A 144,179-nucleotide genomic window follows, 5' to 3' on the forward strand; every position below is an offset into this window, starting at 1 on the left:
TTGATGATCCACATAAAATACAAACTTGTTTGCTAGAAGGTAGTAGCGAAATTTCTTTACTGCATAAACCATTGCTAAACCTTCTCGCTCTATAGTGGTGTAGTTCCTTTCAACATCGTTCAATTGACGGCTTGCAAAGCTAATGGGATAGTCCAATTTATGTTCTCCTGGTTGAGTGAGAACACACCCAATAGCAAAGTTTGATGCATCAATATGCACATGGAAAATGACATCCCAGTTAGGTGTCCTTAAAATCGGAGCACTTGCTAGTGTTTTCTTCAATTGTTCATAGGCCTGGTCACACTCTTCAGTCCATTTAAATTCAATGAGAAGCTTGTACAAAGGACGTGCTATCTCAGCAAAAAATAAAATAAACCGTCGATAATAACCCACGTGTCCCATGAACCTTTGAACTCCCTTGTAATTGGTTGGTGGTGGTAACTCTAGAATCACTTTAATTTTGCTTCATCGGTTGAGATACCATTCTTAGATACTATATGCCCTAAAATAACTCCATGCTTGACCCAAAATTGGCATTTGAACGGGTTCAATGAGATACGATATAACCTACACTTTTCAAACACCTTCCGCAAACATGATAGATGTTCTTGCCAAGAAGAGTAAACACAAAGGTCGTCTAAGAAAGCTTCACAAAACTCTCTCAAATATTCTTTAAAAGCAGTGTTTATTAATCGTTGGAATGTAGCAGGGGCATTTGTTAAGCCAAAAGCCATCACACGAAATGCAAACACGCCCAATTCTGTGATGAAGGCAGTTTTAGCTTGGTCCTCTAGCGCTATCGTGATTTGGTTGTAGCCTGAGTACCCATCTAGAAAGCTATAAGCTTCCTTGCCTGCAACTCTTTCGAGTACATGTTCGGAATATGGTAGGGGGTAATGGTCTCTTCTAGTAGCTGCATTAACTTTTTTGAGGTCCATGCACACCCTGAGTTTCCCATTCTTTTTTGGCACGATAACTATTGGAGACACCCATTCAGAGTGTTCAATAGGATATATGAACCCACATTTGATAAGCTTTTCTAGTTCTTCTTGAATGATCCTTGCGTACTTAGGATTCATCGGGTAGGGTCTTTGTTGTACGGGCTTCGCAGTGCTAATCATAGGGATTGTATGTTGGACCACAGAAGGTGGAACACCTTTCATATCATGGTATGTCCAAGCGAATATGTCCTTGAATTCCTTGAGAAGCTCTTTGAGGACCGCCTCTTCAACTTCTGTGAGGTCTTGGGCAATAAAAACAGGTTTTGATTCTTCACCGGGGTCGGCTAATTCTATTTCTTTAACTATTGCCGGACCATCATAGATTCCATTATTCCCATCGATAGGTATTCTTTGGGCTTTTGTGTACACAACCTTTGCTTCCCCTGTGGTGTAAGATTTGAAATGTTCTGGTGCAGGATGCAAGTCTGTGGATTCTGGTTGTGCTTTGGTCTGTGCTTCCATTTCTGCTTTCTTGTGTTGTCGAGCTAACTCTTGGTTTTGACGCCTCCTTGCAGTGCGGATCAACTTTGGCTTGTCTATGATCTCTAATTGGGCTATGTCATGGGGTCGTGGTCTACACCACATAACATTTTGGAGATATTCACCCCAATCGTCTACCAATTTTCGATGAGCATCACATGCTCCTATATAACTGAGCCATTCTGCTGAGGATCTCTTCTTTTTTATCCTAGCACGTACATTGGCTCGATATCGACGCCTCTTAAAGTTTTTCTTTTTCTTATTTGAGACCTAATTTTGATTTGCATTTAGATCTGGCTCACTAAAGGAGTCCTCGTTGGTGTCCTCTTCACTCTCGGAGGAGCTATCATCGGTTGATGTGCTCGGTCCTTCCGAATGTTTTGACTCTGAACTTGCTCCACTCTCTAATTCATGAGATTCAGAATCCGTTTCACTCTGGGAGTCAATGTTTGAGTCGTGTTGGTCAAAGTCTTCTATTGAGCTATCGGTGTCACTGTCAGATTGGTCTACAATTGCCTTGCCCTTAGAAGATGCATGTATGGCACTTATCATGTTCAGAGGTGCAATTCGTGGTACCTCTTCCCCCTCTGGTGTGACCCAAGTGGTTCCTCTATTTCCCCAGGTATCTATGGTTGCAGCTAGGTGTACCCAGTCTACGTTGTCTGATTCCGTCATACCCGGTAACACATCCATGTAAGGAGAATCTTGGCCAATGTCTGTATCCTTCTTACAAGTGTAACAATATTGTAGTGGGGCCGAGTGAACTGTGGTGTCAGAGCAATGATCAATAATGGTTTTACTCCCTAAGGGGTGTACCTTACCAGTCACCAAATCCACTCTAAGGACAGAGTCTTGGAATTGCAAATAGACATGATTTTTAGACCAATCGTGAACCATTTGTGCTTCCCTCATGAATGGTCGTCCTAAAATCATTTCATATGACATAAGGTGTTTAGAGAAATCCATTACAATGAACGTATGTCGTACCTTGTGTCCTAGAACTTTGATCTTAAGATCCTTGAGCATCCCCATAGGTTTGGCTATGGTACCATTTGCCATCTTTACCACAATGTTAGTAACACTGAGGCGGGGTTTTCCCATGGATTCCCAACAATCTTTTGTAACGATGCTAACTCCCGCACCACCATCAAGAATTCCCTTTATAGTTAATCCCTTGGTAGTGATGGGTAGGGTCGCATTAGACTTGTCGCCTTCAAAATACTGCCCTAATTCGTTAATGGGTACCTCGATCACAGACTCGTGTCCATCTAAGTCAAGTGATTGCACATGATTTTCCTCATCAATCATAATCGAGTCAGGCCTATTTGGTTGCGCAAACTGCGGTAATCCCGTTCGTAGCTCTCCGTTAAGGAATGCTCGAAGTGCAAGGAATAACTCAGGATCTCCATACAGCTTTGCTATGATCGTGGTTCGGACCTCAGAAGACATGAAGTCCACTAGTTTGGCAACATTCATTGGCATTTTGCAGGGTGTAGGTCCTTGACTAGGAACTGGTGAGGATGGAATCTCATATTCCTCAATGGGATCAGGTATTCCTTCGTTAAACATCCTTTCCAACAAGAAAGGTGTATGCTCACTTTCTAACGTCCCGTCCTCACTCCCTTCTTGGATTATACTAGATATGGCTAAAGGTCTATGGTTCATGTGGGGTGGATGAACTTGCGTGGGAAACACTGTGTCATGAATTTTGACATGCATGGGTTCTGGTTCTAGTTTCCTTTGAGTCTCCTCCACTAAACCTTTTAGATGTTTCACATGCTCAATCTCGTCTACTGGGTTTGGGTACGTCCCAATCTTCTTTTTACGATTCTTCCCTTTTTGCCCCTGCGGTTTATCTTGGGGGTCTTGGATTGGATTTGGAAACACTTGTGGTGTTTTCAGAGGCTCTTTATGGTTTTCTCTTATTCGGTTTTCATTTGGTTCCATGTTACGGTTTTCTTTGTCGGTCTTTCCCTTTGTGGTATTGGTTCTAGTCTCCATTGTCTCGATTGAATCTGAATCATCCTCGAGGTCATTCATATACACGGGGTCATCTCCTGCTCCTATGTTTGTTTTGGAACTTGGCTTTGAATTTCCCGTATTCTGCGACCTCTTCCTTCGTGTCTTCTTTTTCTTTGCTTGGATAACTGACGCGGTATCTCTCTCTTCGAGGATATGGCCTGGCCCTTGAAGCATGGACCGTGTAATCGCATAAGCGGGTGCGACGGGTGGTATTGGCGATGTCACACTAGCAATTTCGACCAAATTTAGGGGTGTGATTTTAGGCGCATTTAGGTTATAGGGGCATTGGGCAATCAAGTGATCTATGCCACAACGATTACATGTGAGTATGGGCATTGCAGACGTGCTCCCTTGATTCATTTGCATCTGTGCAGCATTCTTTTGTAGCCTAATAGGGCACTCCGCTGCCCGATGTGGTCCACCACACTCATAGCATCGAAGAGGTGGCCTCCTAGCCTGGGTGTTGATATTTTGACCTCTGGATGCGAGAGCAGCAGCTTGATAAACCGGCTTGACTTGCCTCCAACAATCTTCCATGTAGTATATAGGACACTCTTCCAATATATCAAGTCCGTAGGCAATACTAGTGTCTATTTCCTCCTCACAACCATCTGCATAAGCATTAGATGGCTCGCAACCCACTTGGTTCATAGGGGCGACTCTTGGATGCGGGGGCTGCGGTCCTAGCACAGGAGGTGGTAGCGGTGTAGCTTGTACAACATTTTGAGATCTAGGGACCATGTGTTGCGGTAGTTGCTCAACAGGTGGAGCAGGCATCAATACAGGAGCTCGAGGTGCATCCGTCCAGGCTACAGGTGGTCTATTTGCCATCATACATTTGATCATTAAACAATCCTTAGCTTGGTGACCATACCTACCACATGCGTTGCAAGTTCCATTAAATTTTACTCTAAACGTAGGGCACTCACTAGTGCTATGTGGACCTAAGCAAATGGAACACCATTGTTGCTCCCTTCTTGGATACATGTGACTATTTTGAGGGGGTCGATTATCCTTAAGAGACTCTTGGATTGCCTTGGTGAGGTCTGTCAAGAATGTCTCAAATACCTTTGGCTCATTGGCAATGGGCTTTGCAGTCATGGGTTCATACTCAATGGCTTCTGAGCTAGTGGATCTCGTGTCAGTAGACACCCTCATGCCTGCTATCATCAAGTTGTCCTCTAATTGGATTGCATTGGCAGTGACATCTTCCCAGGTTGTGATACCTCTAATCACTAGTCCATTATAGATTCCTTCATTCCTCAACCCTCGAATGAATCGATCAAGCAGTTGGTTATTGTTGAAGTGCTCATTTACAGGGCAGCGAGAGTTTAAGTGCTTTAGATGACTAATGAAGTCCCTTACTGACTCTCCTTCCTTGCGTTCGGCCTTCTGTAGCTGAGATTCTACACCCCAAAGCACACCTTCTCGTATGTACTCCTTTAGAAACAACCTTCGAAGGGTAGGGTAGATTGTTTTCTCGTCCACCCTTAGGGTTCTATACCAATCTCCAGCCTTCCCACTTAATGTCAAGCTTAAGGCATTGCACTTATGTAGTTCGTTGCGTTCCCCTAAGGAATCACATACTTGTTCAAACACTCCAATGTGTTTTCTAGCATCTTCGTCCCCATTGAATTTTTGCGTGAGTTTGGCAATTTGTACTGCCTTACTTCTAGGCTCTCTATCAGATGCATGATGCATATTTTCCGCGATAGATCGACCTATGGTTTGAGCAAACGCTGCCAAGTCACCTATGTGAGGAGGCAGGGCCGGTGGAGGTACTCTTGGAATCATATGTGGGAGAGGGACGGGTACCGGTCTTGGCATATGTGTGGATGATGCAGAATATGGAACATAACCGGGCATAGGTCCACTCGGATAAGGGCTAGGGAGCGGCACTCGAGGAGCATAAACAAGTGGTACAATTGGAGGTGTGGGGGCCATGTGTGCATAAGGGGCTAGAGGCACATACGGTCGAGGCCCCATATTAGGTACTACGACACTAGGTAGTGGCACTGCGCTAACCGTAGATGTCATCGGTACATTCTCTGTCAGGCTTATCCCTGGAGTGAGCACTGTGTTTTCCTTAATAGAGGGTTGAGCCAAGTTAGGGAAGCTAAAGTTGTCGCTCGGAGGCTCAGATTGCATAGAGACCCCAGGTGAAATGACGTAAGATGGGTCCATGGGGCTCATTAGAGGAGTCTCCATTTGTGATAGAGTAGGCTGTTGAGCCTTGCTCGTATCCAAAAATCTCATGGGGCCAGTTGAGAGTATATTTACCCCTCGGTTTTGCCTTTCTGATTGAATAATGCCATGGATAACGTTACAGATCATTTTCTGTTGATCTTCGATGCTCGTGGCACTAGAGGTGGATTGTACAATCTCTATCCATCCTACATGGTAGGCGTGGCCAGAGTGTAGATCCGTCAACACCTCAGTGTGGAGGTCGTATGTCCAATGATCATTAATGAACAATCCTTCTAGAGTCGACGTGTTAACGGTTTCTTGTGAGGTAGAAGCAATGTTGCTCCCCGTGGTTTTACTTGTCACCAACGGTACTCTAGAGGGAACTTCTGAAGGAGGCAGCTCAACAGGGCCTTCTTGGTAAGAAGTTGGCAGAATATCCACATGGACACTCTTTGGGGGTGTGGGGTCCACGTGCGATGTGAAAGGAGAGTCCACTTCCCCACCCCCTTCTTGTGCTTCATTTGCATCAGGTTCCGAGCGAGTAGCTCTACCTAATGTTTCCATGAAACGACTAAACATACTAGTACTAGGCTGTGGAGCTTCGGGAGGTGCATGGCCTTCTCTCTCAGTGTTTTGGGTAGGGTATGCTTCCATGATTTCTGAGTCGGAGGAGGAATCACTAGCGGCTATTTTAGGGTCTTGGGTGGTGCTACCTTGTGTCCCCGCTGAGGGTCTAGAGCCTATCGTGGATGGGTAATGGGTGTCCGTATGAACAGAGGCACCCTCAATATGCTCGTGTTCTAGCACCCGCCCAGAGCGTAAGTGCATGTGCTTTTGATACCCTAAGGTGTCAAAAAGCTGCTCTAGGAGGCTTTGTGACTAGTTTTTTGCGTGTTTTTGTTTGTTTTTTTGCTAGATTTTTTAGAGCATGTCGTGGAATGGGCCATGTGATAGCTCGAAACGAGCGTATCGCTAGGAGGGACGCGCTGTGCTTTACAGCCCACCGTTTGGTTCTATTTTGCTCCAGAAAAGCCCGAAACAGTCTTTTCCTAGATGGGGAACTAGGCTCCAAATAGCAAGTCTAAGGGTGCAAGTGGGAAGAGAAGGGAGGAGAGTGGAGGACTTGCCCCACATGCTCTCATTCCCTCTTGAGGGGGTAGGGTATATATATAAGAGTGAGTCTAGTATATATCATAGGACTGAGGCCTGGGCCTGGGCTTGGGCTTGGGCTTGGGTTTGGGGAAACAATCTCGATCAAAATTTTTCGATTTTTTTTTATAACCTCCCCCTCACTCACGTTTTTATTTTTCGGTTTTTTTTTTCTTTTTTGTGTGGATATTATTTGGTACGCGTTTTGGTGCGCGTTGATCTCACCTAACTATTTACTGTCCCACCTACCTACTGACCTGCTAATCAGTGGTTCACCTAATTACTAACCTGCTTAATTAACTACTGTGCGCCTAACTGTGCACAAACCAGAAAACACAGAAAATGCAGAAAATTGAAACTTGACAGAACTGTGCAGTGCAAACCAGAAAATGTAGAAAACGCAGAAACGCAAGAAATGCTAACTGTGTAAGCTGAAATCTGAGCTTAATAGAACTAGCAAAACAGAGCTTAACAGAACACAGAAAACTTGAATGCAGTCAACAACAATGTGTCTTTCTCTACTGTTTTTGCATAACAACAATAATCAAACTTAAGCCGCGCCTTTCCTACATAAAAAATAGCTTCAATACAATTTACAGGTCGCCATTGGAGCTTCACGCGCGGCAGCTCCCCGGAACGGCGCCAAAAATGTCAAGGCTAGGGACTTGCTACGCGCCGTATGCGAGCCACAAAGGCTCCTAGCACACAGTCATACAACAGACAAGCTCACAAGGAAGAATGGTGTGTCACTCACCTTCCTGCGTAGTTGCGAATGAAGGATTCCCGCGCCGCGAAGAAGAGGGAGACGCCGCTACGCCGCGCTCAACCGCCTCGCTGCCGTCGTGCCGTCGCAACGCTCGATCACACACACACTCCCACACTCTTTCTCTCTCTCACACGTACACACACACACACAAGGAGATGGTGAAGGAGAAGGTGGAGATGGAGCAAGAGCAGCTTCTATTGCACAATGAGAGAATGAGTAAAAATTAGGTTTAGTGGCTTTTATATGAGCTCACCCCATTCACACTTGGGCGCCCATACTTAGCCAACTAACTCCTTGAATATTCTAGTTAGAGTGCGCATGTCATCGACGATCACCCTTACCCTGTTCCTATTGGTCCGACAAGCCCGGTACCTGACTCTAAATAATACAACGTTTATAGATCATAGGGTGTCCGTGTGCCGTGAGGGTTAACACCCACATATATATAATCGTGTGTAAAATCAGAATCAAAGAGGATGTGTGCATCATTTGAACCCTTGTCCCAGTCTTGAAATTTGATATCACTTGGAAGCCCGCCAATGCAAACATTGCAGGCGATATCTTCTTGTCGTTGTCGCTCGCAGAGTGTGGATATCACACGGTCTTCAACCTTGTAGGAGATGACTTCTTGCACTTGAGTTTTGACCTCCTTTGTGAGGGTGGTCTCTATCTCTACCTTGGCTTTAATGAACATGGCTTCCATCTGTTCCATCTTGCATTCTCCACTATGGTGAGGTGAGACTCAATGGCAGCCAGTCTTTCTGGAAGGTCCTCATTTTCCCACCTTTGGGAAAGTCTCTCGACTTCATTTTGAGGCGAGTGATGTTGTCGATCTTTGGGGGTGTTTCCATGATCCCATCAAAGGTTGGCTTGCCTTGGGATGACGCCCAAGTGGCCATGGTTGCTACTCGGAAAACAGCACGCAAGGGCCTTCTTGTGGTGGAGCTCAGGTGTTGGCGTAAAGGTAGCATGTGCCTTGCCTAGAGGTCCGACATCCATGTATGGCCTTGTGGGTAAGAAATTCAATTGCACCCAAACTCCATGAGGAGTGGCAACTTCATTGTGCAAATCCAAACCGGTAAAGTCAATCACTCTCTCCTTTCCTCGTTGGGTTCATACATAATGATGGTGCTTTGTGAATTAAAAGTTCGTTGTGAGAGATAATTTTTTGTGTGAATAAATCACAACCGTTCCCCTTTGTGAATCAAGAGAAAGTTCTTTGGATCTTACACACACTTGGTTTTTAATCAAAGTTGAGAGCAAGGTCTTGAGAGAACAAAATCCTTCTGAGCTTCCTGTGTACGCTCAATAGTGGTAAAACCAAAGGTAACCCCTGTAAGGGTCCTCCATTAATATGACAACTCCGAGGGTGTTTAAATTGCACAATGCAAGGGTTAATAGATCCAAGTACTCAAGAAAAGAAAGAGATACCCTTGATATATTCTGATACCAATGGTAGAAAAGGAATTAAACTGCGATGGAAATTACGGATTAACTATAATAATTAATCAATTGTGTAACACTAAGCATGTTTGAGCATGACGATTGCAAAGCAAGTAGTAACTTAAATTCAAATCACTCATCAGATACACGCACTAAAACTACGCGAGAGAGAGAGAGAGAGAGAGAGAGAGAGAGAGAGAGAGAGAGAGAGAGAGAGAGAGAGAGAGAGAGAGAGAGAGAGAGAGAGAGAGAGGTGCCGTCGCTGGAGGCGACGCCTACTAGCTAGTTTCTTCTTTAGAAGCACTTTTGATCAATACAACTTGTTGCTAACCGCACTTCTAACTACACAAATTGAATATATGACGGCTCTAAAATTTGATAGACTGCAACTAGGATTTTCACTTAGAAGACCTTGTCAAATTCAATCCCAAGGCCCTAAACACCTCGTGGGCGATAGGATTGGTGGGGGATTAAGCAAGAATCAGGTTGGAAAGAAGATATTTAAACATTAAGAAGTAGTAATTTGTTCTATTGTTAATTAGCATAAGCAATATGCTTAGCCATGAAGAGTCACACACACACACACACACACACACACACACACACACACAGAGAGAGAGAGAGAGAGAGAGAGAGAGAGAGAGAGAGAGAGAGAGAGAGAGAGAGAGAGAGAGAAGATGATGATGATTAGAGCATGGAGGCTTTCTTTTAGAGTGAGGTTTGCATGGAGCTTCAAGAGGTAGGAAGACAGAAGTACCTTTGCTCTTTCCAGTGACGTCCTGCAAAACAACAAAAAAATCTCCCTTTTGCGGTCCTCAAATTGAAAAATTTTGAACATGAAAGTTTTTCATCTCATTGTTTCTAGCAATACTCGTGGCCAATTTTGTAAGAAACGCTTTATTTTTTGAGTTATTGTAAAAGTATTCACACTAGGTCCTTTAGAAACAATTTTCTATTTTTAGCTCCTTCTACCTTCTCTTTTGCATGGGAGGCTTGTGGACCACATCCCTTATCTCCATATAGATTTAGGTTGGCATGTGTGGATAATAACATCTTGGCTCCTATTCCCACCATTTGGTTAGCCATATTGCCCACTTTCGGAGCTTTTGGGATTTGTTCCAAAAAACACATTCAAATTCTGAAACTCTCTAGCTCACGAACACATTCCTCTACCCATTGTACATAATTGGCCCTTCTACTATTTTTATTTTCTCTCACTAGAATGGCCAAATTTAGAGAGATAAAATTCATCCAAGTAAATTAAAACTAAAATTTGGTGACATAGCATATATCAATATATAGGTATATGCCAATCTCTACCTACAATCTCACCCACATGTATCTAGCTTGCTCATCTCTTCGAACAATGCGTAAGGGTGGCTAGTCTCTACCCACAATCTCACCCACATGTATCTAGCTTGCTCATCTCTTCGAACAATGTGTAAGATTGTGGCTAGTCTCTACCCACAATCTCATCCACATGTATCTAGCTTGCTCATCTCTTCAAACAATGCGTAAGAGTGGTTGTAACTCCTCCCTAAACAAAATTGCGCCCCTCCCCCTCAAATCTAGATCCTATTCTGCATGTAGTCTCCCATTTGTAAGCAGTCCCATATGACAGAAGTTGTCTTGGCGTCTGATGTGTCTCGGAGTAAAAGACAAATGTCTTTCCCAGTAAAGGTGTCCTCAAAGGCCCCTACATCAAGGCGAAGTGACTCGTTATAATTCTAGGTTGCTATCCTTGTGTGGTCCCATAAGTCTCGCATCATCATGTGGAGCATTGCTCCATTATCACCACCCTCCCATCTCTGTAAAAAGCAATCTTTCCTTTTCCTCTTGTCGCTTTAATCTCTGGCATTACCTCCTTCATATGAGCAATCTGCGAGTGTGTGTGTGTGTGTGTGTGTGTGTGTGTGTGTGTGTGAGAGAGAGAGAGAGAGAGAGAGAGAGAGAGAGAGAGAGAGAGAGAGAGAGAGAGAGAGAGAGAGAGACTCACTAAGCCTAAAACATAGATCTTCCATGCACATATGGTGTATCTATTGAATTTTTTAAAAAAAGTGTGAATCTTGTTAACCAATGCATCGTAAAACATAGTCTATCTCCATGATACATAAAAGGATATTAACTTTGGCCCATTCTCTCTACATAAAAGGGGTGGACAATGGGTGATGCCAAACATTAATTGAGTGCACTCGTTGCCATTCACATATGAGTTGGATCGGAACGAGCCTTGGAAGCATCAGAGGGCATGATGCAACTTTTCAATCAAAGCTTTCAGATGCTATCGCGCATATACATTTACTTTGTGCATTTCACCCAATTCTCCTTTGCCTCAAAACTCAAAGAAAATGGACATTGTCTAGTGCACGTGAATCCACTCGTGACCAGGATATGCACTTTTTGTTTCGGTACATTTGTGAATCTCGCCTTTAGCCACACCTAGCCATAGTTGATTATAAATGGATATTGGTATCCTACGTGCTACTTAGACTTAAGTGTACTCTTGAGACAATGACCACACTACCCAACACTCTTCTACACTCATTTTAAAGAGAGAGTCGACACTGTTTCATTCTTTCGACAACGAGAAGTGTCGGATTTTTCACAGTTTCGAGCTCTCCTCTCGGATCGATCGCCTGCAAAGCACCCTTTTGCGCGAATTGACCCGCAATTTCTCAACTCCTCAGCTCGCAAGAGGCGTGTGTTTGTGTGTGCGTGTTTTGCATCGTTTGCACTCAACCGTTTGCGGATCTTCTCTGCAATAGGTTATCTCGTTACTCACAATGTTAGGGTTTTAATGCTGGGTTCTCCACTCTGCAGCACCTTACAGTTTTTTTTTGAAGGGGAGGAGAGCAAACGGCATATCCTCTTTGAGCTTGCCATAGCTTGGTGCGATCAGCAACGGTCCGGATTGAGAAGCTTTTTCTGTGGCACATTTTCCTCCTAGAAGGATGTTTTGGCGAATGCCAGGCTTGTCAACGGCCTCCCCTGTAAGTTACCTGTCTTGCAGGTTTGATGCTGAAAGGCCGCAGTCATTGAGATTTAACTCTGAAAGAATATTAATGACATACTATATGGCTAACTAATCTGGGATTGTTATGCATTCAACAAGAGAAAGCTTGTCATTGTGCATTTTTCTCTGCTGCCTGCAGTTTTTTTGTTCTGAAAAATGGAACCCAGCTCATTGGTATTGGCAATTAAGTTCTGATAGCTCATCATAATACAATGTTTCACGATTGAATTCTCATTGGTTGAAAGCACTAAAAAAGTGGGGTGTAAAATTCAATTAGTTGTGCTACATCGTGCCATGGTTTTGACCTCAGTATCTAGAGTTGAGAACTTCACTGGGTTTCCCATAAATAGAAAAAGAATGTTATTATTCACAAATGCAGTCATATTACCTGTCAGTGTATGTGCTTGATTTTTATATGGGAGTGTGTGTTCGTTTATTGGTATGTTTGAGAAGGCATCTCTCAAAAGCGTGTGAATTGAAAGCTATAGAGGTTTTGGGTTGTGTTTCTTCTGCCTCACATGGTGGCTCTTGGAACTGTTGTATACAACATACTGTAGTGGGCAAGGGTCTTCATAGGTACACAATATCTTTTCACTTGTTTGTATGGGAGTGTGTGTTCGTGTATTGGTATGTTTGAGAAGGCATCACTCAAAAGCGTGTGAACTGAACGCTGTAGAGGTTTTGGGTTGTGTTTCTTCAGCCTCACATTGTGTATCACAATGATAGGAAGGTCTATAGCAGCCTCTAATAGGAATGCTTATAGCAGCCTCCAACAATCTTGCTTGTAAAGAGGAACTCCCTTATTCTTTAGGGCCCCATGAATGCTACCTACAACTTTTCCCTCTGAGTATGGTAGGATGGGTGTGGCAGGAGGGCTTCTTGTAGTCTTGCTTGCCCTTTGTTCTCTAAGGCCCAACCCTTCTTATTGGCGTCATTTGCTACATGTGACCAGCCATTCTCAAAACGCTATGCTTGAACCTTGTCTTCACAAAAGGCAGATTGAGCCTTTCCACCGCAAATCCTCGGCACCAAAAACGTTGCCTGTTGAGATGCTACCAAAAACGCCAGCGTTTTTGAAGACAATCCACTGGCGGCTTGCTTCTCCACGGGCTTCTCTTCTTTGTGCCAATTCCCTCCCCCGATCAATGAGTTTTGCGCTTTGATACCATGTAAAAGTCGACGATGCAGAAGCGTAGAGCAATGGGGAGAATACACGCGTGAGAGAGAGAGAGAGAGAGAGAGAGAGAGAGAGAGAGAGAGAGAGAGAGAGAGAGAGAGAGAGAGAGAGAGAGAGAGAGAGAGAGAGAGAGAGAGAGAGAGAGAGAGAGAGAGAGAGAGAGAGAGAGAGAGAGAGAGAGAGAGATGAAATGAAATGAAATGTTATATTAACGTCTTCAAAAGGCCAAAATCACCTATGAGACCAAACTGTTACAAAATTGTAAATCTGTTACCATGTCTGGGTACAAAAACACTAGAACAAAAATACTACTACTACTACTACTAGAATCCATCCTCATATGCACTCTGGATGTCGAGAGAGTATGGCTCGAATCCTCTGTAGTAGTCTCCGTTGATGCTGTGTAGCCCCTCTCCTGAATCGTGGCCCTCTGGATCTTCGTAGCTCAAGTGCTCGGTCGAAGAGAGTGCCGGCAGTGGTTGAATGAGTGGGGGCGGAGCTCTGCAGTGATGGCTGCTCCTCTGGCAGTCCCATATCTAGTGAAAAGAAATCCATAATCCGTCTCTGGGACTCTCTCTCTCTCTCTCTCTCTCTAGCTCTCCCCAGTAAAGTGTCTCTATATCTGTGTAACTCAAGTAGATATAGTCCAAGACATCTCTGATCCTCATAACTCATGACCCTAGAGAAAGGACCGAAACCCTCTCTGAATAAGCAGAGGAAACGGGCCCGAACCTCATAGTACACTGTGCAATGACATATGTAATGTAGCTCTGTCTCCGGCTCTAGCTGGCATAAACTACATATCCTGTTGTCTGCTGGTATCCCTCTAAATCTACCGGTCTCAATCTCCAGCTGATGTGTGTTTGTGTGTGTGTGTGTGTGTGTGTGAGAGAGAGAGAGAGAGAGAGAGAGAGAGAGAGAGAGAGAGAGAGAGAGAGAGAGAGAGAGAGAGAGAGAGATGATGAAATGAAATGTTATATTACTGTCTTCAAAAGGCCAAAATGATCTATGAGACCGGAGCGTTACAATGTGGTGGATCTGATACAAAGTCAGAGTAGCAAAAATGAAATGACAAAAGGATCAGATATAAATACTATGAAATCGTAAGCTGGTAGGTGTGAAAATAAGCAACTAGCCGGGATAGCTAAACCACGAGTCACAAGAGATCAAACATTGGTCGTTGGCGGATCTCATCAATCTCCTCCATGGTCATTAGTCTGACTGGGCGTCGTGCATGTCGGGCCAAAGTGATCCGGATCTTCTGACGTAGCCTCCGTCGATGCTGTGTAGTCTTCCGCATTTGTGAGCGTCTGGATCTCCCCAATTCTGTTGCTCGGTCGATCAATGTGCCTCTGGTGTGAGACAACAAGATCTACTGTGGTAGTAGCTCCTCCGGGTGTCCAATGTCTGCTCTAAAGAAGTCTGTGATGTGTCTCTGGGACTGGCTGACCTCTCCTCTCAGCAGGCTCTCTCTGTGTCTACGCAGCTCGAGCAGAAACAAACTCAGAGAGAGAGACACTGTTGAACCAACCAACCTTTGCAATGAATTGATACAATGTACAATGGGGGCAAGGGTTCACATATATATCCACCTCAGTAAATTTCCCTACCTAGACTTTGACAAATAAGTAAAATAAATGCCTAAAAGCCAATCTAATAATGAGATCACATTGGGCAGTTCACTTGAGATGCCAAAGCTCCGACATCCTCTCTCTCTCTCTCTCTCTCTCTCTCTCTCTCTCTCTCTCTCTCCCCCCTTCACTCCTTGTTTCAAGTTGTTCAAGTTGTTTTGAAGTCGTTAAGTGTTGAAGAGTTTTGCAGATTCTAGTCGCTCTGTGTTTCCATGCGATCTCGCGTCATAAGTGATTACAAGGATACTTCAGCGGCTCCTCTAAGGCAGCGGAGCAGCGTAGATGGGCCTTTGTCCCCACATGGGCGTGATTTACAAATCTGTTTGGTCGGGACCATGGTCATATGACATGGCATTATGCACTTCCTTGATGGTTCATTTTACATTTATCCTAGAGGTCACCTTGAGTTTTAGATAGCCTTCACATTTTTATATCACTTTTGTTCTTCCTTTGGATGATTGGCCATTGAGCATCTCGAGAGGTCTCTTTTCTACACAGAAGACAACCCCTTTGAGAGAGAGAGAGAGAGAGAGAGAGAGAGAGAGAGAGAGAGAGAGAGAGAGAGGATAATTTTTTGATGTCATAGGAACGACCTTAAGAGACCTCAAAAATTTATTCGACAAGTCTTAAACTCAAGATCAATCGATGGGCTGAAGTCCTCCCTTTATAGGCAAGGTTTTTGACTTATAAATCTGCTAAGGGCTAGGTAGGGCAAATTGTCCACCAAACCTAACAAATAAATCATAAAAATGATTAATTATTAAGTTTGACTAGGCGTCACAAATTGCTGACGTGTCAAGCCACTGAAGAACGGAGCCAACTTGCAGATCTCGATCGAGGGGCCTAAACCCTAAGAAGCAGAAGCAACATAAGAAGAAGAAGTTTTACCAACTTACAAAGTCTTACCGAGTGGCCTATTTTTTAAGAAGAGTTTCTACCAACTTTTGCGACCCTGTTCGATGGGGCCCATGGGACTTAAAGATCAAATAAAGCAGGACACACACATGCACACACACACACAAAGATTCGCGTCGACAGTGCTGACGAGGTGGCAGCAACAATACGGATTTCTGCAATTCGCGTCGACAATGCTGACGTGGCAGCAGTACGGATTTTTGCAATTCGTGCTGACAGTGCTGACGTGGCAGCAATATGGATTTCTCTGAAAACGCTAGGGGCTGAAATCTGAAATCTGCAAAAACACTGACTTTCTGCTGAATATTGACACTGTGTAAGCGAGGACGGCGATGACGACGACGCGACGACGATGCGCTGAAACTGAAAACGTTGGCTGATCTGACGGTACGGCGAGGATCTGCTGTCTGCAGGTAGGTGAGATCTGCGAGCCTAAGGGCTGAATCTGTAGTGTCCAAGTGCTGGAAACTAAAAACGCTGATGTGCTGGGGCTGACCTGACGCCAGAAACTGCAAAACGATAGGCAAGGTTTGCAACTGAAAAATGCCAAGTGGTTTGTAGCAAAAATGCCAAGGTTGATTTGCAACTTGAAAAACGCTATGCTGAATCTGTTGGCTGGAAACGCTAGGGCCTCCTGCCGGTCTTGCTGGGAAGGTGTACTTCAAGTTGTTGGAACTTCTTCTGCCTCTATGCCAGAAAGTGCTAGCGCTAGGTTTCTTTTATACACACTTAGCAAATTTGTCCTACCCAGTTTTCCAATATAAGTCACTTATTAAATAATAAGTGAAAAATGGATAAATTGGGAAAAGGGGTTTTATACACCGTAAAATGCTCATAATGGGTACTGAATGTCATGTTGATGATTATGCTGTGTGCAACCAGAGGATATGCAACTACTCTAAGTGCCTAGACATGCACGGCCTGCGCACAAGCTCACAAAGGTGCTAGAACACTTCCTAAACTGACCTGAACCCTAGACCTCAAGTAGCTTGTCCACATGCACATAGGGTTAGGTGTGCACGTGACATCCCCTCCTTTTCAAAGTGAGGTACTGGTACCGAGCTGTATGGCATCGAGGGAGTGCGCCAACAAATCCTGGAATCCTGCGAAGAACTCTTCGCCGGCCCACCCTGAGGCGTGGGTCGTGCGATACTTGAACTTCATGAAGGTCTGCAATGCTTGCTTCTTTGGGGCACGCAGAAAGCGACACAAAGTGATCCATTGTGGCTTAAATGCTCCTGCGTTTATGGTCGTGGGGCCACCTTCGTCAAGAATCTTCGAGGAAAAAAATTCCTGAAACCAATGCCAACACAAAACCATAAACTTACCCATTCCATGTAGAGTAACTGGAAAAAGACTATTCTTCCTAGAGGATTGCGCATGCAATGCAGATGAACAAAAACACACGCAAAAAGTGAGATCGAATCTTGACTTTTCGACTTAAACCTATCAACTGTGGCAAATCACAACGAAAATGCCGATGCTGGATGGACAATCTTGATCGTGCTCTTATTGAGATTGTGTCATGCCAAGGAAGAGACATGTAAAAGCGATTGACAAAACAGACAATTGGGAAACAATGTGAATTCCTTGAATGCAAACTTTTTCCGCATACATCCGTGCTGATCCGTGAGTGAATCATGTGCATTGTACAATACGGCATGCCTGTGGAAAGGGAAAACATAAAGACGGTGACGACAATACAAGAAACCGTCATGAATGAAAAAGTCGAACAACGTGTGTTGACTAATCATGCGAACACACAATACTTCCTGAGTGAGTTCTTTGGACCTCGACTCGAGAAGATTGGTCCTTTGTGACTGATCGTATCTGTAATGAGGTTAGCTCACTATAAAAATCATCATCTTTGTGAACAATCACATCTCTATCATGCAAAACATGTGTGGCGTGCTTTAGAAAAGGAATGATTGAGAGAGTCCCCTTTTCGTGTTCTGTTTCATGTGTCTTTTCATGTTCTTTGTCATGCAACAAATCATGGTTCTCTAGAATGAGACTATGTGAGAGTGAGAGATTAGTGACAGATGGAATTCTAGTGTCACATTGAAGAACCACGAGAGGTGCTCCTTCAACTGCGATACTGAGAGTGTTTTCTTTCCAACAAACAAGTGGATATGAACTTTAAACCACTTAATGCCAAAAATCAAATCGTATCCTGAGAGAAGAGAAATCACAAATTTTTTACGGAAATAGACATTTTGAATGGACACGGTCACATAAGGACTTAGGACATTCATGCGTAAATGAAGAGTGCATGCCAGGAGCAAAACTAGAGATCTTAATGGGATCAATGGGTCGAGCTTCGAGACGTGTGCTCTTCACGAGAGAGTCGCTAATCACATCATGCATACTACCAGAATCAAAGAAGACCACAATGCATTGACCATTCACATAACCATAACAATGCATGAGAGATGTATCGGCATGATCGTGAGAAGCTTACGACACATTAGTGTGCTCTTTTATTGCATTAATAGAAGATGTGAGTTCTGTGGGTTCCTTTGTGGGTTCTTTAGGTGCGTTCTTAGGACAATCTCGTCTTATGTGACCCTTAGCTTCACTATAAAAATCATCATCTTTGTGAATAATCACATCTCTATCATGCAAAACATGTGTGGCGTGCTTCAGAAAAGGAATGATTGAGAGAGTCCCCTTTTCTTGTTCTTTTTCGTGTTCTGTTTCATGTGTCTTTTCATGGTCTTTGTCATGCAACAGATCATGGTTCTCTAGAATGAGACTATGTGAGAGTGAGAGATTAGTGACATAGATGGAATTCTAGTGTCACATTGAAGAACCACGAGAGGTGCTCCTTCAACTACGATATTGAGAGTGTTTTCTTTCCAACAAACAAGTAGATATGAACTTTAAACCACTTAATGCCAAAAATCAAATCGTATCCTGAGAGAGGAGAAATCACAATTTTTTTTACGGAAATAGACATTTTGAATGGACACGGTCACATAAGGACTTAGGACATTCATGCGTAAATGAAGAGTGCATGCCAGGAGCAAAACTAGAGGTCTTAATGGGATCAATGGGTCGAGCTTCGAGACGTGCGCTCTTCACGAGAGAGTCGCTAATCACATCATGCACACTACCAGAATCAAAGAAGACCACAATGCGTTGACCATTCACATAACCATAACAATGCCAAGGGGCCCCCTCTCTATGGCGAGAGAGGTCTATGCTATTGATTGCACAATATTGGTACAATTGTCTAGATGCAACGGACTTGCCGACGATGTCGATGACAATGATGACGAAGACGAGGACGGGCTGAAATCTGAAAACGCTAGGGGCTGAAATCTGAATTCTGCAAAAACGTTGACTCTTTTCTAAATACTGACACTGTGTCGGCGAGGACGGCGATGGCGAGGACGCGACGATGATGCGCTGAAAACACAGATTCTGAAATCTGCAGACACGGGCTGAAACTGAAAACACTGGCTAGTCTGCGGTACGGCAAGGATCTGCTGTGGGTAGGTGAGATCTGCTAGGCTAAGGACTGAATCTGTGGTGTCCAAATGCTGGAAATTGAAAACATTGATGTGCTCGGGCTGATCAGACGCCAGAAATTGCAAAACTCTAGGCAAGGTCTGTAATTGAAAAATGCCAGGTGGTCTGTAGCAAAAACGCCAAGGCTGATGTGCAACCTGAAAAACGCTATGCTGAATCTGTTGGCTGGAAACGCTAGGGCCTCCTGCCGGTCTTGCTGAGAAGGTGCACTGCAAGTTGCTGGAACTTCTTTTGCCTCTTCTGCTAGAAAGTGCTAGGGCTAGGTTTCTTTTATAGACACTTAGCAAATTTGCCCTCACTTATTAAATAATAAGTGAAAAATGGATAAATTGGGAAAATGGGTTCTATGCACTATAAAATGCTCATGATGGGTACTGAATGTCATGCTGATGATTATGATGTGTGCAACCAGAGGATATGCAACTACTCTAAGTGCCTGGACATGCCCGGCCCGTCACTTGTGCACAGGCTCAGAAAGGTGCCAGAACACTTCCTAAGCTGACCCAAACCCTAGACCTGAAGTAGCTTGTCCACATGCACATAGGGTTAGATGTCCACGTGACATCGGCATTATACTGAGCTTAAGTAATATAAAGAAATACCAAAAGGGGTGCCAAGGTTTGGGGCCAATACTCTCTGGGGTGGAACTTAGCTACTCCCTATGTCGTCTCTCTCTTTCAGTTCAGTTGTTATTGAAGTGCTAAAAGTTTGTTCAGTTTGTTCTTTTCTATTAGCACGTGGTGCTCGTCTTGTGACAGTGGTATTAGAGCATCAGGCGTGTGCTTTTCTGAAAGCATACCGGTCCTACAAAAGAGCAGATAGAGCAAACCGGCGCTTTAAAAGTCTATTGGAATCTTATTTGAACTATCCTCGTGTCCAGACCCTGAACCCATTAGCCACTCCCACCCTTACTTCATCGCGCATTGGGCGTGCTCCTGTCTTCACCGCTCATGTCTTACACGGCATTAGCTATATAGATCACTTGTAAGAGAAGGATCCAAGATTGTTTCGAGCTACTGTTTTTCTTAGAGGTAGTGGCATGCAATGGTGGAAGTCTATAGCTACCAAGCCGCACACTCCAAGGACTTGGCAAGCTTTTAAGAAAATTTTTGCTGACAGTTATATGGTTTCTCACATCTTCCTTCGGAGTGAAACTTTTGGCACAGAGGGGTATCCTGAAATGCTTGCCATGGAAACCCTAGCAGATTATAGTTTGAATTTCTCGACATCTCTCAGTAGGTGTCTCTTCTCTTAGTAAGTGTCTCTTCTCGAGTTGATAACCTTGGAGGTTCGTGTGATTGCTATGCCTTGGGACTACCATCGCCGCTAGAGGAACACTGTCTGTCCAAGAGCTGATGGACCATGTTGTGGTTGGCTACGACCTTATGGAAACCCTAATTTTTGGTGCAGGTTTCAGGATGGAAAGTCAAGTCGACTTTTTCGAGCTCGACTGATGTCGAGATTGCTTTTTAAGTTTTGAGAACTTGTTTGAAATGGATGGTATCTATTTTGAACTGTCTTGGTGCCGATTTGAATTGTTTGACTCTGGTTTTAATACTGGTTTTAATGATTGGTGATTTTACTCCTGGGTGGAGTAGTGACAAATGAGGTTTGAGAATGCTTGCTCATTCATACTCATGGCTCGGACCCTTGTGGTTATTTGCGGGGGACGTATTGAATGTTTGAAAAGTGTTGTTTTTACTCATGGTCGGACCCTTGTGGTTATTTACGGGGGTAGTATTCTTGTCGTTACTCATGGCCTGGACTTGGATGGTTATTTACGGGGGGAGTATAGTCTGAGCAGTTGTTACTCTCAGCACCTCCAAACGACGCAGGCTGCGGTCTTGGGGACGTGTGGTTGTAAAAGGCCTCTATATCTCATGGCCCGGACCTTTTTAAATTATTTGCGGGAGGAGTGATGAGGAAGTCGTTGAATAGCTCATGGTCTGAATGTGGATGGTTATTTGTGGGGGGAGTGTTCATCGGCGACTTTATGTTTCTATGTCTTGTAACATGCATATGTGAGCATTTGTGTTGCATTGTGATGTGCCAACCACTAAATACTCCTTATTGGATGAGATTTTTATGGAAAGTCAACGACCCAGGAGATCAAGAGCTCCATCAGGACGGAAGGAGAAGCCAACTCCTTGACCAAAACAGCCGAAAGGAGAAGCCAACTCCTTAACAAAAAGAGCAAACTGATTGTCCCTCGGAATGTCCCTTGGATTTTTTTAAAGCTACCTCGAGTTGTTTTGCAGATATGCTTTAGTTGCGGACGATACTTTCTTTCAAGAGGGGGGGATGTCACAAACTGCTGACGTGTCAAGCCACTGAAGACCGAAGCCAACTTGTAGATCTCGACCGAGGGGCCTAAACCCTAAGAAGCAGAAGCAACATAAGAAGAAGAAGTTTTACCAACTTACAAAGTCTTTCCGAGTGGCCTATTTTTAAAGAAGAGTTCCTACCAACTTTTGGAACCCTGTTCGATGGGGCCCATGGGACTTAAAGAATAAATAAAGCAGCACACACACACACACACACACACACACACACACACACACACACACACACACACACACACACACACACACACACACACAAAGATTTGCGTGGAGCTGATGACGTGGCAACAACAATACGGATTTCCGCAATTCGCGTTGACAGTGCTGACGTGGCAGTAGTACAAATTTTCACAATCCGCGTTGATAGTGCTGACGTGGCAGCAATACGGATTTTCGTAAAATGCTGGCAGCTTTTGGCGCTAGTGTCACGTGACACATCCCAACCCTATGTGTCCGTGGACAAGCTACACCACAGCAGGGTTCAGTCAGTTCAGTCAAGTCTAGATTAGCAGTGATCTGGCACTTTTGTGAGTCTATTCGTAGACCCCGTGCATGCCCAGTCACTTAGCATAGATGCATATCCTCCGGTTGCACACAACATGATCATCGGAATTCCCATCAGAATCCATTAGCATCAATTAGGGGAATTTTCCAGTGCATTTAGCCTATTTTCCTATTTTTGGTTATTTTCACTTATTATTTTTAAGTGACTTTCCAACAAAAGTAGGTAGGGCAATTTTGCTAAGTTAATATATAAGCAAACCCAAGTTAGCACTTTCTGGCAGAAGAGGCAGCAGGAGCTTCCCGCTCAACAGGCAACTTCTCAGCTGTACCCCCTCTCATGACCCTCTAGCGTTTTTGCATCCTCACCCCATCATTGGCGCTCCCTTCCACAGCAGGCTATCGCCATCAACAGCAGCACCCTAGCGTTTGCAGATCCCTGTGATGGCCAGCAGATTCCTCAGCATTGCTAGCGTTTTTTCACATCAGCCCATCAGCGTTTTTGAGTTGCAGATTCAGATCAGCCTAGCGTTTTTGTCTAGCAGCAGGACTCATCAGCGTTTTCAGTTTCAGCCCCTTACCGCGTCAGAACCACAGTGTTTTCAGCCTATGACACAGTAGCAGATCAGCCCCAAGTTGGTTGCAGATGTTCCCCGCCATAAAAACGCAGCCAAAACAGTCATTTTCAGCCACCGAAACAGTCCCAAAATTCAGCGATTAGAAGATCTCAGATTTCAGCCATCAAGTCGTCGTCGTCATCACCGTCGTCGTCATCGGCATAGTCCCATTGCATCAGTCCATTGCATACACATTGTACACCTTTGTGCAATCAAAGTAGACCACTCTCAATAAAGATCACTAATCTTGAGAAAATACAACATTCATTCCGCTGCACCTTACAGCTAGTGCTTTTGAGCCGGTTGCTGTTGAGTTTCAAGCTTTTCATGTAATCTGCTTTTCAAGGCCAAGGGCCTTTAAATAAGTGTAGAGGGCTCAGCCTCTGGCACGCTTCAGTGAGAAGGTGCTGAGCGTGAGTATCGTCATTATACGGAGTTTAAGTAATATAAAGAGACACTAAAAGGGGCGCCAAGGTTTGGGGCCAATACTCTCTCTGGGGTGGAACTTTGCTACTCCCCATGTCGTCTCTCTCTCTTCAATTCAGTTGTTGAAGTGCTTAAAGTTTGTTCAGTCTCTTCTTTTCTATTGGCACGCAGTGTCTGTCTCGTGACACCAGGGGGTCAGTTTCTGGGTAAAAGTGCTGCACATCTGTCCACCCGATAATCCGATCAACGCAGGGAATTGGTTGTTGGATTCCTCTAACCTAGAACTATATGCATGTCATGCCAGATGCCCACCGTAGTGTAACAACACCTGCCAAAACGCTTGTACAAACCATTTATGCAAGAGCGTTCCAAAATTGGAAAACCTAATCTAATGGAGTCGTCCGGACATGCAAGTCCTGCAAACAGGCTTACAAAATTGCCGATACTAAGCCTCCTAAGATTCTAGACACTCCTATCTAGGAAGATGGGGAAAATTGGCTTTGGAAGTCAATGAAGCATGTCCACGTGGCACATAGAGCCACGTGCACGTGACACCATGTGCCAATGGAAAAGAACAGATTGAACAGACTTTAGACACTTTAAAACAACTGAACGAAAGGAGATGCACTGCACACGAGACACGGAGTGGCGGAGTTGCACTTTAAGAGAGCACTAGCCCCAAACTGTGGCACTCCTTTTGGTATTTCTTTATATTGCTTCAACATGTTACAACTCTGCCAACACTCCTCTGCACCTCCATACGATAGGATCCCAAAGAGTGAGCCTTAGCACATATTTACAGGCCCCTTGGCCATCAAAAGAAATTTACATGAAAAGCTGAAAGTCTAAAAGCATATGGCCTCCCAAAAGCTAGCGCCCATTGTGGCTGTACGTATCGCAGCGCCACGTTAGCAGTTCTCCTAAAATGTGGAACAATGTGTATAGTAGTGTCATGTGGCAATCAATGCGATTTGCGACGTCCGTAGAGCTGCCACGTCATCAGTCAGTCTACGCAAGTTATGGTGTATGAGTGTTTGCTTTATTTTAGGCCCCATCGAACGGGGTTCTATGAGTGGGAGGTTTAGGATTAAAATCCTAAACCATTGGGTGGCCGGGCGGACATAGTGTGAACCTGGCGAGTGTGACCGACCACTTTTATAAAAGGGAGGCCAAGACCTTATTTGTAGTTATCGACCCCCACTGGCAGAGTGCTAGTGCTTAGCCCGTGAGGCTAGGAGCGCGCGAGGTCACCTCGAGGAGGTGAGGCCGGGTGGTATTGGACGCTCGATCTTATAGATGCATGCCTACGTCCTCGGACGCTGGCCCCAGCACGGGGGTGTGACCGGATGGTGGCTATACTCGGGTGGTTCGTCTGACGCGTCTATAGGAGGTCCATGTAGCTGTGAGATCCTCTCCACATGTTCGTTTCACTTGGGAGGAGTATTGAGAGAAGAATTGATGTTTGAATGTGCTGAATAGACTCATGGCCCGGTCCCTTGTGGTTATTTGCGGGGTGAGTATTGAATGATTGAAACGTCGTGTTTTTATTCATGGCCTGGATCCTTGTGGTTATTTGCAAGGGGATCGTTGAAAAGGAAATTGGATATAGTATGAGCAATGTTTACTCTTGGAACCTCCAAGTGACGCAGGTTGCAATCTGGGGAGCGTTTGGTTGTAAAAGGCCTCTATATCTCATGGCACGGACCTGTTTAGGTTATTTGCGGGAGGAGTGATGAAGGACTTGTTGAACATCTCATGGCGGAACGGGATGGTTATTTGCGGGGGGTAGTGTTCATCAACGACTATATGTTTTTTGTCTATTATAACATGCATATGTAAGCATTTATGTTGCATTGTTGTGCCATCCTACTCGAGTGAGGTTGCTTGTATTTAACTTTAGTGCATCGAGACACCTGTTACAGGTCAACGTGGTCTAGGTGTGATGGCTAATTTTGCTATGCCGAGATATAAGAGTTCGGGAATGAGAAAACGGAATGACTGGATATTATTTTTCTAACTTGAGTTGTTTTGCAGATATAATCGTAGACGACTACTCTTTTCAAGAAGGGGGGATGTCACAAACTACTGACGTGTCAAGCCACTGAAGACTATAGGGTTGGGGGCCCTAACCCTAGCCAACCTACAGATCTTGGCCAAGGGACTTAAACCCTAGCAGAAGTAGAAGAAGAAGAAGTTCTCACCAACTTATTAATCCTCGCCGAGTGGAAGTAGGACCGCGTCCAATGGGGCCTAAAATAAAGCAATCACACACACACACACACACACACACACACACACACACACACACACACACACACACACACACACACACACACACACACACACACACACACACTCGTAGAGAGATGATGACGTGGCAGATGTATGGACGCCCGCGTTTTGCGTTGATTTCTGACGTAGAAGCTGTACGGATTTCCATGAATTGCGTTGCAGCCTTGGGCGCTAGCTTTTGGGACTTGAACCTTTTTATGTAAATTGCTTTTGATGCCCAAGGGCCTTTAAACATGAGCTCAGGGCTCACTCTCTGGCATCCTCCCCACGGGAGATGTAAAGCAATGTTGCCAGAGTTGTACGTCTTTGAAACAATATAAAGAAATACCGAAAGGGGTGCCACCGTTTGGGGCCAATGCTCTTTGGGGGTGAAACTATGCCACTCCGTGTCTCGTGTGAAGTGTTTCTCTCACTTTAGTTGTTTTGAAGCGTTTGAAGTCTGTTTAGTCTTTCTGTTTCGTTGGCATGTGGTGCCATCCTGTTACAATCATCTTTGTTAGTTAGAGCCTAGAGGTATGGCGAGTTCAGCGCTGCATAACAAAAGCCGTTGATGCAAGGTGATCTAAAGAGAATGCTAAGGCAGAGGGTGGACGGGGGGATGGCAGATCTGCCGAAGAGAAAACCTAGTGCGTTTATACCATGCCAGAATGTGCAGTAGAAGAGAAACACAACGAATGTGAGAACATGAGAGAGAGAGAGAGAGAGAGAGAGAGAGAGAGAGAGAGAGAGAGAGAGAGAGAGAGAGAGAGAGAGAGAGAGATGAGATGAAATGTTATATTAATGTCTTTAGGAGGCTAGAATGACCTATGAGACCAGAAAGTTACAATGTGGTGGATCTGATACAAAGTCAGAGTAACAAAAATGACAAAATAAAATAAAATGACAGAATAAAATGCTATGGAATCTGAAACAGCTAGGTGGGATAGCTAAATCACAAATCACAAAAGATCCAGCATCGGTCGTGCTGGTGAATCTCATCAATCTCTTCCATGGTCAATAGCATGGACCGGGCGTCGTGCATGTCGGGCCAAAGTGATCCGAATCCTCTGATGCAACCTCCATCGATGCTGTGTAGTCCTCCACAGTCGTGGGCGTCTGGGTCTCCCTAGCTCGGTCGATCGGTTGATCAGTGTGCCTCTGGTGAGGTGGCGAGCTCTCCTGTGGTAGTAGCTGCTCCGGGTGTCCAGTGTCTGCTCTAAAGAAGTCTGTGATCAATCTTTGAGACTGGCTGGCCTCTCCCCTCATCAGGCTCTCTCTGTGTCTGCGCAGCTCGAGCAAAAACAGATCCAAGCATCTCTGATCCTCGTATCGCATGACTCTGGAGAGTGGTCCGAAGCCCTCTCTGAACAAGCAGTGGAAGCGGCTGCGTATCTCGTAGTAGACGGGGCAGTGGCATGTGTAGTGCAACTCTGTCTTAGGCTCTAGGTCACACAGGAGGCATGTCTTGGCCTTTGCTGGTACTCTTCTGTATCTCCCAGTCTCGATCCGCAGCTGGTGTGAAGATGTGCGTATCTGGTCAATAGCACATCGTATCCCATGACAAGTGGGTGTCCATGTATCTTGGTCTCGTCACAAAACCGTCCTCCGTGAGCTGGAGAAGATGCTCTCTGTAGAAGGCCATCTTCGTGCCCAACTCCTGTGCTGGCTATATCCATGTCCTCCTGGTGTCTAGCTGACTCAGGTCCTGGCGGATGAGCCTGGTGATCTCGGAGTCCGGATTGTGTGAGAGTCAGAGAGGGTGCATCCAGTGACTACTGGAAGGAGGGCAGTCTGTCTATGCTGAACCCATGCGCCTGAAACCATGATGTCATCTCCCCATACCAGCATGCTGTATCTCCCTGCATGGCTAACTGTAGAAAGGACTCAAGTGCAAGGCGGGCATATCTGTTTCTGGGAAGTTCCCACATGCGGTGTATGAAGGAGACAGACCTGGTGAGCGCCTCAACCACTAGTGGGGGGGCAGCTAGCTCTACTCGGATAATGGCACGTGGTACTGAAGCCTTGGCTCTAATGAGCCGTGAGATCATAGAGACTAATGGCTTCTCCATGTCCCCCCATCCATCTGTGTGACCTGTCCTCCCATGATGGTCCAATGAAGGTCCCCAAATCTCAGGTCCATAGAGCAATGCAGAAGCCACCAGGGTGTCAAAGAGCCAGAGCTTCGTCCGAGGCTCCTGAAACTGAACACGTGAACACATCCTCTCCAATCTACCCAATGCTGCATGGGCTCTGGTCAATCTAGTCTCTGCTGCTCTTCTCAATGAAAATGCTGGTCCACTAAAAGCCACTCCAAGGTAGGTGTAAGCATCTGTATACTCCACTGTCCATAGTCACAGGGGACACCCTTTTTCGGGCTTCCCGTCCCCACTTGCCGAACCGCCGTCTTTTTACACTAAAAATCCATTTGAGCCCCGTCTCGAAATGCGTCCCTTGTGACTATGCCACTGTCTCTTGGCCATATGTGAATGCGGGCGCTGACCTCGTGATCCACTGTGGGGTGGTATTAAATACCATGACCTTGGTTTTACCAAGGTTGACAGACAAACCACTTTAATGGGCAAACCTATGCAAAGCATCCAAGTGACGTTGCATCCCCTCCGGAGAGTCGGAGATCAACACAATATCATCAGCATATAACAATAGTGGAATCCATGTTCCTGCCAGTTGTGCACCTCTATCACCATCTCTCTCAATGTAGTCAGAAACCTCATCCACATACATACCAAACAGAGTAGAAGAGAGCGGGCAACCCTGCTTCACCCCAATAGTGGAATGAACTGCTGCAGATAGGCCCTCTGAGGTGGGTACATGCCCCACTACTGACCTGTATAGTGCCATGACCCCCAAATGAGCTCTGTGGGTACTCCCATCTCCTGTAATCTGCGCGTCAATCTAGCTTTGGGGATTGTGTCAAATGCTTTGCGGAAGTCCACAAAGCTGCAATAGATCCGTCTCCCATGTGATCTGCCCTCCTCAATGATGGCTATGAGTGTCAAGATATGGTGAAGAGTAGAAAAACCTCTCCTAAATCCTACCTGCCCGGCTGCGCGTATCCCCTCCCTCTCTGCCCATCTACTCAGCTGCTGCTCAAGAATGGATGCGTACAACCGTGCCAATGTGTGTCCGATCATGATAGTGGGATAATTCCAGGCTCCATAGGGTCTCCTGACTTGAAGATAGGTACAATAGTAGATAGGCTCCAAGTATCAGGCAAGCCCTCACACATGGCACGGTTAAACATAACTGCTAGGAGCTCTGCCAATAGATCTCTGGCATGCATGAAGTGCTTAGCCACTAAGCCATCATGATCATATGCTCTTCTAGTCCTCATCTTGTCAATGGCCTTCCTCACCATCTCAGCGGTGAAAAAAGCACATGTGTGGGGGCATGGATCCGGGGAGGGTGTGTCGGGAAGGGGCGATTGTCCAAGAACTGTGTACAGAGATGACGCGTACTAGCCCCAAGCCTTTGTAGAGGTAATGGCAAGAGGGGGGGGGGGGGGGGGGGGGGGGGGTGCTCATGAAAGAGCCGCCATGCCTCACGTGAGTCATGACTCATGAATAGCTGGTATAGATCCTGCTCTAGGTGAGCCAAAAATGCCCTCTTCTTCTGCCGCACTAGGTCTCTGAAGTCAATCTGTGATTGTCTGAGTGATGTCCCCCAAACCCTCTGATGTCTAGCTCTGGTCTCGCGGCATTCCTCATCATACCAGCTGTTCTGGGGCATGCTCCCATAACGGCGTCTCTGCTGAGGTTGTGTGTGGGGGTATGCCTTTGCTGTTGCATCATGTAACGTCTGCGTCAGTCTAGTAGTAAGCTCCTCCAAAGGTCGCCCTGGCTCTTCTGTACACAAGCGTCTGTAGATTCCATCCATGTATACAGAGTCTGTCTCCCGCGTGAAGGTGTAGCGAGTAGGAGCTGTTGCTTGTGGCCTGTGTGCTACACTAAACTCGAAAGAGATGGTCAGCGACACGAGCATGGTCCATTGCCACACCAACAGGTCTGGGTCCAACCGTGAGGTCCTGTGTAAGGTGCAGCGGAAGTGAATGTTGAACTTTGCTCAAGATGAGTGCTCCGACCTGTGCTCAAGGGTTCCTTTTACTTACGGAAGGGAGAGCCTTCCGTTCCTTTAGTGAGAGAGTGCAATGGACAAACAAAGTAGTGAACACTGTGAATGAAGGTGCTGAGACTGAGAGATAGAGAGAGGAGAATACGACACTAGACAAGTTGTCAAACCCTCCTCCGAAGGCCCCACTCTCTATGGCGAGAGCGGTCTACTATTGATTGCTTAAATCTCTACAATGCTTGGACTTGCCGACGATGTCGTCGACGATGAGGACCACGACGAGACGGGCTGAAATCTGAAAATGCTAATGGCTGAAATCTGCAAATCTTTATCTGCTGAATTCTGACTCTATGTCGGTGACGATGTCAATGGCGACGATGCGCTGAAAACGCAGATGCTGAAATCTGCGTTTTCCTGGCTGAAATTGCAAACTACGTTGGATCTGTCGTGCGGCGAGGATCTGCTGTGGGAAGGTGAGAGCTGCGAGGTTCGGGACTTGTATTGCGATGTCTGACTGTTGAAAACTGAAAACGCTGATGCTTCTTGGTGTTCCGTCGCGGTGAATCTACAAAACGTTGGATGGTTATGCTGATGCAAAAACGCTACGGCTGAATGTTTTCTTGCTATGGAAATTTGCTAACGCTAGGGCTGATCTACTGTTCTGCTACTGCCGGGCTGATCTGCTTTGCAAAACGCCAATGCTGGTTTGTCATGCAAAAACGCTAGGCCTTGCTTGTTACAAAACGCTAGGGTCTACTTGGGGGGGGGGGGGGGGGGGGGGGCTCTTGCTAAGAAGGTGCCTGTTGAATGCTGTGTTCCTGCTGTCTCTTCTGCCAGAAAGTGCTAGCGCTAGCTTTACTTATATACTTGCTTGCTAAAATTGCCCTACCTAGTTCCCAACAAAAGTCACCAAAAAATAATAAGTGAAAATCGTCAAAAATAGGAAAAATAGGTCTGTGCACTATAAAAGGCTCGTGATGGGTTCTGATGGTAATCTGATGATCATGCTGTGTGCAACCAGAGGATATGCATCTAATCTAAGTTTGGACATGCACGGTCTGCGAACAGACTCACAAAAGTGCCAGAACACTTCCTACGCTAATTGAACTGAACCCATGTCGTGAAGTAGCTTGTCCACGTACACATAGGGTTAGATGTGCACGTGACATCCCCTCCTTTTCAAAGTGAGGTACTGGTACCGAACTGTATGGCGTCGACGGAGATGGCCAACAACGTCTGGAATCATGGAAAGGACTCTTCGCCGGCCCACTCTGATGTGTGGGTCGTGCGATACTTGAACTTCATAAAGGTCTGCAACGCTTGCTTCTTTGGGCCGCGCCGAATGCGACACAAAGTCATCTGTGGCTCCTTCAATGCTTCAACTTCGTCTATAGTCATGCGTCTACCTTCTTCAAGAATCTCCGAGGATGAAAATTCCTGAAACCACTTCCAACGCAAAAACATGAACATACCCATTCCATGTAAAGTGACTGGAAAAATTATATTCTTTCGAAAAAACTGTGCATGCAATGTAGATGAACAAAGCGACAGAGTGCCAAACGGTTTGATTCATCAAACACACGCAAACAATGGGGTCGAATCTTTACTTTTTAATCTAAATCAATCAACTGTGGCAAATCACAATGGAAATGTCGATGCTTGATGCTCAATCCTTCTTGTGCTCTTTCTGATACCGTGTCATGCCAAGGAAGAGACATGGAATGTGAATTCCTTGGGTGCAAACATTTCATATTTTCATGAATCATCTGCATACATCCGTGCTCATTCATGAGTGAATCGTGTTCATCGTACCATATGGCATGCCTGTGAAATGGGATCACATTAGGACGGTGACTAAAATACAGGAAAGCATCACGAATGAAACACTCGAACAATGCGTGCTGACTAATCATTCGAACACATAATACTTCTTGTGGGGGTTCTTTGGAACTTGACTCGAGAGCCAAGATCGGTTCTTTGTGGTCGATCGAATCTGCAATGAGGTTAGCTTCACTAGAAAAAGTATCCACTAAACCATCATCCTTGTGAACAATCACGTTCGGTCTCCCATCTGTATCCACTAATGTGAGGCATAGACTGCCCAGGGGCCTGATGTGTCTCAGAGTAGAAGATGATATCTCTCCCACTAAAAATTTCCTCAAAAGCACCCACATCTAGAGGCATAGATCCATTACAATTCTAGGTAGCAACATTAAGTGTGGTCCCATAAGTCTCACATCGTCATGTGGAGCGTGGCTCCAATATCACCACTCTTCCATCTCGGTAAAAAGCAATCTTACCTTTTTCCCTTTCCGCCCTAATTTCTGGCATTACCTCTTGCATATGAGCTATGTGTGAGAGGGTAAGGTCATCCCTGAGGAAGATGCCCGTTTTCTTAAGAGTTGGTCTCTTCTTCAAAAAGTCATTCTTCGCTTCCATGGAGGGAAAACGAAGGATGAGTGCCCTTTCTTTCGAGGTTTCCCCCTTGCTCCCGTTTTTCTTGTTGCCCACTCTCCAAGCTCTTGAGTGCATCGGCTCATGAACCCCCATCAAAGCCATGAGAGAGAGAGAAAACGGCAATCCACTAACTCCACAGGCAAACGATACAAGATGAGCAACGGGTGGACTTTGGCTACATTGATTTAGTGTGCCAGGTCTTGGCTGGGCAAAACCTTTAAGAATACCCAATATAAAAAATCCACAAAAGTGGGAATAAATATGAAGCGGGCAAAATGCCTGGTGAAAATGTGCCTAGAACATAGTTACCGTGAACGGGGAACGGCCACAGGCATGCAATTCTATTCCCTGTTACCGGATACTCACGTTTGAAACACGAAACGGGGATTTGGAACGGAAAGTTGGAATGGGAACATGGTCCTCAAAAGGGCCATACCCTGCAATTATGGCATAGAATCCCTACCATGAGGGTGAAAGTGGCGAAGGGCTTGAGTGCATGTGAGAAAAGCCGTAAGTAGGAGTGAAAGCATCTGGAAAGTGAATGTAAAGCTCTTAACACCCAGTAATTAAAGAGACTCTATAAGGGGGAGAGCAGCCCATCTCTAGGTCCCGAGTACGGTGTTGATCTCTGTGTGTGTGTGTGTGTGTGTGTGTCTTTGTAGTTCAATTTGGCTTCTATATAAGAGAGAAATCTATTTGTCTGAATTTATTTGGTATTGTTATGCACTACCATTTCTGACAACAGGTTTAGCATGTCCAAGTGGCACAAAGAATGAGTGTTCATGTGACATTGCTTTCGGAGAGTGTCGTTCTCCAACCCTAAACCGGGTAGGTGCCAGTTCTCTGGCTGTGAGAAATCAGTGATAGGTGAAGGCACAATAGAGATAATAGCAGTTGGCACCAAATTTACAGATAAACTATTGAATCGATGGAAATTAGTACATGAGATGATTAGTCACCAAAGATAAATAAAACCATGGGAAAAGGTCTCAATGAGCCCCGGCATCAATAAAAAATGAAAAGCTGCCGCTTGGTTTCCACTCGAACATAAATCTGGTCCCTTCTCAATGTATGCTCAAGCCCCTCGTAGTGGCATGGAATCGAGCCTATTGATGATCACATATTCGTTTTGTCCTCAAGCATTGGCATCCATCCACTTCCCTTCCTGAGCTTCTTTCCCCTTCGTTGCATCCACATAAGAGATAGGAAGAGATCGTGAGTAAGCCCCTATAAAGACTTCCCTTCCTTCACCTCCCTTCTGTCGTCCTCACCCCCATAAAAACTCTCTAGAGATAAGAGAGCCAGAGGGAGGGAGCGAGAGAGAGTGAACCCAACCCCCCAAATCCTTCCCCTCGTCTCCTTCTCCGTCCTCCTTCACCTCTGGTCCACTAAGACTGAACCTCCTAACAATATTTAGGAAGACACCACTCCTTCCACTTGTTCTTTGTTTTTCCTTTCATGTTTAAGTTTCTCCCTGGTTTGTTGCAGCTTTGTTTCCAAGGCAGTCTTTTCTTTTAGCATCTTTGCTTTCATTTTGTATCTTTTTGCTTTCCATGATTTTCTCTGAGTCCTTATCATCAAACTCTCAATTCTGTTTGAAATGACAGTTTTTGTTCGTCTTTGATCAATATGTTTTTTTGTAGCTTCCTGGACTTGAGCTCTGGTCACCACATTGATTGGAATTGTTGGCTTGGTTTCAGATCCGCTTGAGCACGCCAAAACCCCAATGACATATATCGTCGCTTTTTACTTGTGATTAGGGCCCTTCCTTCACCTCCCTTCCATCGTCCTCACCACCATAAAAACTCTCTAGAGATAAGAGAGCCAGAGGGAGGGAGCAAGAGAGAGTGAACCCAACCCCCCAAATCCTTCCCCTCCTCTCCTTCTCCGTCCTCCTTCACCTCCGAGCGAGAGCCCAAAAACCCATCCTCTTCCTTCCTACCACCTCCTTTTCTCCAAGAATAGTCCCCAAAAAGACCACTTTTACCTATATTTAGGCCTCTTTATTAAACTCTCGTCCTTGTTTATTGTCATGCCGTCGGGACAACTAGGTGGGAGTCTCTTACGATGACATGGTAGTTCGTTTTTTGAAATGCACGGAAACACTCGCCGCTAAGGCCTTGTGGTAATTTTGTTCTTCTTGCTTGACATCCTATGAGCCCTCTGCAAGCTAGTGCAAGCTCCAAAGGCCATGGTGGACCTCTCTTGCACTGCCTCTCTGCTGCTTCTTGCTTTTCACTGATTATTTTCACATAGCCCGCCGTCCGTTGACTCAATGGGCAGCCGATAAGTAGCCGGCAAAGCCCAACTAATAAAAAAAAACCCCTTATTGGGCACCCTATTGTGGCCATGGAACATGCCCAAAGGCTAAAACCCTTTCTATTGCTCAAAGGCCAATAAAGTATGCTCATAGCCCAAAGTTCAAAAATCCTCAAGGACCAGAAACATGGCCATGTGGGTGCCCAAACCCAAAGTCAAATAATGCTCAAAAGCCACATGCCCAGTGAGTGTACAAAAAGCCTTTGTATTGCCCAAATCCAAGTAGTGTCCTGGGAAAACCTTTATCCCAAGCATACACAAATCCCTAAAATCGGCTCAATGCTAAGCTGAGACGCACTTTCCAAAGACTGGCCAAATTTTATTTTTTTCCCCTTGTGGATTTGTAGCACCATGACAACATGACATACTTAGAGATCCTATTCTTTCTTAAAGCCTAAAGGTGCCCTCTCTTCCTCATGCCCCGTAAGCTCGGGGCCTCTCAATTGAGCTCTCTCCCCCTGAGGGACCTTAAACCATCCACGATAGTGGAAGGGCTCACACTGGTGCACCTTGTGGGCTTGGGTAATCCAACTTTCCAAGGAGTCAACTATACTTTCGATGGTCTGTGTAGATGCTGGGTGGATTTCCACCAGCCATGGCCAGAAATAACTAAATGATGGATTCTTGTTGAATAGGCCCTGCATTGCTGACACACTTGTTGCCATGCTACTCCATAAGAAACTACAACAAAGGGTGAGAAACGGCTCTAGTACACCAAAAAGGTTGGTGAAGGGCATGAAGAAAACTTTATTTATCGAACCTGTGGTTTTTTGTACCTACAGCATACTTCAAAAATTCCAAGTGTGGACTCTTTGGAATAGGTTTGTATACATAGCCTGCAGAACCTGGTCCTTTTAATTTTTTATTCTTTATTGTGCTGGTGCAGGTGGAGACGTTGCTTGATAGAGATGGGTTCACCCTCCAAGAGCTTTTGGATGAGGATGAACTTATACAGGAGTGCAAATCATTGAATACTCGCTTAATAAATTTGTATGTTCTTCCGTCTACATATATGAATAACAAAATTCCTGTTGATCCAGATGCCATTCTAAACAAAACTGGGATTTGTCCCTTTTTTTGCAGTTTAAGAGGGAAATCCCAGATTCAGCAGCTTGTGAAGTATATTGTGGAGGAACCTCCAGAAGAGTCTGATACTAAGCGAGTTTTCAAGTGAGTATGGAGTTCAAGGCCTTGTGAATGTGTTGTGGGGCTTGTTTCACAGCAAGTGGCACCGCTCTTCTATAATGTACTTGATGCTGTTTGCAGATTTCCATTTATTGCATGTGAAGTCTTTACCTGCGAAATAGAGGTTATTCTCAAAACAATGGCCGATGATGAGCAGGTCAGTGAAGTGTATAGCTATGGCAACATGTTTTCTGATGTGGCAGTTTGCTCGTTTTTCTTCATGTACAAAAGATCATTGCTTATGCTGTGCTGGAGATTGCATTTTACATAGATGGCAACCGATGTGCAGTTTTGAGGTTGATGCTGCATCAATCTTGTTTTCCAGCACAAGCTGCATACATAATCAATGATGAGGCTGAACATCAGTGATTATGGGAGTTTTGCAGCAAGAGAGCTCATTGCTCCTGCAGCTCTATACAAGAAACTACCCATGCAAAACCTTCCTTTGTATAAATTGGTTACTCATGCTATGGTGTCCAATTTTGAAAACTATTTTCATTCAAATACGCCATTTTGTCCTGCTGATCACTTCCTTAAGTAGGTGGAAGAGGGCGATTTGTTGAGGCGTAATATTTTTTGCATATTTTATGGCGCTGTATGCTTGTATGGATTTTACGATTCAGGAGCTCTTGTGTTGTTTTGTTGAGGGGCTTGCGTAATTAGATGATCATTTATGCAAGCTATAGGTTGTGTAGTATGCTTGACGGATGATTCATACTTATGGATAGGTGGAGCTTATCTCACTGATCCCAAGGACTCATGACATGTTATGAATAATGTCATGCCAAGGGCAACCTTGGGGGGTCAAGCACCTGTGCCAAGGGCCGACTGCTAAGCTGGGCAGGGAACCTCAGAAGGCCAAGGGCTATAAAGGGCGGTATGGAGGAGGGTTCTCTGTCACCAGCATGTCAATACTATCTATCCTTTTTGTTGATTTCTTTCTTATTATTTATTCATTTTCACTTTTTGGAAACACCCCTCTGGAAATCTAACTGCCCTGCATTGCATAGCTAGTGTGGAACTGTTCAGAGGGAGTCCAGGCCTGAGGGCAAGAGAGCACTAAGGTTGGACAAGGACTATGGTTAGCCAAAGTGGGGTCATTGATTAGCCAAAGTGGAATCCTTTGCTACAGAGGCTACATTTCAGTTCTTGGTGTGGTTGCAGTGTACAAAGAGGGTCAGATGACCTAGAAAGTTACAATGGCAGCATCTCCTAAAATTTAGGGAACTGCTATTTTGGACCTGAAAATGTGTTCGCGTCATTACCTCCGGAATGACAAGGGGAACATTTTATTACTCTGCCGCGAAGTCAATTGGGCAACCGGTCGGGAGATTTTTAGGCGGCAACCCCGAAACGAGAAATGGCCTGTAAATGTGCCAAGTGGCACATTTCTATGCACCTTCCTCATGCATGAAGAAGTGGTGCTGATTTTAGACAAGAGAGGGCTAGACAAGAGAGGGCTCATTTTCAGTTTCGGTCTCACAGGTTCAGAGCTATGGAGTGCTTCCTTTCTCTCTTATGTACAGTGCGGTGCTAGGAGTGATGCCCTGCACGCTACGCATTGCTCTCTCCTTCCTATGGCAGTATGTTATGCCCCTCTAGTGGGATTTTCATTTGACCAATGTACAGTTGTGTGGATTCATGCGCGATTGCCGAGGCAAGAGCCTCTTGCACAGGTACTCTATTAGCTAGCGGCTAATCCCCCGCTGTACAGGTTATTCGGAGAGGTCTCACGTGCGAAATCTCGTCCGATTCAAAGGGCAAGTAGCCCTACAGGTGCGGGAGCTCGAGGACTTGCTACGGATGCGACCGGCAGTTGAAACGAAGCCCGAAACAGTGAATTACAGCCTGCTTTGTATTTTTGCAGGTTTAGGGTTTTGGCCCTAAACTGACCCTAATACCCCCAGGAGGTTCGGGGACGCGGGGGGACCGCTGTACAGGTGATTTGGCGCATTTTCGGGGCAGAAAACAGAGAATTCAGCGTGCTGCAGATTCTCGCCAGGTTTTGCAAAGTGTCCGTATGCGTCGGGAAAGTCATCCAATGCGTGGGGATACTGACTGTGAAGGGTCCTAGTACAGTTATGCTGCCGAAATCGGGCCAGAACAGTTGAAATTCAGCCAAGATTATGCGGGACAGCTTGTAGGGAACCACAACTTTTATTCCCTCTTTTAAAGAATAAAGAAATACCGATAGGGGCGCCTGTTTAGGGGACAATCTGGTGTCGGTCTTCTTATACAGGTGCAATCTAGCAACCTGTATGCCTTCCCCTTTGTTGTGTCTTGAAAGTACAGGTAACGTGGGCGACAAATTAAATGGGTGACAGCAAATAAAGTTTAAAGTCTATGGTCTACCGCCCTTTTTGGATTTAACAGGCCGGTTTCATGGTTCCATCGCCGGGATTAAATCACTTTTTCCCATAGAAGTGAGCCTTGGTCAGTTTGGGCTTGAAGACACAGGGGATTATAGATCAGACACAGGGAATTGCAATTATGGCTGACAGACCAGATGATGTGGCTGAAGAGGTTTCCTCTTCGTAGGGTCAACAGACACATGAAGTGGGTGAGTCTTCAAGACCACCACAGACGGATGATGATATATTCAGGACCCAGTTGGCTACTGCTGTGGCTATGTTCACACAGGTAATGCAGAACTCGAGGTTTTTAGCCTTTTTGCAACCTCCTCTTCCGTCTCAGCAAGTTGGGTCACTGGATCATATTCAGAAGCATGTTAAGGCTCAAGCAGAGGTGATTCATACCGCAGAATCAATGGAAACACCTGTACACTTGACGGAGACCATGCAGTCTCCAAAACCTGTGCCTACGGTGCAAGAACAGGTGGCTGAAATGCCAGTCTTTCAAGCTGTACCAGTTCAGCCAACCATCTTTCAGCAGCCTATAGCTGGTTCTAATGGGCAGGGAAGTAACCTCCAGGCTATGCAACAAGTCTTCCCGCCACCTTCACTACACCCTGGCTATTTTGGAGGTGGATCAGTATTCCAGAGCATGGCTGGTCATGCACCTGGAAATCAGTTTTACACGCCAGGACAGTGTTAGGGGGTGCTCAAACGATGATGCCTAACCCCATGGATGGTGTCATGGGCATGCAACCAGGGTTTCAAAGCACTCAGGGCCAATTTGGGATGCCACAGGCAAATTTTGGTATGCCTGGAATTACAAATCAACAGCCAAATATGGCATATCCAGGTCAACTTAATAGCGGCCAAGGAACACAGATGAACCCTAACAGTGTTCCCATGTTTCAGTCACTTCCATATGACAACTTAACGCCGCTGGAGAAGCCAACTCCGTACAAAGAAGGTGGCAAAGGTGTGACATTCACGACCTTTACAGGGTTTGATGACAGGAAGAAGGCTCTCTTATTCCTCCAGCAGTTTGACAAGGCCTATGCAAGGGGAAACTTTACAGAGGCTTCAAAGGTCCGCAAGGCAGCCACTTTCTTGACAGGAATTGCGGGACAATGGTGGACAACTTTATTGCTTCAAGGGCAAGCTCCGTCCACATGGATTTACTTCAAGCAGATTTTTGCAGCAGCATGGTTATCTGATGACTTTGAAGCAGATGTCATGACAGAATGGCACTAGCTTGATACTGCTACTTGCAAGAATCTGGATGACTACAATCGGAAGTTTTGGAAAGCTCTACTTCTAGTAACTTCCTATAGGTTTGTGCCATTGACAGAACAGATTGGAAAATACTGTTGTGGCCTACCCAAAGGATTGAGAAAGTATTGCACGAAGACCAAAGTCACACACTGGCAATGGTTTTCTCAAGGGAGAAGATTGTGAATTCAATACAAGCGTCAAGGAAGGATCAGCCAAGAAAAATTCAGCGAAGAAGTATGTTCCCAAGGAGGCTCCGAAAGTGACTCAGGAGCTAGCCAACGCAGGGAAAGACAAAGCTATGGCTGAATCAGAAAAGAGACCAGCGAAGCAATGGAAAAGACGTTTTCCTCGCAAGACGGAAGAGCAAAAGAAGGTCCTGAGGTCAAAGAACAAATGCTTCATCTGTGAGCAGCTTGGCCACATTGCTTAGAATTGTCCTCAAAAGAAAAGGCCAGCTGATTTTGAAGACAAGGAGGACAGGAAAGGAAAGAGGCCCATGGCTGGTCTAGTGCCAGATATGGTGGACGACAAGCCAAATTCAGATGTAAGTGAGCTTTGCAGAGCATGGGGAAAGGTCAGGGATCAAACAGTGCTTATCTTCTTTGATCCAGGTGCAAGCCAACTTCATTTCCCAGAATTGGCTTCAAAGTTGGAAATCAGACCTGAAGAGATGGGGTATACAGCAGAGGCAGGTTTGGCATGTCCTGCATAGTTACCCGGAACGCGGAACGGGAACGGCAACGGGATCCCCGCGGAACGGGGGAACAGCTAGGGGTCCGGAACGGGAACGTCGCGGAACGGGAGGTATAAAAAACACCCAAATAGTGCAATTTTTAGCTCCTTGTGTTTAAATACAAGGAGTATTAGAGTGCTTTGACTCTAATACTCACAAAAAACTCGTTTTGAAGACCATTCAACCTTGCTATGACTAGATGATGAGAGAGAGAGAGAGAGAGAGAGAGAGAGAGAGAGAGAGAGAGAGAGAGAGAGAGAGAGAGAGAGAGAGAGATGGAGAGGGAGAGATTTGAGAGAGTGGGAGGGAGCGGAAGAGAGCTTGAAGGCTTGAAGCCTTGAGCCTTGAGAGAGTGAGCCTTGAGAGGGAGAGATCTTGAGTGTGAGAGGGAGAGAGCTTGAGCCTTGAGGATTAGCTTGTGAAGAGAAAGGGGGAGGGGGGTGCATTTTATGAGTCCTTGAGGCCTTGCACACTTTCAAAAGAAGCCCAAACAGAGATCTTGAGTGTGAGAGGGAGAGAGCTTGAGCCTTGAGGATTAGCTTGTGAAGAGAAAGGGGGAGGGGGGTGCATTTTATGAGTCCTTGAGGCCTTGCACACTTTCAAAAGAAGCCCAAACATTTACTTCAATTTTTTCAATTTTTGCCAAATTTGTTTGTAGCCGTTGGCCGTTCCAGGGGCATTCCGGAACGGTCCGGGGGCGTTTCGGAACGTTCCGGAACGGCCGTTCCGGTTTGCATTGGCCACCCGGAACGTCAGACATTCCGGGACGTTCTGGAACGTTCGGGAAGGGAACTGCCCCCTGGAACACCGGAACGGGGGTTAGGGGGCGTTCCCCGGTAACTATGATGTCCTGGCCTTACAGAGGCTGTGACACCCATCATGGGAAAGTTGCGCCTACATATCCAGTCCTATGTAGATGCTGAGGAATTTTACATCATGCCACTGGATGGATGTTATGTGTTGCTAGGCATTCCTTGGTTGTATCGTGTACAGGGAATCATGGATGCCTACAACAAAAAGATCACTGTACAGAGCAGAGGAAAGACTCACATTCTGGATGTAAAGCTTAAAGGGGAGTCTATTCCCACTATATCAGCTTCTGCTATTACTTCTGTAATGAAAAAGCATCTTTTTGCGTACTTGATTTTTGTACGTGAAGTGTCAGATTGTGATGAATCAAATTTATCTATGTTAGAGAAAGAAAGATCAATGTTTTTACAGCAATATAGTGACTGTTTTTGCGATTCATTATCGTCTCAATTACCGCTCAGCAGAAAGAGATAATGAGCCAAGTACAGGAGCTGTTAGAAAAGGGGCTGATTCAGCCCAGTTCATCCGCATTCTGTTCTCCAGTGCTGTTGGTGCAGAAAAAGGATGGCTCATGGCGTATGTGCATCGACTACCGTGCACTGAACAAGAATATCATCAAGAATAGGTTCCCTATACCTAGAATTGATGATATTCTAGAGAAATTAGAAGGAGCAGCTATGTTTAGCAGGATAGATCTAAAGAGTGGGTACCATCAGGTCCGCATTAGATCAGAGGATGTGTACAAGACTGCTTTTAGAACGACGTTTGGCCTTTACGAATTTTTAGTGATGCCCTTTGGTCTCACAAATGCTCCTGCTACGTTCAATAGGATGATGGACATAATTTTCCGTCCACACCAGCAGTTTGTTGGTACATTCTTTGACGACGTAATAGTCTACTCAAAGAATGAAGAGGAGCATAGGCATCACTTGGCCATTGTGTTCAAAGAGCTACGTAGCCATAGGTTGCTTATCAATGCAGAGAAAAGTGAATTTTTTCTGGAAGAGATTCACTTCCTGGGACACATTGTCTCAAAGGATGGTGTCAGAATGGATCCTGCTAAAGTTGAAGCGATCAAGTCATGGCCAGATTTGAAGACGGTGCACGATGTCCGAAGCTTCTTGGGACTATGCTCCTATTACAGAAGGTTTATCTGAAATTTCGCTTCACCTTTACATGCTCTTTAAAAGAAGACAGTCACCTTTAGATGGACACAGAAAGAGATTTCAACTTTTAATCTCTTAAAGGAAAAGATGACTTCACATCCAGTCATTGTGTTGCTAGATCTTAGGAAGGCATTTGTGGTCCAATGTGACGCCTGTGGTAGTAGCATTGGTGCAGTGCTAATGCAAGATGGCAGGGTAGTAGCCTATGAGAGTAGAATATTGCAAGGGCCAGAAAAGACCATGCAAGTATATGAAAAAGAATTGCAGGCCGTGATTCATGCGCTCTTAAGTTGGAAACATTACCTGCTAGGTGCAGATTTCGTTGTCCAAACGGAGCATCAGACCTTGCGATACTTCTTGACATAGGCAAAGTTATCTGAGAAGCATATGCGATGGGCAAATATCTTGTCCATGTTCCATTTCAGATTGTGCATGTGGAAGGCAAGAAGAACATTGTGGCTGATGCCTTGTCAAGGAAGCCACAAATTTCAGCTGTGTCAATTCCTTATCATCATGAGCTTGATGATATGAGGGAACAGTATGCAAATGATGAAGATTTTGCAAGTGTCTTCGAGCAGCTAATGGATGGACAACGACATGAACACTATCTCCTCAAAGATGGCTCTACTGTCCTAGATCTAATGGTGCTGTGTGAGAGAGCATAGAGGAAAGTGGGAGCAGTATTTGCCATTGGTGGAGTATGCATACAATAATACAGTGCATGCATCAACTGGCAAGGCACCTTTTGAGATAGTTGAAGGTGGCAAGAAAGTTCCTCCCATACTACATACAAAGGACAAGATTTTTGAAGAGGATAAGTATGTTCAGGACATGGATGAAATGTACAAGAAGGTCAAAGTGGCCTTGGAAAAGACTCAGGCAAAGCAAAAGAAAGCAACTGATCGTCACCGTCGTGAAGTGGTATTTTCACTTGGTGATTGGGTGCTTCTACGCTTTGAAAAGGCAAGGTTAAAGAAGATGAAGGGCAAGGAAAGACTGTTTCCAAAGCTCAGCATGCGTTACTATGAGCCTTTTCAAGTATGCGACATAATTAGTGATGTTGCATATAGGCTGAAATTGCATGAGAGTTGGAAGATTCACAATGCGTTTCATGTGTCTTCTCAGACCCTATGTGGGTGATGTGCCAGAAGATATGCTAGTTGAAGATCAGCCGGAAGTCGATGAAGTTGACGAAATCTTGGTCTCGGAACAGATTTTGGCACATAAAGAAAGAAAAGTGAAAGGCAAGGTTGCTAGGCGTTACTTGGTGAAGTTCAGAAACTATCCACCAATGGATGCTAAGTAGATGGAAGAAGGTGAACTTGCAGAGTCAGCAACTGTGTTATCACTTTACCTTGAAGCCTTTGATTTGCAACCTAACTTGACCCCTTGAGTTTCAAAGCTACATGGATTGTCAGTGTGACAATGGCTTCTGAAAGAAATGATGTACATGTTATTTAAAGTGAGCTCAAATGAAGTACAGATTGTCAGTTTGGCAATTGCTCTTATGGAATGTCCAAAAGTTTGGTTAGTGCTATAGAAGTGAGTGTTTCTTGTCAGTTTGTCAACGATACAGTAATTGCTTCTATTAAAGAGTACATGTGTAACTGCATTCTTCAACTGCCGGTTTGGGTATGCTCAAAAATGTTACTGGATCCAACGTGTACTAAAAGACAGTGGCAAAATGCGTAGCTACCATTTTGTCATTGGAAAGTTATTGACTCAAAGCAATGGCAGAGTGCGAAGCTACCACTGTCATTGGGACAGGGTTCACACATACGCAATACATGTGTCAACGCGATGTTGAATACACCAGGGTTGACAATGAGCATGTATGTGTCGTACATGTGTTGACAGGTGTGCACACCCGGGTGTTGACTGTGAGCATGTACGACATAGATGTAAACGAGGACGTTTGAGATTTTAAGAAGGGGGTATGTCACCAACATGTGACTACTATCTATCCTTTTTGTTGATTTCTTTCTTATATTTTCTCTTTTTGGAAACACCCCTCTGGAAATCTAACTGCCCTGCATTGCATAGCTAGTGTGGAACTCTCCAGAGGGAGTCTAGGCCTGAGAGCAAGAGAGCACTAAGGTTGGACAAGGACTATGGTTAGCCAAAGTGGGGTCATTGACTAGCCAAAGTGGAATCCTTTGCTACAGAGGCTACATTTCAATTCTTGGTGTGGCTGCAGTGTACAAAAAGGGTCAGATGACCTGTAATGGAATTGGCCTATTTAACTTGAGAATAGCGGAAATTAATGAGAGTACTTTTGAGAAATAACTTTGTGAGCATAACGGGTGAACATAATTGAAGATAGCAACATAATCATAGCAATTAGTTAACTTGGCATGAACAATACTTTTGCAAGAGAGAGAATTTAGAGAACATGACAACAGTTGAGGACCGGATTTATGTGGAGCCGATCCCCCCTCCAATAGGCATTTGTATTATGATTTCTCCCATTGAGAGAGACTTGTTACAATACAGTCTTTGTGTTCCTTGTGACCTAGGTGATGCAATGAAGATGGAAAGCTTCATGCATCACAAACATAACATAAACTTGAAGAAAGCTTTAACTATCCCAAGCCTCAGTCCCAAGACCTCAAACACCTTCGAAGGTGGAGAGAGCTAGCAGGGAATGAGGGTAGGGAAGAGGAAGAAGAAACATTTCATAGGAGAAAGAATTAGTTCCTCACTTATCATACTCTTGTTGCTAGCATACATAATAGCATAGTAATGAAGAAGAAGGAGATGGCAAGCTTAAGCATTGAAGCATGGCTCTTGGTTGGATTTGCACTCCATAGCCAAGAGTGTTGGTATAGGCTCTCAACCTCTACTTGCTTGGAAAAGGAGAGGGAGCTCTTTCACTTTGCATAGCACACAATGAGAGTGTTTGTGAGTGTGTGTGGGTGAGTATACCCCCTAAGCATCCCCCTAGCTTGCTTGGGTCGACCCCCCCTTGTAGCTAATGCTTGAAGCTCATTGGACCCCTCCAGGCCTAGCCAATCATGAGCAGGAGGCATTACAAGCAGTAGGGGTAGCCTTGAGACAAGTGTTCCCCCTTTCCCCTTTGAGAGAGAGGGCTAGATAAATGATAAATCAATTAATTAAATCTCCTAAATTACTATTGGACCCCTTGGGGCCTGACATGTGTCCCTGCTGCCTCTTCAAGCTTGGGCCTTCCTTGTGTGTGTGAGTGTGTTCTCTCTCTAGCCCCTAGGAAAAGGGCTCGCCCCCTCCTTTGTAGAGATCCTTTTGACTCTTGGTGCTCAAGCACCTTAGTCATCAAGCATGACTAAGCACTTGGACTAGGGGGTATTCCCACAAGCATCTCAGGCAAGCTTGTCAAAGCACCTCAAGTACCTTAATCATGTAGCAAGTCAAGCACCTCAAGCATGTAGCAGATCAAGCACCTCAAGCACCTTAATCAAGCACCTCAAGCAGGACAAGTACCTCGAGCTTGGGCCGGGTTCCCGCCTCAAGCTCAGCCCTAGCTTACCTAAGGTCAAAGGACTTTTACACACATTATTGGAGGTCTTTAATGAAGCTAACCCTAAGGTCTTATGCTCCATTGGTTAGCCTTGCTCTTTGATAGACCATCTCTCATTTGGGCCCCTTTACCATTGGCCCCGTGTTGAGATAGATCTATAAGCACATATCTATATCTTAACACTTGTTCCCGTTTATTCTCCCACATTAAGTGATCAATTTAATATGAGAAAATCATTTGGGTTGGTTAGATATTAGATTTTATGACATTACCTCTCTCTTGAAATCATAGTCGTCCTCGACTATGAGGTAGAAGAGATAAAGCCTTAGTCATTAGTCAATCTTACTTAGCGGATAGAGGATCCCTTTTTACCCTACGACATCTTTCCAAGATGGATGACTAATCCATTTGGTGCTTGGGAGACATAGCTGCCGCAAGCATGTCTGCTCTTTAGTTCATTTCATTCTCCCAAAGTAGAGTGACAAATTCTACTTGGTGTTTGAGAGACGTTGTCATCACAAACATGATTCTAAGCATGCATACTAGTTAAATTTGTGCACAATTAAAAAGAGGAGTAGTCTTATAAGACAAAAACATGAGTCATTTAAAAGAAATTTGTACATTTGCTTACTCTAATGTAGCATTGTAAGCATTGACAAGGTTCATACTATCCTTAAGCTGTACTCCTTGCATCCATCTAGCATCTTCAAAAGGATAATTTTTGAACTTAATAAGATACCGTCGGATAATCTTACCATGTCGTAGTACCTTGTCTTCATGCCGAAGGACAGCTTCGGGTTGTAGCACCTCTTCTTGGTCTTCAACTTCGGGAGGGTCTTCAATAATTGGTTCAGTTGGTGGCTCTCCTTTGTAGGGCTTAAGTAGGCTTACATGAAAGGCATTGTGTATGAGCCAATGCTTGGGCAACTTGAGTTGATAAGCCGTCTCATTGATGGGCTTCAAGATTTGGAAAGGACCATAGTATCTTTTTGCTAGTTTAGCATAATACTTTTGATGGCCCGTAGGATTTTTGCCCGTCGTTTGCCTTAGCCGAGCCTTAGGAAACTTGAGTAAGACCCAATCATTTTCTTTGAACATTAAGGCTCTTCTGTGCTTATCAGCAGCAGCTTTTTGCCTTTGTTGAGAGATAGATATAGCCTCCCTAATCTTTTGAAAAGATTCTTGTAGGTCACGGCTATACTCATCGGCGGCGAAGATCTTCCCATGTACTTTGAGTAGCAAGGGACTTTTAGGTCTTCCCTCAATGATCTCAAAAGGTGCTTTTCCCGTAGAAGTATGTACAGTATTATTGTAGGCATACTCTACAAGAGGTAAATACTTTTCCCATTGTGAGCGTTGATCTACTTCGGTAACATAAGTCTTGAGTAGATCGAGTATCGTAAGATTGGCTATCTCACTTTGGCCATCCGTTTGTGGGTGATAGGCCGAAGAGAAATTCAATCTTGTTCCTAGATTTTCAAAGAGACCTTTCCAAAAATTACTGGTCATTCTAGGATCTCTATCTGACACGATGGATGTGGGTAATCCATGGTGCTTGAAAATCTGAGATATGAAGAGAGTTGCCATTTGATGTGCCTTAATAGTCTTTTTGACAGGAATAAAATGTGCTTGCTTCCTAAACCAGTCGACTATTGTCCATATTCCTTTATTCCCATGGATAGACTTGGGTAATCCAAAGATGAAATCCATGGATATACTCTCCCATGGTGAATTTGGAATAGGCAATGGTTGGAGTAATCCAGGTTGCTTCCCTCTATCATACTTGGTCTTTTGGCATACTACACATTTTGATACATACTCTTGTATGTCCACTTTCATGGTAGGCCAATAGAAGTACGTCTCTACTCCTCGGAGAGTAGGTTGAATACCTCTATGCCCCGCATATGGAGGAGCATGGGATTCATACATAACTTTCTCACGAAGGGAATGGGTAACACATAGCCTATTGCCGTGGAGAAGATAACCATCCTGCAAGGTGAATGGTTCCTCTTTCTTCCCCAAAGCAAGGGCTTACATTATGTCTCTAAAGTCAGGGTCAGTAGCATACTCATCTATCATAGAAGATAGATCATTGTGAGTAACTATAGACACCGCATTAACTTTTGGTCGTCGTGAAAGTGCATCAGCAACTTGATTGTGCTTACCAGCTATTTGAGCAATATGGAAATTAAATTGCGAAAGAAAATTTGCCCACCTCATTTGTTTGTCGGAAAGCTTGGTTTGCGTCATGAAATACTTGAGACTTTGGTGGTCAGTTTGTAGGATAAATGGAGTCCCCAATAGGTAGTGCTTCCATGTGTCTAGGGCATGTAGAACAGCTAAAAGCTCTTTCTCATAAATGCCCAAGACTCGTTCATCAATATTAAGCCTTCGGCTCTCATATGCTATGGCATGCCCTTCTTGAAGCAAAACGACTCCAAGGCAATCACCACAAGCATCACATTGGACCTCAAATGGCTTTGAGAGATCCGGAAGCACGAGGACTGGTTGGGAAGTAAGTTTCTCTTTGACCTGTTCAAAAGCATTTTGCTCCTTAGCAATCCATACAAACTTAACGTTCTTCTTAGTTAAGTCGTGTAGTGGTCCTGCTACTTCAGAGAATTTTGCTATGAAGCGTCTATAGTATGCGCACATACCAACAAAGCTTCTTAGCTCGTGTAGATTTCTTGGGTTAGGCCGTGCTTTTATTACCTCTAACTTTGATGGATCCATTTGGATACCATCTTTAGAGATAATATGACCTAGGTATTGAATCTCTTGAAGGAAGAATTTGCTTTTCTTTTGGTTGAGATAAAGCTTGTTTTCCCTCAATGCTTGAAAAATCACTTGGAGCTGTTGCTTATGTTTCTCCAAAGACTTGGAGTAGATGATGATATCATCAAAGAACACTCCAGTGAATTTACGATATGGTCTAAAAATTTTCTCCATCAAACGATTGAACGTAGCTGGTGCATTAGTCAAGCCAAAAGGCATGACTAGATATTCATAAAGACCAAACGTTGTGCGAAACGCGGTCTTTAAGATATCTTCATCCACTATCCTTATTTGATGATAGCCACTCTTAAGGTCAATCCTATTGAAGTAGGTAGAGCCTTGTAGCTTCTCAAACAGATCTTCTACCCGAGGTACGGGAAATCTGTTTTTGATAGTGATATGGTTTAGTGCTCGATAGTCCACAGACATACGGTATGTACCATCTTTGTTTTGCACTAAAAGGACTGGAGAACAAAAGGGAGAGGAACTAGGCCTCACCATCCCTTTGTCTACCAGCTCTTGTACTTGCCTCATGATCTCCTCTTGTTGAGCTTGTGAGACTCGATAAGGAGGCTTGTTAGGTGGTGAGCTTCCAGGAAGGAGCTCAATACGATGGTCATCATCCCCTCGTTTTGGAGCTAAGTCCATAAGGATATCATCGATGAACACATCTTGGAATCCTTTTAGAAAATTAGACAAGTCTAACTCTTCTTGATTCCTATCATTTACATTTGATGAAACATTAGTATCTTTTAGAGACTCTTTGACAAAAATCATGTACGCAGAAACTGAGCTCTTCATTGACTTATCAAAAGCAAGAGGATTTACAAGTGGAATAATGCGACCACGCTCACTAGCATCTATATACATGTTCTTTCCCCTGTAGGTGAAGTAGATTCTCCTTTGAGGGAACTTCATGTTGGCAGCCATGCGATCAAACCATGGTGCCTCTAGGATAACATCCTGATGTTGGAGAGGAGAGATGAAGAAATCTTCTTTGTCGACATAGCTTTGGACATGAAGCCTCAACTTCCCAATCAAGGGAGTAACGGAGGCTTGCTGTCCCTTGAAAGCTGCGTCAGCTATTACCATATCTCCCATCTCAAAAGCTTGAATGCCCAACTTGGTGGCCAACTCTATTGATATGAAGTTGAGAGTAGAGCCAGGGTCAAACAAGATGAAGGCATCATGCTCTCTTACCTTTCCCCAAGCATAGAAGAGTAATGATCCTTTGCAATGAGCATCCTCTTTTGGAGCTTCGATGGTGGAAGCCCTAGGAGTTTCATTGCGAGTATTCTTCTTGGGGCAAGAACGATAGCCATGTTCTTGCTCCCCACACTTGAAACACTTATGGTCCTTGCGAAAAGCTTCAAGCTCTTCAGGAGAGAGTTTGTTTTTACCTTTGTAAACTCCCTTCTCCTTGGACCGATTGTTGTTGTTGTTGGAAGTGACTTGGGAATTATTTTGAGCATTGATTTTCCCCTTTGCATCATTTTTATCTTTGTTTTCCATGGGCTTGACATTACGTCTAGCCCCTTGATGGAAATTGATGCGTGAAGCAACCATGGTGTGATGGATTACTTCGGTAATCGTAGCAGGCCGTTGAGAGTTGATGTATTCGGCCATCTCTTCAGGTAATCCCGCACATAATTGCTGCCTTTGCTCGGCAAAGTCTATCTTTTGAAAGACAGTAGCCTTGAGATGTAAATCCCAAAACTTGTCTACATATTTGTGGGTAGACTCATGGGAGAGGAGCTTTAAGCTGCGCCATTCGGTAAGCACTTTGTCCTTTGCATCGCTTGCAAGGAATTGCTTCATGATGGAAACTCGTAGAGTTTTCCATGTCTTTGGGGCTTCACCATTTCCACGAAGGCTAGCCCACCATTGACGAGCTGATTTTTGGAAGTGCATAGCTACATGGCGTAGCTTAGAGGACTCTGTGAAGCCCTCATCTCCAAAGGCCGCATCAAATTGCTGGATGAAGGCCAACACTTTGTCGGTAGCACCGAAGGTGCCATCATAGGTGAGAAAATAGATACTCTTTCCTCCCTCCTTGAACTTCTTTAGCTTTTGTGACCTTCGCCATGCAGGAAATGATTTGCGATGTCCTCCCCTCTTGTATTCTTTAGGAGAATAGCCATAACTTTCATCGGAAGAGGAGGAAGGTGAAGAAGAAGGAGAAGAGGGTGACCTCTTCCTAGCCCTTTTCTTCCTTTGTTTCCTCTCTTTCCTTTCAGAGTGATGAGGAGAAGGACTATGTGTTGATCTTTTCCTCTTGGGAGGAGTAGGCGATCGTCTAGACCGCCGTCTTCGCGGAGCCACATCTTCAGAGGAACTTAAACTTTCATTGATTTCTTGCTCTTTGGATTCCTCCTCTCGAATGGGAGAGAGTCTTCTTTTGGGGGTCTCTTCAAGAGGCCTCCTAAGCTCTCTCTCTTGGAAGGGAAATTCCATAAGCACGAAGTTGTTGAGTAACTTCGGCTTGCAAAGCAAGGTTGCCCATAGCTTGCTGCAACCTAGTGACGAGATAATTCACAAACATGGGAGCATCATCATTAGCACCTTCATGTGCAAAATCAAAGCTATCAATGTTCATTCTACTCTCTTGATTATTGTTAGCCATGGTAACAAAATTTATGTATGTACTTAGTGTATGCTTTGGCAATTCAAAACCTTAGTTGCCACTCCTCTTAGCCTTTGAAAATCGGCTCTTAAGTATCTACACCCACGGCTTGAAGTGGTTAATTATAGAGAGTAGAGGAGTAGGTCTATCATAGCAGAGTTGCCAAGGGCTAGCTCCTTTCGGACTTCTTATGGCTCAATAATGGTAAAGCCGTAGGCAAGTCTAAAAAGACTCCATTATTAAGTCCAAAGCTCCCGAGGTGTGCACCATCCCCCACATAGTGGGCTCAACAAAACCGATAATAGATCCCAGTTCCACTTACCCTAATATAATTAACAACATCAACCATTTATAGGCTACTTAAGGACCTCTCTTCTTAAGCAAGAAAAGAGAAACCAAATGCTCTGATACCAATGTAATGGAATTGGCCTATTTAACTTGAGAATAGCGGAAATTAATGAGAGTACTTTTGAGAAATAACTTTGTTAGCATAACGGGTGAACATAATTGAAGATAGCAACATAATCATAGCAATTAGTTAACTTGGCATGAACAATACTTTTGCAAGAGAGAGAATTTAGAGAACATGACAACAGTTGAGGACCGGATTTATGTGGAGACGATCCCCCCTCCAATAGGCATTTGTATTATGATTTCTCCCATTGAGAGAGACTTGTTACAATACAGTCTTTGTGTTCCTTGTGACCTAGGTGATGCAATGAAGATGGAAAGCTTCATGCATCTCAAACATAACATAAACTTGAAGAAAGCTTTAACTATCCCAAGCCTCAGTCCCAAGACCTCAAACACCTTCGAAGGTGGAGAGAGCTAGCAGGGAATGAGGGTAGGGAAGAGGAAGAAGAAACATTTCATAGGAGAAAGAATTAGTTCCTCACTTATCATACTCTTGTTGCTAGCATACATAATAGCAAAGAATCCGGTACTTGGGATTCCCAAGTAAGGACTTCGTGTCCGGGAAAGCAGAGTTGTTCTGCGGGAAGAGGACTCTGGAAATAGAGTTCTAAAAGAGAGTTGCAGGGATGTCATGCCCTGAGTCTGGAAGGTGAGATCCAGAGGCGAGAACCTTGATTCTCGAGGAATTGGAATAAGGAACAGAAGTTCCTTGGAATAGGGTTTTGCCCTAGGAATCGGAAGCTGAGGCTTCCGGGAACCATCAAGTCTTATTCTAGAACGAATGTGGTAATACGTTCGGTTCAAGTGCTTGTATAGACTTCTCCTCAGTAATAAAGATACTATTACGGGGGGGACCAGCCCATCGTCTGGTTCCCAGTACTGTGTCGATCTTCTCACTCTCTATCTCTCTCTCTATTTATTTCTCTCTATATCCTCTGGCTTCAGTAATAAGTGATAAATCCTATTTATCCGAATGTATTTTATATTGTTAGGAAAGTGGGAGCAGTATTTGCCATTGGTGGAGTATGCATACAATAATACAGTGCATTCATCAACCGGCAAGGCACCTTTTGAGATAGTTGAAGGTGGCAAGAAAGTTCCTCCCATACTGCATACAAAGGACAAGATATTTGAAGCAGATAAGTATGTTCAGGACATGGATGAAATGTACAGGAAGGTCAAAGTGGCCTTAGAAAAAACTGACTCAGGCAAAGCTAAAGAAAGCAGTTGATCGTCACCGTTGTGAAGTGATATTTTCACTTGGTGATTGGGTGCTTCTACGCTTTGAAAAGGCAAGGTTAAAGAAGATGAAGGGCAAGGAAAGACTGTTTCCAAAGCTCAGCATGCGTTACTATGGGCCTTTTCAAGTGTGCGACATAATCAGTGATGTTGCATATAGGCTGAAATTGCCTGACAGTTGGAAGATTCACAATGCGTTTCATGTGAGTCTTCTCAGACCCTATGTGGGTGATATGCCAGCTGAAGATGAGCCGGAAGTCGAGGAACTTGACGGGATCTTGGTCCCGGAACAGATTTTGGCACATAAAGAAAGAAAAGTGAAAGGCAAGGTTGCTAGGCGTTACTTGGTAAAGTTCAGAAACTATCCACCAATGGATGCTAAGTGGATGGAAGAAGGTGAACTTGCAGAGTCACCAACTGTGTTATCACTTTACCTTGAAGCCTTCGATTTGCAACCTACCTTGATCCCTTGAGTTTCAAAGCTACATGGATTGTCAGTGTGACAATGGCTTCTGAAACAAATGATGTACATGGTATTTAAAGTGAGCTCAAATCAAATACATGTTACATGAATGTTAGAGCTGTACAGATTGTCAGTTTGGCAATTGCTCTTATGGAATGTCCAAAAGTTTGGTTAGTGCTATAGAAGTGAGTATTTCTTGTCAGTTTGTCAAGGATACAGTAATTGCTTCTATTAAAGGGTACATGTGTAACTGCATTCTTAAACTGTCGGTTTAGGTATGCTCAAAAGTGTTACTGGGCCCAACGTGTATTATAAGACAATGGCAAAATGTGTGCCTACCATTTTGTCGTTGGAAAGTTAGTGACTCAAAGCAATGGCAGAGTGCGAAGCTATCACTATGTCATTGGGACAGGGTTCACATGGGCAATACATGTGTCGACGAGATGTTGAATACACCAGGGTTGACAATGAGCATGTATGTGTCGTACATATGTCGACAGGTGTTGAATACAGTAGTGCTGACTGTGAGCATGTACGACATAGATGCAAACGAGGACGTTTGAGATTTCAAGAGGGGGGTATGTCACCAGCGTGTGACTACTATCTATCCTTTTTGTTGATTTCATTCTTAGTGTGGAACTATCCAGAGGGAGTCCAGGCCTGAGGGCAAGAGAGCACTACCAGGCCTGAGGGCAAGAGAGCACTAAGGTTGGACAAGGACTATGGTTAGCCAAAGTGGGGTCATTGACTAGCCAAAGTGGAATCCTTTGCTACATAGGCTACATTTCAGTTTTTGATGTGGCTGCAGTGTACAAAGAGGGTCGGATGACCTAGAAAGATACAATGGCAGCATCTCCTAAAATTTAGGGAACTGCTATTTTGGGACCTGAAAATGTGTCCGCGTCATTACCTCCGAAATGACAAGGGGAACATTTTATTACTCTGTCGTGAAGTCAACCGGGCAACTGGTCGGGAGATTTTTAGGCGGCAACCCCGAAACGGGAAATAGCTTGTAAATGTGCCAAGTGGCACATTTTTGTGCACTTTCCTCATGCAAGAAGAAGTGGCGCTGAATTTATAGCTGGGAGCCTCATTTTGCAAGTTCCTATCTCACAGGTTAAGAGCTATGGAGTGCTTCCTTTCCCTCCTATGTACAGTGCGGTGCGAGGAGTGATGCCCTGCTCGCTACGCACTGCCCTCTCTCTCCCCTATGGCAGTATGTTATGCCCCTCTAGTGGGCTTTTCAATTGACCAATGTACAGTTGTGTGGGTTCATGCGCGATTGCCGAGGCAAGAGCTTCTTGCACAGGTACTGGATTAGCTAGCGGCTAATCCCCCGCAGGTATAGGTGAATTCGGAGAGGTTTCACGCCAGAAATCTCGTCCGATTCAAAGGGCAAGTAGCCCTACAGGTGCGGGAGCTCGAGGACTTGCTACGGATGCGACCGGCACGCGAAACGGAGCCCGAAACAGTAAATTACAGCCTGCTGTGTATTTTTGCAGGTTTAGGGTTTTGGCCCTAAACGGACCCTAATACCCCTAGGAGGTTCGGGGACGCGAGGGGACCGCTGTACAGGTGATCTGGCGCATTTTCGGGGCAGAAAACAGAGAATTCAGCGTGCTGCAGATTCTCGCCAAGTTTTGCAAAGTGTCCGTATGCGTCGGGAAAGTCATCCAATGCATGGGAATACTGACTGTGAAGGGTCTTGGTACAGTTATGTTGCCGAAATCGGGCTAGAACAGTTGAAATTCAGCCAAGGTTGTGCGGGGCAACTTGTAGGGAACCACAACGTTTATTCCCTCTTTTAAAGAATAAAGAAATATCGAAAGGGGCGCCTATTTAGGGGCCAATCTGGTGTCGGTCTTCTCATAGAGGTGCAATCTAGCAGCCTGTATCCCTTTCCCCTTTGTTGTGTCTTGAAAGTACAGGTAAAGTGGGCGACAAATTAAATGGGTGAAAGCAAATAAGGTTTAATTCTAAAGTCTACCGCCCTTTTTGAAGTTAACATGCCGGTTTCAGAGTGCCCCTCTGTACAGAAGAGTTTGAGAAGGCAAAAAAGAACAATTATGTTTCCAATGTTTAGAAAGTGGCCATGGCAAAAAGGATTGTCCCAAGGAAAAATCTGCTACCCAAGGCAAAGAAAGAGAGCAGTGGACATGGTGCAGCTGTTGCCTCTTGAGTCTTTCTCCCGTTTCTCCAATGTGGAGGTAACACACTGAGATGGTGCATGAATGTTGTATAACGGCTTCCATGTGGCAGCAGACCTTCGGTCCACATGAGCTAGTGCGTATGCACGGATCTATTCAAGGGCACAGGGTGCGTATCTTCGTAGAGGATGGGGCCTCACACAATTTCATTAACTACGGGTTAGTGAAATGGCTCAAGTTGTCCCAAACTCCGAGTTCCCACCGTTACAAGGTAGCGACGATGACGGCCATGACGCCGAGGTGTGGGACACTCAAGCGAGAGATGTACCGTTGGAAATTCAAGTGTATAACACATCCTTGGATTTCCAGGTCATGAATATGGAGTGGGTGGATGTGGTACTTGGTCGAGAACAACTGCATAGCCTAGGACCATCACTTAAATGTAGCTACGAGCACAACAGTCTCATGTTTGAATCCCATGGCGCACATATGTTGGTGTTAGCAGAGAAGGATGTGCCTTCTTCACCATTCATATGTACAGCAGAGCTTATGAAGCTCACTTCTGATAATGAAATAGAAGAAGTTTTCTTGTGTTACTCTTTGTGTCATTTTCTTTCGAATGTTGATTCTGTTTTCATTGAAAATTTTTCAACGCCACATGCTTCTCTCCTTCTCTTCCTGCAATGGCTACTACTCTCTCTCTCCTCAACAAGCAAATATTGCTAATTAATTAAAAAAATTGTTAATGGAATATCAAGATGTATTTTCCAATGATCTACCACCAGGGTTACCGTTGACAATGTGTGTGCAACATGGCATAGACGTGGTTGTAGGCAGTAAACCAGTTAGTAAACTACCCTACAGAATGAGCCATTCTCAGGCTGCTGAGGGGAAACGTCAGCTTGCTGACTGTGAGAGCGCACGTGTGCGGAAGAGAGAGAGAGAGAGAGAGAGAGAGAGAGAGAGAGAGAGAGAAAGAAAGAGAGAGAAATCAAAATGCAGGTATGGTGATCGCCCCCCATAATTACCTAACGGAAGATCCGTACAATGATCAGATGATAATGAAATGTGTACCCCCCTGGCCCCATGTCCAAGATGGGCGCCTAGCTCAAGTAGGCGGCCAATCCCAAACTCGGACGGCCCGACAAGGTACAACCTATGCTATGGGTGGCCAACCCGAAGACAGGGTGAAAATACTACGTGAACGTCCTAAACTGAGTGTGAAAACAACTTCTTGTTGTGAAAGAAGTGCCAATAGACTTGCAAGTGTCCTGCCCAATAGGATTTGTTGTGTCTGTAGTCAAACCGTCTCGAGAAAATGGGGAAGCTCAGGAACCGTCATGAGAATGACCAGAAGCCTGCCAATGCATGAACTTGTAATACAGTGTGGCCAGGTGGCTAAGCTGTGTAAAAACTCCAGGAAGGCCAGATGCAGCAATCTACGCCGTAAACTTCTCCGAAACAAGGAAAGCCAGACTAAGCAGTGTGCACTGTAGAAGCTACCGTAAGCTGCAGCAGTCACTGGGAGACCGCATGGACCACCACCGGATGGTGTCCTATCAGTAGGTAGGATAATCCAAGATGAGGGGAAAGAGAGACTCAACAGTTTGCACATGAATGTCACATGACACATCCAACCCTATGTGTCCGTGGACAAGCTACAGCATGTTCAGTCAGTCCAGTCAGTCTAGATTAGAAGTGATCTGGCACTTTTGTGAGTCTATTCGTAGACCGTGCATGCCCAGTCACTTAGTGTAGATGAATATCCTCTGGTTGCACACAGCATGATCATCAGTATTCCCATCAGAATCCATCAGATTCAATCAGGGGATTTTTCCAGTGCATTTAGCCTATTTTACCTATTTTTATTTTTCACTTATTAATTTAAGTGACTTTCCAACAAATGTAGGTAGGGCAAATTGGGTAAGAAAATATATAAGCAAACCAAAGTTAGCACTAAATGCCAGAAGAGGCAACAGGAGCCAAGCTCAACAGGCAACTTCTCAGCAAGACCAAGCCTTGGTGGATTCCCTCCAAGCAGCAGATCCTTCCCATCCCTCAGCCCTAGCGTTTTTGCTCCATCGCCAGCCTCCACTTTGCCTTGGCGTTTTTCAGCAGATAAGCCTCAGTTTCAGCCCCAGAACGCAGCCCATCTCAGCGTTTTTCCTCAGCTACAACCTGCGTTTTTTAGCCCTCGAAGAGCAGCAGATTCAGCCCCAGAAAGATCTCAGTTTTCAGCCAAAAGACTTGCAGATTTTCAGCGTCAAAGACCTACGAAAACAGTCCCAGAATCAGCGTTTTTGGACTAGTCGTAGATTTCAGCCCAAAGCGTTTTTGGACAGCAGTAGAAAGATTGCAGATTTCAGCCCTAGTGTCGGCCTCGTCATCCCCGTCGTCTCGTCGACATAGCCTAGACTTTCATCGGTCTCATGCATACCGTTTGTACCAGATTGTGCAATCATAAGTAGACCACTCTTGCCGACGAGAGTGGGGCCTTCGGAGGAGGGTTTTACAACGTCTTTGGTGTTGTGGTCTCTCTTCTCTCTCTATCTCTCAGTCTCATACAGTTGCACGCACAGTGTCCATTCACTTTGTTTGTGATCATAGCACACTCTCATTAAGAACGGAAGGCTCTACCTTCCATAAGAACAAAAGGAATCTTGAGCACAGTTCGGAGCACTCATCTTGAGCAAAGCGCAAACATTCATCCCGCTGCATCTAACATTGGTATCAGAGCTTTGGCAGTGTTCTGTATCACTCAAGGAAAGAACCACAAGAATCACAAGAATTTTTTTTTTTGCTTGTTGCGGTCGCACAAACCCAAGTTGGCTTGGGTGTGTCGATTCCTAATTGTGTTTTTGAAGAGTGACAGGAATCCCAGGAAAGAAGGGCTTGTCTAGCCTCCCCTTGTGTCTCTTTTCACTCATTGAGAGCGGACCGTGCACTTAGCGGCCGGCAAATCGATGTGAGGTGGGGAAAAGCAACCTTGGTGTGAGCGCAAGGCCGCCAAGTGGTGCGCCCACGAAAAGGAGTAGAACTCGGGTGAAGAGAAGATCCTTCTCAAACACGGTTTGCAAGCGAAAGAAAACCTCAAGAACCTCAAGAACCCAAGTTCCTCGTGAACTTAAGAACCAAAGATCATAGTGCATGGTCGTCACCCGAAGCGGAATGGATACTTCGCATACAGGTGATGAGCATGAGAGAGACGATGAAGAGTTCTCCCCACCAAGAGATTTCTCTGACCCTCCCCCTTCGCCATCTACGCTACGAGTTGTACCAACTTCAATGGAGGCGATGATCAAGTTGATGTTGGACATGATGGCACAACAACAAGAAACGAATCGAGTTGCGTTGGCACAACTAGCAAGCAAAGCAGAACAACAGGAAGCTAAGGTCCGCGAGCGCGACGACAGACACGAAAGAATTGCTGCACAACAAGAAGCAAATCGCATTGCTAAGGACCGCGAGCAAGGAGCAAATCGCATTGCTTTAGAATGCGAGCGCGACGCACGAAAAGGACGAAAAGAACTAAGAAAGGAGGAAGCAGTAGCACGAAGCGCGGCCTTGGAGATCGAGTGTGAAGCTCAAAGAGAACTACGTACTTAAGAGTTGATTCGACAAGTACTTGCGTCAAAACCCGAACCAACCAAAGATCGTGGGAGTTCTTCAAGTGAGGCAAGCCACGATGCGGATTCCAACCATCCAGTGACAGAGAAGTTGACTTTCAGTAAGTATGATGGTAAGATAGATGCTACGGTTATCCATTGTTGGTTGCATCAATTTAATGCTTATTTTGCGACAACTAAGAAGACAGGAAATAGCAAAGTTTTAACGACAGCTATGTACCTTGTCGGTGATGCCATCAATTGGTACAACGCATGGCAAGAGGCATAGCTAGCCGTGCACCTAGAGGAAGCCGACGAACTCACGTCCCTTTCCTTCAATTGGGCTGATTTCCAAGACAAGCCCAAGGCGCGGTTTATGCCACCTTAGTACCTCGCACGATTGAAGGACTATTGGCGTGCTCTCAAGCAAAATGGTATGCCGGTTATATCTTTTTCTGATCGTGTTTTGCAGCTAGGTACCCAATTACGCAAGTCGGATTATGAACGCAAAGAGGCATTCCTTTATGGATTGGACGAGTATATCAAGTACGATGTCAAGGTGCTCGATCCAATCGATCTCAACAAGGCGGTATCGATTGCTCTTGTGCAGCAGATGAAGCACAACAAGGGAAAGCCTAAGGAGAATAAGACGTCCACAAGTACCTTGCAGACTTCTCAGAACGGTAAGAACGATAACTCTTCTAACCAATCTTCCAACAGTCTCTGAGAAAAGAATTCTTCCAATGAATCTAAGGGTAAGACTAACACAATTGCTAAACCTAAGCTTACTCCAGATGAAAAGGTAGCACAAGGAATTGTAGGAGGATACATCACGTCGGAAGAGCAAAGTACTTATTCTAAGGAAGGTCGTTGTTTTCATTATCACATTAAGGGTCACATAAAAAGAACATGTCCTAAGCTTGAATCGAATGAATCTAAAGAATCCACAGAACCTACTTCCTCTGTCAATGCAATTAATGATAACACGAGTGTGCCCCAAGTTTCTCATGACCCTCTCATTGATGATTCTCTCATTAAATGTTATGGTCATACGACGGGGCAGCGTTTTGTCATATTGTTTAACCCAGGTAGTATGCATGATGTGATTAGTCCCTCTCTTGTTAAAAGAGCCCGCCTAGAAGTTAGTCATAGATCTCCTATCGAGGTCTCTGGCTTTGTTCCCGATATGGAGGCTCTCATCACGGAGGAGTGCCTTGATGTGTTGTTTGCAATTCAAAAAGCTGCCTTCACTAGAAGATTTGTTGTCTCTCCTCTCTCAAGATGTGATATGATTTTGGGCATTCGATGGTTTCGTGATGCTAACCCTCTCATTGATTGAGATGCTAACACTTTCACTCTCAATGCCAAAAGTGATTCTCCCATTGTCATTCATGGAGAGGACATTGTTCATTCTCCATCTCTCATTGCTAATATGCAGGACAAGATTGAACGGATTCATGAGAAGGAGACTCTCAATCTCTTTTTCTCCAAAGCACGACACACAGGATTTGCATGATTGTGAGCAGCATGATGATGATTTGATTGACAATGATTTGCATGATGATTTGCATGATCAAGATGTGATTTCTCACAAGCATGATGAGTTGCATGAAGATGATGTGATTGTTCACAAGGATGATGTGTTAGTGGATGCTTTTTCTAGCGAAGCTAACCTCGTTGTAGATCCGATCAATCACGAAGAACCGATCTTGGCTTTCAAGTCGAGGTCCAAAGAACTCCCACAGGACGATTCGATCATTCAGGAAGAACCGATCTTGGCTCTCCAGCCTAGGTCCCAAGAACCCCATTAGAAAGAAGCGATCTTGGCTCTCAAGTCGAGTTTCAAAGAACCCTTACAGGAAGTACTATGTGTTCGCATGATTGATAGGCACGCATTGTTCGAATGTTTCATTCGTGATCGTTTTCTGTATTTTAGTCAGCGTCTTTATGTGATTCCTTTTCCTAGGCATGACATATTGTACGTTGAGCACGTTTCACTCATGAATGAGCACAAATGTATGCGGATTGTTCATGAAAAGCTGAGAAGTATATGCATTCAAGGATGTCACATTCCATGTCTCTTCCTTGGCATGATACAGTTGTAGAAAGAGCACATGAAAGTATGAGCACCAAGCATGGCCATTTCCGTTGTGAATTGCCACATTTGATTGCTCTAGATCATAAGAGAAAGATTCGATCTCATTGTTTGCGTGTGTGTGGTGAACGGTTTGGCACTCCGTCTCTTTGTTCATCTACATTGCATGCAGTCTATTAGGACGACATGATTTTTTCCACTCACTTTACATGGAATAGGTATGTTCATGGTTTTGTGTTGGAAATGGTTTCAGGAATTTTCAGTCATGGAGATTCTTGAAGAAGAAAGAAGCACGACTCTCGACGAAGTTGAAGCATCGAAGGAGCCACAGAAAACTTTGTGTCGCTTTCGGCGCGGCCCAAAGAAGCAAGCATTGCAGACCTTTATGAAGTTCAAGTATCGCACGACCCACACATCAAAGTGGGGCAGTGAAGAGTCCCTTCCAGGATTCCGGATGCTATTGGCGATCTCCCTCGACGCCATACAGTTCGGTACCAGTACCTCACTTTGAAAAGGAGGGGTGTCACGTGACACATCCAACCCTATGTGTCCGTGAACAAGCTACAACATGATCATGGTTCAGTCAGTCCAGTCAGTCTAGATTAGAAGTGATCTGGCACTTTTGTGAGTCTATTCGTAGACCGTGCATGCCCAGTCACTTAGTGTAGATGCATATCCTCTGGTTGCACACAGCATGATCATCAGTATTCCCATCAGAATCCATCGGATTCAATCAGGGGATTTTTCCAGTGCATTTAGTCTATTTTACCTATTTTTGGCATTTTTCACTTATTAATTTAAGTGACTTTCCAACAAATGTAGGTAGGGCAAATTGGGTAAGAAAATATATAAGCAAACCAAAGTTAGCACTAAATGCCAGAAGAGGCAACAGGAGCCAAGCTCAGCAGGCAACTTCTCAGCAAGACCAAGCCTTGGTGGATTCCCTCCAAGCAGCAGATCCTTCCCATCCCTCAGCCCTAGCGTTTTTGCTCCATCGCCAGCCTCCACTTTGCCTTGGCGTTTTTCAGCAGATAAGCCTCAGTTTCAGCCCCAGAACGCAGCCCATCTCAGCGTTTTTCCTCAGCTACAACCTGCGTTTTTTAGCCCTCGAAGAGCAGCAGATTCAGCCCCAGAAAGATCTCAGTTTTCAGCCAAAAGACTTGCAGATTTTCAGCGTCAAAGACCTACGAAAACAGTCCCAGAATCAGCGTTTTTGGACTAGTCGTAGATTTCAGCCCAAAGCGTTTTTGGACAGCAGTAGAAAGATTGCAGATTTCAGCCCTAGTGTCGGCCTCGTCATCCCCGTCGTCATCGTCGACATAGCCTAGACTTGCATCAGTCTCATGCATACCGTTTGTACCAGATTGTGCAATCATAAGTAGACCACTCTCGCCGACGAGAGTGGGGCCTTCGGAGGAGGGTTTTACAACGTCTCTGGTGTCGTGGTCTCTCTTCTCTCTCTCTATCTCTCAGTCCCATACACTTGCACGCATAGTGTCCATTCACTTTGTTTGTGATCATAGCACACTCTCAGTAAGAACGGAAGGCTCTACCTTCCATAAGAACAAAAGGAATCTTGAGCACAGTTCGGAGCACTCATCTGGAGCAAAGTGCAAACATTCATTCCACTGCACCTAACAATGAAGGGCCTGTGAGAAGAGGTGTGGTCAGACCAGGCCTGTGAGAAGAGGTGTGGTCAGTCCAAGCTGTCTACACCGTGATCATCTTGTAGATGTAGGGAAGCCAGACTGAGCAATCTGCGCTGTGAAGATCCTCTGAGAAGAGGAAAGGCCATACCAATGTGTCTGCGCCGTCTTGCCTGTATCTCTTGCCTCCAATCCTCCGATGTCAACCAAAACAGAATCCGTGTTGCCAACGCCACCAAACCGCAACTCGGTGTGGCTGTCAATGTGAATGAGTTGGGAGTGGCCTACTGCCCAGGTCGGGGGATAAGTTTGCTTTTATCCTGAGGGTGAGTGAACAACCTACCCAATTGCATAAATCCGAGGGAATCTTAGACTACCATGATTTACGTACGCGTCTTCATGTACGTCGACAAGCTTTAGTCAAGTGGAAAGATCGATCTGAAGAAGGTGCTACTTGGGAAACCATTAGTGTAATTAAGAAGAAGTTTTCGAGGACAAAAACACTTCTCCAAGGGGGGAGTAATGTTATGCCAAGGGCAACCCTGCGGGGTCAAGGATCCGGGCCAAGGGCTGAATGCTAAGCTTGGCAGGGAACCCTAGTAGGCCAAGGGCTATATAGGTAGGAAGGAGGGTTCTCCATAGCAGTTCTCAGGGTCCTTTCAAATAATTTATGCAGACCTTCAAAATCTATCATACACAATGATAAATCTATCATGCGCAATGGTGAGCAGATACTTGAACATTAGCATTCCTAAAGTTTGTAGTCTAAGAAACCTGTCAAAGAAACCGCTTACAGAAACTTCTGGAAGGACATATACTAGGATAGCAGTGATAAGTGCTTAGAGGAGGGCAAATTGGAGATTTGTAGGGGAACATACAGCTCCTTTCTGTGCATGGGTGCTTGTACAGACAAGTTACTAGTTGGTAGTCGCTTCGTTCCAGCTGGCATATTATAAACTTCTACTGTCTGCTGAAAATGCAGTGGGGATGGACGAATGTAAACAAGCATCGTCATTTGCAGGAAGCTGGCTCAGAATGATTAATGATCCTGCATTACGATGAACGCATGTCTCAACACATCTCTGCTGTGTGTTTTGCGTGTGCATGATGCAAACCAGTATAGCATCTGGTTTTACTTTAAGAATCGCAAGGCAGAAACAGAAACGTAAGTGCAAAGACAATTCTGGTTGCTTGCAGATTATGGACTTGCTGTTTTCTTTCTTGGATCCAGACCATTCTCATGGGGCCTTATTAGCTGGATACTTCAGCAAGGTAGAGAGTGAGCTATTTGTGGTGAATTTCTTGGTCTTTTAAAGTTTCTCTGATTTTGCGCCTTTGGTGTTGTCATTTGCCACCTGATATAGGTGGTCATTTGCCTTCTTATGAGGAAAACCACAGCAATCATGCGGTACCTGCAGGTATGGCTATAGTTTCTTTTTCCTTTGTCTCATGGATCTATGCCACTGAAAATAGTGTTTCTTAGTGGTTATTGTTTATGGTTTCCTTATCTTGCGAAAGTGTTCAACAAAAGAGCTCATATAATTGTCTTCTGCCTTTTCCACAGGCACGTAAAGAAATTTTGAAAAAGCTTGTTGATTTGATCTCCATAACGTCTATCATGGAGGTGAATGCCTTGCCTTTGATTTCTTACAGTCATCTTTGTCCCAAAAGTGTTATGTGGGGTTTGCTTTTAAGATCTCATACAGACACTTCTTGATCAGCCTCACATGGCTCACAATGTTATTATGCTAGGTATTGATACGACTTGTTGGAGCAGATGACACGATGCATCTATTTCACGAGGACTCCACTCATTGGCTAGCTGATACGGACTTACTTGAAATGCTTATGGATAAGCTAAGCCCCCCTGTGAGTCATGCTCAGGTGTCGCAGTTCAATTCCCCCTGTGATCATGTTGGCATTTGAAGGTCATCACCTGAGTTTTTCTTAAATTTATCAGAACTCCTCAGAAGCCCATGCTAATGCTGCCGACACTCTTTCAGTTGTCTCTCGTTTGTCTCAGTCAGACCTTGCCACAAAAATTTCCAGTCCCAGGTTTAGTTTGCACATCATTTACATGTACTGACAGTGACCAATCTGGTCTAAAAATCACTTTGTCAATTAAAAGGTTACTCTTCTTCTCGCAGTGTTATTGCAAGGCTGTTTCATCTTGCATTGGAAGAGCATGATTCTCGATCCACCTTGGTTCATTGTTTGGGCGTTTGCATCTCAATTCTCGAACCAAAGAGATATATACTCGTTGGAATGGGCCGGCTTCAGCAAATCCCTGACTCCCAAGTGACTGCAAACCTGGAAACCATCGATGGCATGCTGCAGAGGCTAGGTGAGTGGTGGAATGGATGTTTATCATGGATACTGTCTGAATATGCACACAATTGGAACTTTACATACAAGTGATACAAAGACTACCCACAACCTTGAGCAACTTAGTGTACGAATCACTTCTCGAATATACCCATGAGACTAATACCAGAGTTGTGCTTTTTGCCACACTGTTAATGTCTACACAAGGGGGAGCCGCACTCAGGCACATATTCTACATCCAACATAGAACCAAATCAAGTTGACTAAATGACCATTATCTAGTAAAAACCATATAAAGTAGCCGTCATGTCATTGAGGGATACGGCCAGGGGCATGCTTCTTTCTCTCCTAATATTCCTTATGCTGCAAAATTTGGTTCCTAATTTGCCTTATATTGCAAAGTTTGGCCGATAGAGCTAAGTAGCCTGCTTATGAATTTGTTGAAGCGACAAGCCTTGTTGTTGAGCTACGTCTCAGTTCTTCTTGCTTTTGTGTTTCAGGGGACTTGCTGAAGTTACTTGAGGTTCAGGCTGATGAGAAAACACTGCCTACCACGTATGGAGAACTCCACCCCCCCCTTGGGGCTTATCGTTTAAAGGTGCAACTTTGGTTTATCGGGGGACGAGACATCTTAACAGCTCATTGGGCTTATATCTATTATCATCTCTTTTGTAAACAGATAGTTGAGTTCCTTGCTGTGTTAATACGAGCAAACAGCGAGGCAGCCAGGCAAGAGCTGGTTAGACTAGGTGCCATCCAACTAATCCTGAAGTTATTTTTTGAGTAAGAAGACTCTGCCTCAAGAGATGGTCTCTAAGATTGATGTGGAATGTCGCTTGTTTACTTGCCTCAGCAACTTTTAACTTTAGTGTGTTATATGTAGCTATCCATTTAATAACTTGCTGCATCATCATGTGGAGAACATTGTTGCATCATGTATCGAAAGCAACAGCAAGCTGCTTATAGACCATCTCTTGGTGGACTGTGATCTGGTTGCAAGGCTTCTGCAAGTTGATGCAAATCCCTTTGTGGTCAGCTCAAACAATCAGGTTTGCTGGCTGGATGCAGGCCAAACTTGTTTGATCAGTTTCTTTATTAGAGAAACCAGTGAAAATGTGGAATAGTGTACCAGTCATAACTCTGAAGCGCTTTTTTTTTCTGTCAAAACAGCCGACAATAACTTCCTCTCACAAGGATCCTCCAAGGGTAGGTAATCTTGGTCACTTGACCAGGATTGCGAACCGGTTGGTTAGTGACTCGGACATTCGAGCTCATTTACAGGTCTTGTTCCCTGCTGAAAGGGCTTACCAGGCTCCTGTTCTTGCAGTTGGTTTAGGCTCTGAGATTTTTAGCTGTTTGTCTCTGTGTTGGGTTTGAAATATACAATAAAAACATCTGTGATTTCAGGAAAATCCTGAGTGGGTGAGGTGGCAGGCAGAGGTTTTACAAAGTCGGAATTCCATTGAGAACATCTGTGGGTGGACCTGCGGGTACTGTCGTTTATCAATTTAAAAAAAAATAATTGCACACTCAACATAAGGTTGCCCAAAAGCAAAAAATCTTAAATGTGGCAAGGAGGCGATTACATAAGGATGGAGTATTGGTGAAGAGCATGCATGAGAAAACCGCATCATGAGTTTATTACTAGTTCGCCCAATCAGCTATACTAATAGTATGGAATGTCTACCTTTATTAAAAAGGGGTGGAAGTGACGGAATCATGTATGTGCTCATGTCATGAAAGATCAACCAGTATGTATTATATTTAAAGGGAAAAAAGTATATGCATGTGAGTAAGAAGAAAATCAAGGTAAAATAGGGAAGAGTCTGAGAGAAAGAAAAAAAAGAAATGACACACACATTCGTCAGTGTTGCAGTACAAAGCAGGAATTAATAAGCCGCTTTTTGGATATGCCCACGCGCACAGCCAGTTTGGCGAGCAGTGTGTTGTTTGCTGTCAGAGTTGGTATTAATGATGGGTTTGTGACGTGGGGGGACGGTGCCTCGCTATTCGGGTTTCCGGGGCCACATGCTCTATTTGAGGGACCTACAGATCCGATCTTCATGCTTACGGCTTTGGCTACAGATGGGGATCTTTCGATGTGCTACCTTCTACTATGCATCAGTTTGGTCTCCATCCGCGAGATAGAGTCCCTGCTACGCTTTTTTGAATAACTTTATGCATTATATGGGAGGCTCTGTGTGCTCATATACTGGCTCACAGCCTGCCCCTATATCTACAACTTTCTGTGCTTTCTTATCCACATCAACCTTTACTTTGAAATCTGTTGTGATTGGCTTGTTTCTCTGTTTTGTTCAGACGCCCAAACACTACACGGGACCGGCCAATAGATAGTGACGATGATGAATTTCGTGAAAAGGATTATGATATTTCTACAATGGCTTCAAACTTAACACGAGAAGTTTTTAGATATGGGTTCGACAATGAAGATGGAGATGAGGTATGTATTTTTGAATTGCGTGTCCTACTTGGCTTGAGGTTTACAAGGCTGCTTTTGTATTAAAACTTGATTTTGATTGCAGGAACTTGGGATTGGTGAGAGGGATGATGATGTACGTGTTGGCTCTCTTGATGCTTTTGTGTGTGTGTAGAGAGAGAGATGAAATGAAATGTTATATTAACGTCTTCAAAAGGCCAAAATGACTTATGAGACCAAAGCGTTACAATGTGGTGAATCTGATAAAAAGTCAGAGTAACAAAATGAAATGACAAAATGATAAAATGATAAAATAAAAGTACTATGGGATCCTAAACTGGTAGGTGTGAACTAAGCAGCTAGCTAGCTAAATCACAAGTCACAAGAAATCCAGTATCGATCGCTGGCGGATCTCATCGATCTCCTCCATGGACAGTAGTCTGACCGGGTGTCGTGCATGTCGGGCCAAATTGATCTGAATTCTTTGATGTAGCCTCCGTCGATGCAGTGTAGTCCTCCGTAGTCGTGGGCGTCTGGATCTCCCCAGCTCAATCGCTCGATCGATCAATGTGCCTCTGGTGTGAGGTGACAAGATCTGCTGTGGTAGTAGCTCCTCTGGGTGTCCAGTGTCTGCTCTAAAGAAGTCTGTGATGTGTCTCGGAGACTGGCTAGCCTCTCTCTCATTAGGCTCTCTCTCTGTGTCTGCGCAACTCGAGCAGGAACAAACCCAGGCATCTCTGATCCTCATACCTCATGACTCTGGAGAGTGGTCCAAAGCCCTCTCTGAACAAGCAGTGGAGGCGGCCTCGTATCTCGTAGTAGACGGGGCAGTGGCATGTGTAGTGTAACTCTGTCTCAGGCTTCATGTCACACAGTGTGCATGTCTTGGCCTCTGCTGGCACTCCGCTGTATCTCCCAATCTCAATCCGCAGCTTCGCAGCTGGTGTGAGGATGTGCGTATCTGGCCAATGGCACACCGTATCCCATGAGACAGATGGGTATCCATGTATCTGGGCCTCATCACAAAACTGTCCGCCGTAAGGTGGAGAAGATGCTCTTTGTAGAAAGCCATCTTCGTGCCTAGCTCCTGTGCTGGCTGTACCCATGTCCTCCTGGTGTCTAGCTGAATCAGCCTGGTGGTCTCAGACTGTTTAAGAGTCAGAGAGGGTGCATCCAGTGAGTAATGGAAGGGGAGCAATCTGTCTATACTGAATCCATGTGCTTGGAACCATGACATCATCTCCTCATACCAACATGCTTGTCTCCCTACCTGGCTAACTGTCGAGAGGACTCAAGTGCAAGGTGGGTGTATCTGTCTCTGGGAAGTTCCCACAAGCGGTGTAGGAAGGAAACAGTTCTGGTGAGTGCCTCAACTACTAGTGAGGGGGCAACTAGCTCTGCTCGGATAATTGCACGTGGTACTGAAGCCTTGGCTCTAATGAGCTGCGAGATCATAGAGGCCAGAGGCTTCTCCATGTCCCCCCATCCATCAGTATGACCTGTTCTCCCGTGATGATCCAATGAAGGCCCCCATATCTCAGCTCCATAGAGCAATACCAAAGTGTCAAAGAGCCAGAGCTTCGTCCGAGGCTCCTGAAACTGAACCTGTGAACACATCCTCTCGAGTTTCCCCAATGCCGAATGGGCTCTGGTCAATCTAGTCTCTGCTGTTCTCATCAAAGAAAATGCTGGTCCACTAAAAACCACTCCAAGGTAAGTGTAAGCATCTGTATATTCCACTGTCTCCTGGCCATATGTGAATGCGAGAGCTGACCTCCTGATCCACTGTGGGTGGTATTAAATACCATGACCTTGGTTTTACAAAGGTTGACAGACAAGCCACTCTATGCAAAGCATCCAAGTGATGTTGCATCCCCTCCGGAGAGTTGGATATCAACACAATATCATCAGCATATAACAATAGCGGAATCCATGTCCCTGCTAGTGGTGCACGTCTATCACTATCTCTCTCAATGTAATCAGAAACCTCATCCACATACATACCAAATAGAGTAGGAGAGAGCGGGCATCCCTGCTTCACCCCAATAGTGGAGTGAACTGGTGTAGATAGACCCTGTGAGGTGCGTACATGCCCTACTACTGGTCTGTATAGTGCCATAATCCCCCAAATGAGCTCTGTGGGTATTCCCATCTCATGTAATCTGCGTATCAATCTAGCTCTGGGTATTGAATGCTTTGTGGAAGTCCACAAAGCTACAATAGATCCGTCTCCCACGGGATTTGACTTTCTCGATGATGGCTCTGAGTATCAAAATATGGTCAAGAGTAGAAAAACGTCTCCTGAATCGTGCTTGCCCAACAACACGCATTCCCTCTTTCTCTGCCCATCTACTCAGCTGCTGCTCAAGAATGGATGCGTAGAGAGAGAGAGAGAGAGAGAGAGAGAGAGAGAGAGAGAGAGAGAGAGAGAGAGAGAGAGAGATGAGAGAGAGAGAGAGATGAGATGAGATGAGATGAGATGAAATGTTATATTAATGTCTTCAGAAGGCGAGAATGACCTATGAGACCAAAGAGTTACAATGTGGTTGGATCTGATACAAAGTCAAAGTAACAAAAATGACAATGACAGAATAAAATGCTATGGAAAGAGAGAGAGAGAGAGAGAGAGAGAGAGAGAGAGAGAGAGAGAGAGAGAGAGAGAGAGAGAGAGAGACGATGAAATGAAATGTAATATTAACGTCTTCAAAAGGCCAAAATGACCTATGAGACCAAAAGGTTGCATGTGGTGAATCTAATACCAGGTCTGGGTACAAAAAGTACAAAGAACTGAAAAAGAAAATAAACTAGTGGGTAGGGGTGGGGTGAAAGCTAATACAAAGGGAATAGGAAATACAAAGGGTGAGTTGATACAATGGAGCTCTTTGACAGTCGAGGCATCATATACATATACATGAGTATCCGGGACGGCTCCTATGTCGCGCCAGTATGGTATGGATCCTCTGTCGCAATCTGTGTCGATATCGAGAGAGCCCCCTCATCGATGGGCAACGGGACCGCCCCAACTCTATCGCCGATCAAGCAGTATGCCTCTGGTGCCTCTGGTGTTGTTATGTTGTGGGGGCTGCTCAAACTCCTTTGTCTGTGATTGAAAGAAATCTGTAATCTTTCGCTGTCACTGGATCTCTCTCATTGTGCTCCTCTTCAAGAGGTCCTCTCTGTGTTTGCGAATCTCCAGTAAGTATAATCTGAGGCATCTCTGATCCTGGTATCTCATGACTCTAGAAAGTGGCCCAAACCCCTCATTGAGTAGACAGTGAAAGCGGCCTCGTATCTCATAATATACTGGGCATTGCATATGTAATGTAGCTCTGTCTCTGGCTCTATTTGGCAGACCTGACAAATCCTGGACTCAGTGGGTACTGCTCTAAATCTGCCTGTCTCGATCTCTAGTTGATGTGAGGATGTGGGCATCTGACCAATAACACATCGTATCCCGTGGGATAGATGAGTATCCATGTATCCTGGTTCAATCACAAAACCATCTTCCGTGAGTTGGAGAAGATGCTCTCTTTAGAAAGTCATCTTCGTACCTAGCTCATGTATAGGTTGTATCCATGTCCTCTTCGTATCCAACTGAATCAAGTCTTGTCTGATGAGCCTGGTAATCTCTGCCCTAGTGAGGGAGATGGAGGGTGCATCCAAAGAGTATTGAAATAGGGGTAGCCGGTCCATACTAAAGCCATGTAACTGAAACCAAGATGCCATCTTTGCATACCAACATGATCTATGTCCCTGCAATGCAAACTGTCGCGAAGACTCTAGTGCTAATCGAGCATATCTGTCTCTAGGGAGAGCCCAAGTGATATGCATAAATGAAACTGATCGAGTGAGTGCCTCCACTACCAATGGAGGAGCAGCGAGCTTCGCCCTAACAATGTCATGTGGTACTGAGGCCTTGGCCCTAATCATCCGAGAAATCATAGACACCAAGGGCTTCTCTATACATCTCCACCCATCAGTACTGCCAGCTCTTCTATGGTGATCAACTGAGGGGCCCCATATCTCCACTTCGTACAGCATGGCCGAAGTGACCAAAGTGTCAAAGAGCCAAAGCTTTGTCCGAGGTTCCTGGACCTGCAAACATATCCTCTCAAGTCTCCCCAGTGCTGCATAGACTCTGGTCAATCGCGTATCTGCTGCACGCCTCAGGGAAAATACTGGACCACTGAAAACCGCCCCAAGATAAGTGTATATATCTGCATACTCCACAATCTCTTGACCATATGTAAAAGTGGGGGCGGATTTCCTTACCCACTGCGCCATGGTGTTAAACACCATTACCTTGGTCTTACCAAGGTTCACAGACAATCGAGTGTCACGTGAAAATACATGCAATGCATCCAAATAACGTTGCATCCCCTTTGGAGAATCTGAGATCAGCAGAATATCATCAGCATATAATAGCAACGGAATCCATATCCCTGCAAGCTGAGCACCTCTATCACCCTCTGTATGTACATAATCTGAAAACTCATCTACATATATCCCAAAGAGAGTTGGAGATAGGGGACAACCTTGCTTCACCTCAATGGTGGAGTGAACCATGTCGGACATGCCATGAGTAGTGCGTACCTGTCCTACCACTGTCTTGTATAAAGCTAAGATCCCCGAGATCAGCTCTGTGGGCACCCCCATGTCTTGCAATCTGCGTATGAGTCTGGCTCGTGGCACTGTATCAAAGGCTTTGCGGAAATCCACAAAGCTACAATATATCCTCCTACCATGTGAGCAAAGGGCTATATAATGCTACCCCCCTTACCCCTTCCCTTCACAATCTACAAGTAAATGCATCATTGCATTGTTCTAACTTCTAGCCTCTACCATATGAAGCTCTAGCCTCTTGAGGCTCACCGCTCGATACTCTCTCGCTCTCTCTCAATGCTCTCTCTCTCTCTCTCTCTCTCTCTCCCTCTCTCCCCCTGCTACAAGAAATGAAGAAACTTTAGAATGAACTCAGTCTTGTCAAACAAGAGCTACATAAGAAAGAGGAACACATAGCAGACCTTCAAACAAAAGTACAAGAATTGACAACAAAGCAAACAGCAATGGAAGAATTCCCACCAAAGGTTGAAGAAGACCAATCTACAGCTAAGGTAACTCCACAAAGCTTCTCTGATGAAGTTTTGTCTGTTATTAAAGAAAAAGAGAGAGTACAGAGCATAGAAAGACATATTCGAATTGGAGGTCTTCCCGATGGGTGGGACACGCAAAGGCATGAAGATGAACAAGATGAATCTGAATACATTGTAGAGACAGATACACTGACTAAACGATTGTCTCGGGTGGTCCCCTTCATCGATTTGGGAGAGCCAATGCATGTGGAAGTAAAAGGGAAAGATGCAAAGGTTTTCTACTATGATCTGAAAGAAAAGATAGCAGTCATGAAGCAGACAAGGTCATTAAAAGGTACATCCATTTGGATATCAGATGAGCTGACACCTACCCAACTAAAGAACAGATCAACAGAACTAGAAAAAGTAAGAGAAGCAAGGAAAAAGGGGAAGTGGGCAGTCTATAGAGGAGGAAGAGCCATCATTAGAGACTTTGTCAACAAATCACCTCAAGAACAGGAGACTAAAGAAACCTGATTACACATCTTTTCTTTTCTTTATATGTAGAAAGCATGGGTAATACATGTTATAATGGTAAGCTCATGATCATAGAGCTCTGAGCTACTGAGGTAGTTTTATTTTATTTTCACTTTGCTATGATGGAAGAGAATGTAACCAAAGATGTATTGAGATCTGTCCTATAGGTCAGCTTTGGCCTCGACAGGACGTTAATATCTCTCTCTCTCTCTCTCTCGCTTTCAAGGCTCAAGCCTACATGATACACATTTTCCATTGAAGATTCAAGAAGCTCTCATTGCTCAAGTCTCTCTCTCTCTCTCTCTCTCTCCCTCTCTCTCGCATCATCCATGGCCTCTTCTTCTCGTACAACCCCCTTCGTTCGTGTGGGCAACACTCAAAAGATGAAGGAATGGTCGTGGTGGGATGAAGTGACCTCGGAGGGCATTTTGTTGACGGCAGGAGGTTCTCGTGCATGGGCATGCAAGTTATGCTCTCACACGTGGGAAGTGGGGCATGACAAAGTGAGGGTACACTTTCTTCACATGAGGGGAGATTTTGCACCAACATAAGCGTCGAGAAGAGATAGGAGCTTGAGGAAAAGCATCGGCAATTCAATCATAAATCCAAGCCCGCACGCAAAGGTATTGACCCAAAGACCCTCATTTTCCCTTCTTCTTCTCTACCCGGTGCCGGTGGATCTTTATCGGGTTCGATTTGTCGCCAAAGGACCCTTGCTACATCTTTGGACCCAAAGAAGAAGGAAGAGGTGGATGCCGCCGTGGCCCAATTTTTCCTTCATGACCATATCCCATTTGTCGCGGCGAGGTATGCTTTATCTATCTTCTCTCTCATTTCTTCCATTATGATCGTTTTCGCCACTATGATCTCTAAAGTTTAAACTATGAATAATCAATTATCACACTAATCTCTTCTATGTGTGATCGAAATAGGTCGGAGTATTGGAAAGTTATGGTGCAGCGGATAAGAAAGTACGGCACCGGCTATGTGCCGCCATCTCTAAAGTTTAAACTATGAATAATCAATTATCACACTAATCTCTTCTATGTGTGATTAAAATAGGTCGGAGTATTGGAAAGTTATGGTGCAGCGGATAGGAAAGTACGGCACCGGCTATGTGCCGCCATCTTCAGAGGCTTTGCGAACCACTTTGCTCGATCGAGAGAAGGCGATCATGGAGCAAGCAACACTCAATATTCAACGGCTTTGGGCAAAACATGGCGTTTCCCTCATTGCGGACGGGTGGAGCGATACAAGGAAGAGATCTATCCATGGCCTCGTCGCATACTCGATTGTAGACATGTACTTTGTGCACTCTCATGATGCCACCGAGAGTGGCAAGTCCGCCGATGTCCTCTCTGTTGAGTGGACAACGGCCATAGAAACGATTGGTGAGCAACATGTGATGGCCTTTGTCACAGATGGGTAGGCATCAAACAGGGAAGCAACATCTATTGTAGAGGGTCACTATCCGCATGTGACAGTGTGCTTTTACATGGCACACTGCTTGAACAACCTTCTAAAAGACATCAGCAAGCTAGAATGGATCGCTCCAGTCATTGCTGATGCAGTGAAGATTGTTACTTTCATCAACAATGACAACTTGATTCGGAGCGAGTATCTGAAGCGCTTGGGTGGCAAAGTGCTTGTAAAGTATTTAGACACCCGCTTCGCATTCAACTTTCTTCTTGTGCGCAGGCTGTCTGAATGTCAAAATGTGGTCCGACATGTCTTTATTAGTGATGAGTTCACCAGATAGTTGCAGGGATTTCGTGCAAGGAGAAGGCAGAGGATCTTGAGTTCTAGGAGGAGCTCAAGAGTCTAGACTCTAGACGCACATGTAAAACTGGTGGTTCATTTGCTTCGAGTTGTGGATGGCACCCTTGCATCGCTAAGGTTTATGAGGCAATGGACCGCATGATCGAGCAACTTGCACATCTTAAGCCAGATGTAGAGCGATATGAGGAGATCCATGCGCTTTGCAACTCGAGGTGGAATTCATATGCCTCTCCTTTACACGGGGTAGCGTACATAGTGGATCCAGAGTTCCAAGTTGCAGGGCAAGAGATAGATGAACCTATTTACAGAGATCTTAAACAAGATGGTTATAGAGAGAGATGTGCGACGCATCGTCAGAGATCAGTTGAGACAATACAGAGAGATCCGGGGGTCATTTGGCAGTGCAGATGCTCAGATTGATTGCAGGAAGATAGGTTCAGTGCTATGGTGGGAGGACTATGGCTATGATGGCCCTGAGCTTCAGAGATTGGTGATCCATAATCTGAGCCAGTCAATTAGTACCTTATGCTTGGAGCAATTGTGGAGTACCTTTAGCCACATTGCTTTCAAGAAGAGGAATCGTCTTGGAGTGGAGAAGGAAAATGATCTTGTCTTTGTGAGCGCAAATTTGAAAATGCTTTGCAAGAGTACATGTAAACAGACAAATCCTTTTACACAGTGGGAGATGGAGCAAGAGGCTCCTCAGGCAGGTGGAGATAAAGAGGCACCGACACCAAGTACTTCATCCATGGCTGAGGTTGAGCCGGGCCTAGAGCTCGATGATGAGGAATTGGAGGATGTGCATGGCGTACAACCGGCTACTACCTATTGGGAGGCTTCTCAGGCTAGTGGCTCTTGGGTCTTGAGTCTTGAGACTCCAGAGTTCAGACTTTAGGACTTCCATTATCCATACCTTTTTGTATTGCGGCTTTCTCTCTTTGTAGCATCTTTATAGTTTTTACTCCTTTCGTATTTTGATATTGTGGTTTGTCCCCCTTGTAGTCTCATTATGATATATGTCACCTTTGGTTTTTTTGCAGCGCCTTGGCGGGCCTTGTTAGCCAAAATCAAGCGAAAAGTATATTTTGCTCAATGTTACGGCTCAACTTTCAAGTCTTATATCTAACTTCTACTCTTGCAATTATTTGAGAGCTCTAATACGTAATTGCATGTGTTGTTGTGTATGGACATTGTGTCTGTTATGTATGTACTATGACCGCGGCGTCGCACATCACAATCAAGTCATAATAAGGTTGAATGGTCTTCAAATCGTGTTTTTTGTGGGTATTAGAGTCAAAGGACTCTAGTACTACTTGTATTCAAACACATAACGCTAAAAATTGCATTATCTGAGTGTTTTTTAAGCCTCCCGTTCTGTGCCCTTCACGTTCCCCCATTTCGCAAGGAGGCCCGTCGTCATTCCCGTTCCGCGTTCTGGGTAACTATAATCGCATCCCATCCGGAGAGGCGGAGATCAGGGTGGTCTCGTACGGTCACATACGTTTTGTCCACGTACGAAGACGTACGGTACTCATCGAACTAGAAAATTTTATGTCGTACGACATGGTTAGGTACGTTCAAAAATAAAAACACGCAATTCTTAACCCTAGATTTTACACTTAGGAAAAATAGACAATTGATTATCACATTGGACAAGAATGCAACTTGCAAGTGCCAAGTGCCGACACTCAACAATTGAGAATCAAGAGAATGAGACACAATGGGTATGAACTGCGATTCACATTACATATGTCATAAATCAAAAAGCTAAGTTGAGATTTGATAACCAAGATGATACAAAAAAGTAGGCCTTTTAAGCCTCAATCGTGCAAAAAGTGGAAGTAGGGTCAAAAAAGATATGAGAGACACTAAAGTCTAAGAGCTTTCTCCGCTCTTCTCATCATTATCATCTTCCTCTTGTGAGCTATGCTCATCGATGTCATCTTCATCCTCACATGTATCGGATTGTGGTGTGTCATAATCTCCCTCACTAAGGAGATTTCCCTCCTCGTCATACTCCGGCTCTCTAGGGCCCATAGTGTTGGATCTACGAATAGGCACATCCTCCATGACAGAGGCCGCCGCAATGGAGCTGCTTCCCGAGCCTCGCCGCACATAGGTTGTAGGAGTAGTAGCCTCCATCTCACGGCCACGGCCACGAGCATGGGAAGCTCTTGCACCTCTACCTCTTGTAGCCGGAGGGACTCCACGCACAATGACCCTCTTGCGTGATCGTGTGCGAGAAACCCGTCGGTCAATCTTCTCTAGCTCCAAGTAGAGCTCGCGGAAAATTTGCTCCTCCGTCATATCACACTCTTTGTTGACACTTTTGAGAGTATCAATTGAGAGCTTGCAATCATCAACATTGACCTATTTGACAAGTTATACAAAAGTTCAAAAGAGTCAAGACTCAAGATATAGTTAGCACATGTGAATTGGAATGCAAAGCCATAGCCCATATGAGTCAAGAAGCAAGTGTGTAGAAAGAGGGTTTACTTGTCTAGCCATAGGTATCTCATGCATGGAGCGCAACATTCGGAGATTGGAGCGACAATAGATGAGCCGTTATAATTGCTTTGTTGACAGTTTGTTGCGAATTTTGGTATGGATAAGCGAGTATGCGGACCAATTTCGCTCGCATGCACCGGATGAGCAATCCTATATTATATTCAAAAGATAGTGAGTATCATGTATGTAATATGAGAGAGAGAGAGAGAGAGAGAGAGAGAGAGAGCGCCAAGGCCCGAGGCTTAAGAGGGTTTACTTGTCCAAGAATCCTTAATGCAACTCTTTGAAGGTGAGGTAATTGGTACCCGAAGCTCTCCCACCAAAAAAGAGGCTTCACCAAGGACTCCCTCTTCCAACATATGGTGGAAGTAAAAGCCGTGCCTCTTTGGTCTCCCTAGTTGATTAGCTCTTGAAGGAATGCGCCGTGATGATTTCCGAGAGGGCCTTGGGAAGGAAGTTGCGGCTCTCTTCTTGTAGCATTTGGTTTGTGAAAAGATCCGGCTTCTTGTAGGCCAGATGCAAGAGAGCCGCAAAGTGGTGAATGGGCCTCTTCATAAAATCCAATCTCTTTTGGAAAAGAAAGAGGATATCATCTTTCTTGGGGGAATCTTCAAAGACATCACTACAAAAAGAGAGAGAGAGAGAGGTGAGGCATAGTGCAAATTAGCAAATAACATATTGTCGACTTGAGAATGGAGAGCAAAGGAGATACATCCTACCGTGTCCCATCGGGTGGACCATCAAGAATGGTTGATGCCTCTATTTCCTTGTATGCCTCATCCATGAAGTGGTGAAGAAGGCCTATGGTAGATCCCTCCATGTCGGTCATTCGGAGCACTCTGTAGATGGGCAAGATGGCTACCACAAGACCCTTCACCTCTTCCCAAAATTCTTCTTTGAGGGAAAGCCGTTGGATGGCCTTTGCCTCTTGTGAGGTTGTCGAGTTCTCTCCTTCACACCATTGCTTGAACTCATTGGACACCATGGTTTTTTGCACTTTGTTTTGGCCATCGTAGAGGCGCACAAGAAGAAGCCACATAGAGGCAAATCGTGTTGCCGAGGGTTTCTTCAACTCCTTGTCGGAGTACGTGCGAAAAATTGCAAGTACTCTCACCTTAGCATTGATGAAGTTGACGATAGTGAGGGCTTGGGTGAGAATGGCCTTCACCCATTCTAGTTCTCCTATGTCTTCCATGAAAAGATCGAGGCAATGGGAGTCACAAGGGGTCCATACAATGTTCTTGTATTCGGCCTCAAGTAGTCGGCTCATGCTAGTGTAATTGGATGTATTATCGGTGATCACTTGCACCACATTTTTGGGCCCTACCTACATTAAAGAGAGAAAAATTTAGAACACTTATCAAGAGGGCAAAAAGTAGTAAGTACATACTACACATGCACAAGAAGAGGGGACAACTTAAAGTCTCACCTCTTCCACTGCCGCCTTGATGTGTTTGTAGATGAATTTTCCCGTGGCCTTCTTGCCTCTTGCTCCCGCATCAATTGCTCTCAAGAAGTAGGTGCCAAGAGGGCATGGCACGAGTATGTTAATGATGCACCTCTTCTTACGATCACTCCACCCATCGGATAGAAAGGAGCACCCATATTTTGCCCATCCGGCTCGCATGGGCTCAAGGGATTTGTCGATTCTTGTCCGCTCTTCGTCGAGCTTCTTGGTGCGCATGTCCGCATAGAATGGACCGTCCACCCCTCACATGGACCGACGGCCGCAATAGCTTTCACCATCGTCTGCCACCGCTCTAGTCGAAGAGTGTTGAAAGCAAGATTACACTCAATGATGGTGCGTGCAATCTCAATGTCCGCAAGCCTTTGTCTCTCTTTGAGGAAAGACAGTGGACCGGAGCTCAAACCCACCGATTGCGAGAGAGAGGCTTGCCTTGCTTGCTTTGGAGGACGGCCACTAGCACTTGCTGATGCCTTCTTCTTATTGGTAGCCATTGAGCTTGCCGTCGCGTCACCGCTTGCAATGGAGGTAGAGGGAGAAGGGCCGCTTGTAGTTGTATCCTCCTCTGAGTCGGTAACATCAATGTCGGGCGCCGCCACTCCTCTTGGGCTCTCTTCATCCCCGCCTTGCGCCTTTTCAAAGGGAGATACTTCTTCTTGCACTCTTCCAAAATGTCGTCGGGTATATTGGGACATGGACCGGCTTCACCTCCCATCTTCATCAAGTGGATGATGAGTTGAGTGGAGGAGGAGGTCATGATCTTGGGACAATACTTGCATGCCCACCTACAAACGTTTCCTTTGTCCCTCACTCTCTCATAGGAACGACAATGCTTTTCAAAAGCTTCATGAAGAGGGGGAGACATGATAGAACACTTGAAAGTTGAGAGATTTAGAGCTTGAAAGTTGAAAATTGAGAGGGTTACGCAATGACAGTGTTGTTCTCGTCCGTCAGACGTAACGTCCCGTCCCGTCCCGTCCGGCAGTCTCGTTCGTTTCGTCCGGCCCCTTTTTAGTTCGTTTGACCGGTTTTAAAACCGTTGACTGCGCTTTTGTTTGTGAGGATTTTACGTGACTGTTTGGCATAGGATCCCTCCTAGGATCCCCCCCCCTCACCTCCCACATGCCTTGAGCATTTCTTTGGATTCCATGAGCTCCTCTCTCTCCCTCTCCCTCTCACATTGCTTTGGATTCCATTAGCTCCTCTCTCTCCCTCTCCCTCTCTCTCATTGCTTTGGTCCTTTACCTTGGATTCCATTAGGGCCTAGGCTCCTCTCTCTCTCTCTCTCTCTCTCTCTCTCTCTCTGTGTGTGTGTGTGTGTGTTATCTAACTCTCTCTTGTGTTCAAGGGCAAGTGTCTACACTCTAAATCTATATAAGGATGCCCTCTTTCTCTTCTTCTCCATTATGTTCCAACTCAAGGCTCAAGCTCATGAGTCATTCTCAAGCTCTCAAGCGCTCCATTCCTCCATGAAGCATTCCTCCGTAGCTCTCAAGATCTCCATTCCTCCCTCATAGCTCTCTATTGGCATTCCTCCATAAAGCTTTCCTCTTGAGTCTTCCTCTCTCACACCTCTTCTCTCCATCATAAAAAAATCTCAAACTCTCCATTGCGTAACTCTCTCAAGTTTCAACTTTCAAGCTCTAAATCTCTCAACTTTCAAGTGTTCTATCATGCCTCCCACTCTTCATGAAGCTTTTGAAAAGCATTGCCGTTCCTATGAGAGAGTGGGGGACAAACGAAACGTTTGTAGGTGGACATGCAAGTATTGTCCCAAGATCATGACCTCCTCCTCCACTCAACTCATCATCCACTTGACGAAGATGGGAGGTGAAGCCGGTCCATGTCCCAATATACCCGACGACATTTTGGAAGAGTGCAAGAAGAAGTATCTCCCTTTGAAAAGGCGCAAGGTGGCGATGAAGAGAGCCCAAGAGGAGATAGTGGTGCCCGACATTGATGTTCCCGACTTGGAGGAGGATACAACTACAAGCGGCCCTTCTCCCTCTACCTCCATTGCAAGTGGTGACGCGACGGCAAGCTCAATGGCTACCAATAAGAAGAAGGCATCGGCAAGTGCTAGTGGCCGTCCTCCAAAGCAAGCAAGGCAAGCCTCTCTCTCGCAATTGGTGGGTTTGAGCTCTGGTCCATTGTCTTTCCTCAAAGAGAGACAAAGGCTTGCGGACATTGAGATTGCACGCACCATCATTGAGTGTAATCTTGCTTTCAACACTCTTCGACTAGAGCGGTGGAAGAGGATGGTGAAAGCTATTGCGGCCGTCGGTCCATGTGAGGGGTGGACGGTCCATTCTATGCGGACATGCGCACCAAGAAGCTCGATGAAGAGCGGACAAGAATCGACAAATCCCTTGAGCCCATGCGAGGCGGATGGGCAAAATATGGGTGCTCCATTCTATCCGATGGGTGGAGTGATCGTAAGAAGAGGTGCATCATTAACATACTCGTGCCATGCCCTCTTGGCACCTACTTCTTGAGAGCGGTTGATGCGGGAGCAAGAGGCAAGAAGGTAACGGGAAAATTCATCTACAAGCAGAGGTGAGAGTTTAAGTTGTCCCCTCTTCTTGTGCATGTGTAGTATGTACTTACTACTTTTTGCCCTCTTGATAAGTGTTCTAAATTTTTCTCTCTTTAATGTAGGTCGGGCCCAAAAATGTGGTGCAAGTGATCACCGATAATGCATCCAATTGCACTAGCATGAGCCGACTACTTGAGGCCGAATACAAGAACATTGTATGGACCCCTTGTGCCTCCCATTGCCTTGATCTTCTCATGGAAGACATAGGAGAACTAGAATGGGTGAAGGCCATTCTCACCCAAGCCCTCACTATCGTCAACTTCATCAATGCTAAGGTGAGAGTACTTGCAATTTTTCGCACGTACTCCGACAAGGAGTTGAAGAAACCCTCGGCAACACGATTTGCTTCTATGTGGCTTCTTCTTGTGCGCCTCTACGATGTCCAAAACAAAGTGCAAAAAACCATGGTGTCCGATGAGTTCAAGCAATGGTGTGAAGGAGAGAACTCGCCAACCTCACAAGAGGCAAAGGCCATCCAACGGCTCTCCCTCAAAGAAGAATTTTGGGAAGAGGTGAAGGGTCTTGTGGTAGCCATCTTGCCCATCTACAGAGTGCTCCGAATGACCGACATGGAGGGATCTACCATAGGCCTTCTTCACCACTTCATGGATGAGGCATACAAGGAAATAGAGGCATCAACCATTCTTGATGGTCCACCCGATGGGATACGGTATGATGTATCTCCTTTGCTCTCCATTCTCAAGTCGACAATATGTTATTTGCTAATTTGCACTATGCCTCACCTCTCTCTCTCTCTCTCTTTTTGTAGTGATATCTTTTAAGATTCCCCCAAGAAAGATGATATCCTCTTTCTTTTCCAAAAGAGATGGGATTTTATGAGGAGGCCCATTCACCACTTTGCGGCTCTCTTGCATCCGGCCTACAAGAAGCCGGATCTTTTCACAAACCAAATGCTACAAGAAGAGAGCCGCAACTTCCTTCCCAAGGCCCTCTCGGAAATCATCACGGCGCATTCCTTCAAGAGCTAATCAACTAGGGAGACCAAAGAGGCACGGCTTTTACTTCCACCATATGTTGGAAGAGGGAGTCCTTGGTGAAGCCTCTTTTTTGGTGGGAGAGCTTCGGGTACCAATTACCTCACCTTCAAAGAGTTGCATTAAGGATTCTTGGACAAGTAAACCCTCTTAAGCCTTGGGCCTTGGCACTCTCTCTCTCTCTCTCTCTCTCTCTCTCTCTCTCTCTCTCTCTCTCTCTCTCGCTCTCTCTCTCATGAATTATATTACATACATGATACTCACTATCTTTTGAATATAATATAGGATTGCTCATCTGGTGCATGCGAGCGAAATTGGTCCGCATACTCGCTTATCCACACCAAAATTCGCAACAAACTGTCAACAAAGCAATTGGAGCGGCTCATCTATCGTCGCTCCAATCTCCGAATGTTGCGCTCCATGCATGAGATGCCTATGGCTAGACAAGTAAACCCTCTTTCTACACACTTGCTTCTTGACTCATATGGGCTATGGCTTTGCATTCCAATTCACATGTGCTAACTTTATCTTGAGTCTTGACTCTTTTGAACTTTTGTATAACTTGTCAAATAGGTCAATGTTGATGAATGCAAGCTCTCAATTGATACTCTCAAAAGTGTCAACAAAGAGCGCGATATGACGGAGGAGCAAATTTTCCGCGAGCTCTACTTGGAGCTAGAGGAGATTGACCGACGGGTTTCTCGCACACGATCACGCAAGAGGGTCATTGTGCGTGGAGTCCCTTCGGCTACAAGAGGTAGAGGTGCAAGAGCTTCCCATGCTCGTGGCTGTGGCCGTGGCCATGGGCGTGAGATGGAGGCTACTACTCCTACAACCTATGTGCGGCGAGGCTCGGGAAGCAGCTCCATTGCGGCGGCCTCTGTATTGGAGGATGTGCCTATTCGTAGATCCAACACTATGGACCCTAGAGAGCCGGGGACTCAAGAGGAAAGCTTCATGGAGGAATGCCAATGGAGAGCTATGAGGGAGGAATGGAGAGCTTGAGAGCTATGGAGGAATGCTTCATGGAGGAATGGAGAGCTTGAGAGCTTGAGAATGACTCATGAGCTTGAGCCTTGAGTTGGAACATAATGGAGAAGAAGATGAAGAGGGCATCGTTATATAGATTTAGAGTGTAGACACTTGCCCTTGAACACAAGAGAGAGTTAGATGAGGATGAGAGAGAGAGAGAGAGAGAGAGAGAGAGAGAGAGAGAGAGAGAGAGAGAGAGAGAGAGAGAGAGAGAGAGAGAGGAGCCTAGGCCCTAAGGGAATCCAAGGTAAAGGACCAAAGTAATGAGAGAGAGGGAGAGGGCGAGGGAGAGAGAGAGGAGCTAATGGAATCCAAAGCAATGCTCAAGGCATGTGGGAGGTCATGGGGGGGGGGGGGGATCCTAGTAGGGATCCTATGCCAAAAAGTCACTTAAAATCCTCACAAACAAAAGCGCAGTCAACGATTTTAAAACCGTTCAAACGGACTAAAAAGGGGTCGGACGGAACGGACGACAGTGCCGGATGGGACGAAACCAGACGGGATGGGAGGGGCGGGACGTTACGTCCGACGGACGAGAACAACACTGGCGGAGATTAACACAATATCATCATCATAACAATAGTGGAATCCATGTCCCTGCCGGCTGTGCACCTCTATCACCATCTCTCTGAATATAGTCAGAAACCTCATCCACATACATACCAAATATAGTAGGAGAGAGCGGGCAGCCCTGCTTCACCCTGATAGTGGAGTGAACTAATGTAGATAGCCCCTCTGGAGTACGTACATGCCTCACTCCTGACCTGTATAACGCCATGATCCCCCAAATAAGCTCTGTGGGTACTCCCATCTCCTGTAGTGTGTGCACGAATCTAGCTTTGGGCACTGTGTCATGCTTTGTGGAAGTCTATAGCTACAATAGATCCGTCTCCCATGTGATCTGCCCTCCTCAATAATGGCTCTGAGTGTCAGGATATGGTCAAGAGTAGAAAAACCTCTCCTAAACCCTGGCTGCCCGGCTACTCGTATTCCCTCTTTCTCTGTCCATCTACTCAGCTGCTGCTCAAGAATGGATACGTACAATTGTGCCAATATGTGTCCAATCATGATAGTGCGATAATTCCCAGGCTCCATAGGGTCTTCTGACTTGAAGATAGGTATAATAATAGATAGGTATAATAGTAGATGATGCAAACTGGCCCCAGGCCTCTGTAGAGCTAATGGTAGGGGGGGGAGAGTGCTCATGAAAGAGCCGCCATGCCTCACGTGAGTCCTGACTCAAGAATAGGTGGTATAGATCTTGCTCTAGTCGAGCCAAAAAAGCCCTCTTCTTCCGCCGCACTAGGTGTCGGAAGTCGATCTGTTGACTGTCTGTGAGTGATGTTCCCTAAAAACACCTCCCTCTGAAGTCTGGCTCTAGTTTCGCGGCATTCCTCATCATATCAGCTGTTCTAGGGCATGCTCCCAGAACGGAGTCTCTGCTCAGGGGTATGCCATACCTCTGCTGCTGCTGCATCATGTAATGTCTGTGTCAGTATAACAGTAAGCTCCTCTAGAGGTCGCCCTGGCTCCTCAGTGCACAGGCGCCTGTAAATCCCATCTATGTATACAAAGTCCGTCTCCCACGTGAAGGTGTAGCGAGTAGGGGCTGCTTCTGGTGGCCTCTGTGCGGCACTAAACTGGAAAGAGATGGTCATCGACAAAAGGGCATGGTCCACTGCCACACCAACAGGTCTGGGCCCAATTGTGAGATCCTAGATTCTAGATATGAAGCTCGGCTGTGCCATGACATAGTCCATTGTGCTAGCTCCATGTCTGTGTGGAAAGCATGTAAAACCTCCCGCATCAAGAAATCTCTGTAGGCCATTCAAGATGGCCAGTCCATGTGCAATCCCCATGTCTATCAAGTGCCATCCATACTCAGTATGTTCCACATTGTGTGATAGTCTGGACATGCCCATCTCTACAACATCCAACTCCTTAGCATCTCCTTTGAAGTATCATGGAAAACTGTATGATGATGGGCAGTCCTAGCATTGAAGTCCCCTAGAATGATAATGTCACCATCTCTAGAGAACTCCCATATGTCATTATCCAAAACAGAAAAGGGGAACTCTCCTCTGGGTGGTGCATATATACTGATGTACTCGGGGGAAAGTAGCAAATAGCAATGTAAAGATATCTGCCTATCTCTGCTCTCAATCTCACCCACATGTACACACACACACACACACACACACACACAAAGAGAGAGAGAGAGAGAGAGAGAGAGAGAGAGAGAGAGAGAGAGAGAGAGAGAGAGAGAGAGAGAGAGAGAGAGAGAGAGAGAGATGAAATGTTATATTAACGTCTTCAAAAGGAGGGACCTATGAGACCAAAAAATTACAATGCGGTGAATCTGATGCAATGTCTTAGTATCAAAAGTAAAAAGAAAAGAAAGGTACTAAGAAGGAAACTTTGTATGATACGAGCACGAGAGGGGTGGGAGTAGTGAAGCTAATGTGACACAATGTGGGTATGTGTGTGGCACAAGATGAGCAGGGTGAACAGTCCTCAAAAGAGCTGAATCACAGGAGATCCATCATCGGTCGTTGGCGGATCTCATCAATCTCCTCCATGGTTAGTAGTATGACCGGGCGGTGTGCATGTCGGGCCAAAGTGACCTGGATCCTCTGCTGTAGTCTCCGACGATATTGTGTAGTCCTCCGCCGTAGCGGGTGTCTAGATCTCCCCAGCTCGGTCGCTCGATCGATCAACGTGTCTCTGGTATACGAAGAATGTGAGCTCTCTTGTGGTAGCTGCTCCTCCTGCCGCCCAGTGTCCGCTTTAAAGAAGTCTGTGATCCATCTCTAAGATTGGCTAGCCTCTCCTCTCATCGGGCTCTCTCTGTGTCTGTGCAGCTCGAGCAAAAACAATCCCAGACATCTCTGATCCTCATATCCCATGTCTCTAGAAAGTGGTCCAAAGCCCTCCTTGAACAGGCAATGTAAGCGGCCACGTATCTCATAGTAAACTGGGCAGTGGTATGTATAGTCCAACTTTGTCTCTGGCTCCATGTGACATGGGGCACATGTCCTAGCCTTTGCTGGTACTCCGCTATACCTACCAGTCGGTGTACCTACCAGCCTCGATGCGAAGCTGGTGTGAAGATGTGCGTATCTGGCCAATAGTGCATTGTATCCCATGAGATAAGTGGGTGTCTGTCACAGATTGGTGACGTGGCTGCCTAGTGACACACAGACCCACCCCCGGCTGGCATACCCGCGAAGAGCTGGCTGAAATGCTGACGTGGCATGGCTGTACAGCAGCCCCCGGAAAATGCAGCGCACCTTGCAGAAATCCAGCCACGTGGCATGCTGTACGGACGCCTGCTTTTTGCGGCAGTTTTTAGGCAGCTTTGGATAATCTTTTTGGCTACGCAATTTGAGAGAGAGAGAGAGAGAGAGAGAGAGAGAGAGAGAGAGAGAGAGAGAGAGAGAGAGAGAGAGAGAGAGACTTTTGATTTTGAAGCTTTTGGGCTCTGCTTTTAGCATCCCTTGTAAATTTATAAAATAGTGGTTTGGCTCTCACTGCTTAGAGCATCTGGAGGCAGAGTCTGAGAGTGAGTTCCGACCACTCGCTTGTACTTTGAGTTGCAGATTAATACAAAAAGAAATACCGAAAGCGGCGCTAGTCTTTGGGGCCAACATCTCTAGGCACGGAACTCCGCCGGGCCAGTGTCGGATCAATTGTGAACCGTGAACTGTTTGAAGTGATTTCTTGTGGTGTCGCGGTAGATTCTCGACTTGGGAGTGTCCAAGTCTGTTATAGTGGTATGAGAGCACGACCGATTTGTCTTCTACGGGAAATTCGATCCTTCTTACGTGGCACTTGTTGCTTCAGACAAAGATCAATCGACTTCCTTTGCATTTGAAGATGCGGGAAGAGATCACAACGAAGATTCATGCGAGGAGTACGGCCCGCCTCGGCCTACTCAGACGGAGCTCGAAGAGATGGAGCGTCGACGTTTGATCGGCTATGCAACAAAGATGATGCTAAATTTTGCGAAGGATCGGAAATTTGCAAAATTTATGAGCCAGACCTCCTTCGACGACAGTGGCGGCAGACCACTGAACCACCCCTCAAACCAGCACTGAAGAAACCTCCTACTCCAAGGATGTACAGAGAGCAAGAATTAGAAGAGGCCAGACCTCCTTCCACGACAGTGGCGGCAGACCATGGAACCACCCCTCAAACCGGCACTGAAGAAACCTCCTACTCCAAGGATGTACAGAGAGGAAGAATTAGAAGAGGTGGTTGATGTACGAATTGCTCAACTTTTTGACGCGCAGAACAAAGCAGAAAAGCACGACAAAACGCAAAAGAAAGGAACTGACTTCCCGGGTTATTTGGGTCGTCAGTCTACATTTGCATCAGTAAGAAAGCAGAAGAAGCATGTTCGATTTGAAGAAGTACCCAGTTCTTCTTCTTCTTCTTCTTTTGACAGTTCTTCTAGCTCTTCTGACTCGAGCGAAGAAGACAGAAAAGGCTAAAAGCGAAGCAAAAAGCAAAGCTTCGGAAAGGGCAAGAAAAAGGCAAAGAAGTCTAAATCTCGCCCAGTTTTGGACAATTCTACTGAGGTGTCACAACACTCGCACCACGTGCCAATAGAAAAGAACAGATTGAACAGACTTTTAGCACTTCAATAACAACTGAATTGAAAGAAAGAGACGACACGCGCCACGGAGTGGCGGAATTCCACCCCAGAGAGTATTGGCCCCAAACCTTGGCGCCCCTTTCGGTATTTCTTTATATTGCATCAACACAGTACAAGCCGGTACTCCAGACTCTACACCTTCTCCAGGAAGCATGCTAGAGAATGAGCCGTAACCTCATATTTAAAGGCCCTTCGCCTGAAAAGCACTTACAGTGAAAAACCTTCAAAACTCAAAAGCTTCTGGTCCAAAAAGCAAAGCCAAAAGTTGCCAGCGTAATTTACGGAAATCCGTACAGCCTGCCACGCCATCAGCCAATGCAAGACACAAAAATCCGTACAGCCTGCCACGTCATCATGCCAGCACAATTTTTGAAAATCTGCCACATCATCAACGGCTACGCAATTTTTAGAAATTTGTTGCTACTTCTGCTTTTGCTTCTTCTAGGGTTTAGGTCCCTCGACCGGTAGCTCCGTTCTTCAGTAGGTCGACACGTAAGCAGTTTGTTACATGAGGACTCGTCTTCGGATAGTTCGGACTCCGATGACAGCAGATTTTATGCAAGGAAGAAGAATTTTACAAGCCAACCAGTATGACTTTTTGGAAGATAAAAGCAAGAAAGTACGAGAGTTCAAAGAAGGTGGACAGTCAATTAAATTTGACACGTTTTTTGGTTTTCGAGATGCTTCGAAGGCTTTGGCCTTCATACAATAGTTTGACATAGCTTTCTCTGGAGGGCGTTACTCAGAGCACTCCAAGATTCGGAGGGCTACTTCCTACTTCAGGAGAAATGCTCAAACTTGGTGGTCCACACTTCTATTGAATAGGAAAGCGCCAGTTAAATGGCTGAAATTTAAAAGGCTTTTTATTTCTTCTTGGTTGACTCGGGAGTACGAATGCGACATACGAACTGCTTGGAACCATCTTCGGATGACCAAGAGAGATTCATTGGACGCATATTGCGAGAGATTCGGGAGCTCTTTTCTACCAGCCTCTTCATTTAAGAAGATCTCGTTCAAAGGACAGATTGAGCGGTTTACCTTGGGACTTCCTACAGAGATCCGAGATCACTGCTCAGAGCAGAAGTCAAATTCCATTCAGGAATTGATGAATCATGCGAAACGGGGTTTTGCCATACATTTAGGTAGTTTGACCTACCCCACAAATCAAGTCATGACGCAAAGGACCGAACAAACTTCGGAAAATGAAAGTAGAAAGAAGAAGAGTAACCCAGAACAGAAAGAAAAGGATGCACGACCCAGGCCCACTCTTTGAGAGAGAGCTCTCTACATCGAAGAGGGCAAGTGCTTTGGATGCGGGAAAACTGGGTATATTTCCGCGAAGTGCCCTAAAAAGGCACCGAATGAACATGATGAAAAAAGTTCAGAGAGTTCGAAAGCAGTTGAGGAACGTGGCAGAAAAGGCAGATGAAAGCAGAAACGGTAATACATTGCGTGGGGCCCGAACTAAATCAAATGAATAAAAGTACAAAACTTTGTCGCTTTTAGGCAAAGTGAAAGAACAGGAAGCCCTCATTTTCTTTGATGGAGGAGCCAAGGCCAACTCCTATTGGCGGCTCGATTTGGAATTACGTCCGACAGACTGAGGCCACAAGCAGAGGTAGTTCTAGCGGCACCTGGGGATGTTGTCATTACACCGATCATTGGCAAACTTCGTTTGCAATGTCAGGGGTGTTTAGGGCACGAGGATTTCTACGTAATTCCCTTGGGAGGTTGTGATGTCCTACTTGAAATCCCTTGGTACCACAAGAACAACGCCGTGGTTGACTACCGGGCCAAGAGAGCGACTTTGACAAATGAAGGGCACGGACATTGTACTTGATGAAATTCAGTTTCTTTACTTTCTGGAAAGGACTGAATGATGATTGAAGGTCGAATATGTTTTGACCTCGAAAAAGAACGCCAAGATTTTCTCCACACTCATGCCAATTGCTTTTGAGAGGGCTTGCCAGGCGAGTTGCCACTAGCTCGTCCTGAGGATCATACCATTGATCTTATACCTGGAAATACACCATCGAACCAGCCACCTTATCGTGTGAGCCAAGCCCAGAGATACACTGTTTGGGACACATTGTCTCAGCAACAGGAGTGCAGATGGACCCGGCCAAGATAGAGACTGTTCGTGATTGGCCCGATTTGAAGAATGTCCATGGAGGTCGAAGCTTCTTGGGCTTATGCTCTTACTACCGGCGGTTCATCAGAAAGTTTGCAGAGGTTGCTTACCCCTTTGCATTTGTTGACTTATAAAGGAGTTCTTTTCTCGTGGAGACCCACAGAGGTGATCGCCTTTCAGAAATTGAAACAGAATTTGACTATCGGACCAGTTTTTGACTTTGCCGAATTTGCAGAAGTCGTTTGAAGTATATTGTGATACTTGTGGTCGTAGTCTGGATGCGGTCTTAATGCAAGAAGACCAATGTCATTGCCTATGAGAGCCGATTGTTTTTAAGGCCGGAATTGACAAGATAGATATGTGAGAGAGAGCTTTTGGCGGTTATCTATGCTCTTACTCAGTGGCGACATTACCTAATTCGGAGCGGATTTTACTATCTTCACAGACCATTAGAGTTTACGCTACTTCTTGTCACAGAAGCGGCTATCGGAAAAGCAGATGCGGTGGGCAAACATCTGGTCACACTTTCACTTCCGCGATTGTCCATGTGTAGGGACAGAAGAACTTGGTGGCAGATACTTTGTCCCGGAAGCCGTTGATTCTAGCTGTTTCCGTGATACATCATAGAAGCTTCGAGGATATGGTCAGTCAGTACGCCACAGGTACAGATTTTTGCAAATCTATTTAGTTGAATACAGAATGGGGAGATAGTAGCACAATATTCCATTCGGATTGGCTACTTGATGAAGAAAACGATGTTGTGCGTTACACAGTCGTTGAGGGAAAAGGTTTTAACCGAAGGCCACTGTCCACCTTTTACGGGTCACCGGGGCATTGTTACCACCTTGAATGACGTGGAGACATACTTTTGTTTGGCCGAGACTCAAGAAGGACGTGAACGATTTTGTACGCAGTTGCTTGGTATGCCAGAAGGTCAAGTTTTGACAGGCATAAAGCACAGGGATTGTTACAACCTTTATCCATACCCACTCGCCCTGGAAAAGTATTGCAATGTATTTCATTTTTGATCTCCCGAAAACACAATGTGGGCATGATTCTTTATTGCCCAGATCTTCAGATTACAAGGCATGCCTGAGATGGTTGTCTCCGACAGGGACCCCAGGAAGACTACATGGGAAAGGTTTTTACCTTTGGTGGAATATGGCTACAGAAACACGATTAACTCTTTGATGGGGAAGGTGCCATTGGAGATTATTGACTTGGCTACGAAGGTTTTACCTTTCCTTAGCACGAAAGATAAGATTTTTCTTTGAAGCCGACCAGTTCACGAGCAACTTGGACTTGGTCTGGAAGGCTTTGGAGAAATCTCGGAAAAAGGTAGCAGATCGCCATCATCGCGATTTGAAATTGAAGGAGAATGATTGGGTGCTCTTATGTTTTGAGAAGGCACGCTTGAGAAAGAAAAAAGGGAAAGGAGAAGCTTTTTCCAAAGCTTAGTATGCGATACTACGGACCTTTCCAGATCTCCGAAAAGATCTCTCTCTCTCTCTCTCTCTCTCTCTCTCTCTCTCTCTCTCTCTCTCTCTCTCTCTCATGGATTGGCCATCTTGAATGGCCTACAGAGATTTCCCGCCGCGGGGGGTTTTACATGCTTTCCACACAGACATGGAGCCAGCACAGTGGATTATGTCATGGCATAGCCGAGCCTCATCTCTAGTATCCAGGACCTCACGGTTGGACCCAGACCTGTTGGTGTGGCAGTGGATCATGCTCTTGTGTCGCTGGCCATTTCTTTTCAGTTTAGTGTAGCACACAGGCTACGGGCAGCAGCCTCTACTCACTACACCTTCACGCGGGAGACGGACTCTGTATGCATAGATGGCATCTACAAACGCCTGTGCACAGAGGAGCCAGGGCGACCTCTGGAGGAGCTTACTACTATACTGACACAGACACTACATGATGCAGCAGCAGAGGCATACCCACATACCCAGCCTGAGCAGAGACGCCGTTCGGGGAGCATGCCCTAGAACAGTTGGTATGATGAGGAATGTAGGGACACTAGAGCTAGACTTCAGAGGGAGGTGCTTTTGGGGGACATCACTCACAAGCAGTCACAGATTGACTTCCGACGCCTAGTGCGGCGGAAGAAGAGGGCATTTTTGGCTCACCTAGAGCAGGATCTATACCAGCTATTCTTGAGTCAGGACTCACGTGAGGCATGGAGGCTCTTTCATGGGCACTCCCCGCCCCCTGCCATTACTTCTACAAAGGCTTGGGGCCAGTATGCATCATCTTTGTACACAGTTCTTGAGCAGTCCCCCCCTTCCCGACCCCCCCCCGATCCATGCCCAAACACATGTGCTTTTTTCACCGCTGAGATGGTGAGGAAGGCCATTGACAGGATGAGGACTGGGAGAGCATATGATCATGATGGCTTAGTGGCTGAGCATTTCACGCATGCCCGAGATTTACTAGCAAAGCTTCTAGCAGTTATGTTTAACTGTGCCATGTGTGAGGGCTTGCTTGATACTTGGAGCCTATCTACTATTGTACCTATCTTCAAGTCGGGAGACCCTATGGAGCCTGGGAACTATCGCACTATCATGATTGGACACACATTGACACGGTTGTATGCATCTATTCTTGAGCAACAGCTGAGTAGATGGGCAGAGAGGGAGGGGATACGCGCAGCCGGGCAGGCAGGTTTCAGGAGGGGTTTTTCTACTCTTGACCATAGCTTGACACTCAGAGCCATCATTGAGGAGGGCAGATCGCGTGGGAGACGGATCTATTGTAGCTTTGTGGATTTCCGCAAAGCATTTGACACAGTGCCCAGAGCTAGATTGATGCGCAGATTACAACAGATGGGAGTACCCACAGAGCTCATTTGGGGGGTCATGGCATTATACAGGTCAGTAGTGGGGCATGTACGCACCCCAGAGGGTCTATCCACACCGGTTTACTTCACTATTGGGGTGAGGCACGGCTACCCGCTCTCTCCTACTCTATTTGGTATATATGTAGATGAGCTTTCTGACTACATTGAGAGAGATGGTGATAGAGGTGCACAGTTGGCAGGGACATGGATTCCACCATTGTTATATGCTGATGATATTGTGTTGATCTCCAACTCTCCGGAGGGGATGCAGCGTCACTTGGATGCTTTGCATAGGTTTGCCCAGGAAAGTGGTTTGTCCGTCAACCTTGGTAAAACCAAGGTCATGGTATTTAACACCACCCCACAGTGGATCAGGAGGTCAGTGCCCGCCTTCACATACGGCCAGGAGAAGGTGGAGTATACAGATGCTTACACTTACCTTGGAGTGGTTTTTAGTGGGCCAGCATTTTCATTGAGGAGGGCAGCAAAGACCAGATTGACTAGAGCCCATGAGGCATTGGGTAGATTGGAAAGGATGTGTTCATAGGTTCAGTTTTAGGAGCCTCGGACGAAGCTTTGGCTATTTGACACTTTGGTGGCTTCTTCATTGCTTTATGGAGCTGAGATTTGGGGACCTTCACTGGATCATCACGGGAGGACAGGCCGCAGTGATGGATGGGGGGACACGGAGAAGCCTCTGGTCTCTACGATCTCGCGGCTCATTAGAGCCAAGGCTTCAGTACCACGTGCTATTGTACAAGCAGAGCTAGCTGCCCCCCCCCCCCCCTCATGGTTGAGGCGCTTACCAGATCTGTCTCCTTCATAGACCGAATGTGGGAACTTCCCAGAGACAGATATGCACGCCTTGCACTTGAGTCCTCTCGACAATTAGCCATGCAGGGAGATACAACATGTTGGTATGGGGAGATGACATCATGGTTTCAGGCGCATGGGTTCAACATAGACAGATTGCCTCCCTTCCAGTACTCATTGGAAGCGCCCTCTCCGACTCTTACACAGTCCGATATCACCAGGCTCATTCGCCAGGACTTGACTCAGCTAGACACCAAGAGGACATGGATACAGCCAGCACAGGAGCTGGGCACGAAGATGGCTTTCTACAGAGAGCATCTCCTCCAGCTTACGGAGGATGGTTTTGTGACGAGGCCTAGATACATGGACACCCACTTGTCTCATGGGATACGATGTGCTATTGGCCAGATACGCACATCTTCACACCAGCTGCAGATCAAGACTAGGAGATACAGCGGAGTACCAACAGAGGCCAGGACATGCCCCCTGTGTGACATCGAGCCTGAGACAGAGTTGCACTACACATGCCACTGCCCCGTCTACTACGAGATACGAGGCCGCTTCCATTGCTTGTTCAGAGAGGGCTTTGGACCATTCTCTAGAGTCATGCGGTACGAGGATCAGAGATGCCTGGGTTTGTTTTTGCTAGAGCTGCGCAGACACAGAGAGAGCGTGATGAGAGGAGAGGCTAGCGAGTCTCAGAGACAGATCACAGACTTTTTAGAGCGACTGAGCTGGGGAGATCCAGATGCCCACGACTGCGGAGGACTACTCAGCATCGACAGAGGCTGCATCAAAGGATTCGGGTCACTTTGGCTCGACATGCACGACGCCCGGTCAGGCTATTGACCATGGAGGAGATTGATGAGATCCGCCAGCGACCGATGCTGGATCTCCAGTGATCTAGCTATCCTAGCTAGCTGTTTAGCTGCTTAGTCCACACCTAGCAGTTTAGGATTCCATAGTATTTTATTTTGTCATCTTGTTACTCTGACTTTGTATTAGATCACCACATTGTAACTTTTTGGTCTCATAGGTCACTTTGGCCTTTTGAAGACGTTAATATAACATTTCATTTCATCATCTCTCTCTCGCTCTTAATGGGGATACATCATGCTGGTATGCACAGATGGCATCATGGTTTCAAACACATGGTTTCACCATGGACAGGTTGCCTCCTTTTCAATACTCTCTACAGGCACCCTTGAGGTCTCTGACACGGGTAGAGATTAATAGACTCATTCGTCAGGATCTGATCCAGCTAGACACGAGGAGGACATGGATAGAGCCGTTACAGGAGTTGGGCACGAAGATGGCTTTCTATAGAGAGCATCTTCTCCACCTCACGGGGGATGCGTTTGTGATTCGACCTAGCTATATGGACACGCATCTTTCGCATGGTTTGCGTTGTGCCATTGGCAAGATACGCACGTCCTCACATTAGCTCGAGATTGAGACTGGCAGATTCAGAGGGACACCAGCAGATAGCAGGATATGCTGCTTATGCCATCTAGAACCAGATACAGAAGTACATTACATATGTCATTGCACAGTGTACTATGAGATACGAGGCCGTTTTCATTGTCTATTCAGAGAAGGTTTTGGGCCTCTATCTAGGGTCATGAGTTATGAGGATCAAAGATGTCTTGGGCTATATCTACTTGAGTTACACAGGCATAGAGAAACTTTACTGAGGAGAGCTGAAGAGAGACATCCCCAGAGACAGATCACAGAGTTCTTCACACTAGATATTGTACACCCAGAAGAACAGACAGAGGAGCAGCCAACGGTGGAGAGGTCTACCCGCACTACTGGCATTCTCATAGACTGAGCATTGGAGCTAGGGAGATCTAGACGACCCCGATGGAGAAGAGGAGCTACACGGTTTCGAAGGAGGCTACAGAAAAGGATTCAAGCCATACTCTTTCGTCGTCCAGAGTGCAAATGAAGATGGATCTCTACTCTCCTCCCATATTGTCTTCACATTGTACTACTTAGTTTAGGATCCCGCAGTATTTATATTTTGTTATCCTAGTTTGACTTTGTATCAGATACACCGCATTGTAACTTTCTGGTCTCATAGGTCACTTTGGCCTTTTGAAGACGTTAATATAACATTTCATTTCATCTCTCTCTCTCTCTCTCTCTCTCTCTCTCTCTCTCTCTCTCTCTCTCAACTTGACACCAAGAGGACCTGGATACAACCGGCACAAGAACTGGACACGAAGATGGCTTTCTATGGAGAGCATCTTCTCCAGTTCACTGAGGATGGTTTTGTTAAGAGGGCCAGATACATGGACACTGTAACAGACTTGGACACTCCAAGTCGAGAATCTACCGTGACACCACAAGAAATCACTTCGAACAGTTCACATGTCACGTGACACATCCAACCCTGTGTGTCCGTGGACAAGCTACAGCATCATCAAGGTTCAGTTCAGTCCAGTCAGTCTAGATTAGAAGTGATATGCACTTTTGTGAGTCTATTCGTAGACCGTGCATGCCCAGTCACTTAGTGTAGATGCGTATCCTCTGGTTGCACACAGCATGATCATAAGCATTCCCATCGGAATCCATCAAAATCCTTTAGGGGATTTTTCCAGTGCATTTAGCCTATTTTCCCTATTTTTGACATTTTTCACTTATTATTTTTAAGTGACTCCCCAACAAAAGTAGGTAGGGCAATTTTGCTAAGTTTGTATATAAGCAAACTAGAGCTAGCACTATTTGGCAGAAGAGGCAGCAGGAGCACCTTGCTCAACAGGCAACTTCTCAGCGGAACCCAAGGACTTCTAGCGTTTTTGCTTCGCAACAGCTTCGCTAGCGTTTTTGGACAAGACCACCGCAGATCATCCGTTTCAGCCCCTACCGTGTTTGATTTGCAGCACCACCTCAACGTTTTTGCAGATCATCACGATGGAAAGTCAAGAACCATCAGCTTTTTCATTTTTCAGCAGTTAGTACTCGCAGATTAAGTCCCGAACCTCACAGATCTCACCTTCCCGTAGCAGTTCCTCGCCGCACGGTCAGTTTCCGCGAAGTTTACAGTTTCAGCCTGGAAAACGTAGATTTCAGCATCTGCGTTTTCAGCGCGTCGTCGTCGCATCGTCGCCATCAACATCGTCATCGACATAGAGTCAGAATTCAGCAGATAGAAGATTAGCAGATTTCAATCCATAGCATTTTTGGACAGCAGTAGAAAGATTGCAGATTTCAGCCCTTAGGTCGACTCGCCATCACCGTCGTCATCGCCGACATAGCCTAGACTTGCATCAGTCTCATGCATACCATTTGTACCAGATTGTGCAATCATAAGTAGACCACTCTTGCCGACGAGAGTGGGGCCTTCGGAGGAGGGTTTTACAACGTCTCTGGTGTCGGATCTCTCTTCTCTCTATCTCTCAGTCTCATACACTTGCACGCACAATGTCCATTCACTTTGTTTGTGATCATAGCATTCTCTCATTAAGAACGGAAGGCTCTCCCTTCCATAAGAACAAAAGGAACCTTGAGCACAGTTCGGAGCACTCATCTTGAGCAAAGCGCAAACATTCATTCCGCTGCACCTAACATTGGTATCAGAGCTTTAGCAGTGTTCTGTATCTCTCACGGAAAGAACCACAAGAATCACAAGAATTTTTTTTTTGCTTGTTGCGATCGCACGAACCCAAGTTCGCTTGGGCATGTCGATTCCTAATCGTGTTTTTGAAGAGTGACAGGAATCCCAGGAAAGAAGGGCTTGTCCGGGCTCCCCTTGTGTCTCTTTTCACTCATTGAGAGCGGACCGTGCACTTAGCAGCCGGCCAATCGACGTGAGGTGGGAAAAAGAAACCTTGGTGTGAGCGCAAGGCCGCCAAGGGGTGCGCCCGCAGAAAGGAGTAGAACTCAGGTGAAGAGAAGATCCTTCTCAAACACGGTTTGCAAGCGAAAGAAAACCTAAGAACCTCAAGATCCTCAAGAACCCAAGAACCCAAGACCCTCAAGAACCCAAGTTCTCGTGAACTTAAGAACCCAAGATCCGCAAGAACCCACAAGAACCCACGACTTCAGATGGTCATCACTCGAAGCGGAATGGATACTTCGCTTGGAGGTGATGAGCATGAGAGAGGCGAAGAAGAATTTTCCCCACCAGGAGGTTTTTCCGACCCTCCCTCTTTCCCATCTACGACAAGGATTGCACTAACTCCTATGGAGGAGTTGAAGTAGTTGTTTATGGAAAGAAAGTTAGAACGCGCACAAAGAAAAGCAGAAAGAGAAGCAGAAAGAAAGGCCTATGAAGAACAAAGGGCAGCCATAGATCGTGAATACAAAGAAGGAATGGCAGCCATACAACGTCAGTACGACTTGGAAGAGAAAGAAAGTCAAGCCAAATTTGATCGCGAGAACAAAGCAAGACAAGCAGAGAACAGAGCAATACAAGAACAGAGCAACCGCCAAAACAAAGAGTTCTGGCGACTCTATTCTCAAGTTCAGGCACAGATGCAAGAGATTTGGGGAAAGGAGACTCTCTTAGTCTCTTCTTCTCCAAAGAATGACACACAGGCTTTGCATGATTATGAGAAGCATGATGATTTGGATGACAATGACAAGCATGATGATTTGCACGATCAGGATGTGATATCTCACAAGCATGATGAGTTGCATGAAGATGATGTGATTGTTCACAAGGATGATGTGTTAGTGGATGCTTTTTCTAGCGAAGCTAACCTCGTTGTAGATTCTATCAATCACGAAGAACCGATCTTGGCTTTCGAGTCGAGGTCCAACGAACCCCCACAGGACAATTCGATCATTCAGGAGGAATCGATCTTAGCTCTCGAGCCTCCGTCCAAAGAACCCTCACAGGAAGTACTATGTGTTAGCATGATTGATACGCACGCATTGTTCGAGTGTTTCATTCGTGATCGTTTCCTGTATTTTAGTCTGCGTCTTTATGTGATCCCTTTTCCTAGGCATGACATATTGTATGTTGAACACGTTTCTTTCATCGATGAGCACGAATGTATGCGGATTTTTCATGAAAAGCTGAAAAGTATGCATGTAAGGAAGTCACATTCCATGTCTCTTCCTCGGCATGACACAGTTGTAGAAAGAGAACATGAAAGTATGAGCACCAAGCATGGGCATTTCCGTTGTGAATTGCCACAGTTGATTGCTCTAGATCATAAGAGAAAGATTTGATCTCATTGTTTGCGTGTGTGTGGTGAACGGTTTGGCACTCCGTCTCTTTGTTCATCTACATTGCATGCACAGTCTTTTAGGAAGACAAGATTTTTTCCACTCACTTTACATGGAATGGGTATGTTCATATTTTTGTGTTGGAAGTGGTTTCAGGAATTTTCAGCCATGGAGATTCTTGAAGAAGATGGACCTACGTCCATAGAAAAAGTTGAAGCATTGAAGGAGACTCAAAAGACTTTGTGTCGCTTTCAGCGCGGCCCAAAGAAGCAAGCGTTGCAGACCTTTATGAAGTTCAAGTACCGCACGACCCACACATCAGAGTGGACCGGCGAAGAGTCTCTTCCAGGATTCCGGATGCTATTGGCGATCTCCCTCGACGCCATATAGTTCGGTACCAGTACCTCACTTTGAAAAGGAGGGGATGTCACGTGACACATCCAACCCTATGTATCCGTGGACAAGCTACAGCATGATCAGGGTTCATTTCAGTCCAGTCAGTCTAGATTAGAAGTGATCTGGCACTTTTGTGAGTCTATTCGTAGACCGTGCATGCCAAGTCACTTAGTGTAGATGCATATCCTCTGGTTGCACACAGCATGATCATAAGCATTCCCATCAGAATCCATCAGAATCCTTCAGGGGATTTTTCTAGTGCATTTAGCCTATTTTCCCTATTTTTGACATTTTTCACTTATTATTTTTAAGTGACTTCCCAACAAAAGTATGTAAGGCAATTTTGCTAAGATTGTATATAAGAAAACTAGAGCTAGCACTATTTGGCAAAAGAGGCAGCAGGAGCACCTTGCTCAACAGGCAACTCCTCAGCAGAACCCAACGACTTCTAGCGTTTTTGCTTCACAACAGCTTGGCTAGCGTTTTTGGACAAGACCACCGCAAATCAGCTAGCATTTTGCCCTTGCAGATCCCTAGCGACAAGACCACAACAGATCAGCCTAGCGTTTTTTGCATTTGCAGAACCACGGCGACAGAAAGACCAATTTCAGCCCCTAGCGTTTTTGATTTGCAGCACCACCTCAACGTTTTTGCAGATCATCGACGGAAAGTCAAGAACCATCAGCGTTTTCAGTTTTCAGTTTTCAGCAGTTAGTACTCGCAGATCAAGTCCCGAACCTCGCAAATCTCACCTTCCCACAGTAGTTCCTTGCCGCTCGGTCAGTTTCCGCGAAGTTTACAGTTTCAGCCTGGAAAACGTAGATTTCAGCATCTGTGTTTTCAGCGCGTCGTCGTCGCATTGTCGCCATCGACATCGTCATCGACATAGAGTCAGAATTTAGTAGATAGAAGATTAGCAGATTTCAATCCATAGCATTTTTGGACAGCAGTAGAAAGATTGCAGATTTCAGCCCTTAGGTCGACTTCGCCATCGCCGTCGTCATCGCCGACATAGCCTAGACTTGCATCAGTCTCATGCATACCATTTGTATCAGATTGTGCAATCATAAGTAGACCACTCTCGCCGACGAGAGTGGGGCCTTCGGAGGAGGGTTTTACAACGTCTCTGGTGTCGGATCTCTCTTCTCTCTATCTCTCAGTCTCATACACTTGCATGCACAGTGTCCATTCACTTTGTTTGTGATCATAGCATTCTCTCATTAAGAACGGAAGGCTCTCCCTTCCATAAGAACAAAAGGAACCTTGAGCACAGTTCGGAGCACTCATCTTGAGCAAAGCACAAACATTCATTCCGCTGCACCTAACATCACAGTTCACAATTGATTCAACATTGGCCCGGCGGAGTTCCGTGCCTAGAGATGTTTGCCCCAAAGACTGGCGCCCCTTTCGGTATTTCTTTTTGTATTAATCTACAACTCAAAGTACAAGCGAGTGGTCGAGACTCACTCTCAGATTCTGCGTCCAGATGCTCTAAGAAGTGAGAGCCCAAACCACTATTTTATAGATTTACAAGGGATGCTAAAAACAGAGCCCAAAAGCTTCAAAATCAAAAGCCTGTCTCTCTCTCTCGCAAGATCTCTCTTGAGAGAATAAAGCAATAGAGCTCTCTCTCTCAAATTGCATAGCCAAAAAGCTTATCCAAAGCTGTCGTAAAAACTGCCGCAAAAAGCAGGCGTCCGTACAGCATGCCATGTGGCTGGATTTCCGCAAGGTGCGCAGCATTTTCCGTGGGCTGTTGTACAGCCATGCCATGTCAGCATTTCAGCCAGCTCTTCGCGGGTATGCCAGCCGGGGGTGGGTCTGTGTGTGCACTGGGCAGCCACGTCACCAATCTGTGACATACCCCCTCTTGAAAGCATTGTAATCGCCCTCAACTATGCATGCAAAACAGACAGAAGCCATAAACTATCTTAGCAGACACTAACTGTTAGTATCGACGCACTAGGAACACACATCTAGCACATGTACCAATCGACAGTCACATCACACGACATCACAGGACAACACAGGACATCACATGACAAATCACATTCAACATTCATTCGGATCTCAAACCATGACTTATCGGCAATGCAATTAGCAATCGCATCTAGATCCACTCAGGACCTTGTACATGTCCAATTGACTAATCCCTATTGCAACCATGTCTATCGAGATCATTCAGACCAAAATGCTGCAGTCATTTCGTCTATCGGTTCCTGCACTTAAACAAGTCAGTATCATGTTCGAGAATAAAGTCATCACAGCAGAATACTGTCAGCTCTCAGTATCCCTGAAGCTCAAAGAGACATCAATGACTCTAGTATCAAAAATCGAGGCATCTATTGACAAAGGAGCAGAGTAACTCTTCTCTTGTGCATACCCGCTGCACCAGATATCCTGCCTTGCTAAATTCGGGGTTCCATTTGGAATAGACTATGCTAAACCAAAAGCGTCAAGGTAAAGATTTACAATCTGAGGAGTATCTACCAGAGTTACCGGGGAACGCCCCCTAGCCCCCGTTTCGGCGTTCCGGGGGGCAGTTCCCTTCCCGAACGTTCCGAAACATCCCGGAACGTCTAACGTTCCAAGTGGCCAGTGCAAACCGGAATGGCCGTTCCGGAACACCCCCGGAATGTTCCGGAATGTTCCGGAATGCCCCTGGAATGGCCAACGGCTACAAACAAATTTGGCAAAAATTGAAGTAAATGTTTGGGCTTCTTTTTGAAGTGTGCAAGGCCTCAAGGACTCATAAAATGCACCCCCCTCCCCCTTTCTCTCCACAAGCTAATCCTCAATGGTCAAGCTCTCTCCCTCTCACACTCTCAAGATCTCTCCCTCTCAAGACTCACTCTCTCAAGGCTCAAGGCTTCAAGCCTTCAAGCTCTCTTCCTCTCCCTCCCACTCTCTCAAATCTCTCCCTCTCCCTCTCACTCTCTCGAGTCTCTCCCTCTCACTCTCTCAAGCTCTCTCTCTCTCTCATCTTCATCTAGTCATAGCAAGGTTGAATGGTCTTCAAAACGAGTTTTTTGTGAGTATTAGAGTTAAAGAACTCTAATACTCCTTGTATTTAAACACATGGAGCTAAAAAATGCACTATTTGGGTGTTTTTTAACCTCCCGTTCCGCGCCGTTCCCGTTCCGGACCCCTAGCCGTTCCCCCGTTCCGCGGGGATCCCGTCGCCGTTCCCGTTCCGCGTTCTGGGTAACTATGGTATCTACTAGGTCCTCCTCCATTGACTTTGCATCCAATGCGGAGTAGGTCTTGAATTGGGCCAAGAACTGTCTTTTCGCTTTACCCTTTTATCTTTCTATCCTTTCTGTGCCAATCTCTGTTCTGGAACGAGTATCTGCTCGTTTTCTTCCACTTCGGGTTGTTGATCAGGCTTCCCATCATGGGGCACATCGCCTTCAAAAGGCTTCAAGAGACTCACATGAAAAAAAACATTGTGAATTCTCCAAGTTTCAGGCAGCTTCAGTCTAGAGGAGACATCAGAGAGAGAGAGAGAGAGAGAGAGAGAGAGAGAGAGAGAGAGAGAGAGAGAGATTGATTTTATTGTGGAAGTGGAAGTTCTTCATAAGTATTGTTTTACACGGCTGCAGGATGTCTTCTTTGATGACGAGTCTGCGAAGGTTGTAATTTCATCATTGAGGTTCGGAGAAGAGGAAGACAGGTTTTCACGATCTTTAGCCTTTTCAATGAAATGATTTCTGGTCAGATTTTTGCAGGTTTATTTTAATAATCACATCGACAAATATTATCCAGGAAACTGGAAAACCTATTATTCACACATAGCCTTCTTATTTTGATCTCAACACATCCTGTGACTTGCAGTATCCCATTTTACACTTGCTGTGCATCTAGTAGTTTACTAGTTTGAGAGGTGAAGGAAAAGGGATTTTTAAATATGTTATGATGGAGTGCTATTCAACTCTGCATTGTCAACTTTTTGTACACTTTGGTTATTGCAGCGTTCGTCCAATGGACAGTTTTGTCTCCGGCCCCACTTGGTTTTCATTTTCGAATGACAGGTCTAGTAATTCTAAGGATTCTTTTTTTCTTTCAACTTCTACACTGTGTTCCAAGGATGGGCAGGTCAACATGTCTTCTTCCAACACCAGCAGTAGTGATGATGAAGATTTTGGTGTCGAGGACAAAGATCTTGTGGATATTGCCACATCATCCGAAGTTTTCAGTTCTCAAGATAATCATGGGAGTTGCGCAACTACCGCTGTGTCTCGAGGGACAACAAGTGATGGCGAGGATTTTACAGATGACTTGTCGTCAAGAATGGAAAACCTTGGGGTTATGGATAATGTATCGGTCTTTCAAGATAAGAATTCAGGTGATCAATTCTTTTCAGCAAGGCCTCCTGATTGGGCAAGCTGGAAAGATCCATCCACTGGGGAAAGCACTTCAGGTAGAATGGAGAATAGGGATAAAAACCCTTTTACAAATGACATAGCAGTTCAATCAAAGGGGACTGTTGTAGAGCCGTTGGCTGATGAAAATAGCAAGCATGGAGATGAGCGGCTGAAAGGTGTGGATGCTGTTGATCCTGAAGAATTGACCAGCTCAGTTTACCAGCCAGAGGATTGTGGAATTGATCAATCATGTGAGTCGCTCTTTGACACGAGCGTACAGTTTGTAGGAGTGGAGATTGAGGGTACAGCCAAGGCTATGGAACATGCTCTAAGAGAAGGAATAGTAGGGGAGGCTGGGCCAATTCGTCCTGCCGCAACAAGCATCCTGAAGAGTGATTGTGAACTCAAATCAAGTATGGATATAGAAACAGTTCTTGATTATAATGATGTGAACTATTGGAAAAGTGATTACAGCCAGTCCATTCCTGAAGTGGAGTCTTTATAGCATACAGACGGAGCTTGCTTCTTTCCATTATTTACATAGTCACTAACTGCTAGCCCTCTACACTGTGCAAGGAGACATGAAGGAGGCTTCATTTCTGCCTTGTCTGTCTTTATGCCTTTTATCTGTTAGATGTTATGTACACTTACACCTCTTATTCATCACAGGGCGCATGTGCATAAGACAATACTTTGCGCTTGTAAAATAGCATAACTTGAAATGGAAAATTCATTCATTTTTGGACGGTCTCTTTAGGAAGCGATTTGGGCCTACATCTTGGTTCTTTCTCCAAATTGAACTTAGTCATTGTCAAATTTGTTGTGAAAGAATTGTTGTTTCATGCCCACCTTTGGTAACTGCTTGGAAATTCCGAGTAATATGCTGGGGGCTTATGATGCATGTGTTAAGTCAGTGTACAGGGTTTAAATTGATGGACTGTTCCAACAATCTAGTCCTGCTGTGATCAAAAGTTAATGAACTGCATTCAATGAGTTTAAAGGACAGAAGGTGGAGCATTTGATGATGAGGTAGCATGGGAAGAAATCTGAGCCTGGTGGACATGCATGTGCATTTCTGTTGCCGAAATCCACACATGCACACACATGCATGTTTTTTTAATGTAGTGAAATTGAAATTTCATTGATTGCAATAATGTACAAAACATAGCCACCCAAAATGGGTGAGGCCACACAGGAAGGCCTCAAACTACTAAAGCGATTGTCTTCCAAATGGAAACAATCACGAAGAGACGGAACGAGCTGAGTACGAAAGTATGGGTAAGGTAAAGCTGAAGAACAACTGCCACGACAAAAAGTCTGTTGAAAATGATTCCAAAGATCCTAGAACCGCACCTAAGGAAGAAAGTAGTCATACTCTGTCTATGGCTGATTCAGTTGGCCAAAAAAATGAAGAAGTGCACTCCAAAATGGTAGCAAGGGAAAAGTATAGTACAGCCTTTGTGTAACCTCATGAAAAAAATCTTGAGCATGAGAGCAACACCATAGCATGTGAGGTGCTGTCTCAACACTTTGTGGCAGCAACAGAAACATAAAGAAGAAGCAATGCTCCGACCTGCTAGAGGGGCCCCAACAAAGAGAGTACTTATTAGACAAAGGCAAAAGAAAATCCTTTTGCATTTCCATTTCTAAGGAATGGGTTTGTGCAATGCCTTAAATCTATCACCATGCTCCAAAATCCAAGGTGAGGGAATGAGCAAGCGATATGCATTCGATACACGTGTGCACGCACACACAAACAGAGACAGAGAAGAGATAGGCAGACCTTGTGCTCCTGCGTTTCGAAGACTACACAATACGCCGCCAGAAACCGTGCCTACACTCAGCCCTCACATGGCCTGTTAACCATACATGCGGACCCTCTCACTTGCATAGACTGTTCCAGCCCTCCACTACAGCCATCTCCACAGCCTGCTACCCCAATGTGTCAACTCAGCAGCCTTCGTCTACGGCTACTCTTGCACGCAACTTGCTGGCTACATTTATGTCTTGGGCTGCTCGCCTGCTGCAGCGGCTGATTTTGTGTGGCCTCTTGTACCTCACGTGCTGCCCTGCACAGATGACGGTAAGCCATTGTTGGATAGCTGGCCTGCCATTGCTTGGTAGATTGGCCACCTGCCGTGATAGTGGAGTTTCTCGATGGCCACTCCCTGCCTTCTATGGTCCCTTCTCACGTGACAGGTTTTTGTCAGCCCTCCAACATACAACAAAAGAAGAAGAGCTAGATAGCACACAAAGTTAAATAGACAGCTCAGTAGTGGGTGTTTGTTCCAAAGAGTGGACAGAGCCGGCAGCGTTTCTCCTTTCACTTGCCAAGTCGAAGGTGCCTGTGCTTCCACAATTGACGGCACTGTCTCAGATTGTTCTTCCTTGCAGGCGTATTGTCCTCGGTTTTGTTGGTTTTCCTGCTTCTTCTCCTCATCATCCTTTTTGATGTGTTTTTGGTCTGGTGTTGTTTTCATTTTTGTGGTTTGGCTAACAGTGTTCTCATCAATTGGAGCAAGTCGCTTGGGATTGCCATTGGAATGCAGGAAGCATGCTAGTGGGCAAGCAAATGGTTCTGTATTTGGAATTTCACATTGGGAGTGATTTCCCTCCTCAGTAGCAGTTTTAGCTGGTCTTGCAGTTTATTTGGAAGCTGTGTCATTGGTCATCATCACATTTGTCACTAGCAGGTCGTGCTTTGGTGGCCAATCACGTGCTTCTAGCTACAGCTTGGTTCACAGCTTCGCGTTGGATTGTGCATTCAAAGAGCTTGCTTAGAATGCGTTCTCATTAGGAGTTTTCAGTTGCTTGGCGTACTTGCATTCTACTGAAATCTGAGAGTGGCCTGAGGATTATTGATTAAAAAATGCAGAGTTATGTGTTACTTTCTAAGCTCATTGTTTGCGGTTTGTTCCCGAGCAATGGGCCTTGTAAAGTCTTTTAGCATCATGCATGGTTCCCAGATATGGTGCAGGCTGTTGGTGTTGCTCAATCAGATATATACACTAATGTCCCATTGTCCTCACACTGCTTACCCTTCATTCGTTGTTTGTGGAGGAAATGGGTGAAGATGAGCAAAGGCCTAGTTCAACAGCCACCTTGGACCTTAAGAGGAGTTTGGCCGTTAGACATTGATATGGAACCCCTGTTCAAGGCTCTTGAGGGGCGCCAGTTGGGGGAGTGGACGTACATTGATTGGGCTGGCTAGGATAGAGATTTTGCAGCATCCATTGCTAAAGGTCACACCATCGTTGTTTGGATGCACAGTTTATCGCTGATGAGTTCGGTCTGTGCAGAGGGATACATACTTGGATGGCAGAGATTAATGATAGGCTTCCTCCTCCTTGGCACGAATTATGCAGCGCACTGCTGATCTACCTGGTGGGGTATGTTTGATAATTGTTGTACTCCCTTGGGTGCTCGCCATGGTTGCATTGTTTGCATTGGATTCTGATGCTGTGATAAGAGGGTACTCATGCAAGATTGGAGTTTGTTCCCATTCTGTCTTAGGATTCCTGCTCCTTGGTTAGGTAGGACCCTATTCGTGTGGTAAACTCATCTGGAAAACGCCGAGTAGTGGACCCCGTGTTCTCACCTCATGATGTCCACTCACTACTGTTATGGATTTGGGAGACCAGGCCTCTCTAGTGTGAGACAGCCTCCTTTTTTGAGTATTTTGCTAGCATTGGTCGACACATTCTATTGCGGCAGCAGAGTTTGGAGTGTTGGCCTACACGATTGGAGTTTTGGCTGGATGCTGGCTTTTATCTCATGCCTCCATGTACAGATTTTGGTCCGTCCTTTGGGAGTTGTGGATCAGCCGCCGTATGCTCTACTTCATGTGGTTGATGGTTTATGCTGGTTCGCTAGTGGGGACATGGGCTGGCAATGCTAGCTATGATCAAACTTGTTCACGCTGCACCGTACATGTAGATGAGACTATTAGTCACTGCCTTTGGTTTGCCCACATGCGCATATGGTTTGGTGTGCAGTGTGCGCCCTGCTATGTCGAGTGGGTATTTGCACAGGTTTTGTCTCTTGGGGTTCGGCTAACTGGCTGCTACAGTTCCCAGGTTCTTACCTTAATTTTGAGGGGGAAGGAGAGGATCTTGTTTTTCTGTCCATGGATCTTGGCTACCGACAAGGCACATTGGCTATGTTGCCAGATACTATACATGCTTTTGTGTCTTATCCACGGGAGCTCAATTTTGCTATGGTAGCTGCAGTCACCTTGTGGATGATTTGGAAGGCTAGGTGCTTGCATGTTATTGGGGGTCAGCCTGCGACTTCCGCGGATACGCTTAGGTGGTATCTGGACCGAGTTAGTTCAGACTCTTCGTAGTCAGTGGGATACTTCAGCCAGCTCCTCCAGGGCAGTGGAGGAGTGTCGTCTCCCTTCCTTTAGACGATCTGCATGCACCACTACGTTCTTTACAATGTTACAAGGCTGGATTACTCGGCATTTTTGGTCACCTCCTTGGTTCAGAGTCTATGACATCCACGATCACACTGAGCTTGGAGTCCTTGTATATATGTTATGATTTGTATGGCTCCTTGAAGACATAGTACTGGATGCTTTACATCAGTCAGATACTACCTAGCATTGGACATAATGGTTTTATCTACGTGACCTAAGGTGGACAGGCTTTAGTGATAGCTATGTTTCACTTCTTGATTAGAGTATCTTTATCCTTAGATGTATCATGTGGTTTGTTTTGGGTTTGCCCCCATGATCTCATTGTGTATCTTTCAAGGTTTTTCCCATATCTCTTGTATATGTTGATCTTATGTAATGCAAAGGGTTTACCCCACATTTTGTACACGAACACGCACGCACGCATGCCTTTTTTTTATATATATAGTAATGTCAGATTGAATTACGAAAGGGAAACCTCAAGATGAGGAAAACCCATGAAAAATACTACAAACAGGAAATCAGAAACAGTCAAAGTAGAGCTCAAAATGGCTAGTGGAAAGCTCGTCCAAGTCATAGGCAACTCGGAGAGCGCGCGCGCACACACACACATGCACACACACATAGAGAAATGAAATGTTATATTAACGTCTTCAAAAGGCCAAAGTGACCTATGAGACCAGAAAGTTACAATGTGGTGGATCTGATACAAAGTTAGAGTATGACAAAAATGAAATGACAAATGTCACAATAAAATACTATGGAATCCTAAACTACTAGGTGTGAACTAAGCAGCTAGCTGGGATAGCTAGATCACAAGAGATCCAGCATCGGTCGCTGGCGGATCTCATCAATCTCCTCCATGGTCAGTAGTCTGACCGGGCGTCGTGCATGTCGAGCCAAAGTGATCCGAATCCTCTGATGCAGCCTCCGCCGATGCTGTGTAGTCCTCCGCAGTCGTGGGCGTCTGGATCTTCCCAGCTCAATCGCTCGGTCGATCAGTGTGCCTCTGGTGTGAGACACGAGCTCTGCTGTGGTAATAACTCCTCCGGGTGTCCAGTGGTAGCTCTAAAGAAATCTGTGATCTGTCTCTGGGACTGGCTAGCCTCTCCTCTCATCAGGCTCTCTCTATGTCTGCGTAGCTCGAGCAAAAACAAACCCAAGCATCTCTGATCCTCGTACTGCATGACTCTGGAGAATGGTCCAAAGCCCTCTTTGAACAAGCAATGGAAGCGGCCTCGTATCTCGTAGTAGACGGGGCAGTGGCATGTGTAGTGCAACTCTGTCTCAGGCTCGATGTCACGCAGAGGGCATGTCCTAGCCTCTGCTGGTACTCCGATGTATCTCCCAGTCTCGATCCGCAGCTGGTGTGAAGATGTACGGATCTGGCCGATAGCGCATCGTATCCCATGAGACAAGTGGGTGTCCATGTAAACCATCAACTGTAAGCTGGAGGAGATGCTCTCTGTAGAAAGCCATCTTCGTGCCCAGCTCTTGTCCTGGTTGTATCCATGTCCTCCTGGTGTCTAGCTGAGTCAAGTCCTGGCGGATGAGCCCGGTGATCTCGGGCTGTGTAAGAGTCAGTGAGGGTGCATCCAGTGAGTATTGGAAGGGAGGCAATCTGTCTATGCTGAACCCATGCGTCTGAAACCGTGATGTCATCTCCCCATACCAGCATGTTGTATCTCCCTGCATGGCTAACTGTCGAGAGGACTCAAGTGCAAGGCGGGCATATCTGTCTCTGGGAAGTTCCCACATGCGGTGTATGAAGGAGACCGATCTGGTGAGCGCCTCAACCACTAGTAGGGGGGCAGCTAGCTCTGCTCGAACAATAGCACGTGGTACTGAGGCCTTGGCTCTAATGAGCCGCGAGATCATAGAGACCAGAGGCTTCTCCATGTCCCCCCATCCATCACTGCGGCCTGTCCTCCCGTGATGATCTAATGAAGGTCCCCAAATCTCAGCTCCATAAAGCAATGCAGAAGCCACCACACAGAGAGAGAGAGAGAGAGAGAGAGAGAGAGAGAGAGAGAGAGAGAGAGAGAGAGAGAGAGAGAGAGAGAGAGAGAGAGAGAGAGAGAAGAAGAAGAAGAAGAGAATTTTAACGTTGTAAGAAACTATCTCGAGAGACCTTAAAGATCTATCCGAAGAGGAGAGTTGAACTCAAGACCTGTTATTCAAGAGGGAAATGACATAACCAATCTACCACACTCGGGTGATAGAAAGGTTATACTATTTTCCTCTTATTATTAGCGCACACAGACACACCCGAGAAGAAGAGAATTTTGATACCGTATGAAACTATCCCAAGAGACCTAAAAGATCTATCCGAGACCTGTTATGTGAGGAGGAGAAGAAGAAGAAGAGTATTTTAATGTCGTAGGAAACTATCCCAAGAGACCTTAAAGATCTATCCGACAGGGAGAGTTGAACTCAAGACCCGTTATTCAAGAGGGAAATGGCATAACCAATCTACCACACTTAGAGAGAGAGAGAGAGAGAGAGAGAGAGAGAGAGAGAGAGAGAGAGAGAGAGAGAGAAAATGAAATGAAATGAAATGTTATATTAACGTCTTCAAAAGGCCAAAATGACCTATGAGACCAAAAGGTTACATGTGGTGAATCTAATACCAGGTCTTGGTACAAAAAGTACAAAGAATTGAAAAGAAAATAGTTGAACTCAAGACCCGTTATTCAAGAGGGAAATGGCATAACCAATCTACCACACTTAGAGAGAGAGAGAGAGAGAGAGAGAGAGAGAGAGAGAGAGAGAGAGATATGAAATGAAATGAAACGAAATGTCATATTAACGTCTTCAAAAGGCCAAAATGACCTATGAGACCAAAAGGTTACATGTGGTGAATCTAATACCAGGTCTGGGTACAAAAAGTACAAAGAATTGAAAAGAAAATAGTGGGTAGGGGGGGTGAAAGCTGAAAGCTGATACAAAGGGAATACAAAGGGTGAGCTGATACAATGGAGCTCTCTGACAGTCGAGGCATCATATACATATACATCAGTATCCGGGACGGCTCCTATGGCGCGCCGGTATGGTATGGATCGTCTGTCGCAATTTGCGTCGATATCGAGAGGGCCCTCTCATCCGTGGGTGACGGGACCGCCGCAACTCTGTCGCCCGATCAAGCAGTATGCCTCTGGTGCCTCTGGTGTTGTTATGCTGTGGGGGCTGCTCGAACTTCTCTGTCTGTGACTGAAAGAAATCTGTAATCTTCCGCTGTCGCTGGATCTCTCTCATTGTGCCCCTCTTCAAGAGGTCCTCTCTGTGTTTGCCAATCCCAGTAAGTATAATCTGAGGCATCTCTGATCCTGGTATCTCATGACTCTAGAAAGTGGCCCAAAACCCTCTCTGAATAGACAGTGAAAGCGGCCTCGTATCTCATAGTATACTGGGCAGTGACATATGTAATGTAGCTCTATCTCTGGCTCTATTTGGCACACCTGAAAAATCCTGGACTCAGCGGGTACTCCTCTAAATCTGCCTCTCTATATATAGAGAGAGAGGCAGATATATATATATAGAGAGAGAGAGAGAGAGAGAGAGAGAGAGAGAGAGAGAGAGAGAGAGAGAGAGAGAGAGAGAGTCAGTCAGTGTCTTGTGCTTGTGTGATTGGTTGTGAGTGGTATGTGTGAGTGATTGCTGCTTGATTCGCTTCCACGTGCTTGTTTTTGTTGTTTTTTCTTGTTTGGTGGATGCAGAAGTTTGCAAGGATGTGGTGGAGGTGTTGGGTTGGGATTTCGAGGTCGGGATGGATCTAGCCTCGTTGTCTTCGACTTGCTCCTCCATGTCTAAGCTTGCAGGTTGAAGCCCTACTGATTGATGCAAGGGATGGTTGAAGGCCTTCTCTCTCATGGATTTTTGGTGCAGAGTCTCTTTGCAGTGGTGATGTTTCTTCTGCTAGGAGGCGCCGCTGTATACGACCTTGGAGACCCGGAGTTGGATATTGTAGATTCTTTGGAGGAGTTTTCGGCCTCCTCATCAAAGTCAGGTTGGCTTGTTTCTGCTTTTTTCTTTCTTTAGTCCCTTGCTCCTAGCTTTTGTAGTATCACCCAACCTCTGTAACTCTGTAACACTCTTGGTGGCGGCTGGGTTGTAACTGGGGTGTTTGCTTTTGGTTTGTTGTCCCCTTGAGTGGGCGCTCACTTTACCTTATTCGATTCAGATTGGCTGAGCTTGTGCTCTGACAGTTTTTTGTAGCTAACTCGAGCAAGTGGACCACTTGTTACGAGATCTAAATTTGAGTGTCTTATATTCCTTTGTTGGCTTGGATTTCTTCTGTCAACTTGTGCTTTACTCTTGTTTCTGTCAGTTTTTTCTCTTGTATGGGTTTCTCAGCCCTTCCATTGCTCATGGCCTTTGGGCTCCGTTTTACAAGGCGCTTTGTGTGGCAGCGGAGCCACTGACTAAATAGAAGCCAGAGGAGGGTGAAATAGCTTGGGCACACTTAGGCGTGAATGTTCTTAGACTTGTTGGTGCCATTGCAGCAGGTTTTTCGGACAGAAAATTGGATAATTAGAGGAAAATAAATGTGCGCGGTTGTGCTGATGCGAGTTCAAAGGAACACTGAAGATTGGAAAAGATGGGGATGGGCAAGATCCTTGCTTTGTAGGATTGAAATCAAGGCCTGTTGCAGTGATTTCCTTGAGCAGCCACTGCTAGTTTTGAGTTTGAGTACAGACCAGCCTTCATAGCTACAATTGAGTGCGTTTGGCTCGGATGCCTTGTGACAAATGCCTTGGGTGTTGGGACTGCCACCACTATCCTAACTAACTGCCAGCATGCTTTGGCAGTTCCATGCTTGCACCAAGTACATTGAGATGCATTATTATATATGTGAGAGGGAGAGACTTTCTGTAGGAGAGGTCAATTTGGTTTATGTGCACTAGTCTAGTTAATACTTTTGAGAAGGTAATGTTATTAAAGCATTGTTTGGGTAGTAGCTAGTTTTCACAAGGACTTGTCGGCATGTTAAAACATGCCCTAGAGAACACGGAGAAAGGCGTACAAATTTTTGAATCCCTTTTTCCAGATGGTCCCTTCATTAAGGGCTTCATGACTCTCTTCTTCAGTTTTTGTTTTGAAATGTTTTTCTTAGTTAGTAAATGGATCCTTCTTGAAAAACCTTGTGAGGTTTTTTCGATAATTTGTTTTAAAATGTCAAAGTAAGCTTTGACCTTGTTTTCGATAATGGTTTGTGAACTCATTAGCCATATAAACTTGCCTTGGGATTCTTAAACTTTGTTTTGATACAATAAGGCATTGGTCCACTGATTTTAGTGGCTTTATCCAGCACGAAGTTAGTAGTAGTTGTCCCGGATGCCACAAGACAACAAAAGTTTGTTTAGATCTATAGATAGAGCCGGACATCCCATTCATGTGTCCTTGGCAAAACTTTGGAGGAGTTTTGTACAACTCATAAGTTGTATCTCCAACAACACTTGCTGTACAAATGCAATAATGCTTGAATCATGGCAACAAAAATACAATAACCATAATTTATAGAGAAAGATGATACTTCAATGCAGTGTCAAAGAAAGCGTCTCTTAGCTTACAATTGTGCCACTTTGATTTTAAAGAATGCTAGTTCAGAGGAAGAGAAAAAGGAACAAAATCTTTCCTAGATTATTAAAAAATTTGTAAAACGAGTGAAAATTACTCTTGGGATATCCATAACAAGAGTTGTGTTAGTTGTGGAAATGATTTGTCTCAAACTTTGCTTCAATAAAATTGAACCTTAATGCCAACAAGAAAATTGCAAAAAAAAAAAACCTTAAAGTCTTTAAAAATTTAATGGAGAAGATGGTATAATTAACGTCTAGGTCGGGTATCAAAGATCTGGAAGCCAAAAATGATATAATGAATGAAAACAAAGAGGCATTGCAGAGAAGAAGTGTTTGGCATTGAAAATACAACTATTTTACATGCCTTGTATTGTGACGTGTGGTTTCATTGAGATCGTCCTTGCTCCCAATTGTACCTAGCTAGGTATGCGGTGCCTCCAAGAAGAGCTCATGATGTTATGCATTGTATGAAAAATATTGAAAAAGACTCCGTTTTCCTACATGAGAAAATTTCTAAATCTTCTTATAGAGTGGTCTAGATAGTCCCTAGTTCATCGCCTTGATTGGACGATCGAGAACATCCTTGACTTGCAATGCCTATTTTGCAACATGCCATTGCCGAGTGCCAGAGCTAGCTTTCCCAAGGGTTTGTGCAAGTTCCAATACGGGTTGCACACATGAGGCATGATGAACTTGCGTTAGGATGCAAGAAACATTTTAAGAGAGAGAGAGAGAGAGAGAGAGAGAGAGAGAGAGAGAGAGAGAGAGAGAGAGAGAGAGATTTCCTAACACGTAAATACGTGAGAGACTTGAGTACGTGCGAGAAATTGTGAGCAATGCGTACAAAGTGGTAGGGAAGTGAATTACCTTCCTTCTCATGCTCTTGGAAGCTCCTCTGATCCCCCGAAAGCCCTCTCTTGCTCTCTGTGTATAGTTCTTTGTGAAAATTTAGAGAGCTGTGGGGGCAAATTACCTATGTTATAAGAGGGCTCCCCCATAAACCCTCTAAATCAAACTTTAAGAAAAGGGCCTTGTTAAATGTAAAGGGCCCTACCTTTGCCCATAAGCCCTTCAACAACAAGTTTTCAATAGTTTGCACTGTGAAATTTAGAGGAAACTCTCTCTTTTTGACTTGTTGACCTTCTATACCAAGTTATAACGGCGTTTCTCAAGTGTAGGGGGTGGTTGAAGGACACCTTACATTTTTTGTGAGACAATTTAGGTGAAGGGCCCTTCACTTTTGTGAAGGCCTATGAGGCACGGATTTTTTTTTTCACGGGCCCCATAATAGCACCTTTAGAGGGTCTATGGGGGAGCCCTCTAAGGCGCTTAAGTTTTGTGGTGGTGCCTAGGCCCCAAACCCTTTCCCACACATGCGCCTCAGAAACGGCCAATTTTGTAATATGAAAAATCCATGTCTGTACGGTACTTTCCGTATGTATGGATAACCAGATGGTATAGATGTATGGTACTAAAATTAGTAACTAAATGACTCAAATGTATATTTGGATACAACATTGATGTGTGTGTTTGCATGCAATGTATGTGTATATGCGTGTATGCATGTGTGTGTGTGTAGCTGTTTTAATTAAAATAAATAACACACCAATGAACAAGAAGTTCAAAAAGACGACTGGCTAAAGATATCTAGGCAAAGATAAGTATAGAAACAACTCAGTCTTTGATTCATAGCTGTACAACATAATAAGAATGAAGTATCATTCCAAATGAATTTGTATAAAGGTATTAGAACTATCCCAATTGAATGATCAAGTGTTTTTAAAGTCGGACTACAGCAAGCTAAACCTCTTTAAGCTAAGATAGAATTCTCACCTGCATCCATATAGTCAAGACAACAGATATGTTAGACTTGGCTACGGATGGCAGGCTTCAAAGAACCTATCAGTTGTTATCCATGTCAAATTTATACAAAGTAATCCTACTAGAATTGCTTCATATGTTTAAAAAATTCTTTTTAAAAAAAGTAAACATTTACTGTGAGAGGAAGTCGACTACTCCATATCATTTTAGTTTAAACATTGTATGAAAAAATCCAGGTTTAGGTCAGCTAGCAAGAACCTGAGTTTAGATGAGTAATCTTTTAATTGTACAACAAGCCTGCTCACCTATCAACACTCTTTTAAGTACCATAAAGAGATATTCTTTAATAAAGCAAAGATCATTGCTAGATCAAAATTTAGAAGGGTAACAATTTCAAATATCAAGTCAAAAAAGAATGCAATGGTCAAAGAAGCCAGGCCAGTAAAAAAAAGTGGCATGAGCCACCAAATTATCAGTAAAGTCAACACACTATAAGTGAAAGCTTATGTTAAGCCAGCATGACAATGAATAAAGCCAAAAACACCTAGGATTAGCCAAATTCAATCTCCAAACTAAAGAATACCCAGTATTACAAGTCCAAAACCTAGTGGATGCATAATAGGGTGGTGTTTGAGAAAGCTAAAAAGTAATCTTCCTAACTAGCTATCAAAACCAGATAGAGCCAGGTCATAAGGAAAGAATCAAGTCCACAAAAAAGACCAGATCAGCAACAGCAAGAGACCAGGATTAGAAGTCCAATAAATAAGTTTATATGTAGAGAACAGGATTAATGGGCTGTAGACCAGATCTTTCATAATACATAGCCTGTCGAGGCAACCTGTTATTGAGATATGGATTAAATCATGGTGAACCAATTCTCTTTTAAAAAACCAGATTAAGTATAAGGCCAAACTAGAAAAAAGCCAAACCATACTCCTAGTAAATGGCAGCAAGCTGCTGCTTGTCAGATTTTCTGTATGTCAAGGTCAGTGTGACAGAGTCTAGCAAAGTCAGCAAGGAGAAAAAGATCTTAAAAAAACAGCCCAATGCAATATAAGCCAGAGCCAATGATGTACCAGTCAGAACCAGAGCCAGATCCGGCTAACTCCAACCACACCCAAGTTCATGAGATTAGTAAGATCTAGCCAAGAGAAAGATTAGGACTATGCCAGAAATCTAAGACCCAAAAGGCCAGCTAGTAACCAGTAAGTAGGCAGTCGGTTTATAAGACCACTATTTGGTTAATTTGAAGAGATTAAACTTGTAAAGAGTCAAAGGAATATGCCATGGAAGCCTCATGAGATACAAAGGTTATCTTACAAGTATCATCAAGTATTAGATCCATTTTTTTAAATTTTCTGCAAATTGAATGTATCATAACCAGATAAACAACTACAACTTTCCAAATTCACCAGCATAACCAACAATGCCACCATTCTCACCATAAGTATCAATTTTAATGCAAAAATAACATCAATTTTTCAAAAGTTCCCATGATAAGTTTCCATGAATCTTCTCATAACCCACCAGAATATGAACCATCACATAATATTTCAAAGTAACCAGTGATCAGCGCAGTTAGATCCCTTTTCCCATATTACTATAATATACCACATTTAGGTAACAACCTAAACAGTAACCATAGAATTGATGCCACTTTTTTGTCAAGCAACCAAAAAATAGAGTGAGGGAAGTATGTTAACAGTACCAGACACGAAGCAAAAAGAAACCATCTGTTTATGTGCAATTAACAGTGCCAAGGTTATCAAACAATATGCTTTAGCTAAAGAAATCCCAAATGTACAGTTTTGCCAATATTCCTAATGTAAAAAACCTATTATAATTACCCAACAGAGCAAGAAATTAAGCATTTGAGATTTTGAGTTCAAAAATATATAACCTGTGAGCAGGAGTGATCCCTAGAATTTATCCAATGAGCCAAGGAAAACAAATTCTAAGTGAAGGGAGGGGCCCCTCACATTATTATAGTGTTAACTGAGTCAACGTCAGTTAACAGAAGCTGCTAAAGATCGAAGACGTATGAATGCACATCGAAGATCAGAGGGAAAAAGCAGTAAAGATTGGAGTTACACATTTTCCACACTTTCCCAAAATGGTAACGTATTGTAAAATTTCCGAATTATTTCAAGCCATTGTAATATTTTAATATGTTATGGGCTCAGTGGGAGTTTCAAGATGTAAAGAATAGGTTAGTTACTGTGCCTAGGTAACACATTCAGTAAGTGGTGGAGCCCTAAAGGCCTTGGGTGCCCGGACATTGCATATTTTTACCTTAGGTATACTAAAGCAGTGTGTAAAAGAAATGAGGGTTCTCAAGCTCATTTGTTGAGAGCACTCTTTGGTGAGAGCTCTTGAGGTGTGTGGCTATGGAGTCGTTGAGATTCCCCTTGCTCATGAGACTTGATTAACATTAATCGATGATTCATTCTCTTTCACTATGCCTCTCTCATACTTCTTATGATTGCCTATGTTGCTTAGATTAGCTAGATCTTAACTAATTAATGGTTAATCCCTCTCTAATATTGTGTGATTTTCCTCTTTTGCTTGTGTGTGCATGTAGGTTTGATTGGAGTGTGGTGCTCGATAGATCTATGTGTGTGTGTGCTTGTGATTAGTGTGTTGCATGATAGGATTAGTATTATGTGTGTCTTGCAATCGAAGTGTGCGTGATTGGGTTGATTAGAGGTGAAGAGAAGTGGATATGGAGATTGTCCTTGATTGCGGCTTAGCCCCTCCATAGGTCGAGAAGCTCACCTCGTAGAGTTAACCATTTGTGTTGCCACGATTAACTCACTAACCATGTGAGTGTTTCCATGTCCTAGCCGGGTAGCTCATCCCTCCGGATTGATAATTTGTTGGTCATTGGAGATATTGCAAGGATGGGACCCCTAACATATTTGGCGCGGTTGCCGGGGACGATGGCTTACGCTAGTGTAATTGTGGCATAAACAAATGCGTTCCCTCACTAATTTCACTTGTATGTTTATTTTTGTGGATTTTGGATGTGTGTACATGAAGCATTGTATTCATAATTCCCTAACGTGTAACCGTATCTTGTCAATTGTGTGTTTACACACTCTAATTTCTCACTAACCCCTTGCTAATTTGACTAATTTTGGCTAATTTATTAATTTGCTATGGAGGATTGGAGCATTCCACCATTCAATTGATCTTCAACGGAAAGGTAATCAAGGTGGTATTCTCAACCTCTCTAGAATCTAGAGATGTGTAGAATTGTGTAGAGATCCCACCATGATGATGCAATGTATTGCTATGCTATGTTGATGCAATGCAATGTGGATTGAAAATTTTATGAATTTTTGTTTTCACGTCGTCGTAATGCCAAAATTTTTAAGAATTGATGGCGTATGATTTGACAAGTTTCAATTGCTAATTGGTGATTGTAGGTTACTAATTGGGTGCCTAATTGAGTTAATTGCATGCTTGGATGGTCAGTTGCAAGTATGTGTGCACTAAAATCAAATGTGTGTGCATTCTAATTGAGTGTGTGTATGTCTAATTTTAGGTGTGTGTGCACTATTTTGCCCATGTTTGAGCACTTAGAAATCAATGTGTGCGTTATGATTTTTCAATTGTGATGATTGATGTGTGTTGTGCTCATGCCCAACTAATGATTTGTGAAATCACATTGCAAATCCGACAAGTTTAACCCTTTTGTGTGCGCACCTAAAGATTGGTAAAAACTGCCAATTTTTTTGTGTGTGTGTGCCTAAAAAAGTGTTTAATTTGCATGATTGATTTGAATTTTGATTGCAAATTGGATGTGTGTAATGCTTAAATGCTACGTTTTTATGCTCAAAACATTGATTTACACACTCCAATTGCGTCGAATTTTGACCTAATTTTGTCGGTAATTTTGCCGATTTAATTGCATAGTCTTGATTTTATTGATTAAATTCTTGGGCAATTGAATTGATGAGATTTTTGCAATTTAATTTGGCTGCACTATTCCTCAATGTATGGAGAATTTGTAGAATTTTTTTTGGGTATTTTTTGGATAATTTTTGTAATTTTTTGGCATTTTTTTGAATTTTCGGGTGATTTTACGGGTTTCGGCTAATTTTCGACCTAAATTCGCCTTTTTTTTGGTTCCCTAGCGTGTCTTTCGACGCATGGACTTTCGTTGCTGGATAGAGCTTTACGTCTCTTGGGATAGTTTCCTACGATGCTAAAATAATCTACTTCTTCTGCTTCCGTCGTCGTTCTTGTGCTTCGTGATGTGTGAACCCACCCTTACACGCACAACACACAAGCTACAAGAAGACATTATAAATTTTTGAAAAAAAAAAGGGACCTACTTGTCTTTTTGCCTTTTTTTGTGTCATTGACTTTTGTATTGATTTATTTCATTTTGTTTCAATTTCATTTCATTTCGTTTTCTTTTCCTTTAAATTTCATTTCATTGAAGTTTCATTTTCTTATTTTTCTCTCTTTCATTTCATTAATTTGTATAGTAGTAAAAAAAATCACAAATTTTTTAAAATCATAAAAACAATAAAAATTTTCAAAAACCCAATAAAAAATAAAAAAAGAGTTAGAAAATTATAAATAATAGAAAACTCATAAAAAAAAGAGTAAGAAAAAAAAGAAAATTCACCAAAAAAACATAGAAAATCACAAAAAATAAAAAATTTTCAATTTTTTTTTCAAAAATAGTAAAAAACTAAAAGAAAACTTACAAAAAATCCTTAAAAAGTCCAAAATTGATCGAGAAAAGTTAAATAAATCATAAAAAATTCATAAAAATTAGAAAATTATCAAAACAATTTATAAGAAATCAAAACTTTCCAAAAAAAAACATTTAAAAAATCATAAAAAGTAAAAAATATTTAAAAATTCAAAATTTTATTAAAAATTGAGAAAAATAAAAAGAAAGTCACCGAAAAGGGAAAAAAATCAATAAGAGTCAGAAAAAGCCAGAACGAGGCCGAAAAGTAAAAATAGCACCGCTAAAAAAAGTCACACGTCGGGCAAACCGTACAAAAGCGAACAAGTCGAAAAGGCAAAGCCAAAAAGTGTACTGCACATCGAGCAAACACAGAAAACCGAGCACACTGTGCAAAGCGGAGCAGATCAACAAAAAAAAACAAGCAAAACCACCAATTCGAAGCAATAGAGCGTCAAATAAATTTCAAACATTCTGCATGCGAGAACTGAGTAGGTGCAAGTGTAGTAGTGAAAATTAGTTTTTAATCAAATGAACAGGGGCACAACTCGCATATGATTGCAGATTAGGCTAGTACGAGCAGCAAAAATTTTGCTAAGCAACGTTAAGATTTGTCAATTGACATTTTTTACAAACCAGTCAACATGGACTCAAATCAATCCGAGAGTTCAAATACAACAGGACAAGCCAATAGCAGTGGCAGTACAAGTACAACTGCAACCGACCAGATTTTGCAACTATATAGCTACAATGGAGACAAAGTCTTATATGAAGATTCAGAAGGTCATAGATATCTAATGAGCAGTAAAAGCAACAGAGGAGCCAAGATTCTATTGATAAGAGTAAAGCCAGATTGAGAGAACTCCCAGATGTTCACAGACTTTGCACAAGCCAGCAAACCATTCAGCTAGTGCATATACAATCAGGATCATTGTACATGGATTACAATGGTCATATCTACAGTCGCAAGCCAGAATTTCAAGATCCAATAGATCAACCAATCGAAGCAAATCTAATTGGAGAACCAAGCCAAAGACGGTACAAAGGTCAAGAAGGAGTAGTCTACAGCCTGTGATGCTCAGTGTTTTAAAAGAAGATGTCGACAACTTGGTCATCATAGAAGATGAAACTTCTCAGCTAGAGCCTGACACGACAGAGCCAATTGAAATATCACCAGTTTTGGCGTCTTGCTCAGATTGTGGACGAAAAGATGGACATTTTTCTGAAGATTGTCCAAGAAATCTTGACAACAGGGATACATCAATTGCCAAGCAAAGTACCGAGAAAATTGAAAATGCGAATCTCGATGTAAGTGCATTTAACTTGTCACTTTTAATGCAATCAAATGATCCTGCATTACCATTAGAAGCACCAGTAAAAACACTGCAAATTCAATATCAGCATAAGGATGCACAAGAACCTGAAAAGTTTAAAATTGATTCTTTGAACAACAAATTCCTGCATCAATTTAGTCAAGGTGTCGAGATATCACCAAAGGGTGAAAAAATTGTTAGGTTTGCAAATTATTTTGCATCCACGGACACAAGTGTGCAATCATTCACGAGTCTAAGGGACACATCAAATAGAATGATGTTAGCATTGTATGGCACACATCATTCATATGCACACTATGTAGACCAAAAAGGAAAACTGTACAAAAAAGGATCAACCTGTGTTTGAACGGCTCACATACCAGCTCATAGAAGTACGTCCAGTGATAGATCAGAAAGGATGGTTCATTTCAGAGGAAAGAATCTATTATAGCCCACCCTCTCTAGAGTTGAAGGATATTACCCGAGTGAACCTAGAAAACTGTTGAGAGCCAAACTCTCCTTCATAAAAAATCAAGCTTCGACATTGTGACCAAACGAACATATACTTTGACCAAAACAGTCGTAGATATAGATGAGAGTCTAGCATCTATGATGCCTTGGGTCCTGAAACCACAGAAGCTCATATCATAGGAGACCCATGGGATAGACAATATCAGGGCAAAGATAAAGCTCTTTATACCTTGACCTGGGGAATAATTTGTCATGTTTCAAGGAGATACATAGGAAACTATGCAGAAGGTTTACAAATGCCAAACATCAATAGTGCTATCCAAAGTGTGCCTTCATAGTCCCAAAAGGTGAGACTAAACCAGAGCCAAACAATTTTGAACTCATACACTGAAGCAGGCTATAGTGATCACCCTAGGAAGGGGAGAGCTGTAAATCCATCAAGCTTAGCTTATGTACCAGGAAATGCTACACCTGTTAGAAGCCCTAGAGCTTCTAACCAACAGACCCCTTCAAAGCAAAAACCATTGAAAGATCATATGGTTGTTGGAAGTTTCCAATTGACGCAAATTCCATCAGAATTTGCAGACAAATGCTTATATGAAGATTATCAGGCACAAAAGTTTCAACTGATCTCCATAAGTCAAAGCCAAAAGCCGAGTCCAATAGTGTTCAAACAGTTACATGTGACCAAGCTCACATATGCATATCAAGATGCACATGGTAACAAATATCAGCTAGATCATGACCTTGTACAAACCCATACGGATGGCACTGAAGTCAAAGACTATCTGAAGATGATGCAAAGCCTCAAGCTGCCAGAACAGGTGGCACAAAAGTCAAAGTCAATGGGAGCTAAAGTCCAAAAAGCTACACAAAGGTCACCACCAAAATCTCCTCCAAAGAGATAGATTCTGCCAGAAAGTACAGTGGATCTATTAAGGTCAAAGGTTACTCAGAAGCAGGTAGACAATGCTCAACAATTGCAAAAAAGTGCAATGTTACAACCAATGGAGTCAACATCAATTGAAGCAGGTGGTCAAACCAAAGAAATTGGAGATAAAAGTTCAACCAAAGGATGTTGCCACAACAAAAGAAGTCAATTCGGATACAAATCCTGAGACGATCAAGTGTAACATTGTTGGTGAAAACGAAGAAAAGCTGTCAAAAGAAGTAAAGTTGTCAAGAGAGTAAAGCTAGATTTTTAGTTAGACAATAACCTCATGTCTTTTCGCACTTGGAAAAGATGTGGCCAACCACAACTGGAAGATGCTCCTGAATTTGTGAGCATATCAAGAGACAAACGAGCAGAATGCTGGGGAATCATTTCCACCACCATTGAAGTAAGTTCACACATCATCATAGCTCAATTCATGTGATCACAACAAAGGATATGCCAAACGACATCATAATGGGATTGCCAATGGCCCAGAAGATGTCAGAGATACAAATTGTACACATGACGGAGTCATCACACACAACAAAGAATAAAGACCAATAATGGTTACCCACGGACGACAACATAGAGTTCTCAAGCACAGTTCAAATGGAGACTGATATCAAAGCAGATCTTTTTAAAGATGATTCATCTCCATCAATCAAACTTCAAAAGAGCTTAAAGCAAATCAGGCAATAGCAAGTGCATATCAAATAGAGCAAAGAGCAATCACGATAGCTGTTGAGCAGCGAATGCCACTAAAGCTAGAAGGAATGAAGAACAAAATTGCAGACAAAGGTAAAGCTAAAGTGAAACTTCCACCGATTAGCAAAGAAGATGTGACAATATATGCCTCTACATCAAAGAACCCTCATGGATCAGCTTCTTCAAGCAAGTCAGGCTTTCAAAATTTCAAGTCAATTGCTGACCCATCTGGAACCTCTAAGGAGACACCCAAAAAAGCAAAGGTATATCAGCCAAAGTACTCAAGAAAGCAACGGAAAATCAAGCAAGTGTTTGTTCCGAGCAGTTTAGTCAAATTCAATGATCCGATTTGGGTTAAAGACAAGAAATCAACACAAGAAGACAAACACATGGGATGGATAGCATCACAATGGAGCTTAAAAGCACATGAGTACTATGGAAGTAACAGAAAAGTATGGGTACCAAAACCGCATATTAGGGCATATGAAGTAATGTCAAGTCCCTCCCAGGAAAGAAGACTCAGAAGGTATCAACCTCGACAATATCCTAGGATACCTAAGAAGCAGGTATACAACAGAACCACATTGAAAGATGTTGAAGTCTACCACAACTCACAAGAGGATATAGAACCAGGATGGATCTCAAAGAATGTTCCTCTTAGACAAGGATTCTATACAAGCTATACAAAGATCTGGCTACCAGTCAATCGAAAGCCACCTGCAACTACATCAGACCTGCATGAAGATCTCAAGGAATCAACAAGACCTAGAACGAAGCAAAGTCAACAAAGGAGTTACAAAGGTCATCAAGAGATTTCGATTCCTAAGTCTTCCAATGCTCCTAGTCAGAAGTCAAATCTCAATGATGAAAAGAGGCCTATAAAAACATCAAAGACTCCTATCAACAGGCCTAATCGGAGAGTCATACAGATAATGGAGTCTTCACAATCAAAGAAGGACAACCCAGCCAACGTAAATGTAGATTCGAAGATGATGAAACAGGTATGGCAAAAGGAACCTTCAATGCCAACTTGGTCCTTCACTAATCCTCTTTTTGAGGATTCAGGCTTACTTTTACCTGAAGAAATGTTTGTAGTAAGCACAAGAATGTAAAAAGTCAAATCGCCAGGGAGCAAAAAACACTCTTTGGCATAGTCAAAGTCGGGCTGCTGAGCCATAAAATGAGCAAAGAATTAGACCCAAAGCTTCAAGTCATATTAAACTCTGTGCTAAGAGTCGTAGTTATTAGGCTTACGCTCAAGTTGGAAGAGTTGAGCATATCTAAAATCATGTTGCTCATGCTGGATGAGATGAGCATAAGAGTCGAAGTCTATTAACTTACAATGGTGGAGTGTCGTAGAGTCCAACACTCATGCACAATGCACAGTAAGATGAGAGCACATATCCTTGTCAACAAAAACCATTCTTAAAGGGGTGTCAGCTTGCAAATCCATGTCATATGCTTTTATAGCTACACCATCTTTCTAAATTACCCCTCAAAATCATTCTTGCACAGCATATTGTTTCCCATGCATTTCTGTGTATGCATAAATAGGACGTCCCATCATTGGACATATGCATTAGATACTCTTTTTGCTTCCACCTATGCACCTTGAGTGGACTACAACAAGAAAACCAATGGCATGCTAACCAACAAAGCCATGCAGTTGAGTCACTACTGAGCGAATAGGAAGCTTGGAACTGCCCAACGCTCCCCATCGCTTGGTGTTGACCTGGATGTTAAATCTGTTACAAGCGACTGCAAAGACCTTGGGGAATGATAAACAACAATGGAAAGACAAAATTTAGTGAAGTCAATACTGAGCAAATAGGAAGCTTGGGGACTGCCCAACGCTCCCTATCGCTTGATGCTAACCTTGGTGTAGCCGACAATGAAGACCATGGTGATGTGATTACAAAAATATAATTGAGTCACTACCGGGCGAATAGGAAGCTTGGAGACTGTCCAATGTTCCCTATCGTTTGGTGTTGACTTTGCTCTTAAAGTCATTACATACGACAATTGAGTCAATACGGGGTGAATAGGACGCTTGGGGACTGCCCAACGTTCCCTATCGCTTGGTACTGACCTTGGGGTTAAAATCATTACATGTGACGATGGAGTCAGCACCGAGCGAATAGCAGGCTTGGTGATCGCCCAAAGCTCCCCATCGCTTGGTGTTGACCTTGGCAAATTGGCGTTGGCCCAGTACACTTCCACGGATATCACATTTTTTAATTCCATATCTATTCGTGAATAATCCCTTCAGTACTTTATTAATATTTCCCATGCTAAGTACTCCAATAATGCGCGTATCCACTTTTTTCCCACTGGGTTTTTTCCCTTTGGTCATCCAGGTATTAGACCCTAATTTAGAACCCCATCATTCTACTTCCCTTGTACATACTTTTCATAAATAAACAGTAGCCTCATCATTATGCTATTACAACGGACAAATGCAACATCATCTCTCATATCAGACATATTTGGACCAATGACGATGCTGCAACAAATTCAACCTCATCAATAAATTCAACAACAAATGAAGACAATTAGCCCATCAACAACCAATCAAAAACCTTCCCTTGCCTTCACGGACACTTTTCAACAGTGCCCGAGGACGGGCACTAAAATCAGAAGGGGGGAATATTAACTGAGTCAACGCCAGTTAACAAAAGTTGCTAAAGACCGAAGATGTACGAATGCACATCGAAGATGAAAGTGAAGAAGCAATAAAAATTGGAGTTATACATTTTCCACGTTTTCCCAAAATGGTCACGTATTGTAAAATTCCCGAATTATTTCAAGTCATTGTAATATTTTAATGTGTTACGGGCTCAATGGGAGTTCCAAGATGTAAAGAATAGGTCAGTTATTGTGCCTAGGTAGCAGTGGAGCCCTAAAGGCCTTGGACGCCCGGACATTGCATATTTTTACCCTAGGTATATAATGCAGTGTGTAAAAGAAATGAGGGTTCTCAAGCTCATTTGTTGAGAGCACTCTTTAGTGAGAGCTCTTGAAGTGTGTGGCTATGGAATCCTTGAGCTTCTCCTTGCTCACGAGACTTGATTAACACTAATCAATGATTCATTCTCTTTACTATGCCTCTCTCATACTTCTTATGATTGCCTATGATGCTTAGATTAGCTAGATCTTAACTAATTAGTGGTTAATCCCTCTCTAATCTTGTGTGATTGTCCTCTTTTGCTTGTGTGTGCATGTAGGTTTGATTGGAGTGTGGTGCTCGATAGATCTATGTGTGTGTGTGCTTGTGATTAGTGTGTTGCATGATAGGATTAGTGTTGTGTGTGCCTTGCAATCGTAGTGTGTGTGATTGGGTTGATTAGAGGTGAAGAGAAGTGGATATGGAGATTGCCCTTCATTGCGGCTTAGCTCCTCCATAGGCCGAGAAGCTCACCTCATAGAGTTAACCATTTGTGTTGCCACGATTAGCTCACTAACCATGTGAGTGTTTCCATGTCCTAGCCGGGTAGCTCATCCCTCCGGATTGATAATTTTGTTGTTCATTGGAGCTATTGCAACGATGGGACCCCCAACATATAGGGGACAGAGAAGCATGAGAGTAGTCGTCACAACAAGCTAGGTAAGGCAACACCCTGTAAGCTCTTCATAGCACGCAATCAACATCCGGATCATGAGCGGATCCTAAAGAGGAGGAGATTTTATGAGAAGATAGAGCAATAAGCCACGCCGGGCCGCCACTCATCATCAGAAGGGAAAGAGGATCGGTGGTGATGACAGATACTACAGCACAGTGTTTTAAGCTAGGACATCGATGGCATACAGTCACCAAAATAGGGGAGGGTTATTTTCATAAGGGACTCTTCCCATAGGGTTAGGTTTTTAGAGGTACCATGCTACCAGAACAGTATAGTAAATAGATTCACATAGCCATAGTGTTCTTCATAGCAAAAGAAAGCAGTATTTATTATGTAAAGCATAAGGTAAAACACCCCTAAGGCAACAACTCAAAACCAGTTTGAGTGTAACAGGTTGGATGTCATATTTTGTAGCCAGAAATAGTGATTCAGGACATAATCAGAGCCCCCCCAGATGCCATCAAGGTCAGATGATGTGACCAAGTGTGTGTGTGTGTGTATGTGTGTGTGTTTAGAGAGAGAGAGAGAGAGAGAGAGAGAGAGAGAGAGAGAGAGAGAGAGAGAGAGGGAGGGAGAGAGAGAATACGACTTATGCAATGTACATGTGTATGCGTGTGTGTGTGTTTAGAGAGAGAGAGAGAGAGAGAGAGAGAGAGAGAGAGAGAGAGAGAGAGAGAGAGAGAGAGAGAATACGACTTACCTCTGTCTCTATGAGAATTATTGGAAGCTTCTATTGCCTCTCTCTACTACTCACTTGCCTCTCTCTAGCTGAAGCATGTTGCGACAACCACAATCAAACTAGTATCCTTGTTGTCCTCGTCAAGGTTGCCTTTGCCCATGTCCTTTTGGAAGACTCAAACCTTGCCTTGAGAGGCTTAACACAGCTTCCTCCTCAATGAGAACATAGGTGAGATCATGAAAATCTAGCTTTTCCTTTGTTATTTGAAAGTGTAATGCCCGACGCCATCTTGTAATCCTTTGGCACCTTTGTAAGTACCAAGGAAACTATTTGAGTACTAGTGAGTGCACTATCTATAGTTAAGAGTTGGAATTCAATCTTCCTGGTCGCTAAATACCACCATGGGAACAACCCCAAAGGAAAAGAATGTTGCCTTTGGAGCAAGTTTGGAGCCCCCTCAATGCATTTTGACGCCCTCGTGAAATCGTAGAGCCTTTCCTTTTAAAGGGCAATAGAAGATGCTGCGTGATGGGACCCCCTTGGGCACCTGCATCCCCTCGCCTATATCTCACATGGGCATGGGAGGAGATGGGATCTACGGTGGGATGATTGAGGACTGTAGATCTTGTGCTTCCGTGAACAATGTAAACTCGGGAAAAATGTAAACTCGGGTACCCGAGTTTACTTCGTCCCTTCCCCCCCGTCCCCCAGGATTGAGCCCACAACCTGGGGTTTGAGGGCCATGTGGCATATCCACCTTGCCCGCGCATGTCACATGTGGAATGTACACATTTCCATGGAGTTTTGACGTGAAAAAGTATCGCAAGAAAAAGTTAACTCGGGTATTTTTGTACCCGAGTTTAGAAAAATAGCCGAGTTTACTTTTGCAACAAGATCTACGGTGCGCGCCTAATGTCGAGGCCCAAAAGTGATGGGAGCCTTTGATCCCATCTCCCATGCCCGTGTTAGATATAGTTGAGGCCTACATCCCAAAAAGTATTGCAGAACCCATCGATGGATCCCTCCTTTGTAGCCTGCGTTTCAAAACATGGTGAAAGATAATTTTTGTTTGGAAAATGTCATGTTAGTTGTTGTCTATTACAGTTTTGTGCACACTAGCACGATCACACAATTGTGGAGGGTGCAAGAAAGTACCTCGTGCTCTTAGGGATCAATTGATTGCAAAGAACTTTCCAGCAATGGGGGTAGCAGAGTATGATAAAGGGACGCAACACATGTAGGCAAAGTTAGTAGCTAGTAAAGATATGAGTCTAGTAACGTCATTCTAGAAGCATAATACTTAAGTTGGGTGTCCCTAAAGCATGGTAGTATCGCACAAGTCTCATGTTTGCTCTAATAGTACTGCAAGGGTGCACAAATGTGCTATTGTGGCTCCTCCAACTTTCCTTTTCCACCTTTTTGTTGGAATTAGGGTTGCAGAGAAACACACACAGCTTGGAGAAGATGAAGGAAGCTCAAGGCACACAATAGAGAGTGTGTTACTTAGTGTGCAATGGAAAGATAGATAGCCCTAGAGTGATGGGCGTATATACAATGCACGGGGGAAAAAACCTCCTAAAGAGGGAAAAAATGCCCCGGCGGTCCTAGTGTGTTCACACACATCACTACCACATGTATATGGTAACAAATCCCCCCTGGAGTGATGCGGTGAACGAGAGCTGGCACATGAGTAAAGGGAAGTGCCATGCCCTGAGGACAGGATCAGTCCACCAAGGGGAGTAAGCCCAAAGCTTTGCGGAAAGCTTCAAGCTTCTCATGAGACAATGCCTTTGTGAAAAGATCTGCAAGGTTGTCATGTGTTGGCACATAAGCCAAGCTGATCTCTCCTGCTGAGAGACTCTCCCTGACATAGTGGTAATGCACCTCAATGTGCTTTGTGCGAGCATGAAAAACTGGGTTCCTCGCAACTGCTTATGCGCTCTGACTGTCATTGTGGATAGTGTTGGCAGTGTCCTGTCCAACACCCAAATCAGCCATAAGGCGTCCGAGCCATATACACTCAACCGTAGCTGTGAAGACTGCCCTGTACTCAGCCTCACAACTCGAAGTGGCCACAGTAGGTTGCTTCTTGCTCAACCATGATATACATGAACTGCCAAGCATGAAACAAAAACCACTTGTGGACACTCTCGTGTCAAAACAACCAGCCCAATCTGAGTCCAAAAAAGCATGTAAGTCTGGCAGCAATGATCCCCCCTTGGGATAAAACAAGCCAAGATGTAAAGTGCCACCAAGGTAGCGGAAAAATCCTCTTGACAGCCTGCCAATGCTTAGACCCTGGGCTATGCATAAATCTGCTGACCTGTGAGACTGCAAACTGAATATCTGGCCTCGTGTTGCATACATAAATGAGACAGCCAACAACAGTTTGGTAAAGAGTGACATCAGCAGGATCACCAACATCATGTAGACTCAACTTCAAACCTGTTTCCATGGGAGTGGCAATAGGTTTGCAATCCTCAAGTCCAAACTTACATAGCTATGTCTCTATGTAACTTTTCTGACACAAGGCAATACCACCATCACACTGCTTAAACTGTATACCCAAGTAATGATGCAACATCCCCAAATCTTTCATCTTGAAAGTAGCATTCAAATCAGCCTTAAATTCAGCAATATGTCTCTCATTTGGTCCAATGATCAGCAAATCATCAACATAAAGAACCACAATGAGAAGTACATCATCCTCACGCTTTACATACAATGTGCTTTCTGTTGGACTGTTACGAAACCCTTGTTTGACCAAATGAGTGTCAGCTTTCTCATACCAAGCAGGAGGAGATTGCTTCAACCCATACAAAGCCTTGTTACATTTGCACACTTTGTCCTCTTGTCCTTTTATGACAAAACCGCGAAGCTGCGTTACATATACTTCCTCAAATATGTCACCATTCAAGAAAGCAGTAACAATGTCTGATTGATGTACATCCCAACCAAAATGAGCTGCCAATGCACATAGAAAACGCACAGTAGTCATATGACAAGTGGGAGCAAAGGTCTCTTCATAATCAATGCCTTTTTGCTGTGCATAACCCTTTGCAACAAGTCGAGCCTTATGACAATCAATCTCACCATCCGGCTTGCGTTTCAACTTGTAAACCCACTTCATACCAATGGCCTTTTTTCCAGGAGGCAAATCACATACAGTCCATGTGTCATTTTCTATGAGTGCATCATATTCTGATTGCATGGCAGCCATCCAATTTTCTGAATTCTGTGCTTCATCAAAAGACAGAGGCTCCTCAACATCATGTAAGCTAGACACAGCCAAAGCATAACAATCCGATGCATAAAATGCATGGCGAGAGCCTAAACGAGTACGTCTAGACAAAGGTGCATCCAATTTACTGTCACGCAAAGTGTGCACTAGCCATTTTGGCATACCTCTAGCCTGGTCCTTTTCAGCCCTTTCCTCATCAAGTACATCATGTACATCTGCATTAGTAATAGGCTGATCTAAAACATTTTCAGAAACCCCCATAGACTGTACATTTTCCTCATTGGAACTTACATTCGTATTTCCACCACTAAAAAGAGGCAACAAAGTGTCATAAATGTCCTGTGAGCTTACATTACTGTCTCTAGTACATGACAGCAAGGGCTGAACAGAATCTTCCACAAACACTACATCCCGAGAAACCAGAATACGTTTTGTTTGCGGATGATACAACCTGTAACATTTGCTTTCAGCACTATAACCAACAAAAATACATTTGACAGCCTTATCATCCAATTTTCTGCGTTGTGTTTGTGGCACCAAACTATATGCCAAACAGCCAAAAACACGTATGTGCTCAATAGAAGGCTTTCTATCATGCCATGCTTCATATGGAGTAATAGACTGCAAAGCTTTCGTAGGACACCTGTTTAGTACATAAGTGGCACACATGATGGCCTCAAGCCAAAAAGAATGCGGCAAAGCTTGACTCTTGACCATACATCGTGCCATTTCCGTAAGTGACTTGTTTTTCCTCTCAGCAACACTATTTTGCTGAGGTGTATAAGGCACTGTACATTGGTGTTTTAGCCAATGACTAGCCAGAAATGCATTGAATTCATGAGACATATACTCCCCCCCTCGATCGGAGCGGAGGATGCTCATAGTACATTTCGACACATTTTCATCCATAGCCAGAAATTGTTTGAAGCACATAAAAACTTCGGACTTCGCTTTAAGCAGAAATATCCATGTATGCCTAGAGTAATCATCAATGAAAGTCACGAAGTAAAGGTAATTGCCCAAGGATGGAGTTTGCATAGGCCCACAAACATCACTATGCACAAGTTGCAACCTGCATGTGGCCCGAATTGGACCATCCTTTGGAAACTTAGAACGCTGCATCTTACCCAAAATACAGCCTTCACAAACATGTTTGACAGGTGCTTCACGAGGCGGCAAAGAAGCAACCATAGCAGATTTCTACAAACGCAGTAAACTGACAAAATTCAGATGACCAAAACGTGCATACCAAAGTTTTGCATCTGAAATAGCCCTTGAATCTGCAACAGCATTTGCAAAAATTTGTTCACACTTGTCATACAAAGTGATCTTATACAGCCCACGGCACAAAAGGCCAGATGCAACAATTTCATCACCAAAACTGAGATCATGAACTGTACATCTGTCATCCACAAATTTGACTACAAGTCCAAGTCTAGCATGTGCGGATACAGATAAGATATTCTTCTTGATCCCAGGTACATAAAGTGCATCAACAAGTGTGAAAGAACTGCCATTAGCAGCACTAAGCACAATCTTTCCAACTCCCTGAACTGGATAAGAGGCATTGTTGGCACAAGTGACTGAATTCCTATGAGGGACAGACTCGAGAGAGGTAAACAATTCACGATGTGAGGTAATGTGCTTTGTAGCACCACTGTCGAAATACCACACATGTGAATCTGCAGCAAAGTGCACTCTGCGCTAAAAGCCCATTCTGCATCAACATCAGCATCACAGTCTCCTTTCACAGAAGACTCAACAATGGCTGCATTTGTAGTGGAACCAGCATATGCAGTGGAACCACCCTCTTTCTTCTTAGCCTCTTTGGCCTTCAACTTAGGACACGACTTGATCAAGTGATCATTAGCTTTACAATAATGGCAACGCATCTTCTTTTTGCCCTTATCACCAGAATTTCTAGACGAAGTGCTGCCAGCAGAAGCATGAGGAACATAGTTTTTGCCACTTGCAACATAACCATAAGAAGTGGCTGCATTACTGTTACCACCCTTTCTTTGAGAAGCAATAAAATCCTGTTCAACTACACGCTGCCTAGTCCTGTTTTTTCTAGAAAGTGACTCTTGCAACAGTAATGTGCATAATGCATCAAACTTGACAACTTCAGGATTTCCTTGGGTCATCAGTCTCCAAGTACTAGCAAAAGTCTGGTAGGAATCTGGTAAGGCATCAAGAACAGTCTGCACAAGAGAAATGTCTGAAATGACTTCACCTGCAGAAACAAGCTGCTCATTGATATCCTTGACACTAGCAAGGAAAGTGTCAATATCATCTTCCTCATGCATAATCTTCGACTCCAGCTCTTTACGTAGCAAAGCAATTTTAGCCTCATTGCGACTTGCATAAAGACCAGCCAAAATATCCCAAGCCTGTTTTGCAGATTTTGCTGAACGGATGTAAGGAACAATGGTGCGCTTCACAGACAACGCAATCAATGCATGAGCCTGCACATCCTTAACATCCCAACGAGCTTGTTCTGCCGTAGGCAAGACAACTCTAACAGCTGCAATCCTTGCAGCAAGACCTGCAACATCGCCTACATCCTCAGAACCAGGGCGTACATCAATGCCCTGCACAATGTTCCGGACACCCTTTGACACAAGAACATGTTGCATCATATAGCCCACATAGGGTAGTTGTCCCCATCCAACCTGTCCTCAGCAGCAAACATCTTGAACGCATCTGTGTTGTTGTTGTCAGCCATGGTAAATGCTGAACCTGATGTGAAAACTGCCCGAAAATAGGAGAAATGGAGCGGGAACAACCTATGCTATATAGCACAAACCGTAGAAGACTATAAGGCACCTGTTATGCAGAAAACGACACTAACAGAAATTTTGCACAAAATGACGAAATAGCCTGTGTAGTACTACTGTCTGTAGTGGAAACGGAGGCCGAAATGAGCCCAAATCGAAAACCTAAGCAGACCAAGCTCTACGAGCTTACCCGAAGCATTTGTCGACCTGCGAACACTCGCCAAAGCTCACTGAAATCGGAGAAAGTGAGCAGGCATGTACTGGACCAGCAGGCGACTAAGCCCGGGAGGACGCAACCTGCTCTGATACCAATTGTTGGAATTAGGGTTGCAGAGAAACACAAACAGCTTGGAGAAGATGAAAGAAACTCAAGGCACACAATAGAGAGTGTGTTACTTAGTGTGCAATGGAAAGATAGATAGCCCTAGAGTGATGAGCGTATATACAATGCATGGAGGAAAAAACCTCCTAAAGAGGGAAAAAATGCCCCGGCGGTCCTAGTGTGTTCACACACATCACTACCACATGTATATGGTAACACTTTTCTGGATGAAGCCACTAGAACAGGTTTACACATATGATAACAAAAGAAGTAGTAGTTTATTTATTGGCTGCCCAAAGACGGCGCCAATAAACCGTGACTGCCCTGGCGGAGATGCCACCCTGGAGGCTGAGGTTGGAGCCCTGTAGTTTATAATCCTCTCTACTCTACAGGCCCTCACTGCACTCCATATCCCATGAGGCGAGTTCGTTTATGCACCCTCTTTGATTATCCTCCTGCAACTCTCACTCAGAGAGAGAGAGAGAGAGAGAGAGAGAGAGAGAGAGAGAGAGAGAGAGAGAGAGAGAGAGAGAGAGAGAGAGAGAGAGAGCTTTAGCTGATCAGCTCACAACTTGCTGTATCTGCAAGCAACTCGTTCTACAGATGAACTTGCACTTCCACATGTAGTGCGAGGCTGATATTTCACATCTAATTCAAGCTACAGTTGCAATACCTTCAATTTCTATAGAGTGCAGTTCGAAGACTACTAGTGCTCATTAAGATGGTCGGTTATTGAAGTTGCACAGAGCTCTCCAACCTCGGATCCAGCTTTAAGCTCGCTTTAAGCCACAAATCAGCAATTGAAGCACCATGACTACCTACTATTGCATGCAGTGATAGCCCCAGCTGGAACTATCCACCGTTAAAGAAAGGTTGTGCTGGAACTGTACACCGTTAAAGAAAGGTTGTGTTGCCTTGAAATTGTAAACAATGAATCGATTGCTTGCATTCTACTGGATCATTGTGGAGATGGAAAGCATAGGTTCGACTGCTACTCTAGGTGCCGCATCATAATTGTTATTTATTGCTCATGGCATCACCAACTACTTTCCATGAACACCTCAAGGCGCTAGCTGGAGTTCGAGAATGGTGGGTCTTCCTGTGCCATCACGCATTTTGGTCCCAAGTTCAAAGGCAAGTTCGGATTCGGGAGAAGGACTACACAAACGATCTTTTCATGAAAATGTATTGTATGCCCGAGACGGCCTTTCAAATTATTTTAGAAGCTATTGTTCCTTTTCTTTCGTCGACCAATAGAGATAATTTCATTCGTCCTCTGATAGACCTTGAACAGGCTCTTAGTTTTACGTTGTTTAGCTTGCCCACAACAATTCCACCACTCACATTAGTGATACCTTTGGTGTCGGTGAATCGATTGTACGTATATATTATAACATTGTGATGGACATCCTTGCCACACGATTATGTTCTGAGTACATTGTTGTGCCGTCTGGTGAGCGGCTTGATCAAATTATAGCTGGATTTTTTGCCATCACTATGTTACCAAATGTGTGGGGAGCGATAGATGGCACTCACATAAGGTTGGCTAGGAGACCGAGTCCCCGTGACACTTCAAATAGTATTGGTGTATACATCATTTCCATTCCATTTTTTTGCAAGCAGTGTGCGATGCAAGGAGAAATTGTGGGATGTGTGTTAGCATTCCCGACGGCACTAACAATGCTGCACACTTGAAGAGATTTGCATTGTATAGGCGCATGCAATCCCGAGAATTTCTCTCTACTCCAGTAATTACGTTGCCACATTTGCGCATCCAACCATACCTCCTTGTAGACAAAGGATATGGTCCTTCCTCTATGATGATCACTCCTTTTGGAGAGGGTACCACTCCTAGTCAGGGACCCTAGAATGAATTCAACCATCACATATTCAGAGGATGCGTTACAATAGAAAATGTATTTGGAATCAGGAAAAACAGGTGGCGAATTTTGCAAAATACGTATGTGGACCTTTGGCGCGCTCCAACATATGTGATTGCATGTTGTGTGCTTCATAATTTTTTGGCAGAACATGGTGTGCATGCCATGGATAGTGAAGAGAAATTTGATCCCCATCCAAATATTTTACTTGCTCCAAGAAGTGCTAGGAGAGAGCATATTCTACGTCAGAGAATGCGCAACATTCTATATAGGGACTGGGTTGCCCAATATCAATTAGCAAATAACAATGCCACTGACCAGAGGGCCTCTAAGTCGTATGGTAGCACCGTTAATCAAAAGCCGTTTCACTTTGGAGCCCGCACAGTGGTTGAGAAAATCTTGCGCTCGCGGGGCCATTAGACAAAGTTAGAGCAAAACAGACGATGGTTTCATGCAGCAGGTAGAGTTCAGCATGGAAACTACACTATGAAGTTTACATGCTTGTTGTGATTACTCAATGGTGCTTTATTGTATGGGTTATCAAATGACAATTCAAAGCCTGTGGGAGTGGGCAGCATTGGCAACTAATAATAGAAATGGGATATGCCAGTTTTGTGAGTTTGAAAAAAAAAAGGATTTAACACCCATCTTAAGAAACTTCACATAATGGTCTGCAATTTTTCTAGGGTTCAGCCCAACCTACGAGTGGCATAGAGCAGGGAAGCTCCTTGTCGTCATCGACTGCGGCAGGGGGCCTAGTCTAGATGGCTGTGGCAACATCTATTGGTGGTGCAGCTGCGGAGCAGATTGTTGGTGTTCGAGGAGGAGGGGATTCCATCTCATGGGGACACTCCTCGCGTTCTCTCCCACAGCCTCTCCAGACACTCCTCTTAGCTTTGGGAGAGGCCACCCATCCCACCTATTCTTCAAGAGTAGTAGGATTGCCAGTTCTGTGCGTGTTCTTCAGGATGTAGGGAGGCTCGTGGAAGGTCCCTCCTTGCTTGTGGAGATGGAGGGCAGTTTTGGAAGGGGCAAGGCTCCCCTTGTAGCCTAGAATGATGGTTGAGGAGTTGTGGTGGTGGGTCTTTCGGTGGCTCACCTTCGTTTATCTTGGGGCCCTTTTGGGCCAGTGAGGGGGCTTGGCCTCGTCACTATATGGCATGGTTCTGGGTCAGAGGGGATCTAGGGCCCAAATTTGGGGTGCGAGCGGCTTTAATCTCCGCCGTTGGATCACAAAGTGAATTAGGGGTGAACTAGGGGTGGGTGAACTAGGGGTGAACTGAGGGTGAACTAACCGTGAACTAGGGACGGGTAAGCTAGGGGCGGGTGAACTGGGGGTGAACTAGGGACGCGTAAACTAGGATATGATCATGTGTCATGCCAACATGGATAGCGACGCGCACTAGCTTGGTGGCAGGGCATTCGTGTAGCAACCGAGACGTCCCAAGTTTGACCCACACCCTACGAAGCGGGTGAACTAGGGGTGAACCAGGGGGGTGAACTAGGAGTGAACTTGGGGCGCCATTTTTGCCCCGAGTTCACCCCTAGTTCACCACTAGTTCACCCCCAGTTCACCGCGTGATCCGATGGACGATATTAAAGCTGCCTCGCACCCCCAAATTTGGGCCCTAGATCCCCCCTTGCCAGAGCCGTGCCATATAGTGATGAGGGGGGCCTCGATCCTTCCCAATTCACGGCATGTGGATCTATGGCCTTGCTTTGGAGGTTTGGGTTCCTGGCGATGATCTCTTCTAAGGCACGCTACATGGTTTTAGTCTTCTTTGATTTTCTCTTGGCTCCCCTCTTTGGGCATCGGATAGCCTTGGTGACTCCCTCATTGGGGTGTTTGTTGGTAGATATGTGGATGGCTACCTTCATCAACCAATGTATCTTTATGTTATGATCATGAGGATTGTGTTAGTTGTTTGATGCCATGGCTCGTTTCGAGCATCGCTTTTCTTGTAATTTTTTTTGAATTTAATACATTTTTCACTCACATCTTGTGAGCTTTGAAAAAAAAAGGATTTGACATCCATCCTCCTTTATAAAGGTCTTTTCTCTATCATATGAAAGTCTAAATTCTTTTTTTTTCGGGTGAAAAAAAGGCATTATATGTGGGTGAATGTATATTAGACAAACCAAAAAATTACATGAGAGTCCTTGCTTATCACGAGCAACGGATGCCAAATACAACCAATCACATCGATGAGTATCGAGTAGAGACATCTAGAGGCTACGACGGCTCATGCCAAGACTACCACTCCAAGCACAAGTCATCCCCAAGATGCATAAAGACAGAAAACAAAAAAATCAGATACATTGGTTGATAAGGGTGCCGCCCTCGACAAGTGCAAGATACCATATCAACGAAGAAGGGGCAAGGCCCATAGTCCCCATCACCCGCCTAGGACTCCAAGGTTCCACCATAAGGGAGCTATTGTCACCGGCTAGTATTGTGCCTCACGACATCCAAAAGCTAAAACAGAACAGAAGATTTGAACAACATGCAACCATCGAACGCTAAGAGAGAGAGCCAACGACTTTTGAGAGAAACAATTAGGCTATTACAGGCAAAAGCCAAGCACCTTCGAAGAGTGGATCAAGGCCTTGACAGCCACGAGAAGAGAGGAAATTACCACCAACCCCCCTCCTTATCAAGGATCCACCACTGCATAGTCCACCGTAGAAACTCTGGCTGCCGTTGAAGCCAACAAGGGCCATGGAGGGACGGACACCACCGGGGCCAAAAATAGTGGGGGAGGGCTTGAATGAGGATGTGTGGAACATTCCAAATCTGCAGGGCCTTGCATCTTGTGGGTAACCTAGCTCTGTATAGGGAAACACCCACCACATCTTGCATTTGCACTAGCTCCCAAATTGGGACTGTGCCCTGCCTCAAACAGTGAGTTTGGGAAGAAAAATCCAAAGAAAACGTGAACATGCTATAGCATTGGAATGGGAAAGTAGCATGGAAAAATAGGACTCGCATCTAGCGTTCACATATTTCCAAAATAGAATAGATTCTAATTAAATAGCGCATTGCCTTCCTATATTCTCCACCAAGCAAGTCGACAAATTACAAAAGCTATCGCAAATTTTGTGATATTTTGACATAAGAAGGGAAAAAGGAAAATATGCTAGGGAACGATACTACTTCTTTGCATAAGGAGCTCCATGTCACTAATTAACACCTTCTTTCAGGGGGGTGGGATCAATGGCTCATGATTGCCAATTGATCGTTATCGTTGAATAGTCTAGGGAATGCAAAAGATTCCCACGTTTTTCGATCCGGGTTTTGAACCCATTCCCTCTCTCCCATTGGGATTGACTCTAACCACTAAGCTATCACATACTCATTGAGAGGTGTATGTGTTTGTTAAGTTTATAGATCACATCGTCTCACGGATAAGTTCACACCTGGTTCACACGTAGTTCACATCAAATTTGGTGTGGTGTACATACCCTCCCAAGTTCACACCAAGCTCACAATTAGTTCACATCGATTTCACACTAAGTTCACACAGTTAAATTTGGTGTGCTGCACATAACTCCCGAGTTCACACTTCATACACAACTAGTTCAAAAAGCGATCGGATGGGCGTGATTGCACCTGCCTCACAACGCCTAATGTGGGCCATTGATTCCACCTCCCTCGGGAGGTTTCAATTAGTGACGAGGGAGGGAGCCCTTCAAAGCTGATCACTCCTCTCATGTGATCTAAATCATCCCATTGTCTCCCCCCCTTTAATCTAGGTATTTCTCCCATTTAGAGCGCTCCCCCATGGCCCCTCCAACAAGAAGATTTTTTTGAAGTGAAACACACACCCCATAACCATGTCCGCATTAAGTAACAATATGAGTTTTTGGTGGTTTTTCTTGTATATTTTGTTCACTATCGAGTGTGATTTCATTTGTGGATCAACTCAACTTGCCTTGTAGTGTGTGCGGACAGGCAATGGTTTGTAGGTCAAGAGGTTTGGAGATTGAATTGAGATTGTGGGTAGAATTTGCATTGAGCTCTTTAGTGGTTGTGAATGAGTTGAGGAGTTTAAGTGAATTCCTTGTGTTGTGTTAAGGGTTCAGGGTGTGTGAGTGTGCGCACCGTGTCTTTTGCTCCATCATCCTTTGGCAATCCTGCTGGGGAGCAAAAATTGTCGATTGTGCAGTCAGAATTTGAATTTCGAGCAGTGATGTTTTCACATTTGAGCGTTGAAGGGAGTTCCGTGATGGTGGTGCCATTCCAACCATCAATGTTCACAAGTTTCAAGGATGTAGAGGACTGGCTTGCGTCTTATGAGTTTGATTTGACATGTTTATGTTGTGCCATTCCAAGTGAGGTGCAAAAGCTTGCAGGTATTAATCTGGTGATTAGTGGTAATGCAAGAGATTGGTATGAGGGCTTGTCACAAGATGAGAAGGGAAATTGTGAGAGATACTTTTTGAAGCGGTTCAAGAAAGTGATTCCTCACCAAGATGCATGGAAACAGGTCACTAGTTTGTTTATGCAATAGCACGAGTCTGTTGCAGATTTTTGGTCAGGATTTTTTGATGCTTGGAGAGTTTCGTAAGATGCTCTATTGCCCATGTCTAAAGAGGAATTTTATTCCTCTTTTACAAATAGCCAAAGAATACAGGTATTCATGAGTCTGTTGAGACCGATCCTTGAGATGAAATTGTAAGAGAAAGAGCCAAAATCCATGTATGAAGCACTGAAGGCAGCATTACAAAAAGAGAGAAAGTTGTGTGTTGCTACAGGCATGAAGTTCCCTTTGTCAATACTTGGTATGGATAGTGTGGATGAACTTTATGTGCATAAATTCAAGATTGTAGATGCCCATGTTGGCAAGGATAACAATTTGGAGACAGGTGCAAATCCCCATATGCTTCAAGCAAGTGTGAATGAACCATGTTTAGAAGTTGTGGAAACCATACAGATGCCTATGGTGCAAAATGGCAAGGACATAGTAGATGAATGCAAAATTTTGAGCATTAGCAGCATAGAAAGTGGAGATAAGGAGAGTGAAATTGATGAGGATAAGGCAACCTATGATGGTGACACATCTGATGCTGACAAGATTTGGTGTGGTGATGTATGTGATGATGACGTAGAGTTTGTGCGTGTTGGGGTGTAGGCCAGGTGGCCATGGAAAACCACACATTACTCACTTTCTACCTAAGAATAAGGGAGAGAAAGTGAGAGAGTTGACCACTCTCTCACTTTCCTGTTTAGTAACCCCAAACTTGCTTTGTATCTTCTGCTTCATTCCCTTCCCCCTTCTCCTTCCCTCTCTTGCACACTCCATGTACGCGCACACAAACACATCAATTGGTACCAGAGCTGCGGCGATGAACCGCACGCGCAACTTGATTGACTCGGAAACAACAGAGCTCGGAGCTCAAGCTTGAGCTCAACGATGGTGGCAGATCTGACATAGATTAGGGCTTGAACGAAGGGGATCAGAGATCTTGACAGCAGGTCACAAGAGCAGTAGATTACACGCTCAATGGCAAGCAAATTGGAAGCATTGCAAGCTCGAAATCGAAGCTCGTAGCAAGGCAATGTGTGAGCAGCCCGTGAGCAGAAAGTAGCATCATCCCGACAAACAGGGGAGCTTGGAATTGGAGTCAAGCAGCACCAACAGAGAATCTGCAAGCCAGTATTGAAGCTAAGCAAAGAACTAGATCAATTTGAATAGGCAATCAAAAGTATTCAAAAGCTTGAAATCAAGGCATGCGACATCGAGCAGTAGATCTTTGAAGAGCAATCAATCAAGTAAGCACCCCTGGGTGTATTCGGGCAACAAGCATAACACACACACAACACATAGCGAGCCATGATCTTTTCAAGGATCACACACACACACACACACACTGTGTATGTATAAGCAAAAAATTGGGTACTAGAGCAACAGGAGCAGTGCTAAGCAACCAGGAGAGAACGAGAGAGAGACTCGAAGAGGGTTGAAGCTTGAGGCAACAGGAGCAGCACTAAGCAACCAGGAGAGAACGAGAGAGAGACTCAGAGAGAGTTGAAGCTTGAGGCGGCAGTAGCTTGCAATGCTGGTAAAACACGAGCTTGTGTGGTGGTGTTGCTCACCACACACACACACACACACACACACACACACACACACACACACACACACACACACACACACACACACACACACACACACACACACATACACCTCACCCTAGAAATCAACTTCCTCTGCAACTCAATTGACAGAGCCAAACTTCGATTTTTTTTTAAATGGGATAAGAACACACACTTTAGTGTGTGCAAGAAGTGGTTCTCACCGATCTTGCGACAAAATCCCCTGGTGGGCAATTGGATGATCTTGGCTACACTATAGTTTTTGGTAATTGCTCTTGGATGATCCGCAAGAACAACTTTATCATGACGAAAGGTAGTAAAAGCGGATCCTTGTACCCTTTGTTTGTTTTGAGTGTCGATGAACACTCTATCTATGTTGCCGAGCTACCGTCTACTGAGTTGTGGCATAGCCCGCTAGGGCATATTAGCAAAAAGGGAATTTAAACACTTCAGCATTTTGGCTACTTACATGTGTTAAATTACACAGACTTTCCATTGTGTGAGCATTGTCTATACGACAAACAGACTAGGTTGACATCTTTGCCATTGAACAAGAAACTAGGAGAAGCCCTAGACTTGGTGCACATTGATTTGTGTGGTCCAATGCCACATAAAACTCTACGGGGGGCAAACTACTTTCTCACGTTCATAGATGATTCTACCAAAAAGGTGTGGGTGTATCTCCTTAAGCGTAAGGAAGAGGTCTTTTCAACATTCCAAAAATTCCTCACCATGGTTGAGAACCAATCAAGAAAAAAGCTAAAAGCTTTTCGCACGGACAATGGTGGAGAATAAGTCTCCACAGAGTTCAAGGAATTTTGCAGTTGAAGAGGCATTTGTCGGCAGTTTACTGCTCCATACACACCTGCACAAAATGGGATAGCTGAAAGAATGAATCACACGTTTCAAGAGCAAGTTATCTCTATGATGTCTATGATGTCTATGATGAAGCTTACTCTAGAGTTTTGGAGGAAAGTTGTTCTGACAACAGTGCACATCATCAACAGGTCACCTAGTTCTCCTTTGAATTTCAAAATTCCAGAGGAATCATGGACTAGGAAAATGCCAAGCTATGAGCATTTACGTGTATCTGGATGTGAGGCATATGCACATGTGCCCAAAGAACTTCGTCGCAAGTTAGATCCAAGGTCACACAAATGCATTTTTTTCGGCTTTGGTGTAAATGGAGAGATGGGCTATCGTCTCGGGCACCCAGAATCCAACAGTCATTCGTAGCTCACATGTGATTTTCAATGAATCAAAAATGCACAAAAAGCCCATTAAAGAAGTTGAGTACAGACATGTTCGTTTTGAGGATGTGGCCTCCAAACCAACTCAGTTCAGTAGTGTTGCACCTAATCCTCAAGTGCAAGATACTACTATTTGCTCCGGAGAGAGTAGAGTCCAACAGTCAGGCACTGAGATGCTCTGTAAGATTATCACGTGCACCCGAGCGGTTTGAGTCGGGTATACACCACATTTTGGTCACTTACAATGGAGAGCCTACCTTCTACAGAGAGAAGCTATACAAATGGACGATAGCATTAAGTGGGAGCAGGCTATGCAATCAGAATACAATTCGATTGTAGCTAATGAGACATGGGATTTGGTTGAATTACCAAAAGGCAAAAATGATTGACCTTGCAAGTGGGTATACAGGAAGAAGTATACAGCGATACAAGGCTCGTCTAGTTGCCAAGGGTTTCAAGCAGCCAAAAGGTGTGGATTCCGATGAGATTTTCTCTTTAGTAGTCAACATGACTACACTTCGCACTGTGCTTGGATTGGTTGCTATTCAAGACATGGAACTTGTCTATATGGACATGAACACAACTTTTCTTCACGGGGATCTATATGAAGATGTCTACATGAAACAACTATAGGGCTTCGTATGTGAAACCCAAAAGCCAACGAGGACAGAATTGGTTTGTAGACTTAAAAAGGCACTCTATGGCCTCAAGCAAGGTTAAAGGTAGTGGTATCAAAAATTCGACAAATTCATGCAGTCTCAAGGTTACATAAGAAGTCAAGAGGATCATTGCTTATACAAAAAAAAGATTGAACGATGGTTCTTTAATCATCTTGATCTTGTATGTAGATGATATTCTTATTGCAGGCAAATCCATTGATG

General features: G+C 44.6%; 2 protein-coding genes across 3 annotated transcripts; both read left to right on the plus strand.

Annotated features, from left to right (window-relative positions):
- Positions 1 to 11,998: 11,998 nt before the first annotated feature.
- LOC147424053 (uncharacterized) lies at positions 11,999 to 104,234 on the plus strand. Of its 2 annotated transcripts, none has more exons than XM_086502170.1 (19): positions 11,999 to 12,038; positions 35,224 to 35,327; positions 35,421 to 35,507; positions 35,604 to 35,679; positions 63,555 to 63,629; positions 63,722 to 63,775; positions 63,922 to 63,981; positions 64,110 to 64,226; positions 64,318 to 64,412; positions 64,505 to 64,701; positions 65,183 to 65,280; positions 65,362 to 65,465; positions 65,566 to 65,731; positions 65,853 to 65,963; positions 66,090 to 66,172; positions 67,002 to 67,143; positions 67,226 to 67,255; positions 102,723 to 102,793; positions 103,092 to 104,234. In XM_086502170.1, exons 1-19 carry the CDS (start codon positions 12,000 to 12,002, stop codon positions 103,987 to 103,989), a joined length of 2,607 nt encoding a protein of 868 aa, XP_086358296.1. In that variant the 5' UTR covers position 11,999; the 3' UTR covers positions 103,990 to 104,234. The 2 variants fall into 2 exon arrangements, with proteins under 2 accessions (XP_086358296.1, XP_086358295.1); XM_086502169.1 differs by having other exon boundaries at positions 12,009 to 12,038; positions 103,152 to 104,234.
- LOC147424054 (uncharacterized) lies at positions 72,179 to 72,954 on the plus strand. The gene has a single exon (XM_086502171.1). It carries the CDS (start codon positions 72,186 to 72,188, stop codon positions 72,726 to 72,728), a length of 543 nt encoding a protein of 180 aa, XP_086358297.1. The 5' UTR covers positions 72,179 to 72,185; the 3' UTR covers positions 72,729 to 72,954.
- Positions 104,235 to 144,179: the final 39,945 nt, after the last annotated feature.

This window comes from Adiantum capillus-veneris, chromosome 26, assembly GCF_014529385.1.
Source record: "Adiantum capillus-veneris isolate H3 chromosome 26, ASM1452938v2, whole genome shotgun sequence".
NCBI classification, from domain to species: Eukaryota; Viridiplantae; Streptophyta; class Polypodiopsida; order Polypodiales; family Pteridaceae; genus Adiantum; species Adiantum capillus-veneris.

Coding starts and splice junctions, on each gene's coding strand:
- LOC147424053 (XM_086502170.1), top strand. CDS start 12,000: ATGTTTTGGCGAATGCCAGGCTTGTCAACGGCCTCCCCT. Junction 64,227..64,317: donor TGGATAAGCTAAGCCCCCCT/GTGAGTCATGCT, acceptor TAAATTTATCAG/AACTCCTCAGAAGCCCATGC. Junction 67,256..102,722: donor TTGGTGAGAGGGATGATGAT/GTACGTGTTGGC, acceptor ACACGGCTGCAG/GATGTCTTCTTTGATGACGA.
- LOC147424054 (XM_086502171.1), top strand. CDS start 72,186: ATGGAAGAATTCCCACCAAAGGTTGAAGAAGACCAATCTACAGCTAAG.